The sequence below is a fragment of the Ranitomeya variabilis genome, chromosome 4 (genome assembly GCF_051348905.1).
Source record: "Ranitomeya variabilis isolate aRanVar5 chromosome 4, aRanVar5.hap1, whole genome shotgun sequence".
NCBI classification, from domain to species: Eukaryota; Metazoa; Chordata; class Amphibia; order Anura; family Dendrobatidae; genus Ranitomeya; species Ranitomeya variabilis.
This window is the reverse complement of record NC_135235.1, coordinates 737,315,757-737,459,935: the sequence shown is the minus strand read 5'-3', so window position 1 is coordinate 737,459,935 and position 144,179 is coordinate 737,315,757. Positions and strand designations below refer to the sequence as shown.

General features: G+C 46.0%; 2 protein-coding genes across 3 annotated transcripts; one reads left to right on the top strand and one right to left on the bottom strand.

The window, feature by feature from the left end:
• Window positions 1-19,767: 19,767 nt before the first annotated feature.
• Window positions 19,768-60,276, top strand: LOC143768008 (uncharacterized). Its single transcript, XM_077256630.1, has 7 exons — window positions 19,768-19,821; window positions 52,361-52,510; window positions 52,640-52,819; window positions 52,902-53,013; window positions 53,092-53,183; window positions 53,380-53,470; window positions 57,303-60,276. Exons 2-7 carry the CDS (start codon window positions 52,439-52,441, stop codon window positions 58,742-58,744), a joined length of 1,989 nt encoding a protein of 662 aa, XP_077112745.1. The 5' UTR covers window positions 19,768-19,821; window positions 52,361-52,438; the 3' UTR covers window positions 58,745-60,276.
• Window positions 60,277-90,625: 30,349 nt separating this feature from the next.
• On the bottom strand, window positions 90,626-139,367 carry LOC143768005 (uncharacterized). 2 transcript variants are annotated; one of them, XM_077256625.1, is made up of 7 exons: window positions 139,301-139,367; window positions 123,436-123,585; window positions 123,127-123,306; window positions 122,922-123,045; window positions 122,744-122,838; window positions 122,477-122,567; window positions 90,626-94,068 (listed from the first exon to the last, which is right to left on the bottom strand). In XM_077256625.1, the coding sequence occupies exons 1-7, from the start codon at window positions 139,325-139,327 to the stop codon at window positions 92,714-92,716; spliced, it is 2,022 nt and encodes a 673-aa protein (XP_077112740.1). In that variant the 5' UTR covers window positions 139,328-139,367; the 3' UTR covers window positions 90,626-92,713. The 2 variants fall into 2 exon arrangements, with proteins under 2 accessions (XP_077112740.1, XP_077112741.1); XM_077256626.1 differs by having other exon boundaries at window positions 90,626-94,065.
• Window positions 139,368-144,179: the final 4,812 nt, after the last annotated feature.

Here is a 144,179-nt window from a genome sequence, read left to right as displayed (position 1 = left end):
CACACGCAGCTCAGCTCCGCACACCTCGCACACACGCGGCTCAGCTCCGCACACCTCGCACACATGCGGCTCAGCTCCGCACACCTCGCACACACACGGCTCAGCTCCGCACACCTCGCACACACGCGGCTCAGCTCCGCACACCTCGCACACATGCGGCTCAGCCCCGCACACCTCGTACACACGCGGCTCAGCTCCGCACACCTCGTACACACGCGGCTCAGCTCCGCACACCTCGTACACACGCGGCTCAGCTCCGCACACCTCGTACACACGCGGCTCAGCTCCGCACACCTCGTACACACGCGGCTCAGGTCCGCACACTTCGTACACACGCGGCTCAGCTCCGCACACTTCGTACACACGTGGCTGCGCTCTGTACACCTCATACACACGCGGCTCAGCTCCGCACACCTCGTACACACGCGGCTCAGCTCCGCACACTTCGTACACACGCGGCTCAGCTCCGCACACTTCGTACACACGCGGCTCAGCTCTCCACACTTTGTACACATGTGGCTCAGCTCCGCACACCTCGTACACACGTGGTTGCGCTCCGTACACCTCATACACACGCGGCTCAGCTCCGCACACCTCGTACACACGCGGCTCAGCTCCGCACACTTTGTACACACGCGGCTCAGCTCCGCACACTTCGAAGTGTGCGGAGCTGAGCCACGTGTGTACAAAGTGTGCGGAGCTGAGCCGCGTGTGTACAAAGTGTGCGGAGCTGAGCCGCGTGTGTACGAGGTGTGCGGAGCTGAGCCGCGTGTGTGCGAGGTGTGCGGAGCTGAGCCGCATTTGTGCGAGGTGTGCGGAGCTGAGCCGCGTGTGCGAGGTGTGCGGAGCTGAGCCGCGTGTGTGCGAGGTGTGCGGAGCTGAGCCGCGTGTGTGCGAGGTGTGCGGAGCTGAGCCGCGTGTGTGCGAGCTGAGCCGCGTGTGTGCGGAGCTGAGCCGCGTGTGTGCGGAGCCGCGTGTGTATGAGGTGTACGGAGCGCAGCCACGTGTGTACGAAGTGTGCGGAGCTGAGCCACGTGTGTACGTACACACGTGGCTGCGCTCCGTACACCTCATACACACGCGACTCCGCACACACGCGGCACAGCTCCGCACAGCTCGCACACACGCGGCTCAGCTCCGCACACCTCGCACACACGCGGCTCAGCTCCGCACACCTCGCACACACGCGGCTCAGCTCCGCACACCTCGCACAAATGCGGCTCAGCTCCGCACACCTCGCACACACGCGGCTCAGCTCCGCACACCTCGTAGACACGCGGCTCAGCTCCGCACACCTCGTAGACACGCGGCTCAGCTCCGCACACTTCGTACACACGCGGCTCAGCTCCGCACACTTCGTACACACGCGGCTCAGCTCCGCACACCTCGCACACGTGGCTCAGCTCCGCACACTTTGTACACACGCGGCTCCGCTCCGTACACCTCATACACACGCGGCTCCGCTCCGTACACCTCATACACACAGCTCAGCTCCGCACACCTCATACACATGGCTCCGCTCCGTACACACACGGCTCACCACATCCACACTGTAAACCCCTCCTGACCCCACACATAAGCTTTCCCTCTTCCAGCACCATGACAACCAGCACAGCAGAGTCCTGCATACACTGAGGCCACTGATCATGTGACCCCTGACTCCTCCCATGAGGTGGTCCTGTGTGCACAGAACAGCCTTCTATGAGCAGCCCCAGCAGATGCAGGAGAGGAGTGACTTCAGGTTGAAGACCTGTGATGATGTCACGATCACGTGACCGGTCACATGAGCTGGGGAGGGCTGGATGAGGGGATTTGGCCATTCGGGAGTCGGGACGGTTGGAAGCCTTGAATACAGTAGTAACTGAACCTGCGTCTACAACCAAATTCAGTTACAACACCGGCAGAATCTGCCGCCCCTCTCTTCATTGAAGGCAGTGCTGCTGAGGCAAAGTAGTCAACTTGCCACATGGTTGTGGCGCCCCTTTCTCCATCTCTGCTACAAATGTCGGCATATATCGCACTGCACTCGGGTGATATCTGAGTGCAGTGCGATGTTTCACATTAACCCATAGACTTATATGGGTGTGTGCGATCCGATTCTCAGGTGCAATTGCAGCATGCTGAATCGGCATGAGAAAATAATTGCAGATGTGAGCTGCACCATAGAGAAACATTTAGCGAGCGCAATTGGAATGCCCAACAGGGCCATGGGGTACCCGGTACCGGGTTCGGTGTTCACAGGGGGATGTCCCTGGCCCTGGGCACCCATGTAAAAGGGGCATTGATTACAGTTTGTGTTCGGGACACCACCTGTGGTATTCGGTCAGTAGGGACCGACGCTGCTTAAAGGGGTCCTCTGGGGTGATGGTATGGTAGCTACATGGTATAACTTCCCACAGGTGAAGTAAGACCCCAGGGCTCCCGGTGTGTAGGTGATGGTGGGTGGCGCGGTAAAGAATGAGGACACAGGTTTGCAGTCTCTTTACCTGGTTTACGCTACTTTCACACTAGCGTCGAGAACAACCCGTCGCTGTGCGTCGGGCCGATGTTCCCGACGCTAGCGTGGTCTCCGCCGCACAACGGGGGCAGCGGATGCATTTTTCCCACGCATCCGCTGCCCCATTGTGAGGTGCGGGGAAGTGCGGGGAGGTGGGGGCGGAGTTCCGGCCGCGCATGCGCGGTCGGAAAAAGCGGACCGTCGGGAGCAAAAAACGTTACATGTAGCGTTTTTTTCTCCCGACGGTCCGCTACCACACGCCCAAGCGTCGCAAAACGGACGCAACGTTTGGCAATGCGTCGCAAATGCGTCGCTAATGTCAGTCTATGACGAAAAAACGTATCCAGCAAGAACTTTTGCTGGATGCGTATTTTCGGCAAAACGACGCATTTGCGACGTATTGCAGTTAACGCTAGTGTGAAAGTAGCCTTACTGAAGATTCAGGCAACTGCAGTCCAGGGCACCAGATCACAGGACAGGCAGAATCCAGCCGGCTTGGAGGCAAGTTAGAAGTCCCCTTTTCCAGGTGGAGATGAAAGCCTTCCTTCTAACGCGGTGGTAATGTAGTCCCTTACTGCCTGTAGCTGCTTATAAGGTCCTCACAGTTCTTCTCTCTGTCCCCCATATAGGTTAGGACACAAACCCGTATGGCAGGTGACTCGAGCCTTTTTACAGGGTCTCTATCACGACCCGGGCTCTATGTGTCACTGTGTCTCCTGGGTGTTAGGGCGAACAGGTGATGTGTAATCCAGCTGTCCTGCCAGATTCTGCAGTGCCTCTTAGAGTCCGACACAATCTCGGTCTTCCAGCTACCGGTGTCTGCGCTATCCCAGGGAGACAATCTAATCGCTGCTGTCCTCCCCAGGTGTCACTCGCCTGTGACTCGCTCTCCTACACACTCACTACAAATCTGTTCTTTCGGCGTTATCTCTGTCCAGGAGCTGCAGCACTTTCTCGTGGCTGCACGGTTCCTCTGCTTCCTTACCCTCTGTCTCTCTGACAGGAACTAACGCACTTTCCCTCCAAACCACAATATATATATATATATATATATATATATATATATATATATATATATATACAGGGGAATCATCTATAAATAGGACCAGAGCTCCCCCTTGTGGCCTGGAATGTGAACATGTTGCATGTTGTGTTTACCTGGTGAAAGTTATCCTTCCTTGCCTCCAAGCGTGACATCACTCTCCCCATGAGGAAAGCAATGCCACTGTGACAACCAGGACCCTGGAGCACCACACAATCAGATTTTTTTATCAGATTGCACTCGTCGAATTGCATGGCAAGCGAGAATGAGTCCAGACACGAAGTCCACTAATTGGATTGGATAACCCAATTTGGGACAATTTGATCACCTGGCCACATACCACACTTTACTCGGTCAGCTTCCTAAGCATGCTCCTACCTTCTGTCTGTGGGTGACCACCAAAAGCGGTATGCTGCTGGTTGGGATAGTTCACGCGAAGACGTGGATGTTCTAATCTCTGGCGAGTCAACGAAAGGGCGAGACTCTGTCACTTGTGTCCTTGCTGGGAATGTAATGTATGCTGTTGGGCAGCACAGTGGCGCAGTGGATAGCACAGCAGCCTTGCAGCGCTGGAGTCCTGAGTTCAAACCCCACCAAGGATAACATCTGCAAAGAGTTTGTATGCTCTCTCCATGTTTGTGTGGGTTTCCTCCGGGTACTCCGGTTTCCTCCCACATTCCAAAGACATACTGATAGGGAATTTAGATTGTGAGCCCCATTGGGGACAGCGATGATAATGTGTGCAAACTGTAAAGCGCTGCGGAATATGTTAGCACTATATAAAAATAAAGATTATTAAAAATAAAGATTATTATTATATGCTGTTAACTGTTGGTGGCCCAATAAAGTCTTACATTAGTGTGGTACTTTCACCCTGTGTTGTCTGACTAGTGTTCTGCCCATGGAAAAGGAGTAGAGGTGTTCAGGAAGAACACCGTGTCTACACAGGGTAAGTATTACAAATACTAACTTTTGTTAGTGTGTCTCTGCACCATGTGCTTTATTTACATATAGCTTAACAGCACAACCATTATTGAACATTCTACACCGCACACACTGCTGCATGGACAGTGCATGCAAACCCAGCTGTGCTACATATGCACATTTGTATTCACACAGCTCTGCTACATAAGCACATTTATATACATACAGCTCTGCTACATACGTACATTTATATACACATACAGCTCTGCTACATACGTACATTTATATACACATACAGCTCTGCTACATACGTACATTTATATACAAATACAGCTTTGCTACATACGTACATTTATATACACTGACAGCACTGCTACATAAGCACATTTATATACACATACAGCTCTGCTACATACGTACATTTATATACACATACAGCTCTGCTACATACATACATTCATATACACATACAGCTCTGCTACATAAGCACATTTATATACACATATAGCTCTGCTACATAAACACATTTATATACATACAGCTCTGCTACATACGTATATTCATATACACATACAGCTCTGCTACATACGTACATTTATATACACATACAGCTCTGCTACATATGTACATTTATATACACACAGCTCTGCTACATATGTACATTTATATACACACAGCTCTGCTACATACGTACATTTATATACACATTCAGCTCTGCTACATATGTACATTCATATACACATACACCTCTGCTACATATGTACATTTATATACACATTCAGCTCTGCTACATATGTACATTCATATACACATACACCTCTGCTACATACGTACATTTATATACACACAGCTCTGCTACATATGTACATTTATATACACATACACCTCTGCTATATACGTACATTTACATACACACAGCTCTGCTACATACGTACATTTATATACACATACAGCTCTGCTACATAAGCACATTTATATACGCACAGCTCTGCTACATACGTACATTTATATACACATTCAGCTCTGCTACATACGTACATTTATATACACATACAGCACTGCTACATACGTACATTTATATACACATGCAGCACTGCTACATAAGCACATTTATATACACACAGCTCTGCTACATACGTACATTTATATACACACAGCTCTGCTACATACGTACATTTATATACACATACAGCTCTGCTACATGCACACATTTATATACACATACACCTCTGCTACATACGTACATTTATATACACACAGCTCTGCTACATACGTACATTTATATACACATACAGCTCTGCTACATGCGTACATTTATATACACATACAGCTCTGCTACATATGTACATTTATATACACATACAGCTCTGCTACATGCGCACATTTACATACCATTATGATACTAGTCTCTCCCTACCTTACAGTGGAGGTTCGCACTCTATACCTGGGCAGATGGCGCCCCCTCTCACCGTTGACTCTCCCTATCTGACCTCACGCGGTCTTATAGGAGAGGGGAATAAAGTATAAATAAAAACAGATAGCAAACAAAATTCAAAAATCAGTGTTTGCAGTATTTTAAGGCAGTTGGTGTTGGAGCTACAGAAATCCTGGATCCCAAAGTTGGGCTGGCACTGATTCCTTGATACACATGGATGGACATTGTTCCCTCTGGTCAAAATGATGTTTTAAACTATTTGTAGTAAATAGTGTTTATGTCGGCAATCCTTTAGCGTTTCTTACACTTTTTATTTGCAATTCAGTGATAATTTCACCTTATTAGAGGCACAGACAATTTATCTATATTGGTTTCATGAACATTTGAATCATACCTTTGTAAACAGAAGGAGCTTTACATATAATATAAGTTGTGTGAATTGACTTTATCCTTTAATCCAGTAGCGTAGCTACTGGGGGGGCAGAGGGGGCCATCACCCCGGTCCCTGTCACCTGGAGGGGCCCACCCGAATCCGCGGCCGCTTCTGTCATTAAGTAGAAGGTGGCCGTGGCGCTCTGATGTGTTACTGAGTACAGACAGAGCGGCACGCTGAGCTGAGACTCTGCACGCTACACAGCAGCCAATTGCAGAGTCTCAGTGCAGTGTAGGGTGCGGGGCTGGAGAGGAGCGCTCCTAACCTGGCCTTCTGCTTACAGGCTGGCAGCGCTGCAGTTAGCTCCACCCCATGTGCGCGCTGATTGGTCCATGGTCGAATCTGGGTCCTAGTGAGCACTGCAGCTTAGGCTGTGCTAACTTCTATTGAGGTACGTGGCCAAGTAACCTGATTGTTCCAACCTGGATTCTCCAAACGTCTTTGAGGGTTCTGTGATGGTCAGCGGAACCGATCTGTATTACTCCAGCTAGTCCGTGTTCCCTTAAACTAGCATCCTATAGAATGTCAAATGTCAAAACCAAGAGGAGGGCGAGCATTGTCCAAAAAATTGGCCATTTAGTTTGTAGAATGATTGCTGACCAGGTGAATATTTTTTGACCGACGATACGTAATACTAGGGGGCTTTGGTAAATATTGGGATAAAGTCGCATCAGCTAATAAAATAAGCCACGATCTGTCTAGGCATTGTCTCATCATGGATGATTGTGAATGATGGTTTGTAATAAACTGTATTACATTTGATGGTGATGATAGACGAGGGGTAGATAGTAATTGTTGTCTGGATGTATTCTTAGCTCTATGATACGCTCTCTTTATGCATCTATGACTAGAGCCCCTTCACAAAACCTGGTTTTAAGATCTTTAGCTTGTGTTTCAAAATCTGCCTCCATTGAGCATAATTGTTGCAGAAATTGACCCACTGGAATCCATAAGGGAAATTGGATGAGACGAAAAAGAGAGCAGTAATGCATTTACTAACGTGGGTCTTCTGTAAATGTCAGACTGCAACATATTTATATAGTAGAAGAAAACACGGCACTCAATAGAAAAAAGTTTTTTGTAGGTGCTCAGGTAGGGTCTCCAACCCATAGAACAATAATAGAAAAAGCTTGGCACTGAGTAGTGAGGAAAATTATTTTGCTTCTTTTTATTATTGATGCATCCAGACAAAATTAACGTATAAACGTTTTCGGCCCGGCTACTGCTGCACGGCACGTTGCCACGCTTCCTTCTCACTGATCCGGACACAGTCCTTTGCCTCTGCAACTGATGTTGCCACATACCCCGGCGCTTTATCCTCCCTGTGTGATTGGTGTTCCATATCTCAGATCATACCTATTGCAGCAGATTATACCTCTTGCAGCAGGCTGTTATATAATCTATATAATCTGTGGACGCTCCTTATACCTTCTTAGATTGCTTCTACATCCAGTTCACACTAAAGAATTGTCTGATGAAGGTCCTTTGCCGGACCGAAAACGTTTATTCGTTAATTTTGTCTGGATGCATCAATAATAAAAAGAAGCAAAATAATTCTCCTCACTACTGAGTGCCAAGTTTTTTTTCTATTATTGCAACATATTTATAGTGTCTCTCTTAAAGGGAACCTGTCACCCCAAAAATCGAAGGTGAGCTAAGCCCACCAGCATCAGGGGCTTATCTACAGCATTCTATAATGTGAGTATAATCTAACCTCTTTTTCTCATCTTTTAGAATACATCGGGGGCTTATCTACAGCATTATAGAATGCTGTAGATAAGTGTTGTGAACTCTGTTTTCGGGCTCCCTCTTGTGGTCACAGGTGGTATTGTGTGAGTTTTGTTTTTGGGCTCCCCCTGGTGGCTTTGTTTGTTATCCTGCGGGTCTGTGGCTGGATCAGCTGCCTCGTTATTCACTAGGGAGGTTCCTATTTAGCTCTGCTACACCTCCACTTGTTGCCGGCTGTTGATGTACTCAGTGCTATTCTGATTACTCCTGACTATCTTCGTTTTCAGTCTCTTCATGAGAAGCTAAGTTTCTGTTTGATTATTTTTTGCTCATCTGTCTGCCATTTTGATTTCTGTGTATGATGAGTTTAGTCCAGCTTGCTAATATGTGATTTCTTGCTGCTGGTAAGCTCTGGGGTACGGAGTTGCTTCCGTTAGTTGGTGCGGGGGCTCGAGCAATCTCTGCGTGGATATTTTGAATAGGGTTTTCCATTGACCGCACAGTTCCCTTCCTATTTTCTGCTATCTAGTGTTAGCAGGCCTCATTTGCTAAATCTATTTCATCTCTGCGTTTGTGCTTTCCCCTTAACTCACCGTTAATATTTGTGGGGGCTTTTCTATATCTTTGGGGTCATTTCTCTGAGGCAAGTGAGGACTTTACTTTCCCTCTAGGAATAGTCAGTTTCTCAGGCCATGAAGAGACGTCTAGGATTTCCAGGTAACGTTCCACGGCTACCTATAGTTGTGTGCGGATAGGATCAGGTTGCAGTCAATCCAGTTACCACTTCCCCAGAGCTAGTCGTCGGTTTAGTTTCTTGCTAGTCAGATTTGCGATCCTTGCCACTAGGATCATAACAATACAGCTGGCCCATAAAGTGTTAATTGCATGGCAGAAGCAGGAGAAGAGAAGCCTTGAGAATTTTTTTTTTTTTTTTTGCTGCCGTGTGTCTAGCTGCTGTGTGTCTAGCTTCTCTCCTCCTCTTAATCTTGGTGTGGCTCTGAGTTCAGCTGCTGACATGGATATCCAGAGTTTGGCCTCCAGTGTAGATCATCTTGCTGCAAGGGTACAAAGTATTCAGGATTTTGTTGTTCACAGTCCTATGTCAGAGCCTAGAATACCTATTCCGGAGTTGTTTTCTGGAGATAGATCTAGGTTCCTGAATTTTAAGAACAATTGCAAATTGTTTCTTTCTTTGAAACCTCGTTCCTCTGGTGATTCCGTTCAGCAAGTTAAGATTATTATTTCTTTCTTGCGTGGCGACCCTCAAGATTGGGCCTTCGCATTGGCGCCAGGGGATCCTGCATTGCTCAGTGTGGATGCGTTTTTTCTGGCCCTTGGATTCCTCTATGAGGAACCTAATCTTGAGAACCAGGCTGAAAAAGCTTTGCTGGCCCTCTCTCAGGGGCAAGATGAAGCAGAGGTGTATTGCCAGAAATTTCGGAAGTGGTCGGTGCTTACTCAATGGAATGAGTGTGCCCTGGCTGCAAATTTCAGAAAAGGTCTTTCCGAAGCCATTAAGAATGTCATGGTGGGGTTCCCTACGCCTGCAGGTCTGAATGAGTCAATGACTCTGGCCATTCAGATTGATCGGCGTTTGCGGGAGCGCAAACCTGCGCACCATTTGGCGGTGTCTTCTGAACAGACACCTGAGTCTATGCAATGTGATAGAATTCTGACCAGAAGTGAACGGCAAAATTATAGACGGCAAAATGGGTTGTGCTTTTACTGTGGTGACTCAGCTCATGTTATCTCAGCATGCTCTAAGCGCACAAAAAACATTGATAAATCTGTCACCATCGGTACTTTACAGCCTAAGTTCATTTTGTCTGTTACCCTGATTTGTTCCCTGTCATCTTACCCGGTTATGGCTTTTGTAGATTCAGGTGCTGCCCTGAGTCTGATGGATTTGTCATTTGCCAGGCGCTGTGGTTTTGTTTTGGAGCCTTTAAAATTCCCTATTCCACTAAGGGGAATTGATGCTACACCATTGGCTATGAATAAACCTCAGTACTGGATGCTAGTGACCATGTGCATGACTCCTGTTCATCAGGAGGTGATTCGCTTTCTTGTACTGCATAATTTGCATGATGTTGTCGTGTTGGGTCTGCCATGGTTGCAGACTCATAATCCAGTCCTGGATTGGAAAGCAATGTCTGTGTCAAGTTGGGGTTGCCAGGGAATTCATGGCGACGCTCCTGTGGTGTCAATTGCTTCATCCACTCCTTCTGAAGTCCCTGCGTTTTTGTCGGACTACCAGGATGTATTTGATGAGCCCAAACTCAGTTCTCTACCTCCTTATAGGGATTGTGATTGTGCTATAAATTTGATTCCTGGTAGTAAGTTTCCTAAGGGACGACTTTTCAATTTGTCAGTGCCGGAGCATGCTGCTATGCGGAGTTATATAAAGGAGTCTTTGGAGAAAGGACTTATTCGCCCCTCCTCCTCCCCTCTTGGTGCGGGATTCTTTTTTGTGGCTAAGAAGGATGGTTCCCTGAGACCTTGTATTGATTATCGCCTTCTAAATAAAATCACGGTCAAATTTCAGTATCCTTTGCCATTGTTATCTGATCTGTTTGCTCGCATTAGGGGGTCTAGTTGGTTCACCAAGATAGATCTTCGTGGTGCGTATAACCTTGTGCGTATTAAGCAGGGTGATGAATGGAAAACTGCATTTAATACGCCCGAAGGCCATTTTGAGTACTTGGTGATGCCTTTTGGACTTTCTAACGCTCATTCTGTCTTTCAGTCCTTCATGCACGACATCTTCCGCGAATATCTGGATAAATTTATGATTGTGTATCTGGATGATATTCTGTTTTTTTCTGATGATTGGGAGTCCCATGTTAAGCAGGTCAGGATGGTGTTTCAGGTCCTGCGTGCCAATGCTTTATTTGTGAAGGGCTCAAAATGTCTTTTTGGAGTCCAGAAGGTTTCTTTTTGGGTTTCATTTTTTCTCCTTCTACTATTGAGATGGACCCAGTCAAGGTTCAGGCTATTCATGACTGGACTCAGCCTACATCTGTTAAGAGTCTTCAGAAGTTCTTGGGTTTTGCTAATTTTTACCATCGCTTCATCGCTAATTTTTCTGGTGTTGTTAAGCCTTTGACGGATTTGACCAAGAAGGGTTCTGATGTTACTAATTGGTCTCCTGCGGCTGTGGAGGCCTTTCGGGAGCTGAAGCGCCGGTTTTCTTCGGCTCCGGTCTTATGTCAGCCAGATGTCTCTCTTCCTTTCCAGGTCGAGGTTGATGCTTCTGAGATTGGAGCGGGGGCTATTTTGTCGCAGAGAAGCTCTGATGGCTCTGTGATGAAGCCATGTGCTTTCTTTTCAAGAAAGTTTTCGCCTGCCGAGCGGAATTATGATGTCGGTAATCGGGAGTTGTTGGCTATGAAGTGGGCATTTGAGGAGTGGCGACATTGGCTCGAGGGAGCTAAGCATCGTGTGGTGGTCTTGACTGATCACAAAAATCTGATTTATCTCGAGTCGGCCAAGCGGCTGAATCCTAGACAGGCTCGTTGGTCGTTGTTTTTCTCTCGTTTTGATTTCGTGGTCTCGTACCTGCCTGGTTCGAAGAATGTGAAGGCTGATGCTCTTTCTAGGAGTTTTGTGCCTGACTCTCCTGGAGATTCTGAGCCGGCTGGTATCCTCAGAGAAGGCGTGATTTTGTCTGCCATCTCCCCAGATTTGCGACGAGTGCTGCAGGAGTTTCAGGCGGATAGACCTGACCGTTGTCCACCGGAGAGACTGTTTGTCCCAGATAGATGGACCAGCAGAGTTATTTCCGAGGTTCATTCTTCGGTGTTGGCGGGCCATCCTGGAATATTTGGTACCAGAGATTTGGTGGCCAGGTCCTTTTGGTGGCCTTCCTTGTCGCGGGATGTGCGTTCCTTTGTGCAGTCTTGTGGAATTTGTGCTCAGGTTAAGCCTTGCTGTTCTCGTGCCAGTGGTTTGCTGTTACCTTTGCCTGTCCCGAAGAGGCCTTGGACGCACATTTCCATGGATTTTATTTCAGATCTCCCTGTCTCTCAGAGAATGTCTGTCATCTGGGTGGTGTGTGATCGTTTTTCTAAGATGGTCCATTTGGTGCCCTTGCCTAAGTTGCCATCCTCCTCCGAGTTGGTTCCGCTGTTTTTTCAAAATGTGGTTCGTTTGCACGGGATCCCTGAAAATATTGTTTCCGACAGAGGATCCCAGTTTGTGTCTAGATTTTGGCGGACCTTTTGTGCTAAGATGGGCATTGATTTGTCTTTTTCGTCGGCCTTCCATTCTCAGACGAATGGCCAAACCGAGCGAACTAATCAGACCTTGGAAACCTATTTAAGATGTTTTGTTTCTGCTGATCAGGACGACTGGGTGACTTTTTTGCCATTGGCCGAATTTACCCTTAGTAATCGGGCTAGTTCTGCTACTTTGGTTTCGCCTTTTTTTTGTAATTCGGGGTTTCATCCTCGTTTTTCCTCGGGTCAGGTGGAGCCTTCTGATTGTCCTGGAGTGGATATTGTGGTGGATAGGTTGCATCAGATTTGTGGTGGACAATTTGAAGCTGTCACAAGAGAAGGCTCAGCGCTTTGCCAACCGCCGTCGCTGTGTGGGTCCCCGACTTCGCGTTGGGGACTTGGTGTGGTTGTGTTCTCGCTTTGTTCCTATGAAGGTCTCCTCTCCTAAGTTCAAGCCTCGGTTTATCGGTCCTTATAAGATTTTGGAAGTCCTTAACCCTGTGTCGTTTCGTTTGGACCTCCCAGCATCGTTTGCTATTCATAATGTGTTCCATCGGTCGTTGTTGCGGAGGTATGTGGTGCCTGTGGTTCCTTCGGTTGAGCCTCCTGCCCCTGTGCTGGTTGAGGGAGAATTGGAATACGTGGTGGAGAAGATCTTGGATTCTTGTGTTTCTAGACGGAGGCTTCAGTATTTGTTTAAGTGGAAGGGCTATGGTCAGGAGGATAATTCCTGGGTTGTCGCCTCTGATGTTCATGTGGCCGATTTGGTTCGTGCCTTCCATGTGGCTCACCCTGATCGCTCTGGGGGTTTTGATGAGGGTTCTGTGACCCCTCCTCAAGGGGGGGTACTGTTGTGAACTCTGTTTTCGGACTCCCTCTTGTGGTCATAGGTGGTATTGTGTGAGTTTTGTTTTTGGGCTCCCCCTGGTGGCTTTGTTTGTTATCCTGCGGGTCTGTGGCTGGATCAGCTGCCTCGTTATTCACTAGGGAGGTTCCTTTTTAGCTCTGTTACACCTCCACTTGTTGCCGGCTGTCGATGTACTCAGTGCTATTCTGATTACTCCTGACTATCTTCGTTTTCAGTCTCTTCATGAGAAGCTAAGTTTCTGTTTGATTATTTTTTGCTCATCTGTCTGCCATTTTGATTTCTGTGTATGATGAGTTTAGTCCAGCTTGCTAATATGTGATTTCTTGCTGCTGGTAAGCTCTGGGGTACGGAGTTGCTTCCCCCGCACCGTTAGTTGGTGCGGGGGCTCGAGCAATCTCTGCGTGGATATTTTGAATAGGGTTTTCCATTGACCGCACAGTTCCCTTCCTATTTTCTGCTATCTAGTGTTAGCAGGCCTCATTTGCTAAATCTATTTCATCTCTGCGTTTGTGCTTTCCCCTTAACTCACCGTTAATATTTGTGGGGGCTTTTCTATATCTTTGGGGTCATTTCTCTGAGGCAAGTGAGGACTTTACTTTCCCTCTAGGAATAGTCAGTTTCTCAGGCCGTGAAGAGACGTCTAGGATTTCCAGGTAACGTTCCACGGCTACCTATAGTTGTGTGCGGATAGGATCAGGTTGCAGTCAATCCAGTTACCACTTCCCCAGAGCTAGTCGTCAGTTTAGTTTCTTGCTAGTCAGATTTGCGATCCTTGCCACTAGGATCATAACAGATAAGCCTCTGATGCCGGTGTGCTTAGCTCACCTTTGATTTTGGGGGTGACAGGTTCCGTTTAATTTTAATGTCCAAAAAATAATCAATCATTTGTGAGTGATATTGATATGTCAGATGCAATTGTTGTTAAGAAATAACATAAAGCTGTGTAACTCCTCGAATGAACCCTGCCAGATCAGGAGGACGTCGTCAATGTACCGTGTCGAAAACAGGACACGGTCCATCCACGAGCACTGACCTGACAGGAGTAGGGACTCTCCCAAAGCCCAAAAAACAAATTGGCATACGGGGGTGTGTAGACCTCTCACATAGCCGAACCCTGGAGCTGCAGGTAGAAGGAACCCTTGAAAACAAAGAAATTGTGTCAATCTAAATCCCAATAATTGAGATGTAAATTCAGTCATTTTGGAACTCATGTTGGATGATTGTAAAAAGAATTTGGTGGCTCTGATGCCAACAATATGTCTAATATTAGGGTATTTTGACTCCACGTCACACGACATTAGGAGTGTATTGGCATTAATGTAAAGTTTATGATTTTTTTGGAGTAAGTCACCAGTATCACGAATAAAAGATGGTAAACCTTGAACTAGAGGCCGTAGTTTGGCATCAATGAATTTTGTGGTCTCCAAATAATTACCGCTACCAGAAATGTTTGATCTTCCAGGTGGAGTTTTCTCATTTTTATAGATTTTTGGTAAAATGTAGACTGGATATAGTTGGTTTGTCATATTGTGGGGCCAATGCCAATTCTTTTGTAATGATTCCAATATCATTGGTTACTTTTATCATATGACAAATTGTGCTGACTATGATAGCGGGGGATTATATGTTAGCTTTTTATAACAATATTTATTTTTTAGATGGCGGAATGCCTCAGACTCATACAGAGTTTTTGGCAATGTCACTATGTTGCCGCCTTTGTTCGTGGGTTTAAAAACAACATTGTCTATTTTGTTAGGTTACGTAGACTGTTACCTTTATCTCTGCTTAAATTGTCTTTTGTAATTGTATGAAGAATTTTCTCAAAGTCTGCGCTGACGAAGTGAACAAACAAATCCTCATTATGACAGGTAGATGATCTAGGGGCAATACTAGATGGAATCTTCCATCCTTCCTCTGTATTATGATCATAAGGTCAGTGGTCATGCAAGAACTGCAGCTCTGATACCTGTAAATAAATCAAGTTTACTCTCAGGACAAAAATTAAGACCTTATTAAGGATGTCATAATCAGTTTCAAACAATAGACGAGGGCTCAAATTAATGACCTTGTTACGCTTATTGTCAGGTGACCAATTTTGATGGCCTCTATTATGGAATTGACGAGTATCATATTTTTGACTGAATTAATTATTCCTTTTAAAAATTGTTACAAAGATGTTTATGAAATTTCGCTCAAGGGCGTAGCAGAAGACAATGATGCTGATCGACTACACATATTTTCATATAGTTTAGGCAGAAAAATATTTTTTTTCAACTTTTACATTTTAAAAATTATAAAAAGGAAAATTGGCCTGTGCAAAAGTTTGGGCACCCTGCATGGTTAGTACCTAGTAGCACCGCCTTTTGCAAGTATCACAGCTTGTAAACACTTTTTGTAGCCAATAATACAACACCAGAGACTAGCTCATAATAGTAATGAAGTATATAGGACATTCACCAACACGCAATAATATAGCCTACTCAAACTGAGTGAATAACCAAATAAGAAAAACTATATAAAATGTAGAATTGTATTAGAGATTTAGTTTTCGTAGCCTCAGCTGCATGATTTACAGCTGCTGGACAGCCTGAATACATGTGGGAATTCACTAACAAACAGGCATTCCTCACATGTATTCAGCCTGTCTAGCAGCCCTAAATCATGCAGCTGAGGCGATGAAATTTAAATCTCCGAGCACTAACAAATATTCGGAGAACATCCGAGCATACTCGGGAAAACCCGAGCAACGAGTATACTCGCTCATCACTAATTTTCATCCATTCTTACTTGTAAAATTCTTCCAATTCTGTGAAATTCCTGGGTCGTCTTGCATCTTCTGCTATTTTGAGGTCTAGCTGCAGATTTTCAATGATGTTCAGATTAGGGGACTGTGAGGGCCATTGTAAAACCTTCAGCTTGGGCCTTTTGAGGTTGTCTATCGTGGATTTTGATGTGTGTTTTAGATCATTATCCAGTTGTAGAAGCCATCCTCTTCCTCTTTTCAACTTCAGCTTTTTTTCACAGATGTTATTATGTTTGCATCATGAATTTGTTGAAATTTCTACTACTCCTGAAATGTTCCCCGTGCCATTGGCTGCAACGTTATTGAGCCACCCTATTGCTTAATGGTTGGCAAGATGTTCTTTTCCTGAAATTCTGTGCCCTTTTTCTCCACACATACCTTTGATTATTGTGGCCAAAGAGTTCTATTTTAACCTCATCAGTCCACAGGACTTGCTATCAAAATGCATCAGGTTTGTTAAGGCTATGTGCCCACGTTGCAGATATGTGTGCGGATTTTTCTGCACTGTTTTTGAAAAATCCACAGGTAAAACGCACTGCATTTTACCTGCGGATTTACCACGGATTTTCTGCCTTTTTTGTGCGGATTTCACCTGCGGTTTTACACCTGTGGATTCCTATTATGGAACAGGTGTAAAACACTGCGGAATCCGCACAAAGAATTGACATGCTGCGGAAAATACAACGCAGCGTTTCCATGCGGTATTTTCCGCAGCATGTGCGCTGCGGATATGGTTTTCCATAGGTTAAAATGGTACTGTACAACGCATGTAAAACAGCTGCGAATTTACAGCGGCCAATCCGCTGCGGATCCGCAGCTAAATCCGCAACATGTGCACATAGCCTTAGATGTTCTTTTACATACTTTTGATGCTGAATTTTATGGTGAGGGTGCAGGAGAGGTTTTATTTTGATGACTCTTCAATGTCGGTCATATTTGTGCACGTATCTCTGAACAGTAGAACAATGTAGAACATTTTGAGATTCTGCTAAATCTTTCTGAAGGTCTTTTCAAGAGGGGGTTCTGATTCGCTTCTCTAGAAATACCATGAGCAGCTCTCACTTAAATTGTGCTTGGTCTTCTAGATCTTATCTTGACCTCCATTGTTCCTGTTAACTGCCATTTCTTAATTATATTTTGAACTGAGGAAAGGGCAACTTGAATGAAACTCGTTGCTATCTTCTTATAGACTTTTCCAGCTTAGTGGGCCTCCACCATTTTCATTTTCAGAGCACTAGGGGGCTGCTTAGAAGAACTGATGGCTGCTGTTTTTTGGCACAAGGTTAGAGGAAGCTAGGTTTTCATAAAGCTGGGAAATTGGCATCACCTGGCCTTTCCTAAGAATGATAGTTAACAAGCCATAACCCTAACAGGCTAACTAAGGTGTGAAACCTGGGTCAAAGTTATCTCTGCACACAAATATCCAATGGTGCCCAAAGTTTAGCATCAGCCCATTTTCCTTTTTGTAATTTTTAAAATATTAAAAAATGGCAATATATAGATATTTGCCTAAATACAAAGGAAATGTGATATCTTTAATCTTAGGCCTTTTAGACATCATTTAATCTTCAACTTGCTTAACTGTTCACAATAATAGTAATTTTGACCAGAGGTGCCCAAACTTTTACCTGTCACTTTAAATGCTTCATCCAGTTTATATTGAATATTTAATAGGGTTTTGCTATTAAACTCAATGAGAAGCTCCATCAATTTCTTCGAGCTGTTATTGGAAATATTTCCCAGTTATTGATGAACTCCTGGTCCTCAATAAGAGAAGATCTCTCACGTATCCACAATCCTCTCAGGATTCATTGTTTGGCAACATCATTTCCAGGAAAGCTTTGTTCCCCCAGGTTTTGGTTCGTTTAAAGTTAACCTGTCACCCCCCCCCCCAGGCGTCTGTAACTAAAAGAGCCACCTTGTGCAGCACTAATGCTGCATTCTGACAAGGTGGCTCTTTTAGTTCTTGTTCCTGGCACTGCTGAAATAATCGTTTTTGAAATTTGTCCCTCATACCTTGAAATCGTCCCGGGGGCAGGTCTTTCCCCCCTGACAGACGCATCACAGCCTTCACTCAGGGCCTCCGGGCGCCGCCTCCTCTTCCTTGATTAGCGTTCCCGGCGCCTGCGCTGTTATTTTTTTTTTCGGGCATGTGCAGTTGCGCTGCCCTTCGATCTTACAGCGCAGGCGCCGGGGACGCTAATGAAGGAAGAGGAGGCGGCACCCGATGCGCAGAGGCCATGAGTGACGGCTGTGAGGCATCTGGATTAGGGGGGGAAAGACCTGTCCCCCTGGCGATTTCGAGGTATGAGGGACAAACTTCAAAAAATTATTATTGCAGTGCCAGGGACCCGAACTAAAGAGCCACCTTGTCAGAATGCAGCATTAGTGCTGCACAAGGTGGCTCTTTTAGTTACAAATGCCTGAGGGGGTGACAGGTTCCCTTTAAAGAGTGGATTGCTTTATCAAGATGGTAAAATTCTTCATACTCTGAGCCCCAGAGCCGCCAGTTGTTGGTGCTTCGTTACTGAAAACCGGATTTATGTGAACGAGTCAAGACCGTTCCTGGGTTTTGTAGTCCATAATCTTTAGCAGGACGCCCTGTGCAGAGCAGAGTATAATATTAGGGAGAAGGAAAAAGACACAAGACGATAATACACAGATGGGAAAAATAGAGACGAAATATTGGGGAATAAAACATGTGATAGTCAGATGGATCCAATCATTGTTTTATATAAAATCTACTTATTAAACGAACAAAACATGGAACAAAGCTTGGCTCCGTACACACACAGCTCCGCTCCGTACACATAATAAACATATGGCTCTGCTCCGTACACCTCACACACACTGGCTCCGCTCCATACACCTCACACACACTGGCTCCGCTCCATACACCTCGTACACAGATGGCTCTGCTCCATACACCTCACACACACACAGCTCCGCTCTGTGCACACACGGCTCTGCTACACACAAGTAGTAACCACACGGCTCTGCTACATACACCCCGTACACACCTGCTCCGCTCCGTACACCTCATACACACCAGCTAGGCTCCATACACCTCGTACACACACGGCTCCGCTTCATACACCTCGTACACACACTGCTCCGGTCCATACACCTCGTACACACATGGCTCCGCTCCGTACACCTCATACACACACGGCTCCGCTCCGTACACACCGGCTCCGCTCCGTACACTTCATACACACACCGGCTCTGCTCCGTACACCTCCTACACACTGGCTCCGCTCCGTACACCTCCTATACACCGGCTCCGCTCCGTACACCCTGTACACACACGTGGCTCTGCTCCATACACCTCGTACACACACGGCTCCGCTCCGTACACCTCGTACACACGTGGCTCTGCTCCATACACCTCGTACACACGTGGCTCTGCTCCGTACACCTCGTACACACGTGGCTCTGCTCCGTACACCTCGTACACACACGGCTCCGCTCCGTACACCTCGTACACACACGGCTCCGCTCCATACACCTCGTACACACGTGGCTCTGCTCCATACTCCTCGTACACACGTGGCTCTGCTCCGTACACCTCGTACACACACGGCTCCGCTCCGTACACCTCGAACACACACGGCTCTGCTCCATCCACCTCATACACACGGCTCCTCTCCGTCCACCTCGTACACACGCGGCTCTGCTACATCCACACTGTAAACCCCTCCTGACCCCACACAGAAACTTCCCCTCATCCAGCACCATGACAACCAGCACAGCAGAGTCCTGCATACACTGAGGCCCCTGATCATGTGACCCCTGACTCCTCCCCTCCTGTGACATCATCACAGGTCCCGAGTCTGGGCACATAGCAGCCATATACGTGGTGGCGGCTCTGCAGGTCAGTGATGAGCAGTCCGGCTCTTGCACATTGTGCTACTTTCCCCACTTTTCTCCCTCCGGTCCCTTCACTATAAAGCCTGGGCATCATTATACAGCTGTACAGGAGCCTAGTGGAGGCTTTTTAGCCATTTCTCAGACTGTAGCTCCTGGAAACAGGCCCTCACTCCAGTCCCTTCACTATAAAGCCTGGGCCTCATTATACAGCAGTACTGGGGCCTAGTGGAGGCTTTTTAGCCATTTCTCAGACTGTAGCTCCTGGGAACAGGCCCTCACTCCAGTCCCTTCACTATAAAGCCTGGGCCTCATTATACAGCAGTACTGGGGCCTAGTGGAGGCTTTTTAGCCATTTCTCAGACTGTAGCTCCTGGGAACAGGCCCTCGCTCCAGTCCCTTCACTATAAAGCCTGGGCCTCATTATACAGCTGTACAGGAGCCTAGTGGAGGCTTTTTAGCCATTTCTCAGACTGTAGCTCCTGGAAACAGGCCCTCACTCCAGTCCCTTCACTATAAAGCCTGGGCCTCATTATACAGCAGTACTGGGGCCTAGTGGAGGCTTTTTAGCCATTTCTCAGACTGTAGCTCCTGGGAACAGGCCCTCGCTCCAGTCCCTTCACTATAAAGCCTGGGCCTCATTATACAGCAGTACAGGAGCCTAGTGGAGGCTTTTTAGCCATTTCTCAGACTGTAGCTCCTGGAAACAGGCCCTCACTCCAGTCCCTTCACTATAAAGCCTGGGCCTCATTATACAGCAGTACTGGGGCCTAGTGGAGGCTTTTTAGCCATTTCTCAGACTGTAGCTCCTGGGAACAGGCCCTCGCTCCAGTCCCTTCACTATAAAGCCTGGGCCTCATTATACAGCTGTACAGGAGCCTAGTGGAGGCTTTTTAGCCATTTCTCAGACTGTAGCTCCTGGAAACAGGCCCTCACTCCAGTCCCTTCACTATAAAGCCTGGGCCTCATTATACAGCAGTACTGGGGCCTAGTGGAGGCTTTTTAGCCATTTCTCAGACTGTAGCTCCTGGGAACAGGCCCTCACTCCAGTCCCTTCACTATAAAGCCTGGGCCTCATTATACAGCAGTACTGGGGCCTAGTGGAGGCTTTTTAGCCATTTCTCAGACTGTAGCTCCTGGGAACAGGCCCTCGCTCCAGTCCCTTCACTATAAAGCCTGGGCATCATTATACAGCTGTACAGGAGCCTAGTGGAGGCTTTTTAGCCATTTCTCAGACTGTAGCTCCTGGAAACAGGCCCTCACTCCAGTCCCTTCACTATAAAGCCTGGGCCTCATTATACAGCAGTACTGGGGCCTAGTGGAGGCTTTTTAGCCATTTCTCAGACTGTAGCTCCTGGGAACAGGCCCTCGCTCCAGTCCCTTCACTATAAAGCCTGGGCCTCATTATACAGCAGTACAGGAGCCTAGTGGAGGCTTTTTAGCCATTTCTCAGACTGTAGCTCCTGGAAACAGGCCCTCACTCCAGTCCCTTCACTATAAAGCCTGGGCCTCATTATACAGCAGTACTGGGGCCTAGTGGAGGCTTTTTAGCCATTTCTCAGACTGTAGCTCCTGGGAACAGGCCCTCACTCCAGTCCCTTCACTATAAAGCCTGGGCCTCATTATACAGCAGTACTGGGGCCTAGTGGAGGCTTTTTAGCCATTTCTCAGACTGTAGCTCCTGGGAACAGGCCCTCGCTCCAGTCCCTTCACTATAAAGCCTGGGCCTCATTATACAGCAGTACTGGGGCCTAGTGGAGGCTTTTTAGCCATTTCTCAGACTGTAGCTCCTGGGAACAGGCCCTCGCTCCAGTCTCTTCACTATAAAGCCTGGGCCTCATTATACAGCAGTACTGGGGCCTAGTGGAGGCTTTTTAGCCATTTCTCAGACTGTAGCTCCTGGGAACAGGCCCTCGCTCCAGTCTCTTCACTATAAAGCCTGGGCCTCATTATACAGCTGTACAGGAGCCTAGTGGAGGCTTTTTAGCCATTTCTCAGACTGTAGCTCCTGGGAACAGGCCCTCGCTCCAGTCCCTTCACTATAAAGCCTGGGCCTCATTATACAGCAGTACTGGGGCCTAGTGGAGGCTTTTTAGCCATTTCTCAGACTGTAGCTCCTGGGAACAGGCCCTCGCTCCAGTCCCTTCACTATAAAGCCTGAGCCTCATTATACAGCTGTACAGGCATCTAGCCATTTGTCAGACTACTGTGTTTTCTCTTTTTAAATCATACTGACACCCCAAAACATTCAAATGACCCTGTTCAAAAGTTTACATGCCCTGGTGATTTTGGCCTGATAACATGCACAGAGGTTAACACAAATGGGTGTGAATGGCTCCTAAAGGGAACATCCTCACCTGTCACCTGTTTGCTTGTAATCAGTGGGTGTGCATAAAAACTGAGTGGGTTTCTGGGATCCAGACAGAGTTTTGCATTTTTCAGCCTCTGATATTTCTGGATTGTGAGTCATGAGGAAAGCAAAAGAATTGTTAACGGATCTATGGCAAAAGGTAGTTGAACTGTATAAAACAGGAAAGGGATACAAAAAGATATCCAAGCAATCGATAATGCCAGTCAGCAGCGTGCAAACTGTGATTAACAAATGGAAAATCAAGGACTCTGTAAAAACAAAACCACTGTCAGGTAGACAAACAAAAATGTCATCCACAACTACCAGGAAAATTATTCAGGGTGCAAAGAAATGCCCACAAATAACTTCAGCTGAAATACAGGACTCTCTGAAAACTAGCGGCATGGCTGTTTCAAGATGCACAATATGCACTGGAAGATGAACTTGAAGAAAAATGGGCAGCATAGTCGAGTCGCCAGAAGAAAGCCATTACTGTGCAAATGCCACAAAGTATCTCGCCTACAATATGCAACAGCAAAGAAACAAGCCTCAAAACTTCTGGAACAAGGTACCGTATATACTCGAGTATAAGCCGAGATTTTCAGCCCAAATTTTTGGGCTGAAAGTGCCCCTCTCGGCTTATACTCGAGTCATGATCGGTGGTGGGGTCGGCGGGTGAGGGGGTGAGAGGACTGTCATATACTCACCTAGTCCTGGCGCTCCTGTCGCTGTCCCTGCCTGTCACACGGTCTTCGGGTGCCACAGCTCTTCCTCTGTTCAGCGGTCACGTGGGACCGCTCATTAAACTTATGAATATGCGGCTCCACCCCCATAGGGGTGGAGCCACATATTCATTCCTTTGAGCGGTAACGGTGACCGCTGACAGAGGAAGAGGCTGCGGCACCCGGAGACCAGCTGTCCGGGATAAGGAGCCAGGGACGCCGGGAGCAGGTAAGTATGTCATAGTTACCTGTCCGCGTTCCACACGCCGGGCGCCGCTCCGTCTTCCCGTACTCTTGCTCTGACTGTTCAGGTCAGAGGGTGCGATGACGTACTAGTGCGCGCTCCACCCTATGCCTGAACAGTCAGTGCGGAGAGACGCCGAGACGGGACGCTGAGGAGCTGCGGGCAGCAAGAGAGGTGAGTATGTTTTTTTTTTTTTTTTTTATTGCAGCAGCATCATTATATATTGCACAGCTTGAAATGGAGCATCTATGGGGCCATAATGAACGGTGCAGAGCATTATATATGGCACAGCTTTCTGTGGAGCATCTATGGGGCAATAATCAACGGTGCAGAGCATTATATGTGGCACAGCTTTATATGGAGCATCTATGGGGCCATAATGAACGGTGCAGAGCATTGTATGTGGCACAGCTTTATATGGAGCATCTATGGGGCCATAATGAACGGTGCAGAGCATTATATGTGGCACAGCTTTATAAGGAGCATTTATGGGGCCATAATGAACGGTATGGAGCATCTATTTTTATTTTTGAAATTCACCGGTAGCTGCTGCATTTTCCACCCTAGGCTTATACTCGAGTCAATAAGTTTTCCCAGTTTTGTGGCAAAATTAGGGGGGCGGCTTATACTCGAGTATATACGGGTAATTTGTGAGTGATGAGACCGAAATTTTACTTTTTGGGCACAACCATAAACATTACATTTGGAGAGAGTTCAACAAGCCCCATGATAAATGGAACACCATTCCTACTGTAAAGCACAGTGATGGATTGCTAATGTTTTGGGGATGTGTGAGCTACAAGGGCACGGGAAACTTGGTCAAAGTTGAAGGAAAGATGAATGTAGCATGTTATCGGCAAATACTTGAGGCAAATTTGTAATCATCAGCCTGGAATCTGCGTATGGGACGTACTTGGATGTTCCAACATGACAACGACCCAAATCTCAAGGCCGAGTCGACCTGTCATTGGCTACAGCAGAACAAAATGAAGGTCCTGGAGTGGCCATCTCAGTCTCGTGACCTCAATATCATTGAGCCACTGGGGAGATCTCAAGCGTGCAGTTCATGCTACACAGCCCAGAAATTTACAGGAACTGGAGGCTTTTTGCCAAGAAAAGTTGCCAGCTTTACCATCTGAGGAAATAAAGAACCTCATCCACAACTACCACAATAGACTTCAAGCTTTCATTGATGTTAGAGGGGGCAATGCACAGTATTAAGAAATGGGGTATGTGAACTTCTGATCAGGGTCATTTGGATGTTTGGGGTTGTCATTATGATTTAAAAAGAAACAAAACACAGTAGTCTGACAATAAATGGCTTCACCCAACCACTAACCGTGAGTGGAGAAAAAGTTTTGGTGTTATCATTCATATTCTCTGAAAAAAGGCCAAGAAAGCAGAAATTCTGCCGGGGTATGTAAGTATTTGAGCACAACTGTAGCATATAGTAAGGTGCTGTGTATTTTTATAGTGTAGGTATGTGTATATAATATGGTGCTGTGTGTATATTTCATGGCGTGAACTCTATATTATATACAAAGGCACATCTCTACACTATATAATATACGCCCCACTCCATACCATGCTTTATAACACAGTATATAGTGTGGAGCTCTGTATATGGTGTGGACTCCCCACTACAAATTACAGCTCTGGCAAAAATTGAGACCTCTGCAAAATGTTCAGTTTTTCTGAGTTTTCTCTTTATAGGTATATTTTTGAGTAAAATGTAAATTGTTCTTTTCTTCTATAAACTTCTGACAACATGTCTCTGAATGTCCAAGCAATAATTTTTGTATTTTTTTCTGACAAAGAATAATGGTCAATTTAACCCCTTAATCCCATATGACGTACTATCCCGTCAAGGTGACCAGGGACTTAATTCCCAGTGACGGGATAGTACGTCATATGCGATCGGCCGTGCTCACGGGGGGGAGCGCAGCCGATCGCGGCCGTGTGTCAGCTGACTATCGCAGCTGACATCCGGCACTATGTGCCAGGAGTGGTCACGGACCGACATTAACCCCCGGCACACTGCGATCAAACATGATCGCGGTGTTCCGGCGGTACAGGGAAGCATCACGCAGGGAGGGGGCTCCCTGCGGGCTTCCCTGAGACGATCGGTACAAGGCGATGTGCTCACCATGTACCGAGCGTCTTGTCCCTGCAGGCCCCGGATCCAAAATGGCCGCGGGGCTGCATACGGGTCCTGCAGGGACTACTTCCGGGTCCACAGCAGGCGCCAGTAAGCCTGCAGCGCTGTAAGTCAGATCGCCGATCTGACAGAGTGCTGTGCAAACTGTCAGATCAGCGATCTGTGATGTTCCCCCCGGGACAGTAAAAAAGTTTAAAAAAAAAATTCCACATGTGTAAAAAAAAAAAAATTCCTAAAATAAAGAAAAAAAAAATATTATTCCCATAAATACATTTCTTTATCTAAATAAAAAAACAATAAAAGTACACATATTTAGTATCGCCGCATCCGTAACGACCCAACCTATAAAACTGTCCCACTAGTTAACCCCTTCAGTGAACACCGTAAAAAAAAAAAAAAAAAGAGGCAAAAAACGCTTTATTATCATACTGCCGAACAAAAAGTGGAATAACACGCGATCAAAAAGACGGATATAAATAACCATGGTACCGCTGAAAACGTCATCTTGTCCCGCAAAAAACGAGCCGCCATACAGCATCATAAGCAAAAAAATAAAAAAGTTATAGTCCTCAGAATAAAGCGATGCCAAAATAATTATTTTTTCTATTAAATAGCTTTTATCGTATAAAAGCGCCAAAACATAAAAAAAGATATAAATGAGGTATCGCTGTAATCGTACTGACCCGAAGAATAAAACTGCTTTATCCATTTTACCAAACGTGGAACGGTATAAACGCCTCCCCCAAAAGAAATTCATGAATAGCTGGTTTTTGGTCATTCTTCCTCACAAAAATCGGAATAAAAAGCGATCAAAAACTGTCAAGTGTCCGAAAATGTTACCAATAAAAACATCAACTCGTCCCGCAAAAAACAAGACCTCACATGACTCTGTGGACCAACATATGGAAAAATTATAGGTCTCAAAATGTGGAGACGCAAAAACTTTTTTGCTATAAAAAGCGTCTTTTAGTGTGTGACAGCTGCCAATCATAAAAATCAGCTATAAAAAACTCTATAAAAGTAAATCAACCCCCCTTCATCACCCCCTTAGTTAGGGAAAAATAATACAATTAAAAAAATGCATTTATTTCCATTTTTTTCATTAGAGTTAGGGTTAGGGCTAGGGTTGGAGCTAAAGTTAGGGTTAGGGCTAAAGTTAGGGTTAGGGTTGGGGCAAAAGTTAGGGTTGGGGCTAAAGTTAGGGTTAGGGCTAAAGTTAGGGTTAGGGTTGGGGCTAAAGTTAGGGTTAGGGTTTGGATTACATTTACGGTTGGGATTAGGGTTGGGATTAGAGTTAGGGGTGTGTTTTATGATCTGGTGGCCTAGGAGCAGCATGAGACATCCTCTGGAGAAGGTGGTACCTGTACTGACCGCAGGCCCTGAACTTAACACCGCAACTAGAAGTAGCCGTGGAATGTACCTAAGTCTGCCTAGACATCTCGTCACAGCCGGAGGACTAAATACACCTAAAGATAGAAACGGAAGCCTATCTTGCCTCAGAGAAAATCCCCAAAGGATAGACAGCCCCCCACAAATATTGACTGTGAGAGGAGAGGAAAATAACAAACGCAGACTGAAATCAGAATTTAGCAAAGGAGGCCACTCTAACTAAAATAGAAAGGATAGGACAGAGTACTATGCGGTCAGTATTAAAATACTAGAAAATATCCACCACAGAAAATACAAAAATCTCCATAACTACTAAAGTCATGGAGGGTATATCTGCATCCCCAGAGATACCAGTTAGACTGAATAAATCCTTACACAGTCAGAGCTGGACAAAACAAACATGCAAAAATGCACTGAACAATTAAGCCCACAGCATGTGGACTGCAAAAACAAGCCAGAACTTATCTTGGTTGATATGCACAGCAAAGCAGGAGAGACCAGGCAGGAATGTGAATCCTCCAGGAACCATGGACAACCGGCACCGACCAAAGGGCCAAGCAAGACCAAACAGCCGACTCAAGACTGCAAAAAGTGAACACACCTGCCGAAATGCTGCGCTCCAAAGGCAGCAGCGCCACCAATCAGAACCACCGGAGGGAGCCCAAGAACGGAACCCACAACAGGTGTGTCAGGGTTAGGGGTGTGGTTAGGGTTACCGTTGGGATTAGGGTTAGGGGTGTGTTTGGATTAGGGTTTCAAGTAGAATTGGGGAGTTTCCACTGTTCAGGCACATCAGGGGCTCTCCAAACGCGACATGGCGTCCGATCTCAATTCCAGCCAATTCTGCGTTGAAAAAGTAAAACAGTGCTTCTTCCCTTCCGAGCTCTCCCGTGCGCCCAAACAGGGGTTTACCCCAACATATGGGGTATCAGCGTACTCGGGACAAATTGGACAACAACTTTTGGGGTCCAAGTTCTCTTGTTATCCTTGGAAAAATAAAAATTTTGGGGGCTAAAAATCATTTTTGTGGGAAAAAAAAGATTTTTTATTTTCACGGCTCTGCGTTGTAAACTGTAGTGAAACACTTGGGGGTTCAAAGTTCTCACAACACATCTAGATAAGTTCCTTGGGAGGTCTAGTTTCCAATATGGGGTCACTTGTGGGGGGTTTGTACTGTTTGGGTACACCAGGGGCTCTGCAAATGCAACGTGACGCCTGCAGACCAATCCATCTAAGTCAGCATTCCAAATGGCGCTCCTTCACTTCCGAGCTCTGCCATGCGCCCAAACAGTGGTTCCCCCCACATACGGGGTATCAGCGTACTCAGGACAAATTGGACCACAACTATTGGGGTCCAATTTATCCTGGTACCCTTGTGAAAATACAAAACTGGGGGCTAAAAAATCATTTTTGTGTGAACATTTTTTATTTTTATTTTCACGGCTCTGCGTTATAAACTGTAGTGAAACACTTGGGGGTTCAAAGCTCTCAAAACACATCTAGATAAGTTCCTTAGGGGGTCTACTTTCCAAAATGGTGTCACTTGTGGGGGGTTTTAATGTTTAGGCACATCAGTGGCTCTCCAAACACGACATGGTGTCCCATCTCAATTCCAGTCAATTTTGCATTGAAAAGTCAAATGGCGCTCCTTCCCTTCCGAGCTCTGCCATGCGCCCAAACAGTGCTTTACACCCACATATGGGGTATCAGCGTACTCAGGTCAAATTGCACAACAATTTTTGGGGTCCAATTTCTTCTCTTACCCTTGGGAAAATAAAAAAATGGGGGCAAAGAGATCATTTTTGTGAAAAAATATGATTTTTTATTTTTACGGCTCTGCATTATAAACTTCTGTGAAGCACTTGGTGGGTCAAAGTGCTCACCACACATCCAGATAAGTTCCTTAGGGGGTCTACTTTCTAAAATGGTGTAACTTGTGGGGGGTTTCAATGTTTAGGCACATCAGGGGCTCTCGAAACGCAACATGGCGTCCCATCTCAATTCCAGTCAATTTTGCATTGTAAAGTAAAATGGCGCTCCTTTCTTTCCGAGGTCTGCCTTGCGCCCAAACAGTGGTTTACCCCCACATATGGGGTATCAGCGTACTCAGGACAAATTGTACAACAACTTTTGGGGTCCATTTTCTCCTGTTACCCTTGGTAAAATAAAACAAATTGGTGCTGAAATAAATTTTGTGTGAAAAAAAGTTAAATGTTCATTTTTATTTAAACATTCCAAAAATTCCTGTGAAACACCTGAAGGGTTAATAAACTTCTTGAATGTGGTTTTGAGCACCTTGAGGGGTGCAGTTTTTAGAATGGTGTCACACTTGGGTATTTTCTATCATATAGACCCCTCAAAATGACTTCAAATGAGATGTGGTCCCTGAAAAAAAATGGTGTAAAAATGAGAAATTTCTGGTCAACTTTTAACCCTTATAACGCCCTAACAAAAAAAAATTTTGGTTCCAAAATTGTGCTGATGTAAAGTAGACATGTGGGAAATGTTACTTATTAAGTATTTTGCGTGACATATCTCTGTGATTTAAGGGCATAAAAATTCAAATTTGGAAAATTGCAAAATTTTCTAAATTTTCGCCAAATTTCCGTTATTTTTCATAAATAAACGCAAGTTATATCGAATACAGTTTTACCACTATCATGAAGTACAATATGTCACGAGAAAACAATGTCAGAATCACCGGGATATGTTGAAGCGTTCCAGAGTTATAACCTCATAAAGTGACAGTGGTCAGAATTTTAAAAATTGGCCCGTCATTAATGTGCAAACCACCCTCGGGGCTTAAGGGGTTAAAAAAAAAAAAAAACCCGGTGCTTTCAGACCTCAACTAATGCAAAGAAAGCAAGCTCATAATAATTTAGAATCAACAATACTAATGTTTTAACTCAGAAATCAATATTTTGTGGAATAACCATCATTTTTAATCACAGCTTTCATGCGTCTTGGCATGCTTTCCACCAGTCTTCCATACTGCTTCTGGTGCAAAAATTTAAGCAGTTCTTCTTTGTTTGATGGCTTGTGCCTAGCCATCATCCTCTTGATTACATTCCAGAGGTTTTCAATGGGGTTCTGGTCTGGAGATTGGGCTGCCCGTGACAGGGTTTTGATGTGGTGGTCTCTTCATTTTTCCAGAGCTGTATACAGTTAGGTCCATATATATTTGGACAGAGACAACATTTTTCTCATTTTGGTTATAGACATTATCACAATGAATTTTAAACAAAACAATTCAGATGCAGTTGAAGTTCAGACTTTCAGCTTTCATTTGAGGGTATCCACATTAAAATTGGATGAAGGGTTTAGGAGTTTCAGCTCCTTAATATGTGCCACCCTGTTTTTAAAGGGACCAAAAGTAATTGGACAGATTCAATAATTTTAAATAAAATGTTCATTTTTAATACTTGGCTGAAAACCCTTCGTTGGGAATGACTGCCTGAAGTCTTGAACTCATGGACATCACCAGACGCTGTGTTTCCTCCTTTTTGATGCTCTGCCAGGCCTTGACTGCGGTGGTTTTCAGTTGCTGTTTGTTTGTGGGCCTTTCTGTCTGAAGTTTAGTCTTTAACAAGTAAAATGCATGCTCAATTGGGTTGAGATCAGGTGACTGACTTGGCCATTCAATAATATTCCACTTCTTTGCTTTAATAAACTCCTGGGTTGCTTTGGCTTTATGTTTTGGGTCATTGTCCATCTGTAGTATGACACGACGACCAATCAGTTTGGCTGGATCTGAGCACACAGTATGGTTCTGAATACCTCAGAATTCATTCTGCTGCTTCTGTCCTGTGTCACATCATCAATAAACACTAGTGACCCAGTGCCACTGGCAGCCATGCATGCCCAAGCCATCACACTGCCTCCGCCGTGTTTTACAGATGATGTGGTATGCTTTGGGTCATGAGCTGTACCAGACCTTCAACATACTTTTCTCTTTCCATCATTCTGGTAGAGGTTGATCTTGGTTTCATCTGTCCATAGAATGTTCTTCCAGAACTGTGCTGGCTTTTTTAGATGTTTTATAGCAAAGTCCAGTCTAGCCTTTTTATTTTTGACACTTATGAGTGGCTTGCACCGTGCAGTGAACCCTCTGTATTTACTTTCATGCAGTCTTCTCTTTATGGTAGATTTGGATATTGATACGCCTACCTCCTGGAGAGTGTTGTTCACTTGGTTGGCTGTTGTGAAGGGGTTTCTCTTCACCATGGAGATTATTCTGCGATCACCCACCACTGTTGTCTTCCGTGGGCGCCCAGGTCTTTTTGCATTGATGAGTTCACCAGTGCTTTCTTTCTTTCTCAGGATGTACCAAACTGTAGATTTTGCCACTCCTAATATTGTAGCAATTTCTCGGATGGGTTTTTTCTGTTTTCAGAGCTTAAGGATGGCTTGTTTCACCTGCATGGAGAGCGCTTTTGACCGCATGTTTACTTCATAGGAAAACCTTCCAAATGCAAGCACCACACCTCAAATCAACTCCAGGCCTTTTATCTGCTTAATTGAGAATGACATAATGAAGGGATTGCCCACACCTGTCCATGAAATAGCCTTGGAGTCAATTGTCCAATTACTTTTGGTCCCTTTAAAAACAGGGTGGCACAGGTTAAGGAGCTGAAACTCCTAAACTCTTCATCCAATTTTAATATGGATACCCTCAAATGAAAGCTAAAAGTCTGAACTTCAACTGCATCTGAATTGTTTTGTTTAAAATTAATTGTGGTAATGTCTATAACCAAAATGAGAAAAATTTTGTCTCTGTCCAAATATATATGGACCTAACTGTATATACACAGTGCCCACTAAATAACTACCGTATTTTTCGGACTATAAGACGCACCGGACCATAAGGCACACCCCAAATTTGGGGTGAAAATTGCAGAAAAAAAGATTTTTTATAAGATGGGGGTCCGTCTTATTGTCCGAATTTACAGTATCTTACCTGAGGGCTGGCGGTGGCAGAGCAGGGTCACAGGAGGCATGGTGTCGGCAGAGGTGGGGTGATGCGGTACGGCGTGCACCTGAGCAGGGTCCCTTCCTGCTTAGGTGGGCGACGCCACGGCCTGGTGTCCATGGGAGGGTTGCAGCAGTGGTTACCGGCAGAGGTGCTGGGATGAGGAGGTGATGGGATGAGGAGGTGCTGGGATGAGGAGGTGCTGTGATGAGGAGGTGCAGGGATGAGGAGGTGCAGGGATGAGGAGGTGCAGGGATGAGGAGGTGCAGGGATGAGGAGGTGCAGGGATGAGGAGGTGCAGGGATGAGGAGGTGCAGGGATGAGGAGGTGCTGGGATCAGGAGGCGCAATGACAGGTATGGTGTGAGAGGATCCCTTTCCCCGGTGAGGTGATGCAGCAGCCCGGTAAGCAGCAGAGCCGGGTGAATGCTGGTGTTATCGGTGGTGGCGGCCATCTTCCGGGGGCCGCGCGTGCGCAGATGAAGCGCTCTGCTTCCCGGGGCTTCAGGAAAATGGCCGCGGGAGGCCGCGCGTGCGCAGATGGAGATCGCGGTGGCCATTTTCCTGAAGCTAGGAACTTCAGAAAAATGGCCGCCGCGATCCCCATCTGCGCACGCGCGGCATCCCGCGGCCATTTTCCTGAAGCCCCGGGAAGCAGAGCGCTTCATCTGCGCACGCGTGGCCCCCGGAAGATGGCCGCCACCACCGATGACAACAGGATTCACCCGGCTCTGCTGCTTACCGGGCTGCTGCATCACCTCACCGGGGAAAGGGACCCCGCTCACTGCGCCTCCTCATCTCCGCACGTCTGCCACCGCACCTCTGCCGCCACGGGTAAGCCTGCATTTCGACTATTAGACCCACCCCCCATTTTCCCCCCTTTTTTGGGGGGGAAAAAGTGCATCTTGTAGTCCGAAAAATACGGTATATCACAGCTCCACAGGACGTACTACAACATAGTCCTCGTACTGGTACAATACACACATGTAGTAAATAGTGTGGAGCCACCACCCACCCTCTGCACAGTGCCACTTCTCCTGTCCTGTATACTGGGTGTAATTCTCAGTATTTGTATTTAGGCCACATTCACACTTTCAGCATTTGGTGAGCTTTTCATCTCAGTATTTATAGCCAAAACCAGTAGGGGAACAATGCGATGAAAAATCTAATAGAAACACGTCACCGCTTCTGAATTTATCACCCACTCCTGGTTGTGGTTTACAAATACTGAGGTAAAATACTGAACGTGTGAACAGGGCCTTATTCTGTATATATACACTTTTCCTATCCTGTTGTCAGAGAGGCTGCATTGCACTTGTGGATTGTCATTATTGGTTTGTTTTTTATATTCCTATGGCCAAACAAAAATAAATCTTGGAAAACCTGTTTAAGACTATGTGCACACGTCTGGAATTGCCGCGGAAATTTCCGCGGCAGTTCCAGAACTCCCTGCCACGGGAAAAACGCATGCGGAATTGGCATGCATTTTCCTGCTAAACACCAGCGTTTTACAAGCGTAATTAGCTTGCAGAATGCTAGCGTTTTCCAAGCGATCTGTAGCATTGCTTGGAAAACTGATTGACAGGTTGGTCACACTTGTCAAACATAGTGTTTGACAAGTGTGACCAACTTTTTACTATTGATGCTGCCTATGCAGCATCAATAGTAAAAAGATCTAATGCTAAAAATAATTTAAAAAAGTAAAAAATCGTGATATTCTCATCTGCCGGCGTCCCCGGCGGTCTTCCCGCTCCTCGCGATGCTCCCGTTCCCAAGGATGCTTTGCGGCAATTACCTGTGATTACCTAGTGGTCTTGCGAGACCGCTACGTCATCTGGGGTTATTGCCACTAGGCATTACTGGGAATGCATTTAATTATTTTTTTTTTTAACAATTATATGGTTCCCAGGGCCTGGAGGAGAGTCTCTTCTGAGTACCAACCGCACATGATCTGCTTACTTCCCGCATGGTGGGCATAGCCACATGCTTAAAGTAAGCGGATCAATGCATTCCTATGTGTGTGGAATCCCCGTGATTCCGTACAGAGAATGAACATGCTGCGTTTTTTCCCGAAATGCGATTCCGCTGCAGAAAAAAAACGCAATGTGCACAAAAATTGCGGATTGCATTCTAATAATGGGATGCTTAATGTATGCGTTTTTTTCGCGGTTTTACTGCGTTTTTATAGCAAAAAAAGTTGCACCATTTTGCAATACCCATAGTGCCTCCATTACATTACATCTCAGGTTGGGTGAGGGCTTATTTTTTTGCGCACCGAGCTGAAGTTTTTATTGATACGATTTTGGTGCAAATACGATCTATTGATCGCCCATTATTGCATTTTAATGCATTGTCGCAGTGACAAAAAAAACATAATTCTGATGTCTTGACTTTACACTGTTTAGCGATCAGGTTAATTATTCTCTTTTTTATTGATCGGGCAATTCTGAACGCGGCGATACCAAATATTTGTATGTTTGATTTTTTTAATAGTTTTATTTTGAATGGGGTGAAAGGGGGGTGATTTGAACTTTTATATATTTATTTTTTTTATATTTTTAAAAACTTTTTTTTTTAACCTTTGGCATGCTTCATTAGTCTCCATGGGAGACTAGAAGCTGCCGTAACCTGATCGGCTCTGCTACATAGAGACGATGATCAGCTCGCAGAATTACTCACTTGCTATGAGCGCCGACCACTGAGTGGCGCTCACACCAAGCTGACAATGACAACCATAGAGGTCTCCAGGAGACCTCCAGTTGTCATGCCAACACACCGGTGACCTGCGATCATGTGATGTGGGCGGATTTCCGGTGCGATTACCGGAAGTGCTTGTTAAATGCCACTGTCAGCATTTGACAGCGGCATTTAACGGATTAATAGCGGCGGATGGATCGCGATTCCACCACCGGCTATTCTGGGCACATGTCAGCTGTTCAAAGCATCTGATATGTCCCGGGAAAGAAGTGGGTTCACCGCCGGAGCCCACATCAAAGGGAGGGAGTCGGACTTCGGTGTAAATGTACGACCGATTTCGGAAAGGGGTTAAAGCACCACTCCATTTCTTTGCACAACTGGAGTGGTGCTTTAAATGGAAGTATGCTGCCCCTGTCTCATAGTCACCTTCCACTGTTTGTCTTCTGTGATAAGTGACCTTCCCGCAGCTCAAGTGTGTTATGGAGCGGCATCAAGGTCACATTTCAGTACAAGTCTATGAGAACCTTGTCCTGGCCATACTGGAAGATGCTGGAGAGTGAGAATATTACTGGGGCTAGGGGGTTCACACTTGAAGCACCACTCCAGCACTGACAAAACCCCAAATCTCTGGAGTAAGTAAATGGAAATCCACTGATCGGGGGTGGGATGTGTTATAGTATGTGGGTTGGTGGGATTTGTGTGGCAGGGCTGCTTTTTTGTCCTAGTCTGGCTGGGAACCATGATGAGGGCAGCGTTCAGCACTTTGCACTTGGGAACAGAGTAAACTGTACACTGATTCCCAGGCTCTGATATGTGTTGCACGGATGGCATCCATGTGGAGTACCTGTCACATGGACTCATTGACTTGAATGTGTCCGTGTGATTCGAAACACACACATGTGCGCAGACTCATTCATCATTGGGTCTGTGTGTGTGTCAGTGTCTCCGGTACGTGTGGAAACTGTCACCACAAGTACAGGAGATACTGACCTGTCAAATATAAACGTGTCCACAAAAGTCCACACAACATTTTTTATTTTCCCGCTGACAAAGTCAAAGTTAGGCTATGTGCACACGTTGCAGGATTCGTGCAGAACTGCAGCAGATTTTTCTGCGCAGAAAAGGTGCAGTTCCGCACTGTGATTTACAGTACAATGTAAATCAATGGTAAAAAAAAAAGCTTTGCAGAAAAATCAGTGCGGAATTGCTGCAGATTTAAAATAAGTGCATGTCACTTCTTTTGTGCCGTTCTGCAGCGTTTCTGCACCCCTCCATGATAAAAATCCGCATTGGTAACATCTGCACAAAAACTGCACAAAATCCGCAACAAAAACTGCACAAAATCAAAAAATGGGAAGCATATACCAAAATAAAAGCATAACTGACACAATGCCTGACCAAATAAATCATTTTCAGATGGTAACACTGCCTGACCAAATAAATCATTTTCAGATGGTAACACTAAGAAGTATTTGCATTAGATTAGGGTAGGCAATAAGCCTTACTCACAGTGCCAATATAAGTATAAGGCAAATACAACTATGGTGTGCAAAAAATTTTTTTTTATGATTTGCTGGTCAATATAACAGCAACATTTTTCCAAGGTGTATAAAATGCAAAAATGCACAGAATCTAGGCAAAAATGAGTGTCATATATGATTTGTGGTAGGCAGAATGCCTTACCATATAAAAAGTATATATAGCAGCCAAGAAATCAATAAAGTGCTGGTGATTGCTAACAGGTGCAGCAGCCAAGATTATATCTAAATGTACAAAGAGTGTAAGGCAGCAAGTGCTGAGGTGGTGGAACTAACCTTATGAGCAGACTGTAGGCGGCACAGTTAGACCCCGACGCACGTTTCGCGTTAGCTTTTTCCCAGGGGAAGTCTGGGGACTTCCCATCTGAAAATGATTAATTTGCTCATGCATTGTGTAAGCTATCCTTTTTGAATTGTGGTGGACTATTTAGCACTAGATATTTCTGAGCATTCATTTGTAAGTGGTTAGTTTTGCAACTATGTCCCTATCTATTTTTATGTATTTTACCTATGTACTTTAATAATAAAAATTATTCTTTTATTTTGGTATATGCTTCCCTTTTTTTGATAGGTTATATTATTTCACATACACTGGGATCTGTCCACAGTTTTTGTCTGCCTCAGATTTAAATTATTATTTTGCCACTGTAGAGCAGCAGGAACTAAAGGAATTAAGGCTACTTTCACACTAGCTTCATGCACTGCACGTCGCTATGCGCCGTTGCAGCGCATCGACGCTAGCGTTGAAAGCGCCGCACAACGGGGGCAGCGGATGCTGTTTTTCATCGCATCCGCTGCCCCATTGTGAGGTGCGGGGAGGCGGGGGCGGAGTTGCGGCCGCGCATGCGCGGTCGGAAAAGACGCTCCCAACGCAACACGACCCAGCCGTCGCACGACGGTTGCGGCGTGTGGCAATGCGTCGCACTGCGTCGCTAATTTACGTCTGTGGAGAAAAAACGCATCCTGCAAGCACTTTTGCAGGATGCGTTTTTGCTCCAAAACGACGCATAGCAACGTGCAGTGCACGACACTAGTGTGAAAGTAGCCTTATGGGACGTAGAAATCGTCCTGTTATTAACCTGAGATCACTGCCAGTGCCTAACCAGAGTGCCTCTGCTCCTGCTACTGCCAAACATCCACCACTGTCCAGTGTCTGTGACTGCACTCACTACACCAAGCAGCCAATCACAGATCATGTGTGCACTCACTACACCAAGCAGCCAATCACAGATCATGTATGAGCTCATGTGGGAGGAGCCCAGTCGCAACAGAGCATTGCCAATCATTCCCCACTTGTACACTCTGCTCTAAGGGTACTGTTACACTGAACAATTTACCAACGATCACGACCAGCGATACGACCTGGCCGTGATCGTTGGTAAGTCGTGTGGTCGCTGGAGAGCTGTCACACAGACAGCGACCAACGATGCCGAAGTCCCCGGGTAACCAGGGTAAACATCGGGTTACTAAGCGCAGGGCCGCGCTTAGTAACCCGATGTTTACCCTGGTTACCATTGTAAATGTAAAAAAAATAAACCCTACATACTTACATTCCGGTGTCCGTCAGGTCCCTCGCCGTCTCAGCTTCCCGCACTGACTGAGTGCCGACCGTAAAGTGAAAGCAGAGCACAGCGGTGACGTCACCGCTGTGCTGTGCTTTCCGGCCGGGGCTCACAGTCAGTGCAGGAAGCTAAGACGGCTAGGGACCTGACGGACACCGGAATGTAAGTATGTAGGGTTTATTTTTTTTTTACATTTACGATGGTAACCAGGGTAAACATCGGGTTACTAAGCGCGGCCCTGCGCTTAGTAACCTGATGTTTACCCTGGTTACAAGCGAACACATCGCTGAATCGGTGTCACACACACCGATTCAGCGATGTCAGCGGGTGATCAAGCGACGAAAGAAAGTTCCAAACGATCTGCTACGACGTACGATTCTCAGCGGGGTGTCTGATCGCAGTAGCGTGTCAGACACAGCGAGATCGAATGGATATCGCTGGAACGTCACGGAACGTGCCGTCGTAGCGACAAAAGTGCCACTGTGAGACGGTACCCAAAGTCTCCTCCTCGAGTCCTCCCAGCCCCCATTTAGGCTGGAAGAAGCTAAGCCAACAGCAGGGAAAAAGAAAATTTGGCTCAGTTCCCAGTGGTGAGCCGGCCCCGGTCATTCACATCAGAGAGCCGGCTCTTCGTGTCGAATCTCACTAACGAAACATCACTACTAGAAGTTTCTTTATCTCACGTGGATTCCACCTGTCCTGGTGTGCGGCTCTGCAGGTGGAAGTCTGTGTAGAGTCCTCGTTATCCTCTATGTGGATTATTTATCCCTCCTCCTCCTATATCGCCTCCATACTCCGCAGTGCTGTACACACATTATCATATTCACTATTCCTTAGTTACACCTGTGATTCCTGTCTGTATATGTGAAGCGATTGCGTTTTCCTCTTTGCCTCCAGACAGTAATGTTCTCCCCTTTGTCTCAGCCACTGTAATAAGTCTCCCTTCTAACGCCACATGATAATATTCCCCTATTCACCTGCAGGCTGCCATAATTCTTTCTATGAACCCCAAATAGTATTAATGCCCCTTGTGTGTCCCCAGATATTAATGTCACCTATGTGCTTCCATATATTAGTAATGTCACCTATGTGCCCCATACATTAGTAATGTCACCTATGTGGGGGCACATAGGTGACATTACTAATATATGGGAGCACATAGTTGACATTACTAATATATGGGGGCACATAGGTGACATTACTAATATAATAATAATAATCTTTATTTTTTATATAGCGCTAACATATTACGCAGCGCTTTACAGTTTGTACACATTATCATTGCTGTCCCCGATGGGGCTCACAATCTAAATTCCCTATCAGTATGTCTTTGGAATGTGGGAGGAAACCGGAGTGCCCAGAGGAAACCCACGCAAACACGGAGAGAACATACAAACTCTCTGCAGATGTTGTCCAAGGTGGGATTAGAACCCAGGACTCCAGCGCTGCAAGGCTGCTGTGCTAACCACTAAGCCACCATATTTTTTATTTTATTTTTTTCCCTCTTGAGGTTGGGGGCCCAATTCCAGTTATTGCTGTAGGACTTGTGATTTCTATCTACTCCACTGTGTATAGGGTAATAGAGTATAATAAAGTTGTTATGGATGTGACTTAATTGACATTGTTCAATGACTGTTTCTCTTTCCCCCATGATGGCACCACGGAGAGAGGGGATCCGCCCTACAGGGACAGGAAACCTACAGATAAAAAAGCGGTACCTCACTCCCGCATCAGTTGGTTTCCTGTCCCTGATGAGGAACCTACAGTTGACGTGGGACGTACCTGTAGATCGTTGTGGGATGCTGGGGGCCGACCAGTCTGACCCAGGCAGCGGGGGTTCCCTGCCTTGGCTGGGGTGGTTGACCGAAGCGCCACCGCTGGGGTCAGCGGACCTTGAGGGTGTGCAGGAGAGGCAGCGAAGAAAAAGATCCGAGCCTGCTTCTCCCAGATTTATCACAGCAAACGCTCCAGCAAAAATCGCCAGGTGCGCGGCAGAACATGGCGGCATTATGGGGGCGACTAAGTGACAGTGGTTGCCTCACTGGAATGCCGCCGGACTCTCCACGTGAGAGAGTGTAGGAAGTGTGCTGGCGCTGCTATGCCAAGATACAGCTGTGCGCACGCGTGCTAACCGGCGCCCCCCTATGACACGAGCAAACCACAAGGCGCTACTGGGAAATCAGTAGTGCACATGCGGGGATCTAATGATGTGATTAGCGTGGGACATCACTGGGAAATCCAGTAATTCTGGCATACTGCATCACCGGAAGTAGTGGGGTGGCCCTGAAGGGGATTTAAACTAGCAGACTTGCGGGGAACAGTGCTTCAAGGAGCTGAATACCATGAGTGATCAGGAGCAGTCAGTGGAGCAGGTCTTACAAATCCTGTCCCCTCATAATGGGAACCAACTGCAGCAGCAGCGCCAACAGCGGCAACGCCAGCAACCACAGGGGCAGGAGAAACAAGTGGGAGAGGCTTCTTCCCAGCAACGCAGCGGTGGCAGCCATTCAGGGTCTCAGCACAGCAGAGGCTCCAGTAGAGCCACCAGGCCAAAAGAGGATCAATCCGTGGGAATGGTCCCTGTCCCAAAGCTGGTATCTTTCTTTCTACAGGAGGGTAAGTGAACTTCGTGAAAGTCCACTTTTTAAATTAGGCCCTGTTATCTTCTCTCATAGGGGAAGAAATGTATAGCAAAGTCCAAGCATAGGACGTGTGCGCTCTGTACAGAGGAGCTACCCATCATGTGGGAAAAGAGGCTGTGTACTACCTACATAGACCAAACAATTTTTGAAGAGACTCCAAAATTTGCATCAGACCTGAGAACGCTAATCAAAAATCAGGTAGAAGTAGAAGACACCTTCAAAGCCCTTAAGGGCTCAAGGAAAAAACGTAGGTCCAGACACAGGTCCCCTGAATCAAGTGCTAGTGAGTGGGGAGCGACTTGTCTGACTCAAGCAATTCATCATCTTCCTTTTCCTCTTCATCATCCTCAGAAGGGGGTCGCAGCTGCTTCCCGATAGAGGAGACAGACGCTCTTGATAAAGCTTAAGTTGAAGTGAAGGACAGCATCCAATCAAGGTGAAAGTGAAAAAATCTTCTTTATTGTGCCATAAAATGCGACATTTCAACCCAATTGGGTCTTTATCAAGCTTGATAAAGACCCAATTGGGTTGAAACGTCGCATTTTATGGCACAATAAAGAAGATTTTTTCACTTTCACCTTGATTGGATGCTGTCCTTCACTTCAACTTATGGTATGTGCTCTTCCACCTGGGTCCGGTGGATATAGGACGGGCATCCTCGGCCTCTGTTCCTGTTATACTTTGTCAGATGTGCTGTCGGCCTTGCATTTATTTTTGGGCTCTTGATAAAGCTGTCAGAACAACCATGGGTCTTGTAGACTCGCGTCCCAAGAAAACAGTCCAAGACTTAATGTTTAGTGGTCTAGAGCAGAAAAAGCAGAGAACATTCCCAGTAAATGAAAAAATCCAGTCCCTAATTAAAAGGGAGTGGAAGAGACCAGAAAAAAAAGGGATTCTTAACCCGAAAGAGAAAGTACCTCTTCGAAGACCCAGTATGCTCTTTTTGGGAAAAGCGCCAAAGCTGGATGTGGCGATAGCAAAAGCCTCCAAGAAATTTGCCTTACCTTTTGAGGACATGGGGATATTGAAGGACCCTATGGATAAAAAGGCAGAAGCATTTCTGAAAGGCTCCTGGGAGGCCGCTGGGGGGGCCAAAACCAGCTATAGCCACCACATTGTACAGCCGGAGCCTTGATGATATGGCTGGATCACTTAGTCACAATTGAAAGAAAAAGTCCCTAGAGAAACAATTCTAGATTCGGTCCCTGTAATGAGAGGAGCAGCAGCATTTCTAGCAGAGGCATTGGCAGACTCGGTCAGGCTAGCGGCTAGTTCTACTATTTTTTCTAATGCTGCGAGGCGAGCCCTATGGCTCAAGTGCTGGCCAGGGGACCTGCAGACAAAATCAAAATAATGACAAAATCAAAATAATGTGCCATTCCCTGCGAATTCCTATTTGGACCTACACTAGACGACATTTTGGACAAATTTCCTACATGAGAAAAAGGAATTCAAGACCCATTCAATTACTGAGGTCAAAACAAACAATTCTAAAAAATATATATAAACTTTATTTAATCCAACATATACAAAACAATACAAAAAGAAAATAAGACCCAGTATACATACAAAAAGTTATTATGGACGAGTATCCAGAAAGGGGATAGAGAGCAAAAAAGCTTAGTATACACGGTAATTGCAAACAATCACCTCTAAGAACAGGTCAGGAAAAATCTTTACCACCATAATATTGGCCCCGAACCCATTACCATTAACCAAAAGACCAGAAGTCAAAAAAAGAAATGTGTTTGCAGATCGGGTATACAGCCCGGATATCTGCTGACGTCTGGCCACTACCAATTGCACAAAATCATCCTCGTGCTATCCAAGGAAAAGTGCCAGTGCAAAAGTGCAATTAAGCAAAACAGCAGCGGTAGGTTAAAGTACTAGCTTACCCATATCAGGGGGTGATAACACAGTCATAGTGTATACAACATGCCCCGACGTGTGTTTCGCGTTGTGGGCTTCTTCGGGGGGGGGGGGGGGGGCAGTGTGTCATTTTGGACAAAGCAGGAGATAAAAAGAAATCTTTTCCTAGGTTATCCAGCCAGTCCTGCACACGGCCCTTTCAGAACAGGAGGTTCAGTCAGAGGAAACCCCCAAAAGGTCACAAGGATGGGTGGGAGGTGTGGCATTGCGCCTGTTTGTGTTGGGGAATACTTGCGTGGCAGCGGATTAACGTAGTCAGGCATGGTTTTCACACAAAACAGTCCATATGGTTTTTTCTAAACGTCATAAACCGCACCGTAAGCCAGGTTACACATTACCGGCTTACACATGCACATAGTTCTTTCCCCATAGCCGGGGTTACCTTTCAGGAGCTCCTGCTCCACAGGCGGACTCCAGATTAGTCCAAGGTCCTCAACAGGATGGCGTCTTTGTCAGTGTAGGGCCGTCCCAGGCTCTGCACACACATTTGGCCTGTCCAGGTGCTATTCAGGACGTTCGTCCAACACCCAGGTCACCAGAACCAAAGCCCCACCACGTGCTATTCAGGGAAATAGCACTCCCAACACATAGGCTTCCGGGACCTTGCACATGGACCAAACAGATCCATACACTCCACCATGTGACCAAACCCTGGTCAAATTATGTAGCTGTAACCACCCACATAGGTGGGAGTTGTATGTGTGGTTAGCCAATTCCCGCTCAGCTCTTTGACTAACCCTATAAGCCTCCCTTATAAGTAAACACAGCAAACATTGGTGAAACTATAAGTCCCAGCATAAACATATCATTTTCGGCTTACAGCGCAGAGAACCTCTGCGACACATACCGGCCATTTACAATAATTCCAGTCCCTAATTCACCATCATAATTATGCCTCCAAGTGCATCCTGAAGCGCAAACACAGCATCCCCTGGCTGTAATATGGGTTACTGCATAACAGAGGATAAAAGAAATAGAGGCAAGGGGTTCATGTTCAACAGGCCCTTTGACAACAAAAAACAACCCAAATGAAGGTTTTCCCCAGGTCAGAGGAAGGTTGGCTTACTTTCTCCTGGCCTGGGAAAAGATATCCAGAAGTATGTGGATCTTGGATATAATAAAACTAGCTAAAGTTTCATTCTCCCCCACCCCCTTCCTTCATAATAAATCCACAAAGGTCAGCAAAGGATGAACAGTTAGCCCTGCAAAAAGAAATTCTAGGTGTAGTTGAGAAGAATGTGCTTCAAGAGGTCCCCACCCAAGAAAGAGGCAAAGGGTTTTATTCCCCTCTTTTCTTGAGGAAGAAACCGGATGGGACATTCAGGGCAATAGTAAACTTAAAAAAGTTGAACAAATTTCTGGAAACTCAACCCTTCAAAATGGAAACAATAAAATCATCTGTAAGAATGCTTTTCCAGCTTGATTTATGACTATGTGAGACTTGAAGGATGCGTACTACCATGTACCCATCCACAAGGACCATCGCAAGTTTCTCAGGGTGGCAGTCACAATTCAGGGGGAATTAAAGCATTACCAGTTCAGAGCTCTCCCATTCGGCTTGGCCATTGCCCTGAGGGTATTTACCAAAATAATGGCGGAAGTTATGGCCCACATACGAGAACAAAATGCTCTGATAGTTCCATATCTGGATGACCTCCTGGTAAGGCAATTCCCCTCATCACTGCAAAGAACAGCTAGACAAAGTTATGAGAACACTGACGAGTCTAGGCTGACTATTAAACTTACCCAAATCCCGAATCATACCGAGTCAGGTGCAAGAATACTTGGGAATAATTCAAGACTCAAAAAAACAAGAACGTCATCTCCCACAGGGAAAAAATCAGAACATGATACAGCTGACATCATGTATGAGACACTTCCCTGTCACCACCTTACGGAGGGCAATGTCACTGCTAGGATCAATGACAGCTTGTATTCGGATGGTACAGTGGGCTCAAAGCCATATCTGAGAACTACAATGGGAAATATTAGAAGCAGGAACACCTCTAGGCGGAAATTTAGAAGGGCGGTTAAACATCTCGTCAAGAATGGCCCGTTCTCTAGAATGGTGGACCGATACAAACAATTTAGCAAGAGGCGTTCCCTGGGTGTGGCCAATATCCCAAATCTTAACCACGGACACAAGCCCCTGGGGGTTGTGAGCCCACCTGAGAGATCAGATAGCCCAGGGACCTTGGTCAGAGGAACAAAAATTAGCTTCATCAAACATGAAAGAGCTGTTAGTGGTAAAACTCGCCCTCGTTCATTTTCTAAGCCCCCTTCAGTCCCACCATGTAAGAGTGTTCTCTGACAACCAAGTGTTAGTAGCATATCTGAACCACCAGGGGGGCACCAGATCTCGGTCTCTGATGGACATTTCAAAGTCCATCTTTCATCTAGCAGAGGCCAATTTAGGCTTTGTCAGCACTTCACATAAAGGGTACAGAAAATCGGGTGGCAAACTTCCTAAGTTGAACACAACTGAGACAGGGGTAGTAGTAGCTGAACCAGACAGTATTCAATCAGATCGCAGAACATTGAGATTGGCCAGAAATATACCTGTTTGCAAACAGCCAGAACTGGAAAGGAGAGGCTTACTTCTCAATCGATCCCTGAGGGAGCCCAGTTGCTCTAGACGCCTTTACGATACCCTGGAATTACCATCTAGCTTACGCCTTCTCGCCAATAGCCCTGATTCCCTTAGTGCTGAGGAAAATTAGAGAGGACAACACTAGGGTGATCATAATAGCCCCTTTTTGGCAGAGGAGGACATGGTTTTCATGGCTGAGGACGATGTCCATCTCACACCCTTTGGTCATCGTTCTCCCAGACATCCCGGATCTGCTGTCCCAAGGGCCGGTGGCTTATCCGCAGGTAGAAAACTTGCATATGACCGCATGGAACTTGAAAGGTCACATCTGAGCAATAAGAGGTTCTCCAAATTTAGTCGCCACTCTACAATAAAGTAGGAAACCTATAACTACCAAGGCGTATGGTGTCATGGTATTGGACATGGTTCATGTCCTGCTCTCTCAGGGTTAATATTGCTGGCCTCTCTTTGGATCTGGGAGGGGTATTTATACACACTCCAGACTGGGATTCCCTGTCACCTATACTTTCGTTTAGTCTGTGTGCCTGACCCCTTGAGTGTGTACTCGGTTTTCATTTGCTTTATTTGCTCTCTGTGCTTTACTCTGCTTGTTTTGATCTTGGCACATTTAACTACTCTCCAGTGTATATCGTCTCCTCTGCACCCCAGTGTCTAGCGCCGCCCTCGACCACTTCCTACCCTGTCAGGTGGTTCAGGTCCTGTTTGCTACCCGGTGAGTTCCCTGACGCTTTGCCCTCAGCTCCCTTGCTGCGGCACACAGCTTTCCCCGCAGCAGTAAACCCTGGAGTCGTGACATATGGGAGGATTTGAAAAATTATTTCGGTCTCAGGGGCCAATCTAGGTGGTGAAGTTCCAATAAACAAAATCTTAGAATTCCTACAGAAGGTTTTGGAGCAGGGTCTTTCCACAAGCACCTTGAAAGTTCAGGTTGCAGCTCTGGGGGCCCTATACAACCATGACCTGGCCGGGAACCATTGGGTAGCGAGGATTATTTACGCTTCAAGTAGATCCAGACCTATTTCCTTTCATTCTGCTCCACCCTGGGACCTAAATTTAGTCCTTACTGCGCTGACTAAGGCTCCCTTTGAACCCCTGTCCGAAGCCTCGCTGAAAATTATATCTCTTAAAACCTCCCTACTTGTAGCTTTAACGTTAGCACAGAGAGTTAGCGATATCCCGGCTTTGTCAGCATACTCACCTTTCTCACAGATACTGGAGGATAGAGTTGTCCTTAAAAATGACACCGCCTATCTTCCAAAACTGGCATTGCGGTTTCACAGATCGCAAGAAATATCCCTGCCTTCCTTCTTTGGCAATCCCAAAAATAAGGGGGAGGAAGTCCTACATACGTTAGATGTAAAGAGATGACTAATTCAGTAGCTACAAGGGAGTGTAGGAAGGATAGGTCTCTTTGTATGCTTCAAGGGTCCATGGAAAGTACAAAAAGCATCGAAAGCCACGCTGGCCAGGTGGATAAGAGATAATATCACCCTATCATATTCCTCATGTGGGGCAGCCATTCCGGAGGAGATAAGAGCCTATTCAACCAGAGCAGTGGCGACTTACTGGGCAGAGAGTGCCAGCACCTCGATAGAGCAGATTTGTAGAGTCGCTACTTAGTCTTTTCCCTTTACGTTCTTTAACCATTATCGGCTAGACCGGGCCTCTTCTTCAGATCTTACCTTTGGGACAAGGGTTCTGGAGGCAGTGGTTTCCCCCTAATGTACAATCTATGAAATTCTCTCCGTGGTGCCGTTATGGGGAAAGAGAAAAACATAGTTACTTACCGATAACAGAATTTTTCTGAGGCCATGATGACACACATACATTCCCTCACTTCACGTGTGGGTGTGCACACTGAAATTAGTTAGTTAGTTTGGAAAATAACCACGTGGTGCCTCTATTAGGCTTATATTAATGTTAAATATTTTGTATAGCCATTCATGTTGCCAGTCTGAAGTTCCGTTAATGCTCTGTAAACCAACTGATGTGGGAGAGAGGTACCGCCTTTTTATCTGTAGGTTTCCTGTCCCTGTGGGACGGATCCCCTCTCTCCGTGGTGCCGTCATGGGCTCAGAGAAATACTGATATCGGTTAGTAACTATGTTTTTTCTGGTTGTTAAAACTATGATTTTTTCACTTTAAACCTTTTTTAAACACCTCTGATTACTGTGATCATACAACATACAAGCCTCTGATGGCTCTGGTGATGTACTGTACTACTGTAATGCCGTGTATGATCACTGCTTGTCAGTGTAATATTAATACACATGAGATAAGTGTTGGCTGAATGGTCATTTGGCAGACGGCTTTCTCTCCCGACTCCTTCATACACAGAAATATTCCAGCTTTCCTGTGGTCTGTATGGGAGAGTCGCCTCCAGACTCCTCTAGAGGGGATTACCTACAGGAAGATCAAACGGATTAGCCTCTGTGTCATGTACCTTTTTCTCAGCACATGACTTGGGGTTGTGCCTGCAAGGGTTAATCTATCTCCTCTCCCTCAGTCCAGCATTCAACCTCTGTCCTATGCTGCAATGGGAGCATAATTCACACCTGGACACAGTTCACACACCCCGCTCATTCACGCTGCCACCACTCACTGAACACACGGGCACTGGAAATCTTACTGCTACTGTCTCCAATCAGCAGGGTCACACACTCTAAGGCTATGGATTCTTTAGAGCATACAAGGCTTATTAAGGTTTGAATCTTTAATAGAAAAGGTACAGTGCTTACAATGAAAGATATCAAAATATGGAAATAAAAAGTGACATACAAATATGTAAACAGTTATAAAATAAAAGGGAGAAAACTTACAGAAATATCAAACTTTGCAGTCTGGTATTCTGCCCCTGAGGGGAGGTGGAGGGGGGGATATGGAACGGATCACACCAGCTTGGCTGTCCCTCACTGTGAACAGCTTTCTATGTGTAAAGGCCTAATTTATAGAGTCAACCTAGAGGTCAGATTTCTAGACCAGCCTCTCAAGTTAATATTCTAATCCTTGGTTTGTGACTGGATCCTGGCTATTTTACCAATGAGTACATTATTTTTCTTTGAACACTCTTCGTGTAATCTTTCTTTCTCAGAGTAAATATACCGTGTCATGCTGCAATTGGTATGTCTGTTCAAAGGAGTCAGAAGGTGTAAGGGTACCGTCTCACAGTGGCACTTTTGTCGCTACGACGGTACGATCCGTGATGTTCCAGAGATATCCATACGATATCGCAGTGTCTGACACGCAGCAGCAATCAGGGACCCTGCTGAGAATCGTACGTCGTAGCAGATCGTTTGGAACTTTCTTTCGTCGCTGGATCTCCCGCTGTCATCGCTGGATCGTTGTGTGTGACAGCGATCCAGCGATGCGTTCACTTGTAACCAGGGTAAACATCGGGTTACTAAGCGCAGGGCCGCGCTTAGTAACCCGATGTTTACCGTGGTTACCAGCGTAAAAGTAAAAAAAACCAAACCGTACATACTCACATTCTGGTGTCCTTCAGGTCCCTTGCCGTCTGCTTCCCGCTCTGACTGACTGCCGGCCGGAAAGTGAGAGCAGATCACAGCGGCGACGTCACCGCTGTGATCTGCTTTCACTTTACGGCGGCACTCAGTCAGAGTGGGAAGCAGACGGCGAGGGACCTGATGGACACCGGAATGTATGTACGGTTTGTTTGTTTTTTACTTTTACGCTGGTAACCACGGTAAACATCGGGTTACTAAGCGCGGCCCTGCGCTTAGTAACCCGATGTTTACCCTGGTTACCCGGGACCTCGGCATCGTTGGTCGCTGGAGAGCTGTCTGTGTGACAGCTCTCCAGCGACCACACAACGACTTTCCAACGATCACGGCCAGGTCGTATTGCTGGTCGTGATCGTTGTAAAGTTGCAGAGTGTGACAGTACCCTTAAGTGTTTCAAATTATGTGTGTGTTCACAGCAAAACCCCCTGCGGTTACTGGAGCCAGGAAACTGCCTTTCTTAAGGTACCGTTACACTAAACAACTTACCAACGATCACGACCAGCGATACGACCCGGCTGTGATCCGTTGGTAAGTCGTTGTGTGGTCGCTGGGGAGCTGTCACACAGACAGCTCTCTCCAGCGACCAACGATCAGGGGAACGGCTTCGGCATCGTTGAAACTGTCTTCAACGATGCTGAAGTCCCCCTGCAGCACCCGGGTAACCAGGGTAAACATCGGGTTACTAAGTGTAGGGCCGCGCTTAGTAATCCGATATTTACTCTGGTTACCATTGTAAAAGTAAAAAAAAAACACTACATACTCACATTCTGATGTCTGTCACGTCCCCCGCCAGCATCCACAGGGTTAAAACTGCTGTCGGCAGGAGCGCTGGTAATGCACGCACTGCTGCCGAGAGCTTCCCTGCACTGACTGTGTCAGCGCCGGCCATAAAGCAGAGCACAGCGCTGACGTCACCGTTGTGCTCTGCTTTACGGCCGGCGCTGACACAGTCATTAGCAGCGCTCCAGCCGAAAGCAGTTATAACCCTGTGGACGCCGGGGGACGTGATGGACATCAGAATGTGAGTATGTACTGTTTTTTTTTTAAAACTTTTACAATGGTAACAAGGGTAAATATCGGGTTACGAAGCGCGGCCCTGCGCTTAGTAACCCAATATTTACCCTGGTTACAAGTGAACACGTCGCTGGATCGGTGTCACACACGCCGATCCAGCAATGACAGCGGGTCATCAGCGACGAAATAAAGTTCTGGACTTCTAGCTCCGACCAGCGATATCACAGCGGGATCCAGATCGCTGCTGCGTGTCAAACACAACGAGATCGCTATCCAGGACGCTGCAACGTCACGGATCGTTGTAGTTGTAAAGTTGCTGAGTGTGACGGTACCTTTAGGATAACATATGTTGCGACCTTTGTGAGAGCTGCAGCCTCAGGATAGATGTTAATTTACTCCTGGTCATACATCCATACATATACATATTTCACTACACTCTGAAATTCAGGATGCCAGATCCTTCTCTGCCCTGACTTCATCAAATACATTATATAGTCAACCAAACCCCTCAAAATCAGTGCTTTCATGTAACTTTAGTCTGATGTGTATGAGGGCGCTAAAAGGTAACGTATTGGACATTGCCTCTGGCCCAGCCTAGTAGACCTTCGTACATTGCAGGCCCAGACACCATTATTAGGCATGTAAGTATCGTAGTAACTAGGCCGCCTCATACTATCAAGTGCTTGGGGGAGGAGGGCATTCAGGCAATCTCTGTCACACCTTTTTAAATGCCATGCTTGCTTTTGGCAGCTGCAAGTGGTTAAACTCCCAGGGGTTTTGTTGCAGCCACATCTGTGCCGTCCCTGCTGTGTACATCTATGTTCTGGGGCCCAAAAGAGTTAATTTTTTTAAAACAATTGTTTATTGTGTGAAAAATAAAATGTGTCTTCTGCTTTTTCCATGTTTTTTTCTTTTTACAAGAATTGTTGGAACCAATTTTCTTTAGAAACATTTTAAAGGGAAGGTGCCACCAGTTTTCTTGTACTTTGTTTTTTTGTGTGAAATTAAGCTTAAAATAGTAATTAAATTGTATTAAATGCAATGTTTGCAAACATTTCTATATGATAAATATTATATATTTTCTTACAAATATATATACTTACCACTTGGGGGAGCATTTTCTGTTTTAGACCTCAAGCAGCTATATCAAAAAACATTTGCAACAAAGCAAAAAAGATGTACCTGTCCAAAAAATATCAACAACATTTTAAACTTTATTAAAACAGGTATAGGCACAGATGTAGGGACAAACCATGTGTAACTTGCTGCTAAGCGTCAAGGCACACAACACCTCCCAGAAACCCCAAGAATGTAAATGTAAAAAAAAATCATTTCCTTAATAGGAGCGCAGAATATTCTGCCATAATTAGTAACATGATAAAGATACTGCAGAATTATTAAAAATATGTATGGCACTGTTGCTGCATATATAATCCTATAAATCAAATGCAGGTATAAGTCTCACAAGATTGCAGATAGCTATAACATCATCATTATTTGCTGCATGTTTCCACTACCATAATGTAGTGCAACTCGCCCAATTAGGCGGCCATCATATTACCTGAAACTAGTAATGACCGCGGCTCGAGGGGGAATCCAGAGACGTGTGTGTGCCCGCTCAAGCAGCTATAGTAAGACTTACCAGCTTTCCTGTTAGCTGAAACATTGGGGCAGTAACAGCTGACCTCACCATTTCCCTCCCCTTTTGGGTTGTCTAGTATTCCTGGGGCAGAATGAAGAGTAGCATCACAGGGCAGCGCCATTTTTTGTGTGACTGCCCTGTGACCTGCCATCACCAGCAGTTACTGTCTCTATCCCATCAGTCTCTCTCACACAGATTACATGATTTTCTCACCCCCCTCAACAATGTCTGGCCATTCACTGCAGACCTGCAGCTCCTTATCTTATCTTACTGAGGGATGAATCAAAACTCCTGCCCAGCAGCTGACAGCTCCTGTTCTGATAATGCTAATGGTACACTGTTCCTCCTTGATGTCTCTGATATTCTGCCTGTACTTTTCTCCTGCATTTTATTCCCCTCAGCCGTCAATCTAGGATCTATTCTGCTGGAAGCAGTGCTGCTTATATTAGCAGATCTGAGGGCTCCATGAATATGGCAGCAGAGTAGTGATGAGCGAGTATATTCGTTGCTCTGGTGATCTTCGAGTATTTGTTAGGGTTCGGAGATTTAGTTTTCATCGCCTCAGCTGCATTATTTCAGGCTTCTAGCCAGGCTGAATACATGTGGGAATTCCCTAACAAACAGGCTTTCCTCACATGTATTCAGCCTGGCTAGCAGTCGTAAATCATGCAGCTGAGGCGATGAAAACTAAATCTCCGAACATTAGTAAATACTCGGAGATCACCCGAGCAGTGCTCAGGAAAACCCGAGCAACGAGTATACTTGCTCATCACTACAGCAGAACACTCCCACTACTGTGAATTGTGAAGCCTACAGAGGCGTGCCCAGTTCACAGCAGTGACAATTTTATTACAATAGATAGGGTCCGCGTCAGTCTGTTCTCTCCTATGACCATGGGGTGTCGTATTATGACACTGAAAGTGTCGTGCTGCTACTGTGAAAGCAAGATGTCATCCTCAAGTGCCTTCTTTAAACTTCTATAATACACGAAATATGTTTCAAATGCAATCAAAACTTGGTTATAACAGCATATTATGCTACATTACCTTGATTTATTAATGATCTACAAACGCAGTATCTTCCCTCTAATATCTTTTTTTTCTGGTGTTTTTCTTGTAATATAGGAAATCCTAAGACCAGAAATAAACCCCATAAAACATTGTACATGGGGACTTTGAGCTCACATATTATCTGTCCGTTGTGATTGTGGAAACAAAAAAGATTTTATAAAAGCCTCATCATGAAATAGTTTCTCCTGTCACGTGTAATGAATATCTCCTGCAGTATTGCTAATGCCGATTCCAGTGTCGGTAAATGAGACGAGAATTAGCGTTATGGAAGATGAGTCTATGAGGAACGTATTCAGCTGCCGACTCCGAGGAGGAAACTGATTGTTGTCTGTGGCCTAAATATATAGGTTTTATTAGTAGATATAAAGAAGGAAACTAAATACTGTAAAATAATAAATCTCCTCATATGTTTCCCTTATTATCTCCAGTAATTGCATTATTACACAGGATTTTTATGATGTTACATCATCTCATCTTCTTCTCATTCAGGTCTCTACAATATCGGATCCTCTCGGTGAAGATCTTTTATATAAGAGAATTTTCCTGAAATACCCATCAATCATTGATATGGACAGAGACAAGATGGCGGAGAGGATATTACACCTCACCCTAGAGATCCTCTTCCGGCTTACTGGAGAGGTGAGAGATTCTGATGATGTCACATTACATCATTCTTATCTATGGGAATAACAAATAGACAGAACAGGAGAGGTGAGGACTCTGGAAATGTCTGTAGTGAGATTTATTAATGTGTCTCTCCATAACCAGGATTACACAGTAGTGAAGAAGACCTCTAGTGAGCGCTGTCAGGACCCTGTGTCTGAAGGATGCAGAAGACTCCTGAGCCCAATCACAGGGCCTCCACCTCACCCCCTGATACATGAGGACATCAGTGACCAGAAGATCCTAGAACTCACCTACAAGATGATTGAGCTGCTGACTGGAGAGGTGACACTGCTGGGAATGCTGGGACATTATACAGTAACAATATGAAGGGATCGGGGGATGACGGTATCATTGTATGTGTCAGGTTCCTATAAGGTGTCAGGACGTCGCTGTCTATTTTTCCATGGAGGAGTGGGAGTATTTACAAGGTCACAAAGATGTCATGATGGAGGTTCCCCAGCCCCTCATATCACCAGGTAATAGACAGGACTAAATACACATATAATTATCTGTATGTAAAGAATTAATTCAGTCCCTGTTTCTGTTTCCTTCAGATCCATCCAGTAAGAGGACAACACCAGAGAGACATCCCCTTCCTCTTCCACAGAACTATAAACAAGGAGATCCCAATGCTCATGATTATCAGGTAGATGGAGAGAAGGTGTCATGAGATCTCCCCTTTGATGTGTAGAGGGAAGTGAAGGTCTTGTGCTCAGTCTTGTTTTATTCACCAGTATTATGTCTTATACTTGGGCAATGAGAGCAGTGGAGATGGCAGGATTAGAGCTGATCATAGATGTGACTTCTCCATCTGTCTGTGACTTTTACAATATTTATTTCAGGGTGAAGATCTGACCCATATTAATACTACAGAGACATATGTGAGAGGTGATGAGCAGTGTAAAGAGGAGATTCCCACATTCGAATACCCAGGTGAGTAATAACCACTAAATGCAGAGAAGTCACAGATTCTTCTCAGTCATTGGCTGTGGCTAGTGATGAGCGAATATACTCGTTACTCGAGATTTCCCTAGCATGCTCGGGTGTCCTCCGAGTATTTTTTAGTGCTCGGAGATTGTTTTCCTCCCCTCAGCTGAATAATTTACATCACTTAGCCAGCTTGATTACATGTGGCAACCCCCACATGTACTTATGCTGGCTAACAGATGTAAATCATTCAGCTGCAGCAATAAAAACGAAATCTACGAGCACTAAAAAATACTCGGAGGTCACCCGAGCTTGCTAGGGAAATCTCGAGTAACGCGTATATTCGCTCATCACTAGCTGTGGCTGCTCTATCGGTGGTGTAGTCCGGCCATATTACCATGATCACCATTTTGCCTCTAGACCACGACATTCTCCTCCACCCAAAACTGCTCAAATGACTTTGGGCATTGAAAGCCCTTTTATGTATAAAACTTACCACCTGGAGGATTCACCTACCCCCTGAGATTAGAAGATGCTGGCCATTACCTGCCCAGATCTGTAAACTACAAAGCCAAATGACAGAGCACGTAGAAAGTGCTGATAAGTTAGAAAATCACTTGAAGAAAAGTATTATGGGCCTGTAAGAGAAAGCGGAGGGTAAATAAGCCGCTGGCTTCCTAGAATCCTGGTATCTTATTGGATGAATCCACCTTCTCCCCCTTCTGTGCTGCTGAATGTGCTCATATGGTCCCTACAAGACCAGGTCCAGTCTTTCTGGCCAAACTTTGCTTTTATGATCAACAACATTAAATGTGCAGTGAGGCCAAGTGTGAATTTCTGTACAATCACAGCAGAGTTTCTTTTTATCCTGACTTTTCAATTTGTATTAAAACTAATTTCAAGGAGGATTGTGATCAACTACAGGAAAAACATTACTCCTGTGCCATGATATATCTCTAAGCTGTGCGCGGCTGACGGATGTAATATGCATTTATTCACGCCTGCAGGAGATGTTTTGGCATGGCTCAAGCCCTGGTTTCATGAAATCACTCCACATCATAAATTACATTGTTTTCGATCATAAGTAATTCAGATTACTGCACAATCTCTCCTGAAATGTGGAGCAATATTATTTTCTCTAATCTTCTGGTCAGGACTCATAGTAGCTCCAATGGTCCACCGTAAATGAGTGCATCTCTGGTTTACTGTTGGAGTTCTCCCCTCGTACATACATTGTTGTTGGGGATGTAACATAGAATAAAAACATGTCTTTTTTTACCTGTTCATTCTGTATGCTAGTTTGATTGTGGTGGGATGGTCCTGCAACACTTATGTGAATCTGTAACTCCCTGATAGTCTTAAAAATAGCTCCTAATCTCCTCTTCCAAATGTCTAAGATCGAAATTTAAAGTGAACCTGTCATAAGCTAATACAGATCCATATGTAATCAGAGCACCACATAAAGCCCTGCCCACAGGCCGCCCACAGCTCCACCCCGAAGCACGAGAATCTCAATAACTGAAAACTATAAATACAGATTAAACAATAACCACAAGACAGATTTCATCAACCAATCAGTAATCAGTATAACGGCGCCAACCTGTCACATTCTGTAGGTTACTGTGTACAATCCTGCTGACAGGTTCCCTTTAAGATATCTCAGCTCTGCAGTATTATCCACAGTTCTCTTTAAATGTGTAATATTTCTTCTTGAAACTCATCTGACAGAAAATATTGGACCTTACGATAGTTTAGATTGTGAAGTCACCGAGAGTCCGAGACCCATACTCTAATTACATCAGAGACTTTTCACCACTATCACCACTAGTTACTCATTTATTACTGATGAAGACTGTTGAGTTTGATCACTTCAGTAGATGTTATTGTCTGTAGTCACAGTATTCGACTACAGTAGTGTCCAATATACTGTGATTTAACCACTTCCCGCAGCCAGTTTTGTGTTTTTAATCAGGCCCCATATTTAAAATCTGACGTGTGACACTTTATGTGGTGATAACTTTGGAATTATTCACAAAGGATAATAGAAAACAAATGGATCTTACAAATTATTTTCCAACTTCGCACAATACCCTACATACGATTGTAGGCTACTGTCTGGGCAAATAGCAGTATTCAGAAGGGATGGAGCATCATTTAGGCTGGTTTCACATTTGCATTGGGCAGAGCAGCGGAGGGCTGTGTAGTTCCTCTGTTAAGACCCGCCCACTGCCGCACCTCTTCCATTCAGCTCTGCTTACGTCGGCATGCGTCCTGCGTACCTATCTTTAACATTGGGTACGCAGGCCATGCGAACGTAAGCGGATGCCTCCGCATGCGTCATTTTGATGCTGTGCCGACCACAACAAAATGCAACATGTTGCGTTCGATGCAGTTCGGCGCAGCATCACAACAACGCATGCGGAGGCATCTGCATTCATTCGCATGGCCTGCGTACCCAATGTTAAAGATAGGTGCACAGGACGTATGCTGACGTAGGCGGAGCTGAATGAAAGAAGTGCGGCAGTGGGTGGGGCTTAACAGGAACTACGCAGCCCTCCGCAGCTCTGCCCAATGCAAATGTGAAACCAGCCTTAGCTATTTGAATGCAGATCTAGCTGGAATAGTTTGCAGACACAATGTATTGGGTCACCTGGCAGCTCAAAAGATATCCAGATATCCACCATGAACATGCTTGGTACTATCTTCTCTGCTTTCCATATCCCAAGGGTTGCCTTGCTCATCCCCCTTTAGCACCCTTACATGGATCTGGACTTACACTGGGACCCCTAGGCTTGGACAATGCTATTCTGTGGTGTTTGATGGCAAGAAGAATAGTCAGGTAGCTGGATCAGAACCAGAAGGACTGAATACAGAATGAGAAGACACAAGAGTAGTCAGTAAATGGGCCACGGTTGCAACATGAAACAAATACACAAGCCACATGTGAGCTGAGCACAGGATTGAACCAGAGGAGAACAACGCTGTATCTGGCAGATTCTGGCAATGTGCTTTGAACTTTAGTAGGGTGGGGTAGTTTCCAATTGGCTGAAGCAGGGAGCATTACTCCAGCTGGACAGCAGGAACAGATCCCATATGAGATTGGACACCCCATATGCAGAAGCCCTAATATAACTGAGAGAAAACCAGAATAGTAAAAATCCCGATAAAGTGATTCTATTTTATAAATTAATTCACTGAGGGTTATAATCTACATGAGGAGTGAATATTTTGACTCCACAGACACTTTCCGGAAATTAACACACAGTGGATGTTGGTGAGTGAAAATTACACATTTTCCATTTTATTACCCAACACTTAATGCCCAGATTGTGCTCCAGGAGACACACCATAAATGTAGAAGGTTCTTTTCACTATAATATTGCTAAATACAAGTATCCTAAATGTTCTTTGTGCACCCTACAAGACTCAGAATTGAGAGCGGATTTTGCTGGATAGGTCTATAGAAACCTTGTTGCTGTTCAGCAGCTTTTGAGCCACTAATAGTGTGGGAGCCTCTGTTTTTCCATTGACAGATGATGGACCTGAGTGGGGACATTTTTGTGAGATGAGAATTGGTATTATTTTCTCCTAATTAACATTGATTGGTTTCTCTTTATTCAATATTTGGGAGGCAGAATGAACAAACAGTTGAACAACACGCACTACTGGTTCATCCTATAAGGTTTTCTATTAGACTGTGAACTGTCATTGTCTTGGTAAATTAATTATTTTTTTTTACATGAACTGTCCATAAAAATGGCAAGCTAAGTTGAAATGTTTACAAATTTAAAACTCAAGGATATTTTATTAAAAAAATATATTTTTTTTATCTTAGCAGATGACTGTAGCAGGAGATCAGAGGGACAGCTGATATCTTCAGTTTTTAAATCTGATGATCTTGAGATCCTACAAGATACAACTGAAGTGAATGCTATTACTCCAGATATACCATCATCCCTTCACAGCAAAGATCTGTCATCTGATGCTATGGAACAGGTGCCATCTTCTGATTCATTACCGACTACTAAGGAAAATCAAAGTCACAAAAGTGGCATTAAAAAACAAACTACTCCTAAAGCAAAGAAGTCATTTTCATGTTCAGAATGTGGGAAACATTTTACACGGGAATCACATTTTGTTAACCACCTAAGAACTCACACAGGAGAAAAGCCTTTTTCCTGTTCAGAATGTGGGAAATGTTTTAAGCACAAATTAACTCTTGATAACCACCAGAGAACTCACACAGGGGAGAAGCCTTTTTCCTGTTCAGAATGTGGGAAATGTTTTAACCATAAATCGGTTCTGTATAGGCATCGGAGAACTCACACAAAGGAGAAGCCTTTTTCCTGTTCAGAATGTGAGAAATGTTTTAAGCACAAATTAACTCTTGATAACCACAAGAGAACTCACACAGGGGAGAAGCCTTTTTCCTGTTCAGAATGTGGGAAATGTTTTAATCACAAATTAACTCTTGATAACCACAAAAGAACTCACACAGGGGAGAAGCCTTTTTCCTGTTCAGAATGTGAGAAATGTTTTAAGCACAAATTAACTCTTGATAACCACAAGAGAACTCACACAGGGGAGAAGCCTTTTTCATGTTCAGAATGTGGGAAATGTTTTACCCAGAAATGCAGTCTTGTTATACACAAAAGAATTCACACAGAGGAGAAACCTTTTTCATGTTCAGAATGTGGGAAATGTTTTATCCAGAAATGCAGTCTTGTTATACACGAAAGAATTCACACAGAGGAGAAGCCGTTTTCATGTTCAGAATGTGGGAAATGTTTTAAATGGAAAATAAATTGTGATAGCCATCAGAGAGATCACACAGGGGAGAAGCCGTTTTCCTGTTCAGAATGTGGGAAATGTTTTAACCGGAAATCGATTCTTGATAGCCACTGGAGAACCCACACAGGGGAGAAGCCTTTTTCATGTTCAGAATGTGGGAAATGTTTTATCCAGAAATGCAGTCTTGTTACACACAAATTAATTCACACAGAGGAGAAGCCTTTTTCATGTTCAGAATGTGGGAAATGTTTTAAATGGAAAATAAGTCTTGATCGCCATCAGAGAACTCACACAGGGGAGAAGCGTTTTTCCTGTTCAGAATGTGGGAAATGTTTTAACCGGAAATCAGTTCTTGATTGCCACCAGAGAACTCACGCAGGGGAGAAGCCTTTTTCCTGCTCTGAATGTGGGAAATGTTTTAACCAGGAAGCTCATCTTGTAATACACCAGAGAACTCACACAGCGGAGAAGCCTTCTTCATTTTCTTAATGTGGGAAATATTTTACTTGGAAATACATTGTTAATAAACATCAGAGATGTCACGTAGGGGAGAAGCCTCATTTTTTTGTTCAGAATGTTGAAATCGTTTTAACCAAAATTTGATCTTCTTAAAGAGGTTGTCGAGTCATTCATCATGTTTGCTGACAAAAGGATAAAACAAACTTATTAACCCCTTCATGACCTTGGGATTTTTCGTTTTTCCGTGTTCGTTTTTCACTCCCCTCCTTCCCAGAGCCATAACTTTTTTATTTTTCCGTCAATTTGGCCATGTGAGGGCTTATTTTTTGCGGGATATGTTGTACTTTTGAAAACTATCATTGGTTTTACCATGTCGTGTACTAGAAAACGGGAAAAAAATTCCAAGTGCGGTGAAATTGCAAAAAAAGTGCAATCCCACACTTGTTTTTTGTTTGGCTTTTTTGCTAGGTTCACTAAATGCTAAAACTGACCTGCCATTATGATTCTCCAGGTCACGACGGATTCATAGACACCTAACATGACTAGGTTATTTTTTACCTAAGTGGTGAAAAAAAATTCCAAACTTTGCTAAAAGGAAAAAAATAAAATAAAATTGCGCCATTTTCCGATACTCGTACCGTCTCCATTTTTCATGATCTGGGGTCGGTTGAGGGCTTATTTTTTGCGTGCCGAGCTGGCGTTTTTAATGATTCCAATTCGGTGCAGATACGTTCTTTTGATCGCCCGTTATTGCATTTTAATACAATGTCGCAGCGACAAAAAAAAGTAATTCTGGCGTTTCGATTTTTTTTCTCGTTACGCCGTTTAGCGATCAGGTTAATGCTTTTTTTTTTATTGATAGATCGGGCGATTCTGAACATGGCGATACCAAATATGTGTAGGTTTGATTTTTTTTTATTGATTTATTTTGATTGGGGCGAAAGGGGGGTGATTTAAACTTTTATATATATTTTTTTTTTTTTCACATTTTTTTAACTTTTTTTTTTAACTTTTGCCATGCTTCAATAGTCTCCATGGGAGGCTAGAAGCAGGCACAGCACGTTCGCCTCTGCTACATAGCAGCGATCTGCTGTTCGCTGCTATGTAGTAGAAAATCAGGTGTGCTGTGAGCGCCGACCACAGGGTGGCGCTCACAGCTGCCGGAGATCAGTAACCATAGAGGTCTCAAGGACCTCTATGGTTACCATTCAGAAGCATCGCCAACCCCCGATCATGTGACGGGGGTCGGCGATGCGCTCATATCCGGCCGCCCCCGGCTGGATGCGGTAGTTAAATGCCGCTGTCTGCATTTGACAGCAGCATTTAACTAGTTAATAGCGGCGGGTGAATCGCGATTTCACCCGCCGCTATTGCGGGCACATGTCCGCTGTTCAAAACAGCTGACATGTCCCGGCTTTGATGCGGGCTCACCGCAGAGCCCTGCATCAAAGCAGGGGAGCTGACCTCGGACGTACTATCCCGTCCGAGGTCAGTAAGGGGTTAATTCCAAATGTAAAACTATACCCATAATTCACCCCCTGAAGGTTAGTCAGAAGGTGACTAATAGAAAAACCATATACCCCACGTTTCAGTATATAGGGTGAGGTGACGTATACATTGATTGTCCAAGCATCTAATTTCTATGGGTTTCGTCATCCTCACCAAAGGTGACTCATCAGGAGACTTTATTTAATATTGACCTATATTCAAGTGAGAGTAGACAAAAGAAAACTTAAAATCATGTATCATGTTATCCAAAACAGTCAGAAAACTACCCACATATAGGCAAATCCCAGATCTCAAACTATATACTTGGTAAGTTTATAAGCCACTTCAGTGGCCCTCAGGGAGGAATAGAAAGCATATGAAAATACAGTATGATTATTGTGTTTTTCCTCCTATAGGGACTGCCCTAGTTTGGTATTGTAACAGCTGTCAATTAGTAGTGCAGACAAATTGTCCTAGACTAAACTTATTTTTCAGACGGCCCAATATATACCACTCAGGGAAAGTTTACCTGCTTCAAAGATCATTAGCAGCTTCTAACTAATGGCCATTCTGCAGTCTGTCAAGGAATGAGTGCAATATCATTATAAAGACTAGGGATATGTGCAACCATAATGTCTGGGAGATCTGTGCCATTATTTAGTATGAATATGGAAATTATCTCTGGAAATTAAGTGTTCCCTGAGCAGTATATACTGTATTTTCACATACTATCTATTCCTGACACTGGAGTGACTTATAAACTTACGAACTATATAGTTTGAAGTCTGGGATCTACCAATATGTGTCTAGTTTTATGACTGTTTCGCATAATATGATACATAATTTTAGGGTTTTCTTCGTCTAGTCTCACTTGAATATAGGTCAATATTAAATAGTTTCCTGATAAGTTGTCCTTGGTGAGGATGATGAAACCCATAGAAATAAGAGGCTTGGAGAGCGAGTGTGTATACATCACCTCACCCTATATACTGAGATGTGGGGTATACGTTTTTCTATTAGTCACCTTCTGACTAACCTTCAGGGGTGAATTATGGGTATAGTTTTACATTTGGAATTAATAAAGTTTAGTTTTATCCTCTTGTCAGTGAATCTTCTAATCGGGGCGCAATCACAGTTGTTATTTTTTTTTTACCATGTTCACTAAGGCCTCTTTTACACTAGCGTCGTGCTCTGCACTTCGCTATGCGCTGTTGCAGCGCATCGACGCTAGCGTTCTCTCCGCCGCACAACGGGGGCAGCGGATGCAGTTTTTCAACGCATCCGCTGCCCCATTGTGAGGTGCGGGGAGGCGGGGGCGGAGTTCCGGCCGCGCATGCACGGTCGGAAAAGACGTTCACGCCGCACCAAAAAATGTTTTTTGGTGGCGACGGACCGATGCAACACGACGCAACCGTCGCACGACGGTTGCAGGATGCGTTTTTTCTCCATAGACTATCATTAGCACTGCGTCGCTAATGATAGTCTATGGAGAAAAAACGCATCCTGCAAGCACTTTTGCAGGATGCGTTTTTTCTGCAAAACGACGGATAGCGACGTGCAGTGCACGACGCTAGTGTGAAAGAGGCCTAAATCCTAAAAGTGACTGGCAATTAGGATTTTCCAGGTCATTATGAGTTCATAGACACCACACATGTATAGGTTCTTTTTTATTGAAGTGCTGAAAAAAAATTCCAAAGTTTAGTAAAAAAAAAAATTGTGGCATTTTCCTATACCAGTAGCGTCTCCGTTTTTCATGATCTTGGGTTGGATTAGGGCTTATTTTTTGCATGCCGAGCTGACATTTTTAATGAATACCATTTTGGTGCAGATATGATCTTTTGATCGCCTGTTATTAAATTTTATTGCAATGTTGTGGCGACCAAAAAAAACCTAATTCTGGTGTTTTGACTTTTTTCTCATTAAACCGTTTAGAGATCAGGTTAATTTTTTTATTGATTATTGATCGGGCGATTCTGAACGCGGAGATACCAAATATGTGTATGTTTGATTTTTTTTGTAATTGGTTTATTTTGAATGGGGCGAAAGGGGGGTAATTTGAACTTTTACTTATTTTTTTATTAATATTTTTAAAAACTTTTTTTTACTTTTGGCATTGTGAAGACATACTGCATTGTATCTTAACTAACCAGACAACTATTTTCAGCAAACCAAGAATAATAGAATTTTATCTGTATGTTATCTTTCATATTTAAGTGTTGATTTCTAGTTGGTCAAGAAAATACTTTTGTTTGTGTAAGCTGCTAATATTGACTTTTAATGCTCGCTTATCCTTGATCACTAGTGATTTTTGCTAATATGCTAATTATGCGTTGTGTTATCATGCCAGTTTGTTGACTTCAAAAGCAGAGAGGGAAAAGCTATGCAAATATTTAAATAATCAAGTAATGCTACTTGATCTCATCTCCATTCTTACCCTTTATGTAAATACTGAATGAGTGACACTTGTGAAGTCTAAAAATAGGTTACATACCTCTGTATAAAGAGACTGACAGAAACAACCAGAGATTCTGCCAAGACATCCATAGGACCAGAGACAGGACAGCAGCCATTTTACATGATGGCTCCATCACAAGGAACACGGATCTATCATTCCACAGGAAACAACCTCGTGGTTTTCAGGCTCAAAAGGAAGAATACAGATCTGCTCCATTGACCATCGCTGATCCATGGATACGTTTAGAGAAGCCAGGTTGTGATCCTCAGATAAACTGGCCTTTTACCTTGTATGGACTAAATGAACTGTCATCTTCCTACGCCTGTCGTTACCTCTCTGTGCATACCACAGGTGAGGTACTGACCCTGGAAGAGCTAAAGTAACCACTGCTATTATCCCGGCGAGTTAGTGGAAGGGTGAGACTTTGCAATGGGCACCATCTTGGGTATTTTGCTGGGACTGTTCTACGTGTTATCTGCCTGTTTTGTGGTTCAATAAAGCATTGCAACACTGTTTTATCCTTACCCTGTGTTTTCTGTACCCATTTTAAAGGAGAGTGGGAGTTCAGCGGAATGATCCCTGGTTTCTGCGGTTTCGGCTAGTGGACTGGGGCACCCGCCAACCCCCCATGTCTTCACAGGCATGCTACAATAGTCTCCATGGGAGACTAGAATCTGCCATAACCCAATTGGCTCTGCTACATAGAGACAATGATCAGATCACCTGTATGTAGCAGAATTTCTCACTTGCTATGAGTGCCTACCACCGGGTGGTGCTCATAGCAATCTGGCAGTGACAACCATAGAGGTCTGCTGGAGACCTCTGGTTGTCATGCCAACCCATCGGTGACCCGCGATCATGTGACGGGTCACCAATGGGCGGTAATTCCAGTGCGCTTGCCGGAAGTACACGTTAAATGCCAATGTTGGAGGCGGCTGTTACGGGCACATGTCAGTTGTTCCAAGCAGCTGACATGTGCCAGCAAAGATGTGGGCTCAGCGCCGGAGCCCACATCAAAGGGAGGGAGTCCGACATCGGACATTTGCACCCTATGTCGGAAAGGGGTTAAAGGGGATTGTTTTTACAGAGACAGAAGTGCTAATCAATTATTATTATTTATTACTACAGCGCCATTTATTCCATAGCGCTTTACATGTGAGGAGGGGTATACATAATAAAAGACAAGTACAATAATCTTAATCAATACAAGTCACGACTGGTACATAAAAAAGGACCCTGCCCGCGAGGGCTCACAATCTACAAGGGATGGGTGAGAATACAGTAGGCGAGGATAGAGCTGGTCGTGCATCGGTTTGGTCTATCGTGGTTACTGCAGGTTGTAGGCTTGTCGGAAGAGGTAGGCCTTCAGGTTCTTTTTGATGGTTTCTACGGTAGGCGAGAGTCTCATGTGTTGGAGTAGAGAGTTCCAGAGAATGGGGAATGCACAGGAGAAATCTTGTATGCAATTGTTGGAAGAGGAGAGTAGAGAAGGAGATCTTGTGAGGATTGGAGGTTGCGTGCACTTAAGTACCAGGAGACGAGGTCACAGATGTATGGAGGAGACAGGTTGTGGATGGCTTTGTATGTCATGGTTAGGATTTTGAACTGGAGTCATTGAGTATTGGGGAGCCAGTACAGGGATTGACAGAGGGGAGAGGCTGGGGAATAGCAGGGGGACAGGTGGATTAGTTGGGCAGTAGAGTTTAGAATAGATTGGAGGGGTGCGAGAGTGTTGGAGGGGAGTCCACAGAGCAGGAGGTTGCAGTAGACAAGGCGAGAGATGATGAGGGCATGGACTAGGGTTTTTGCAGATTCTTGGTTGAGGAATGTACAGATCCAGGAAATATTTTTGAGTTGGAGTTGGCAGGAAGTGGAAAGGGCTTGGATATGTGATTTGAAGGAGAGATCAGTGTCAAGAATTACAGCGAGCTTGTGGGACTGGGGAGAGTGGGCAGCCATTTACTTTAATGGATAGGTCTGTTGGGGGAGTCAAGGGAGATGGGGGAAAGATGATGAATTCTGTTTTTTCCATATTAAGTTTAAGAAATCTAGCGGAGAAGAAGGATGAAATAGCAGACAGACATTGTGGGATTCTTCTTAGTAGGGTGGTGATATCTGGTCCAGAGGTGTAGATCTGTGTGTCATCGGCATAGAGATGATACTGAAAACAATGGGATTCTATGAGCTGTCCAAGGCCAAAGGTATAGATCAGTAGTGGGGAACCTCAGGGCCATTTACAGCCCTTAATGACCTTTTATCAGGCCCCTGAGCAGATTCTCAGGGACCTCATTCTTGGGCATGGAGCTGTATTTTGATTGCCACAAGATCATTCATTTCTTCTTGCTCTGTTAGCACATACATGCAGTGTTCACTACTGAACACTGAAGGGCATGCAATGAAAGATTATGTCCTGACACCAGTGCCAAAGTCAGGATATACTTTGTAGGCAGAGTTTGTATGGCCCCTGAAGGATGGTATAAATATCCAAATGGCACTTGGCGGAAAAAAGATTTCCCACCCCTGGTATAGATGGAGAAGAGCAGAATCCCTAGGACTGAACCTTGCAGAACTCTGACAGATAAGAGACGAGGTGAGGAGGTGGTGTGCGAGTGGGAGACGCTGAATGTCCAGTCTGTTAGGTACGACGAAATCCAAGATAGGACCAAGTGAGTGATGCCAAGAGATGAGAGGGTCTGTAATAGTAGGGAATGGTCCACTGTGTCAACGGCAGAGGACAGGTCTAGGAGGAGGAGGATTGAGTAGTGCCGCTTGGCTTTGGCAGTTAATAGGTCATTGGTGACTTTAGTTAGGGCAGTTTCAGTGGAGTGATGTGGCTGGAAGCCAGATTCAAAGAGGGAGCAGGAAGAGAGGTGGGAGGACAGTTCAAGATGGACGTGTTGTTCCAGTAGTTTTGAGGCATGGGGAGAATTGATATGGGGCAATAGCTAGATGCAGAGGATGAGTCAAGAGAGGGCTTTTTGAGGATAGGTGTGATTGAGGCATGTTTAAGGCTTGAGGGGAAAACCCCAGTTGTTAGTGATAGGTTGAAGTTATGGGTTAGGGTTGGAATGAAGACTGGTGAGGTTTGGGAATAAGTGGGATGGGATTGGGTCAAGTGCACAGGTGGTGAGATGTGATCTTGAGAGTAGAGTGAAGAATTGGTCTTCTGTAATGGTGGAGAAGTTGGTTTTGGAGGAAGAGGGCTGGGCAGTTAGGAGGAAGGGCAATGGGGGTTGTCGACCAAAACTGTCTGTGATGTTATCAATCTTCTGATTGAAAAATGAGGCAAAGTCTTCTGCTGAGATGAGTGGAGAGGGAGGGGATGCTGGGGGACGGAGGAGAGAATTGAAAGTGTTGAATAACTTTAAGGTTGTGAGACAGGGAGGATATGAGATGAGAAGTAGGTTTGTTTTGCTGCAGCGAGTGTGGCCTTGAAAGTAGTGAGGGACTGTTTGAATGCAATGAAGTGCTCATTGGAGTGGGATCTTTTCCATCTCCGCTCAGCAACCCTGGTAGTCAGTCTCAGTTCTTTGGTTAGGCTGGTGTGCCAGGGCTGTCTGTGGTCTGCGGTGACGAGGACCAGGATTTGAAGCAATATCACCGGCAGTGAGGAGGAGCAGAGAAAGTGTTAGCAGGTGGAAGCAGGAGAGAGCATGAGGGGGCTGTCTGTATTTGGAGTTCAGATGAGGAGGGGAGATGGATGGGGAGGAAGAAGAGATGACCAGTTCATTACTAGGTGTAGGGACTAGTGGTTAGTAGAAAGTGAAGGATTATAGGGGTGAGAGTGAAAACAAGCAGAAACATTGTTTACAGTAACTGTATCCAGTTACCTTCAGTTCTCTGAAGGCACAATCATGTATGTACACAATCATGCATACATACAAATAATTACACAAATACACAGCTTATAATGTTAAATAGTATACAGTTAAGACAAGAAAATATAATTTGTGTAAACCATGTGTAGATATAAAAATTCAGGCAAATGTCAAATGTTGTTGCTCCATCTAGTGGCTATGTGCAAAAGTGCCATCATAGAATAAAATGTATCGCAAGAGTGTCACTATCAAGGTTGAAATGAGATTAAGTGCACCGTATTTATTGATTTATTGAGTGTAAGATATATATATATACACACCAAAAGTTTGAACACACCTTCTCATTTACAGATTTTTATGTATTTTCATGTATTTGAAAGTTGTACATTCACACTGTAGACATCAAAACTATGAATTAACACATGTGGAATTATATACTTAACAAAAAAGTGTGAAACAACTGAAATTATGTCTTATTTTCTAGGTTCTTCAAAGTAGCCACCTTTTGCTTTGATGACTGCTTTGCATACTCTTGGCATTCTCTTGATGAGCTTCAAGAGGTAGTCACCGGGAATGGTCTTCCAACAATCTTGAAGGAGTTCCCAGAAATGCCTAGCACTTGTTGGCTCTTTTGCCTTCACTCTGCGGTCCAGCTCACCCCAAACCATCTCGATTGGGTTCAGGTCTGTTGACTGTGGAGGCCAGGTCATCTGGCGTAGCACCCCATCACTCTCCTTCTTGGTCAAATAGCCCTTACACAGCCTGGAGGTGTGTTTGGACTCATTGTCCTGTTGAAAAATAAATGATTGTCCAACTAAAAGCAAACCGGATGGAATAGCATGCCTCTGCAAGATGATGTGGTAGCCATGCTTGTTCAATATGCCTTCAATTTTGAATAAATCCCCAACAGTGTCACCAGCAAAGCACCCCCACACCATCACACCTCCTCCTCTGTGCTTCTCTGTGAGAACCAGGCATGTAGAGTCCATCCGTTCACTTTTTCTGCGTCGCACAAAGACACGGTGGTTGGAACCAAAGATCTCAAATTTGGACTCATCAGACCAAAGCACAGATTTTCACTGGTCTAATGTCCATTCATTTTGTTTTTTAGCCCAAACAAGTCTCTTCTGCTTGTTGCCTGTCCTTAGCAGTGGTTTCCTAACAGCTATTTTACCATGAAGGCCTGCTGCACAAAGCCTATTCTTAACAGTTGTTGTAGAGATGTGTCTGCTGCTAGAACTCTGTGTGGCATTGACCTGGTCTCTAATCTGAGCTGCTGTTCACCTGCGATTCCTGAGGAAGGTGACTCGGATAAACTTATCCTCAGAAGCAGAGGTGACTCTTGGTCTTCCTTTCCTGGGGTGGTCCTCATGTGAGCCAGTTTCTTTGAAGCACTTGATGGTTTTTGCAACTGCACTTGGGGACACTTTAAAGTTTTCCCAATTTTTCGGACTGACTGACCTTCATTTCTTAAAGTAATGATGGCCACTCATTTTTCTTTACTTATCTGCTTTCCATAATACAAATTCGACAGTCTATTCAGTAGGACTATCAGCTGTGTACCACCAAACGTCTGCACAACACAACTGATGGTCCCAACACCATTCACAAGGCAAGAAATCCCACTTATTAAATCTGACAGGTCACACCTGTGAAGTGAAAACCATTTCCGGTGACTACCTCTTGAACCTCATCAAGAGAATGCCAAGAGTGTGCAAAGCAGTCATCAAAGCAAAAGGTGGCTACTTTGAATAACCTAGAATACAAGACATAATTTCATTTGTTTCACACTTTTTTGTTAAGTATATAATTCCACATGTGTTCATTCATAGTTAAATCCCACATCCTAGATATCACCGAATGAAATATTCCAGTTGTAAATCTTTATTCATTACATAGTGGAATGTGTTGAGAAAACCTAAAAATGATCAACGTAAATCACAATTAATATCCCACGGAGATCTGGAGTTGGAATGATGCTGAAAATAAAAGTGGAAAACGAAGTTGGGCTGATCCAACTTCAGTGGAAAAGTCTCAATACAAGGAAATGATTCTCAGTAGTGTGTGTGGCCTCTGCGTGCTTGTATGATCTCCCTACAATGCCTGGGCATGCTCCTGATGAGGTGGCGGATGGTCTCCTCAGGGATCTCCTCCCAGACCTGGACTAAAGCATCCGCCAACTCTTGGACAGTCTGTGGTGCAACGTGACGGTGGATGGTATGAGACATGATGTCCCAGATGTGTTCAATCAGATTCAAGTCTGGGGAACAGGCGGGCCAATCCATAGCTTCAATGCCTTAATCTTGCAGGAACTGCTGACACTCCAGCCACATGAGGTCTGGCATTGACCTGCATTAGGAGGAACCCAGGGCCAACCGCACCAGGATATGGTTTCACAAGGGGTCTGAGGTTCTCATCTCGGTACCTAATGGCAGTCAGGCTACCTCTGGTGAGCACATGGAGGGCTGTGCGGCCCTCCAAAGAAATGCCACCCCACCCCATTTCTGACCTACTGCCAAACCGGTCATGCTGAAGGATGTTACAGGCAGCAGATCGCTCTCCACGATGTCTTCAGACTGTCACGTCTGTCACATGTGCTCAGTGTGAGCCTGCTTTCATCTGTGAAGAGCACAGGGCGCCAGTGGCGAATTTGCCACTTGTGCAAACCCCCATCTGTGGACATCTGGCACTCAGAGCATCCTCATGGAGTCGGTCTCTAACCGTTTGTACAGACGCATGCACATTTGTGGCCTGGTGGAGGTCATTTTGCAGGGCTCTGGAAGTGCTCCTCCTGTTCCTCCTTGCACAAAGGCTGAGGTAGTGGTCCTGCTGCTGGGTTGTTGCTCTCCTACGGCCCCCTCCACGTCTCCTGGTGTACATCTTGCCACATGTATGCAATCCTTGAGCAGCAGGTCGAGGGTGCATACTGCTGTGCGAGATGTGAGCACGTTGTGCATTTGGAAGCCCAGATACTGGATCTAAATGTGCAGCTGGCAACACTGAGAACCATAGACAAAATGAAAGGAGTCTTCTGCTCACTGAGGAGATGCTCAATGGGATAGATGAGTGGGGGTGGTAGGATGGAGCTGCAGGACAGTGAGGCAGCAAGCTGGGTGAGAGTTAGAAAGCAGGGTAGAGGGAAGACTTCCAGGGAGGCTAGTGCTGATCTGGCACACCCCAATAAGTTTGCTAAGTTGGCAGATGAGGGGGGTGTCAGTACAGGGGTAGCACTGCTGCAGCCAGGCATGTCCTCTGAAAGCTGGAGGAGTGACTGCTACAGTAAGGAGGGAAATAGGAGAGCAGGGCAGGCCATAGGTATGAGATGGCAATGCTGTAGATAAGCCCCCGATGTATCCTAAAAGATGAGAAAAAGAGGTTAGATTATACTCACCTGGGAGGGCGGTCTTATCCGGTGGGCGTCGCGGTGCGGTCCAGAGCCTCCCATCTTCATATGACGTCCTCTTCTTGTCTTCACGCTGCGGCTCTGGTAGATTGCTTATATGTTAAAGGGAACCTGTCACCCCAAAAATCAAAGATGAGCTGCAGCCACCAGCATCAGGGGCTTATCTACAGCATTCTGTAATGTTGTAGATAAGCCCCCGATGTATCCTGAAAGATGAGAAAAAGAGGTTAGATTATACTCACCCAGGGACGGTCCCGCTGTTTTCCAGGTCCAATGGGTGTTGCGGTCCGGGTCCGGTGCCTCCTATCGTCTTGTCTGCCCTGTTGAGGGCAGAGAAAAGTACTGCAGTGCGCAGGCGCTGGGCCTCTCTGACCTTTCCCGGCGCCTGCGCACTGCAGTACTTTGCTCTGCCCTCAACAGGGCAGACAAAGTACGCCTGTGCCGAAGCTGCAGCGTGAAGACAAGAAGAGGACATCATCGTAAGAAGATGGGAGGCCCCAGACCCCGACACCCTTCGGACCCGGACCACCCCTGGGTGAGTATAATATAACCTCTTTTTCTCATCTTTCAGGATACATCGGGGGCTTATCTACAGCATTACAGAATGCTGGAGATAACCCCCTGATGCCGGTGGCCGCAGCTCATTTTAGAATTTTGGGGTGACTGGTTCCCTTTAAAAGTCAGACTCCTGCTAATATGTTTTTTCTTTAATAACCTGGTGCCACAGTGCTTATATAATGTTGACAACCTGATGCTTTCTTCCTTAGAACATGGTTATCGCAGCAGCAACCATAATGTTATTGTTATTATTTTTTGACATATTATTTGATGAGACTACTCTATTACATATAATTACTGTGCATTATTGACAGATAATTTAAATTTAGTTTCTGTTTTATTTTCACCCATATATAAATTTTCTCACTTGGACAAAGATTGTTCTGATGAAGGTCCTTGTTGGAACGAAAACATTCAACTTATTGTCTGGATGCATAATGAATTAACACAACGTTTCTTTTCAAAAAACTGAATGGCAAGTTATTTTGAACATTTGATACAAGGGCTGGACACCCTACTTGAGCACCTACAAGTAACCTTCCTGAGTGCCGTGTTTTTTCACATATTACACACAGGAGCTCTGTATAGAGTGTATAGGTAATAGTGATTTTCAGTGACATTATACACAGGACCTCAGTGGAGCACCCCCACCATCGCAGGGCTGAGGGGTACCCGGTACCGGGCCTCTCTGTCTCGGTTCTGGGATCGTCACGGTGGCTAGACCCGGCCTTTGACCCTGCTAAGGGGCATCCAATAAAAGTCGAGAGTGATGGAGTGTGGTGCTAGGTGCGATGAATAACGAGGACACAGGGCTGCAGTCTCTTTACCTCTTTACTGAAGGCTTCAGGATCCTCAGTCCAGTGTACGGTTAACAGGGCTGTCCGAGACCGGCTGGTCTGATGGCACCTCCAGAGTTCCCTTTGCAGGTAGAAATCTGTGCCTTCCTTCTAGCGCTTGTGTGTTGTAGTCCTTCCCTGCTGAGCACCACGGGATAGTCCTCACAACTGTTGTGTCTGTTTCTGATGTTCCCTCACAACTGATTCTGATGTTCTTCTCCGTCCCCCAGATGACATGGCTAGGACGCACCCGTATGACGGGTAGGCCTGGAGTTCTTCCGGGACCCTAGAGTCGCCCCTCTCCCACTGTTGCCCCCTATGTCTGCTTAGGTGATTTAGGCGAGACAGCCCGCCTATAACTGACTGTCCTGCCGTTGGTTTGAAGCAAGGCTTGGAGCCAATACTTCCTCTGCGTTTCCGGCCACCGGCTACGCGCCTCAGTAGGATGTTGCCTCGATCTTACAGCACGACTCCTACTGGTGTTTTCTCCTTATTGCGTTGATCTCGTTTCTCACTCTTCGCAATAGACCTCGCTTCTTGTCCCTTCCTGGGGTACCGCTGCAATGAAGTGCTGGCGCGGTCCCGTAACATTCTTTCTGTTCGCTAGGCCTCTGTCAGGATCCCACCCCTGACAGGGACCCCCCTGAATCTTCCCCTGCAACACCCTCTGCCACAGGGTGTTGCCTGGTTCCAACCCAGTCAGCTTCTGTCTAACTTCCGATCTAACCCCCAGTTTTACCAGATTGTGAGGAGTGGCCTAATACATAGCACCCTTAGCTCCCCCTGGAGGCCAGACTGTGAAGTGTATTGGTGTCTGTGATACCTGGTCAGGTGAACTCCTTCAGTGCCATCAGGCGTACCATAGCCCCCCTTAGTGGCGGAGCAACAGTACTGCAATGACCAGCACTCTGGGGCGCTGCACTCCCCCCAGTTAAATCCAGTACTCCCGGACTGGGAAGAAAACAACAATACATGTCAGCAAAAAGACATACAATTTTTGAAATGCAATAACAAGTAATAAGTAATAAGAACAGTGCTTCCCTTTATGGGAGGTGAGGACTCTTAAACGTTACAAACATGGTTAAATATTTTAAATAACATACTTTAAATAATTTCTATTACCCAACCGGGTATTCTACTTAGTGCAATTTCTGAACAATAATTTAACTTTGCCTCTAAGGACGTATAAGCTGAATCCACTAAAGGCTTACTATAAAACTAACTTTTTCTTTAAGGGCGTATAAACTAAACCCACTAAAGACCTACTCATAAAACACTACAATGCTAATCAGCTTTTCTTCGTTTTTCCAACTTTTCATTCGCAGGACTGCCTGTCTATCTGCCTCAAGCCTACTGCCTCTCGCTCTTTTGCAGGACCGCCTAGTTCCTCATCTGGGCCTACTGCCTTTGTCTTTCTATACACAGTATAGGACTTATCAACCTTCTCTCAGCACAAGATCACTGAGCCATCTCGGTATGGCTCCTAGGAGGACTCGCCACCTAACCCTGTACGGGTTCACTTCCTTGTCCTCAACCTCTAACAACATTATCAAACATTTTCTTACAATTAACCAGCTAACTACATGTTACTTCTACATATAAACATTATTACTACTTCTCTTAAGGCAACATTATACTTTAAGTGCTATTGGTGAACGTTCCCTTTAAGAGGGAACCAAGTCTATTGGAGGTAGCGCAACTTCTCAAGCTACAAGTTCGTGTAAGGCAGGGACCCTTACTGTTTCCAGGAACAGATTCTTCGCAAAGAGTCCTTTTTCTTGTAAAACCAGTAGGGGGCACCTTTAAGAAGGTGCAAACTATTTACAATAAGTTTGTAATCATGCAGTGTTCATGATCCAGCAGTTCTTTTCAACAGTGATAAACAAAAACAAAAAAAAAAACAAAAATAGGGATCCCGGGTAAACTAAGGGATCCCTTTAAGAGTTAACCCTAATCGGGTTGTAGCAGCAGAAACACATGGAGAGACAGTTAACTATATACATCTGTAAAGCATTTATGCTTACTCAGGTTCTGGCGGCCTCCACCGAGGCTTCACCTGGCAGGTGGCCCTCTGCGGCCCAGGCAGGCTGAACTCCAAGCCTACTCCTGATGCCAGGTGTACCCCATGGGTTTGGGTCTTCTGCACGACCAGGTCGTGCGCTACGATGAGTGTCTGCGTGGGTCGATGGATGATGCCGGTGGCGGCAGAGGCTGCAGCAGCTGCTTCAGCGGCAAGCTCCTCCCCCTCGGTTCGGGATACCGCCAGGACGGCCGTACAGCGCTGCATATCCCGAGCCCACCAGCTGCTTCCCTTTAGACACCGGCGATACGTCACCACATCTGCTGGCTTCAGGAGGGACTTGGCGCCGTCTCCACACAGGCAGGGCTCCACTTCGTCCCGGGTGATGCGGACCCTCAGGGCTGCTCCAATCTCCTGCACGAAGCCCTTCCCTTCCTGGGGCTGGTAGACGATTACGACACCCCATTTCGGCAGGGAGCCCTCCAGCAGTTCGCCTCGCGCCTCCCGCTCCACTTCCCGCTGGAACTCCGCAACCAGGTGGTTCCTATAGTCTCCCCAAGGGAAGGGCCCCAGGTCCGGCCCCCCGCTGCTTTGGGGCCAGGCGGCGGGAGCGCTGGGGTACCAGTGGTCGCAGTGGCGGCCGGGTCTGGTGCAGAGGTGAGGCGGCCTCCCTGGGGGTCGCGGCACTCAGTACCCCCACTTGGGGTAACTCCTCTGGCGCCACTCCACTCTCCTGAGGGAGGCACACGGGCTGGGGACCGTTCAGGCAGAGGATGCCCCATCGGCAGCTCCCACGGGTCCTGTTGTGAATTCTGCTTTTGGGCTCCTTCCGGTGGTTGTAGGTGGTAATGCAGTTGTCCCTGAGTTGCAGTCCTGGCCAGGTGTATCTGCTGATTGCAGTTCTGACTGGGGTATTTAGGCGTGCAGGATTCATTAGTCCTTGCCAGTTGTCAATTGTTGGGAGGTGTTGGACCTCTGCCTGGTTCCTCCTGCCTTTCTGCCAAATCAGCAAAGATAAGTGTCTGGTTTTGTTTCTTTGGCACACATGCTGTGTGCTTCATAATTCAGTGCTATTCTTTTGTGTTTTCTTGTCCAGCTTAGATTGTGTCAGTATTTTCTCAGTCTGTGTTGGATTCTCTGGGGTTGCAGATATTCACTCCATGTCTTTAGTTAGATTGTGGAAGTTTTTGTATTATCTGCTGTGGATATTTTGTGAAGGGTTTTAATACTGACCGCCTAGTATTCTGTCCTATCCTTTCCTATTTAGCTAAAGTGGCCTCTTTTGCTAAATCTTGTATTCTGCCTGCGTATGTCTATTCTTCTCCTACTCACAGTCAATGTTTGTGGGGGGCTGCCTATCCTTTGGGGGTCTGCTCTGAGGCTAGGCAGTATTCCTATTTCCATCTATAGGGGTATTTAGTCCTCCGGCTGTGTCGAGGTGTCTAGGGTTTGTTAGGCACACCCCACGGCTACTTCTAGTTGCGGTGTTAGTTCAGGATCTGCGGTCAGTACAGTTTCCACCCACTCCAAAGAAAGTTTCATGCGGCTCCAAGGTCACCGGATCATAACAGTACAACTGGCCAATAATGAGTTAAATGCATCTCAGAAGAAGGGAAGAAAGGTGTTGAGCCATTTTTTTTTCTGCCGTCTGTTTTGTCTTTTTTTCCCTCTTTATCTATGGGTGGCTGAGGAGTCTTGTGCTAGCATGGATGTTCAGGAATTAGCTTCTCGTGTAGACCAGCTTGCTGCTAGGGTACAGGGTATTTCTGATTATATTGTTCAGACTCCTGTTTCAGAGCCGAAGATTCCTATTCCTGATTTGTTTTTTGGTGACAGGTCCAAATTTTTGAGTTTTAAAAACAATTGTAAACTGTTTTTTGCTCTGAGACCTCGACCCTCCGGTGATTCCATTCAGCAGGTTAAAATCGTCATCTCCCTGCTGCGTGGTGATCCACGGGATTGGGCATTTTCCCTGGAATCTGGGAATCCTGCTTTGCTTAATGTTGACTCCTTTTTTCAGGCTTTAGGATTATTATATGATGAACCGAATTCTGTGGACCCTGTCTCAGGGTCAAGAGGCGGCAGAATTGTATTGTCAGAAATTTAGAAAATGGAATGATGATGCTTTGGCAGCAATTTTCAGAAAGGGTCTTTCTGAATCCGTTAAAGATGTTATGGTGGGGTTTCCCATGCCTTCCGGTCTGAGTGATTCTGTCTCTGGCTATTCAGATTGATCGGCGCTTGCGGGAGCGCAGAACTGTGCGCGCTGTGGCGTTGTCCTCAGAGCAGAGTCCTGAGCCAATGCAGTGTGATAGGATTTTGTCTAGAATGGAACGACAAGGATTCAGACGTCAGAATAGGTTGTGTTATTATTGTGGCGACGCTTCTCATGTCATTTCAGTCTGCCCTAAGCAGACAAAGAGGATCGCTAGTTCATTTACCATCAGTACTGTACAACCTAAATTTCTGTTATCGGTGTCCTTGATCTGCTCATTGTCATCATTTTCTGTCATGGCGTTTGTGGATTCAGGCGCCGCCTTGAACTTAATGGATTTTGAGTTTGCCAGGCGTTGTGGTTTTCCCTTGCAGCCTTTGCAGAACCCTATTCCTTTAAGGGGGATTGATGCTACATCTTTGGCAAAAAATAAGCCTGTTTTGGACACAGGTGACCATGCACATGGCGCCAGCCCATCAGGAAGATTGTCGATTTCTGGTGTTGCATAATTTGCATGATGTTATCGTGCTGGGTTTTCCGTGGTTGCAGGTACATAATCCTGTGTTGGATTGGAAGTCTATGTCTGTGACTAGTTGGGGTTGTCAGGGGGTTCATAATGATGTTCCTTTGATGTCAATCTCCTCTTCTTCCTCTTCTGAAATTCCAGAGTTTTTGTCTTATTTTCAGGATGTATTCGATGAGCCCAAGTCCAGTTCCCTTCCACCGCACAGGGACTGTGATTGTGCGATTGACTTGATTCCAGGTAGTAAGTTTCCTAAAGGCCGACTTTTCAACCTGTCTGTGCCTGAACATACCGCCATGTGGAGTTATGTTAAGGAGTCTTTGGAGAAAGGGCATATTCAGCCATCTTCTTCACCGTTGGGAGCGGGATTTTTTTTGTTGCTAAGAAGGATGGCTCCTTGAGACCTTGTATTAATTATCACCTCTTGAATAAGATCACGGTCAAGTTTCAATACCCTTTACCTTTGCTTTCTGATTTGTTTGCTAGGATTAAGGGGGCTAGTTGGTTTACTAAGATTGACCTTCGGGGGGCATATAATCTTGTTCGTATTAAACAGGGTGATGAATGGAAAACTGTGTTTAATACGCCCGAAGGCCATTTTGAATACCTTGTGATGCCATTCGGGCTCACTAATGCTCCATCGGTTTTTCAATCCTTCATGCATGATATCTTCCGGACTTATATTGATAAATTCTTGATTGTATATTTGGACTATATTTTGATTTTTTCCGATGATTGGGAGTCTCATGTGGAACAGGTCAGGATGGTATTTCAGATCCTTCGTGACAATGCTTTGTTTGTGAATGGGTCCAAGTGCCTCTTTGGGGTGCAGAAGGTTTCTTTTTTGGGCTTCATTTTTTCTCCCTCATCTATGGAGATGGATCTGGTTAAGGTTCAGGCCATTTATGATTGGATTCAACCCACATCCGTGAAGAGCCTCCAGAAATTTTGGGATTTTGCTAATTTTTATCGCCGTTTCATTGCTAATTTCTCCAGCGTGGTTAAACCCTTGACCGATTTGACGAAGAAAGGCGCTGATGTGGCAAAATGGTCCTCTGCGGCTGTCTCTGCCTTTCAGGAGCTTAAACGCCGATTTACTTCTGCTCCGGTGTTGCGCCAACCGGATGTTTCTCTTCCATTTCAGGTTGAGATTGACGCCTCTGAGATTGGGGCAGGGGCCGTTTTGTCTCAGAGGGATTCTGTTGGTTCCTTGATTAAACCGTGTGCCTTCTTCTCCCGCAAGTTTTCGCCTGCTGAATGCAATTATGATGTCGGCAATCGGGAGTTGTTGGCTATGAAGTGGGCATTTGAGGAGTGGCGACATTGGCTTGAGGGAGCTAAGCACCGTATTGTGGTCCTGACCGATCATAGGAATCTGATTTACCTCGAGTCTGCCAAACGGCTGAGTCCTAGACAGGCTCGATGGTCCTTGTTTTTTTTCCCGTTTTGATTTCGTGGTTTCGTATCTTTCGGGTTCTAAGAATATTAAGGCTGATGCCCTTTGTTGTGAACTGTGTTTCTGGGCTCCCTCTTGTGGTCACTAATGGTATTGTATGAGTCATGTCTTTCTGCTGGCCTGGGCTTCAGCTGTTTCATTAAGCTGTGGGTGTTCCCTATTTAGTCCTCCTTTGGACTCAGTCTCTTGCCTGGAATCGATGTATTCAGTTCTATTTGGTCTCCTCCTGATTCCTTGCCATCTGACTCATGCAAGAAAAGCTAAGTCCTGTTTGCATTCTTTGGATCATTTGCCTTTTCAGTGTTTTTTGTCCAGCCTGCTCAATATGTGATTTTCTAGCTCGCTGGAAGCTCTAGGGTGCTGATATTCTCCCCTCACATCGTCAGTCGGTGTGGGGGTTCTTGAATATTCAGCGTGGATGTTTTTGCAGGGTTTTCTGCTGACCGCATAGTTCACTTTCTATTTTCTGCCTATCTAGATTAGTGGGCCTCACTTTGCTGAATCTAGTTCATCTCTACGTTTATTATTTGTTGGGGGCTTTCTATATCTTTGGGGTTTAATTTCTCTGGAGGCAAGTGAGGTCTTATTTTCCCTCTAGGGGTAGTCAGTTCTCCGGCTGGCTCGAGACGTCTAGAATCAACGTAGGCACGTTCACCGGCTACTTTTAGTTGTGTGTTAGGATCAGGTATGCGGTTAGCCCAGTTTCCACCTCCCTAGAGCAGTTCCTTTGTTTTTGCAGACTTGCCAGAGATCCTCTACCACTAGGATCATAACAGTATTCCAGGCCAAAAGGAAATGTTTATTGCATCGCAGAAGCGGGATTAAAAAGAAGTCTGAGTATTTTTTTATTTTTTTTTGCTGCAGTTTGTCTAGCTTCTTCCATCCCCTTATACTCTGAGTGGCTTGGAGCTCAGCTGCAGACATGAATGTTCAGAGTCTGACTTCTAGTGTGGATCAGCTGGCTGCTAGGGTGCAAAGCATTCAGGATTTTGTTATCCATAGCCCTATGTCTGAACCAAAAATTCCTATTCCTGAGCTGTTTTTTGGAGATAGATCTAAGTTCCTGAATTTTAGGAATAATTGTAAATTGTTTCTGTCTCTGAGACCTCGTTCCTCTGGTGATTCCGCTCAGCAAGTTAAAATTGTGATCTCCTTCTTGCGTGGCGACCCTCAAGATTGGGCTTTCTCTCTGGCGCCAGGAGATCCTGCATTGGTGAATGTTGATGCGTTTTTTCTGGCGCTTGGTTTGCTTTATGAGGAGCCTAATCTTGAAAATCAGGCTGAAAAGGCGTTGCTAGCTATCTCTCAAGGTCAGGACGATGCTGAGGTGTATTGTCAAAAATTTCGGAAATGGTCCATGCTTACTCAATGGAATGAGTGTGCCCTGGCTGCAAATTTCAGAAATGGTCTTTCTGAAGCCATTAAGAATGTGATGGTGGGGTTTCCTACCCCTACAAGTCTGAATGATTCAATGGCTCTGGCCATTCAAATTGATCGGCGTTTGCGTGAGCACAAATCTGCTAATCCTTTGGCGGTGCTGTCTGAACGGACACCTGACTCTATGCAATGTGACAGAATTCTGACCAGAGCCGAACGGCAAAATCATAGACGTCAAAATGGGTTGTGTTTTTACTGTGGTGATTCGACGCATGTTATCTCAGCATGCTCTAAACGCTTAAAAAAAGTTGTTAATCCTGTCGCCATTAGTACTTTACAGCCTAAATTTATTTTGTCTGTGACCTTAATTTGTTCATTATCTTCTTACTCAGTCATGGCCTTTGTGTATTCTGGTGCTGCTTTGAGTCTGATGGATTTGTCGTTTTCCAGGCGCTGTGGTTTTGTCCTGGAGCCTTTGGAAATTCCTATTCCTCTTAGAGGAATTGATGCTACACCATTGGCGGAGAATAAACCTCAGTATTGGACGCAGGTGACCATGTGCATGACTCCTGTACATCAGGAGGTGATTCGCTTCCTTGTTCTGCATAATGTGCATGATGTTGTCGTTTTGGGTCTGCCATGGCTACAGTCCCATAATCCAGTTTTGGATTGGAATGCTATGACTGTGTCAAGTTGGGGTTGTCGGGGGGTTCATGGCGATACTCCATTGGTGTCTATTGCTTCTTCCACTCCTTCTGAGACCCCTGAGTTTTTGTCGGATTACCAGGATGTATTTAGTGAGCCCAGGTCCAGTGCCCTTCCTCCTCATAGGGACTGTGATTGTGCTATAAATTTGATTCCTGGTAGTAAATTTCCTAAGGGGCGACTCTTTAATTTATCTGTACCAGAGCATGCCGCGATGCGGAGTTATATAAAGGAGTCTTTGGAGAAGGGACATATTCACCCATCCTCTTCTCCTCTTGGTGCAGGATTCTTTTTTGTGGCCAAGAAGGACGGGTCTTTGAGACCTTGTATAGATTATCGTCTTCTGAATAAGATCATGGTCAAATTTCAGTATCTTTTGCCTTTGTTGTCTGATTTGTTTGCTCGGATTAAGGGTGCCAGTTGGTTCACCAAGATAGATCTTCGTGGTGCGTATAACCTTGTGCGCATTAAGCAGGGAGATGAATGGAAAACAGCATTTAATACGCCCGAGGGTCATTTTGAGTACTTGGTGATGCCTTTTGGACTCTCTAATGCTCCTTCTGTGTTTCAGTCCTTCATGCATGATATCTTCCGAAAATATCTGGATAAATTTATGATTGTTTATCTGGATGATATTTTGTTTTTTTCTGATGATTGGGAGTCCCATGTGAACCAGGTCAGGATGGTGTTTCAGGTTCTGCGTGATAATGCTTTGTTTGTGAACGGCTCAAAATGTCTCTTTGGAGTACAGAAGGTTTCTTTTCTGGGTTTCATCTTTTCCCCTTCTACTGTGGAGATGGACCCAGTCAAGGTCCGTGCCATTCATGACTGGACTCAGCCCACGTCTGTTAAGAGCCTTCAGAAGTTCTTGGGCTTTGCTAATTTTTACCGTCGTTTTATCGCTAATTTTTCTAGCGTAGTTAAACCATTGACGGATATGACCAAGAAAGGTTCCGATGTTGCTAATTGGTCTCCTGCGGCCGTGGAGGCCTTTCGGGAGCTGAAGCACCGGTTTACTTCAGCGCCAGTCTTGCGCCAGCCTGATGTCTCTCTTCCCTTCCAGGTTGAAGTTGATGCTTCTGAGATTGGTGTGGGGGCCGTTTTGTCGCAGAGAAGCTCTGATGGCTCTGAGATGAAGCCATGTGCTTTCTTTTTCAGAAAATTTTCGCCTGCTGAGCGGAACTATGATGTTGGTAATCGGGAGTTGTTGGCTATGAAGTGGGCATTTGAGGAGTGGCGACATTGGCTCGAGGGAGCTAAGCATCGTGTGGTGGTCTTGACTGATCATAAAAATCTGATTTATCTCGAGTCTGCCAAGCGTCTGAATCCTAGACAGGCTCGTTGGTCGTTGTTTTTCTCCCGTTTTGACTTTGTGGTCTCATACCTGCCTGGTTCGAAGAACGTGAAGGCTGATGCGCTTTCTAGGAGTTTTGTGCCTGACTCTCCGGGAGTCTCAGAACCGGCTGGTATTCTCAGAGAGGGAGTGATTTTGTCTGCCATTTCCCCAGATTTGCGACGAGTGCTGCAGAGATTTCAGGCTGATAGACCTAATCGTTGCCCATCAGAGAGACTGTTTGTCCCTGATAGATGGACCAGCAGAGTTATTTCCGAGGTTCATTCTTCGGTGTTGGCGGGGCATACTGGGATTTTTGGTACCAGAGATTTGGTGGCTAGGTCCTTTTGGTGGCCTTCCTTGTCGCAGGATGTGCGTTCCTTTGTGCAGTCCTGTGGGATTTGTGCTCGGGCTAAGCCTTGCTGTTCTCGTGCCAGCGGGTTGCTTTTGCCCTTGCCTATCCCGAAGAGGCCTTGGACGCACATTTCCATGGATTTCATTTCGGATCTTCCAGTGTCTCAGAAGATGTCGGTCATCTGGGTGGTGTGTGATCGTTTTTCTAAAATGGTCCATTTGGTGCCCTTGCCTAAGTTGCCTTCCTCCTCCGATTTGGTTCCTTTGTTCTTTCAGAATGTGGTTCGTTTGCACGGCATCCCTGAGAATATTGTGTCTGACAGAGGATCCCAGTTTGTGTCCAGATTCTGGCGATCCTTTTGTGCTAAGATGGGTATTGACTGGTCGTTCTCATCGGCTTTTCATCCTCAGACTAATGGCCAAACCGAGCGAACTAATCAGACGTTGGAAACTTATTTAAGATGTTTTGTTTCTGCGGATCAGGATGATTGGGTGACCTTTTTGCCACTAGCCGAGTTTGCCCTTAATAATAGGTCTAGTTCTGCCACTTTGGTTTCGCCCTTTTTCTGCAATTCTGGTTTTTATCCTCGTTTTTCCTCGGGCCAGGTTGAACCTTCTGACTGTCCTGGGGTTGATTCTGTGGTGGATAGGTTGCAGCGGATATGGAACCATGTGGTGGACAATTTGAAATTGTCACAGGAGAAGGCTCAGCGTTTTGCCAACCGCCGCCGCGGTGTGGGTCCCCGACTTCATATTGGGGATTTGGTTTGGTTGTCTTCTCAGCATGTTCCTTTGAAGGTCTCCTCTCCTAAGTTCAAGCCTCGCTTTATCGGTCCTTATAAGATTTTGGAAATTCTTAACCCGGTGTCTTTTCGTTTGGACCTTCCAGCGTCATTTGCTATTCATAATGTGTTCCATAGGTCCTTGTTGCGGCGGTACGTGGTGCCTGTGGTTCCTGCTGTTGAGCCTCCTGCCCCGGTTTTGGTTGAGGGCGAGTTGGAGTACGTAGTAGAGAAGATCTTGGATTCTCGTATCTCTAGACGTAGACTGCAGTATTTGGTTAAGTGGAAGGGCTATGGGCAGGAGGATAATTCCTGGGTTGTTGCCTCTGATGTTCATGCGGCTGATTTGGTTCATGCATTTCACGCTGCTCATCCTGATCGCCCTGGGGGTCTTGGTGAGGGTTCGGTGACCCCTCCTCAAGGGGGGGGTACTGTTGTGAACTGTGTTTCTGGGCTCCCTCTTGTGGTCACTAATGGTATTGTATGAGTCATGTCTTTTTGCTGGCCTGGGCTTCAGCTGTTTCATTAAGCTGTGGGTGTTCCCTATTTAGTCCTCCTTTGGACTCAGTCTCTTGCCTGGAATCGATGTATTCAGTTCTATTTGGTCTCCTCCTGATTCCTTGCCATCTGACTCATGCAAGAAAAGCTAAGTCCTGTTTGCATTCTTTGGATCATCTGCCTTTTCAGTGTTTTTTGTCCAGCCTGCTCAATATGTGATTTTCTAGCTCGCTGGAAGCTCTAGGGTGCTGATATTCTCCCCTCACATCGTCAGTCGGTGTGGGGGTTCTTGAATATTCAGCGTGGATGTTTTTGCAGGGTTTTCTGCTGACCGCATAGTTCACTTTCTATTTTCTGCCTATCTAGATTAGTGGGCCTCACTTTGCTGAATCTAGTTCATCTCTACGTTTGTGTTTTCCTCTTGCCTCACCGTTATTATTTGTTGGGGGCTTTCTATATCTTTGGGGTTTAATTTCTCTGGAGGCAAGTGAGGTCTTATTTTCCCTCTAGGGGTAGTCAGTTCTCCGGCTGGCTCGAGACGTCTAGAATCAACGTAGGCACGTTCACCGGCTACTTTTAGTTGTGTGTTAGGATCAGGTATGCAGATAGCCCAGTTTCCACCTCCCTAGAGCAGTTCCTTTGTTTTTGCAGACTTGCCAGAGATCCTCTACCACTAGGATCATAACAGCCCTTTCTAGGAGTTTTTTGCCTGATTCTCCTGAGGTCCTTGAACCGGTCGGCATTCTGAAAGAAGGGGTGGTCCTTTCTGCTATTTCCCCTGATTTACGGGGGGTTCTTCAGGAATTTCAGGCTGACAGACCTGACCGCTGTCCTGTGGGGAAATTGTTTGTTCCTGACAGATGGACTAGTAGAGTGATTTCTGAGGTTCACTGTTCTGTGTTGGCTGGTCATCCTGGTATTTTTGGTGCCAGAGATTTGGCTGGTAGGTCCTTTTGGTGGCCTTCCTTGTCACGTGATGTGTGTTCTTGTGTGCAGTCCTGTGGGACTTGTGCGTGGGCCAAGCCTTGTTGTTCCCGTGCTAGTGGGTTACTTTTGCCATTGCCGGTCCCTGAGAGGCCCTGGACGCATATTTCTATGGATTTTATTTCTGATCTTCCGGTTTCCCAGAGGATGTCGGTTATCTGGGTTGTTTGTGACCGGTTCTCTAAGATGGTTCATTTGGTGCCTTTGCCTAAATTGCCTTCTTCTGATTTGGTTCCGTTGTTTTTTCAGCATGTGGTTCATTTGCATGGTATTCCGGAGAATATTGTGTCCGACAGAGGTTCCCAGTTTGTCTCTAGGTTTTGGCGGGCCTTTTGTGCTAAGCTGGGCATTGATTTGTCTTTTTCTTCTGCATTTCATCCTCAGACAAATGGCCAGACCGAGCGAACTAATCAGACTTTGGAGACCTATTTGAGATGCTTTGTGTCTGCTGATCAGGATGATTGGGTGGCCTTTTTGCCATTGGCCGAGTTTGCCCTTAATAATCGGGCTAGTTCAGCTACTTCGGTTTCGCCTTTCTTTTGTAATTTTGGTTTTCATCCTCGTTTTTCTTCTGGGCAGGTTGAGCCTTCTGACTGTCCTGGAGTGGATTCGGTGGTTGACAGGTTGCAGCAAATTTGGGCTCATGTGGTGGACAATTTGGTGTTGTCTCAGGAGGAGGCTCAACATTTTGCTAACCGTCGTCGGTGTGTTGGTTCCCGGCTTCAGGTTGGGGATCTGGTCTGGTTGTCTTCCTGTCATGTTCCTATGTAGTTTTCTTCTCGTAAGTTTAAGCCTCGGTTTATTGGTCCTTATAGGATTTCTGGGATTATTAATCCGGTGTCTTTTCGATTGGCGCTTCCGGCCTCTTTTGCTATCCATAATGTCTTCCATAGATCTTTATTGCGGAAATATGTGGTACCCATTGTCCCCTCTGTTGATCCTCTGGCCCCTGTGTTGGTTGATGGGAAGTTGGAGTATGTGGTTGAGAAGATTTTGGATTCTCGTTTTTCGAGGCGGAGGCTTCAGTATCTTGTCAAATGGAAGGGTTATGGCCAGGAGGATAATTCTTGGGTTTTTGCCTCTGATGTCCATGCTGCTGATTTGGTTCATGCTTTTCATCTGGCTCGTCCTGATCGGCCTGGGGGCTCTGGTGAGGGTTCGGTGACCCCTCCTCAAGGGGGGGTACTGTTGTGAATTCTGCTTTTGGGCTCCCTACGGTGGTTGTAGGTGGTAATGCAGTTGTCCCTGAGTTGCAGTCCTGGTCAGGTGTATCTGCTGATTGCAGTTCTGACTGGGGTATTTAGGCGTGCAGGATTCATTAGTCCTTGCCAGTTGTCAATTGTTGTTGGGAGGTGTTGGACCTCTGCCTGGTTCCTCTTGCCTTTCTGCCAAATCAGCAAAGATAAGTGTCTGGTTTTGTTTCTTTGGCACACATGCTGTGTGCTTCTTAATTCAATGCTATTCTTTTGTGTTTTCTTGTCCAGCTTAGATTGTGTCAGTATTTTCTCAGTCTGTGTTGGATTCTCTGGGGTTGCAGATATTCACTCCACGTCTTTAGTTAGATTGTGGAAGTTTTTATATTATCTGCTGTGGGTATTTTGTGAAGGGTTTTAATACTGACCGCCTAGTATTCTGTCCTATCCTTTCCTATTTAGCTAAAGTGGCCTCTTTTGCTAAATCTTGTTTTCTGCCTGCGTATGTCTTTTCTTCTCCTACTCACAGTCAATATTCGTGGGGGCTGCCTATCCTTTGGGGGTCTGCTCTGAGGCTAGGTAGTATTCCTATTTCCATCTATAGGGGTATTTAGTCCTCCGGCTGTGTCGAGGTGTCTAGGATTTGTTAGGCACACCCCACGGCTACTTCTAGTTGCAGTGTTAGTTCAGGATCTGCGGTCAGTACAGTTTCCACCCACTCCAAAGAAAGTTTCATGCGGCTCCAAGGTCACCGGTTCATAACAGGGTCCAAATCCTCCAGCGGGGGCTTATCGGAATAATCCTCCGGTGACGGGGGTCGATGCGGGGTCATCTTTTTCTGTATGCCTTCTCTGGTCTCCAGTCCCACCTTATCTGAGTCATAGTTTCGCTTCTTCGGTCTCTGCCCGCCATAGAGGATCAGGAGGCGGATCTCCCATGCTGACGGGCACGTATCCAGGACACAGAAATAGTCAGACTGGGCGGCCATTGCCTTTCGCACTCTCCAGCTCAGGTACGCCCACTCCACGCCCTTCTTCTTCTCCTGCGCTTCTCGGAGTGCTGTAATGGCGGCGGTTTTGGTGGGCATTTTTGGCGGCAAGCGGCAATGCACAATCTTTGCAATAAGTCACAGTTCAAGCACAATAAATCAGTTCCAAGGCACACATGACCTGATTCTTCAGGCTTAAGTAGATCCTGTTCGTGATGCCAAGATGGAGCGCCCCCACCATCGCAGGGCCGAGGGGTACCCGGTACCGGGGCTCTCTGTCTCAGTTCTGGGATCGTCACGGTGGCTAGACCCGGTCCGTGACTCTGCTAAGGGGCGTCCAATAAAAGTCGAGAGTGATGGAGTGTGGTGCTAGGTGCGATGAATAACGAGGACACAGGGTTGCAGTCTCTTTACCTCTTTACTGTAGGCTTCAGGATCCTCAGTCCAGAGTACGGTTAACAGGGCTGTCCGAGACCGGCCGGTCCGATGGCATCTCCAGAGTTCCCTTTGCAGGTGGAAATCTGTGCCTTCCTTCTAGCGCTTGTGTGTTGTAGTCCTTCCCTGCTGAGCACCACGGGATAGTTCTCACAACTGTTGTGTCTGTTTCTGATGTTCCCTCACAACTGATTCTGATGTTCTTCTCCGTCCCCCAGATGACATGGCTAGGACGCACCCGTATGACGGGTAGGCCTGGAGTTCTTCCGGGACCCTAGAGTCGCCCCTCTCCCACTGTTGCCCCCTATGTCTGCTTAGGTGATTTAGGTGAGTCAGCCCGCCTATAACTGACTGTCCTGCTGTTGGTTTGAAGCAAGGCTTGGAGCCAATACTTCCTCGGCGTTTCCGGCCACCGGCTACGCGCCTCAGTAGGATGTTGCCTCGATCTTACAGCACGACTCCTACTGGTGTTTTCTCCTTATTGCGTTGATCTCGTTTCTCACTCTTCACAATAGACCTCGCTTCTTGACCCTTCCTGGGATACCGCTGCAATGAAGTGCAGGCGCGGTCCCGTAATGTTCTTTCTGTTCGCTAGGCCTCTGTCAGGATCCCACCCCTGACAGGGACCCCCCTGAATCTTCCCCTGCAACACCCTCTGCTACAGGGTGTTGCCTGGTTCCAACCCAGTCAGCTTCTGTCTAACTTCCGATCTAACCCCCAGTTTTACCAGATTGTGAGGAGTGGCTTAATACATAGCACCCTTAGCTCCCCCTGGAGGCCAGACTGTGAAGTGTATTGGTGTCTGTGATACCTGGTCAGGTGAACTCCTTCAGTGCCATCAGACGTACCATAGCCCCCCTTAGTGGCGGAGCAACAGTACTGCAATGACCAGGACTCTGAGGCGCTGCATCAGCATATAGCATCAGCGTACAGGTGATACTGTGATCACCAGTGACATTATACACAGCAGCTCTGTATAGTGTCAATGTACAGGTAATACAAGCATCACCAGTGACATTATACACAATATGTCTATATTGTGTATAGGTAATACAGTGATCACCAGTGACATTATAAACAGGAGCTCTGTATATAGTATAGTGTCAGTGTACAGGTAATACAGGGATCACCAAAAATATTATACACAGGAGCTCTGTATATAGTATACCGTGTACAGGTAATAGTGATCAACAGTGACATTATGCATAGGAGCTCTGTATATAGTGTCAGTGTACAGGTAATACAGTGATCATCGGTGACATTATACACAGGAACCCTGTACATAGTATACAGTGTACAGGTAATACAGTGATCAACAGTGACATTATACATAGGAGCTCTGTATATAGTATACAGTGTACAGGTAATACAGTAATCAACAGTGACATTATACACAGGCGCTCTGAATCTGGATTTACCTTTTTCATATATCGATGGATTTTAATACTGCACTGCTGGATTTTCCTTGCTCAGCACTCCACTATGGTTTATTAATGCCTGTTCTCAGTGCCGGGTGTCAGCTGTCAGAATCAGCTGATATCCGGTGGCAATCGTGCACAGAGCCCCTGTGGCTGGGAGATCCCCATGGTGTATCCATAAGTCAAAGGTCGGTAAGTACCAGACGACCATGACATATGGATGTGTCCAAAGTCAGGAAAACGTTAAAGATGCATTTCTTACATTCGCATACAGAAGTTCTTTCACCAAACTGCGGAGCAGTGAGCAACAAGCACAGTGAGAGATTTCACCAAGATATTTCGGCTATAGAGAAAAGATATCAAAGAAAATGGAATCCATCAATACTTGCAGATTACTGTTGGTCAAATTGTAAGAGATGCAGGAGTAGGAGTACAAGAGACAAGCAAAAAAGAGTTGTCACTGAATGAGGACCAAATTTTGTAATGAAATTTCTATAACTTTAGAATTCACAATTGTCATGGGTTTAGGCTAGGTTCAGATTGCGTTAGAGCAATCCGTTTAGCGCTAAGCGCTAGTGGATTGCGCTAGCGCAATGTCTTTTTCGGGGTCGCGTTAAACATCCCCGCTAGCGCAGATCCCCGATCTGCGAGAGTGGGGAACGGACCCCGGGCGCACCGCGGACGCTGCAAGCAGCGTCCGAGGCGCGCTACAAACGACCGTCACATCACTAGCGCGTGCCGAAAATGACACGCGCTAGCAATGCGCTTCAACATTGCGGGCAATGGGAGCGCTAACGGACGCGGTGCACGGCGTTAATTTCGCCGTGCAACGCTGTCCGTTAGCGCTCACCCATTAACGCAATGGGAACCTAGCCTTACTGCGACAGAAAGGAGCCAGAAGACTGCAGCATCTGACTTCTCCTACTCATGAACTGTTTAGAAGCACTTCAACTTCATATAAAATGGTGCAAGTGTATTTTAGAAGTGCAGGGGTTAATATGCTCAGTTGAGAGCTCTTGAATAGAGATGGGCGAATCCGAACATTAAAGTTCAGCATCTGTACCAAAAACCTACTATTCGGGCACGGACACCGAACATGGACTTCACCAGGAAGTTTGTGTTACTGTTTGGGTTCTGCTGCCCGAACACCAGGTGTTTGTCGTGCTGTCATATACATGACAGCTCGGCAAACACCGTTTCTAATCGGCGGTGAAATCATCCCTGCCAGTCAGAGAGCCGCGGTTCCCACGCTGTCAAGACAGCGTGAGTGCTCAGCTGTGATCAGAGGTATAAAGTTTACCTCCGGTAACTGTGTCAGCTGTCAGCTGATAGGACTACTGCTCCCATCATCTGATGTCTACTGCCGCTAATAACAGGGAGATCAGGAGCGACTGATGGTTGCTTTCATCAGCTAGCTCCTGCGCTGTAAATAAATAAATAAATAAAAAAAATTGGGCGTGGGTTCTCCTGTATTATTGATAACTAGCCAGGCAAAACTCACAGCTGGGGGCTACCAGCCTCAGCTGTCAGCAAGGCTGGTTATCAAGAACAGAGGGGTCCCCACACCATATTTTTTTAATTTAAATAAATAATTTTAAGAAACAGCGTGGGGTCCCCCCTATTTTTGACAACCAGCCTTGCTGACAGCATGGGGCTGGTATTCTCAGGCTGGTAAGGGGCCATGGATATTGGGCCCCCCTAGCCTAAAAATAGCAGCCTGCAGCCACCCAGAAAAAGGCACATCTATTAGATGCGCCAGTTCTGGCGCTTTGCCTGTCTCTCCCCACTTGCCCTGTAGCAGCGGCAAATGGAGTTAACCCCTTAACATCCAGAGGTATTTTTGGTTTTGCATTTTTATTTTTTACTCCCCTTCTTCCCAGAGCCATAACTTTTTTTTATTTTTTTCTAAAAATGGGCTGAGAATACCAGCTGACAGCTTTAGCAAGGCTGGTTGTCAAAAATGGGGGGAGCCCACGCTGTTTTTTTAAATTATTTATTTAAATAATTAAAAATATGGCTTGGGGACCCCTGTATTCTTGATAACCAGCCTTGCTGAAGCTGACAGCTGAGGGTTGCAGCTCCCAGCTGTTAGTTTTGCCTGGCTGGTTGTCAAGAATACAGGGGAACCCACGCCATTTTTTTTTAAATTATTTCTTTACAGTGCAGGAGCCAGCTGATGAAAACAATGACCACAGCAGCGGCTGATGGGAGTTATTAGTGGCAGCACGCATAGGCCGAAGGGAGCAGTAGTACCATCAGCTGACACCAGTGACCGGAGGCAATCTTCATACCTCCAATCAAAGTTAAGCGCTCACGCTGTCTTTTGGCAGCGCGAGCACTGCGGCTTTCTGACCGGTGGGGATGATTTCACCGCCGATCAGAAGCAGTGTTTGCCGCACTGTCATGCACATGACAGCATGGCAAACACTAGATGTTCAGGCCTCCCATTCAAGTGAATGGGGTCCAGGTGTGCTGATACCCGAACCTGGAGTTTTTGTAAGTGTTCGGCTGGACCCGAACATCCAGGTGCCCACCCATCTCTACTCTTTAAAGCTTTCCTGCATTAAGGCTCTCAGCTTCTCAGTTAACCACTCCTATCTACTATATAATCTGGGCCCTCACAAGCACCCATTGTCAAAGCTAGCTTATGTTGCATGGCTAGGAGATGGTGCTTTGTTGTTGTTTGAGAAGTCATTTGGTGGATTTGAGACTGTTGCGTGGTTTTGGTTGTGTGCTAATCCTCTCCATCCCTGACTTTGGTTTTATCCCATCCTCCACTCCCCGGTGTTTACCTCTGTTTGTGTATTTTTGTATGATTGCTATTTTCCTTTATACCTATTTGTATTACCTTGTTAGTCGGGTTGGTGTATTACGGTACACTACTACTCCCCTCTTCCTTGGGTGGGCGGAGGGTACAAACAGAGGGCATATTCAGGAGCTAAGGCAAGGTATGTGGTGCCGGTGTCACCATCTGAAGTAAGCTGGGAAACAGGGCGAGCTAGGGCACCACTAGCGTTAGGGAAAGCGAAAGAACCCCTGTTCCCGGAATATTGTTTAGACAGGTTTTAGTTATTTGATATGGTTGGTATGTTTCATCTGAATAAATATTACAAAATTGGCATAACAAAATGTGAAGGTTTGATGTTGTGTGTTGTAATAATCAACCTGGTAGGTTAACGATGCAGCTAGCTTTATTTCTGCCATCCACGGTTATACAGCAAATCTAGGTAGATAGCCAAAATACAATGTCCTCAGTCCACAAATTCCCAACCCAGGATCCGTAGTTCCACTGCCCCTGTACCAGGTGATAGCCACTGTCTCCCAACTTTGGTTGGCCCACAGCTTTTGGTATCTCCCGCGGGTATACTGTGCAGTCACAGCCTATGTTCCTCTAGCTGACTGAAATCACACTCCGTCAGCCAACAACCGATCTCCAAACTCCATAGGCCATTCATCCATGTGCTTCAGGACCTCAGTGATAGATTCCTGCCCGTTGACGTCACTCCACCAATTCCTTGACAATACATGTGTCTTCCTTTCCTCTCTCTGTGATCAGCCCCCTGAATTGGCAGAAGTGTTCGCACCCTTCCCCATAAACATTGGTAAACATTGGTTTTAGCTCAAAGAATGAAGAATATTCCAGAAACTCATCACATGGGATTGCATGCAAGACCCCCAGTGGTGATGGCTCTCCTGGGTCTACTATACCTATCCACACAATGGGCCTAGTGGCTGGGAGAACAATGGCTTGAGACCCCTCAGATACTGATGAGATTGAAAGAATGATTGATTTACAGTTACCTGTAGAAATATCCTTTCTGGCCTTATGTTTACATAAGATCCAACTACGTCTTCCTCTGCTTACTGTCACTGAATGGAAAGATTGATTTCTGAGGCTGAACTGGCAAGCAAGCAAATGTCTAATAAAACACAACAATAAGATTGACGTAACTGGTACTCCGTGCTGGAAAAAGTCTGCATCACTAAGGCTACTTTCACACTAGCGTTAACTGCAATACGTCGCAAATGCGTCGTTTTGCCGAAAATACGCATCCAGCAAAAGTTCTTGTTGGATACGTTTTTTCGTCATAGACTAACATTAGCGACGCATTTGCGACGCATTGCCAAACGTTGCGTCCGTTTTGCGACGCTTGGGCGTGTGGTAGCGGACCGTCGGGAGAAAAAAAACGCTACATGTAACGTTTTTTGCTCCCGACGGTCCGCTTTTTCCGACCGCGCATGCGCGGCCGGAACTCCGCCCCCACCTCCCCGCACTTCCCCGCACCTCACAATGGGGCAGCGGATGCGTGGGAAAAATGCATCCGCTGCCCCCGTTGTGCGGCGGAGACCACGCTAGCGTCGGGAACGTCGGCCCGACGCACAGCGACGGGTTGTTCCCGACGCTAGTGTGAAAGTAGCCTTAGAGCAGTGGATTCCGCTCTACATGCATTGGTCCAATAGTCTATAGTAAGTGGCCAACTCCTCACACAAAATATTCTGCATCTTTATATTTGCAAAAGTAATAATGTTTTATGCATTAATTATTTGTAGCAGTAAAAGAAAAACTTTATCCTACAAACACAAGAAAACTAAAAAACTAAAAAATTGTATTGTCAAATTTGAATTCAGGAGATCAAAATCATTTAGAAATGGCTCATTTAATAACTGAACCTGACAACTTTTTGAAAATATGTAAAACAGTGTTAAATGATTTGAAAGGGCCTTGAACTTAGCGGGTGGAAAGTTCTTTAGCTGTTCACTTAGGATGTGCAGCCTCTGTGCAGGTCCCAGTACCTTCCTCTCCTGCTCTGCACAAATCAATTACATAAGTGTGGAACTGGAGGAGAGAGCAGTTCTCTCAGTGATCAGGAAGGGCACTGTGTTATTGTTCTCTTCCGTCCCAGGAACCTGCCTCCAGTCTATAAGATGCACTCGCTTATTAGCAAGATTTTTTTTCTTGCTTAGTGTGTATTTCCAAGTAAAACATTTGTACCATTAAGAATCTAAAAAAGCTTCTCACCTGTGCGACTGCTCTAGTGACTAAGAAGAGATTATTTCTTCACAAAACATTTCCCATTAAAATGGCTTCACCTATGTGTGAGTTATCTGATGTGTAACAAGAGTTGATTTCTTTGTAAAACATTTTCCACATTCTGAACATTAAACCGTTTTCTTACTTCTATGAATTCTTTGGTGCTTTAAAAAATTTGATTTTAGTGCAACACATTTTCCACATTCTGAACATGAAAAAGGCTTTGCACCGGTGTGAATTCTCTGATGACCAACAAGACTTGATCTCTGGTTAAAAGATTTTCCACATTCTGAACATAAAAAAGGCTTCTCCCCAGTGTGAATTCTCTGGTGAGCAACAAGATCTGATTTTCTGTTAAAACATTTCCCACATTCTGAACATGAAAAAGGGTTCTCCCCTGTGTGGGTTCTCTGGTGTAGCACAACTTCAGATTTCCAGGTAAAACTTTTCCCACATTCTGAACATAAAAAAGGCTTCTCTCCAGTGTGAATTCTCTGGTGATTAACAAGATCTGATTTCCTGTTAAAACATTTCCCACATTCTGAGCATGAAAAAGGCTTCTCACCTGTGTGACTTCTCTGGTGACTATCCAAACGTGATTTCTGGTTAAAATATTTTCCACATTCTGAACATGAAAAAGGCTTCTCCCCTGTGTGGGTTCTCTGGTGTTTCACAACTTCAGATTTCCAGGTAAAACTTTTCCCACATTCTGAACATAAAAAAGGCTTCTCTCCAGTGTGAATTCTCTGGTGATTAACAAGATCTGATTTCCTGTTAAAACATTTCCCACATTCTGAGCATGAAAAAGGCTTCTCACCTGTGTGACTTCTCTGGTGACTATCCAAACGTGATTTCCGGTTAAAATATTTTCCACATTCTGAACATGAAAAAGGCTGCTTTCCTGTGTGAATTCTCTGGTGAGTAACGAGATCTGATTTTCTGTAAAAACATTTCCCACATTCTAAACATGAAAAAGGCTTCTCCCCTGTGTGGGTTCTCTGGTGTACCACAACATCAGATTTTCTGTTAAAACATTTCCCACATTCTGAGCATGAAAAAGGCTTCTCCCCAGTGTGAATTCTCTTGTGACTAACCAAACTTGATTTCTTGGTAAAACATTTCCCACACTGGGAACAAGAAAATATATTCTCTACTGTGTGAATTTTTTTATGTTTGATACAATTTGCTTTCCTTAGAAAAGACATTTCGAGGGGAAAACTGTTTCCATATTCAGTTTTTACTTTAGGAGCCATTCGTTTTTTACTACTTATTTTGTGACATTGATTTTCCCTAGTAGTTGGTAAGGAATCAGAAGACAGGACCTGTTTCAAAGGATCAGATAACAGATCTTTGCTGTGAAGGGATGATGGTATATCTGGAGTAATGGCATTCACTTCAATTGTATTCTGTGTGATCTCAAGATCATCTGATTTAAAAATTGAAGATGTCAGCTGTCCTTCTAATCTTCTCGTACAGTAATCTGCTAAGAATAAAACCAATTATTATTTTTGAATAAAATATCCTTGAATTTCATATTTTTGAACATTTATACTTACTAACCATAAAAATGGCAAGTTATATAAAAATATTGAATTATTCATCAAGACAATAATAGTTCACAGTCTAATAGAAAACCTCATAGGATGAACCAGTAGAGCGTGGTGGTCAACTGTTTGTTCACTCTGCCTCCCAAATATGGAATAAAAAGTGACCTAACATTGTTAAGTAGGCGAAAATAATACCAATAAAAACTGCTACTGATCCAGCAAAAAATAAACCCCAACTCATGTCCGTCATCTGTCTGTGGAAAAACAGAGGGTGTCCACATTATTTATGGTCCAGAGGGCTATAGTCTTCCCTGTATACTGTATCCAGTGTATGCGGAGATACATTAGAGCCCTCTGGACCCTGGGTATTTATATGTGATATTTTTCTTGGCCTGGATTTATCCTCATATCCTTGCATGATATTGTCTATAATTGCTGATAATTACCTATTTGACCTTGTGCTATAATGTACTTTTGTCTCTGGACTCTCCTATGAATCACTTATTTCTTGTCATTTTATCTACCCAATATACATTTAATTTAACTTTTTTTTCTGGGAGTTACAAGAGACAAACCCCAGAACCATCCAGATACTTTGTTTGTGTCCTTCTTTGCACTTTAGTTATTTGCACCTTGCACTTTATTTATGACAATCTGATTTTCTACATTACTACCTCATGCATTTCCTTGCATATGAATTTGAGCCTATTCTGCAAGGGGCTGCACTCTATGCATAACTTTGGACACAATCTATTTGCCCAGTGTTTGTTTTTTTCTTTTTCTGTATGATCTGTCTACATCTTCCAGATTGGATAAGGTTGGATTATTTAATTATTTTCTTGTTGAGAGTAGAGCAAGCCCTTCCAAGAGCAATCAGTTTAATCAAACAGTCAGGTCTTAAAATAAATTGGGACAAATCCTCAGTTATGCCGCTTACTGAGAATATACCTGGACCCTCGGAATATAGTTTACAAATACTGAAATTTAAATATCTTGGTATAAATATTAATAAAAGCCCACTATAGATTTGAAAGATAACATATACCCTCTCACTGAGATAATTAAAAAAAATTTGAGAAATGGTCCCAACTCCCTATTTCTGTAGTATTATTCGCGCCTGACAGAGACCTACAGAAAGTGCCAGGGTGGACATGCAGTACCTGATTTATTTTTATATTATCTAGCTGGCCAGCTGCATTATTTAAAAAGTTGGTTGAGGGACGATAAGCCGTCTAATGTGGAGGCTCAGATTTTGCAACTTTTAAATAGGATTTCAATATGGGCAATATTGGAGGGATCCTATGAACCACCACAGGGATTTCTATTTGTGCATGAACTTGCGATACAGATCTGGAAAGAAAGTAAATGGTAGAAGAGACTCAGTTATGGGACAACCCCGAGCTTCCACATCCTATGATATTACAAGATTTTATGTCATGGAAGCAATAAGGAATAACAACATTGGACAAGGTATTTGAAAATGAAGTACAGTTATCATTTGATCAAATACATACAAAATATGGGATAGGTATTTGTATACATATCTGCAAATGAGATATGCTATTACGCACCAGTTCCCACATCCCAGAATGCGGATATTGAGATACCCACTAATAGGTGTATTTACTACCCAGGGCCCTACGGGTGTAATTTCCACACTATATACTTTTGTGCTTAATTAAAAAGTTGCATCCACTCAACTTCCTGTGGAAGACAAATTGCGACTATTGATAACCTCATTAACTAAATAATAAATTAATACAATTATATATTTTACATCAATCTTACCTTACCCCATCCAAACTATATAGGCTTGATGGATTATCCTCTGATGGTTGTCATATATGTGGGGAATAGGGGGCAGATGTTTGGCATCTTATCTGGAACTGTGCAGTGATGAGATATTGGAGTGAAGTGGTTTCTACATTATCAAGAATCATTGGGGCACCGATTGATTGTGTGCCGAAACTGTGTGTGTTGGGAATTTTGGATGAGGAAATTTGGCCACATTATGATAGAATTCTTATTAGACTCTTTTCCTTGCCAGGAAAGTAGGGTTGAGCGACTTTCACTCTTTTAGGATCGAGTCGCGTTTCGCAAAACCCGACTTAGTCAAAAGTCGAGTCGAGTCAAATCGGCCGATTATCGCGCAAAGTCAGGAATCGACCGAAACACGAAACCCAATGTAAGTCATTGGGGGAGTAAAGTCTCTCTCTCTCTCCTCCGTCCCTGCAAAGTTTGTGTTGGTAGTGTGATAATCGCTATATCCCAAACGTTAAGATGGCGGTTTTACCCCCTGTGACGCCGCACAAAGCAAGCCGGAACCTATGTCATCACGCTGCCCACACTCCTTCATTGGCTGAAAAAATGGCGGGGAAAGCGTCATAGGAAATGCGACTTTGGCGCGAAGATCGCCGACCGCATGGCCGATCCCACAGTGGGATTGGGTCGGGTTTCATGAAACCCGACTTTGCTGAAAGTCGGCGACTTTTGAAAATGTCCGTTCCGTTTCGCTCAACCCTACAGGAAAGTGATAGCATTGAGATCGGTGGGGGGAAACAGCACCTTCCGTTAATCAATGGGCTAAATTTGTAGATATAATACCGTATTAGAATATAGAGTATAGGAATAGAGAATGTCCCCAAAAACTCCAAAGAATCTGGGAGAAGTGGTGTGATTCACCTCTGACGCACCCATCTCCCAAGGTTTTAGCTTCCTCAATTTCACGTTATGTACCCTGATAGGTTTCAACTTTTCAACAGCATGAGATAAGATTACTGATGCAAAAGAAGCAATGAGTGTATCACCATTTCTAGCCTCTAAATCATTAAGTCCTTAAGTTTAACAAATTGCTTATTGTCCTAATAAATGGATGAGTGCAGTGTCCTAATGTGTAAAATATATAGTTATACATTAATATATTGTAATATTTGACAGTGAAAGATACTATTCAAAATATGATGTAATATTTGTAATTGTGTCCTGTATTGTTATCTGTTAACAATCTGATGCATATCCTGTTAATACTGTATATGCTAATTATTTTGAGGGTTATTTTTAATTAAAAAAAAAAAAAAAAGTTTAAATAAAAATAGCTGAATGCTGCTTTCCTTCTGAACCTTGCCATGTGCGCATACAGTAGTGAAAAAACGTATACAGGGTGTTGTCACATTTAAGAGAAGTTGGAAAATAATTTGTAAGGTCCATTTGTTTCCTATTATTCTTTGTGAAGAATTCAATAGTTATCACCACATAAAGTGATACATGTCAGATTTGAAAAATAAGGCCTGAGTAGGAACACAAAACTTCAGGAAGTGGTTAAATCTGACGATTTTGGACACTAACTACAGTAGTCAAAAACTGTGACTAAAGACAATAACACATCTACTGAAATGATCAAACTCAACAGACTTCATCAGTAATAAATGAATAACTAGTGGACAAACCTTTCTGGGGTAATTAGAGTATTTATTTATTAAAACTCTCAGATTTATTCGCCAAACATAGCCAAACGCCATTGGAGTCAATGGGAGGCAAAAACAAACGCATACACAACAAGTTCAAACGGGCCCAAAAGCTGCCAAAACACATCAAATTGTGGGCAGACACCAGAAAAGTGGCCTCAATTCACCCACAGTACAAATTTTAGAATGGAAAAGCAGAACTAAGCCATGCATGAGGTATCAGGGTCTGGGCCAGCATTTACAGCTTTGAATTGAACTTCAAATTAAGATGAGATGGGTGAGGCATCGGCATAGGCCTGCTGTGCTGGGAGCTCTGAAACCACATGCAACAGCTCAACCTGCCTTTATGCTCAGCCATAATCAGATGGTACAAATATCACTTTCATAGACTGTTATTGTCAGAAAATTGTAAGGATAGTAACATGGGTAGTTGACAAAGAAAGTGGAGGCCTGCCAGTCTCTGAGGCCTTCTGCTACAGGCAACACATATGAAGGAGACCCAACCAGGAGTCTACACATTTCCCAAAATTTGTAGCAAACACTACTAAAGTGGCATCAATTTCACCAGAGTAAAACTAGTATAATGGGGACAGACACCTCTTCCACTACTGCCAAACCAACAGATGGAGACTGTAACAAGCAAGGTTGTGGAACCACTGTGCTATAGCCCTCGGAAAGTCTGGAGGGGCGTAACTAGGTGGCCTACCAAATCCGAACTTGGATAAGCAGCAGCAGCAGGCAAACACCCGTGACCCAAGAAGGTACAAGGAACTGGTACCAGGCACTACTTCAGGGCTGACCTACAGAGGTTGGTAGCTGACATCTTTGAGTGGGTAGGTTGGTACAGCCTGAAGGAGGGATGAAGAATGCAGACAGGCACTGTAGGGACACTGGAACCACTGGTGCCAATGGGACCAGCTGAGGAACAGAAAAGCACCGGCAGGTGCAGAATTGACCAGGTGTTACACAGATGGGCACTGGCAGGTGAGGGCTGTACCAGATGTTAGACAGATGGGCACTTGTAGGTGCAGGATGGATCGGTTGTTACACAGATGGGCACTGGCAGGTGCAGACTGGACCAGGTGTTACACAGATGGGCTCTGGCAGGTATGAGCTGGACTGGGTGTTAGACAGATTTGCACTGGCTGATGCGACCTGGACTGGCAGTTACACAGATGAGCACTGGCAGGAGAAGGCTGGACTAGGTGCTACACACGTGCACTAGCAGGTCACACAAATAGTCACTTACAGGTACTGTCAGGTGCGAGCTGGACTGGATGTTACACAGATGGGCACTGGCAAGTGCAAGCTGGACTGGCAGAGGAACAGGAGAGCACTGGCGGGTCCAGACTGGACCGTGTGTTACAAAGATGGGCACTGGCAGGTGTGGGCTAGACCAAGTGTTAGAGGAGCACTGGCAGGTGCAAGCTGGACCAGCTGATGGACAGAAGAGACCAGACAGGTCTGAGCAGATAGGTACAGGATAGACAAGCAGACGGGCGGGCCTGGGGGGCTGACATCTAGCAAGCATGCAAGGCAAACTAACAACATTGCTCAGGCACCTCCATATTGGAGGAGACTTAAATAGAAGGTGTCACCCAGCTATTGGCTGGGGACACCTTAGGGCAATGCATACTGTTACTTTAAGAGGAAGGGAGCATGCACACTCCCTAAGCATAGTGCCCAGGCCTACAATTGAATCTTGGAAGGCACTGCCACATAGGGGGTGAGATGAGGAGGTGGTGTTTTAGGGGAAGACACTGAATTTACTGTCTGTTAGGTATGAGGAAATCCAAGAAAGAGCCAAGTCTGTAATGCCAAGACATCAGAAAGTCTGTAGTAAAAGGAAATGGTCAACTGTGTCAAAGGCAGATACCAGGTCCGGGAGAAGGAAAATGTTATGAACCGGTGACCTTGGAGCCGCATGAGACTTTCTCTGGAGTTGATGGAACCTGTACTGACCGCAAACCCTAAAAATATCCACAGCAGATAATACAAAAATTCCACCATCTAACTAAAGATAAGAAATGTATATCTGCATCTCCAGAGAATCCAACTTGACTGAAAAAATCCAAAAACAGTCTAAGCTGGACAAGAAATAACAATGAATAGCACTGAATTGTAAAGCACACAGCATGTGTGCTGCAGAAACAAAAACCAGACACTTATCTTTGCTGATTTGGCAGCAGGGCAGGGGGAACCAGACAGAGATGCAAAACCTCCAAGAACAATGGACAACTGGCAAGGGCTAATGAATCCTGCACACCTAAATACCCCAGTCAGAGCTGCAATCAGCAGGAACACCTGCCCAGGATTGCAACCCAGGGACAACTGCATTACCACCAACAACTACCGGAGGGAGCCCAAGAACAGAATTCACAACAGGAAAAACTAGCGTTGTTTAGATTTGGGGGTCAGTAGGTTGTGGGTGACTATAGTCAGGGCAGTTTCATTGGAATGGGGTGGTAGGAAGCCATATTGTAAGTAGTCAAAAATGGAGCAAAAAGAAGTAGGAGGACAATTCACAATGGACGTGTTGTTCCAGTAGTTTGTTGGCAAGGGGAGAAGTGAGATGGGGTGACAGCTAGATACAGAGGATGGGTTAAGGGAGGCCTTTTTGAGGATGGGCGTGATCGAGGTATTTTTGAATCATTAGGGGAAGACACCAGTTGTTAGTAACAGGTTGAAGAGGTGAGTTAGGCTTGAGATGAAGACTGTGGTAAGGTTTGCAATGAGGTGGGACGTTATTTGGTCAAGTTCACTGGTGGTAAGACATGATTGGAGAGTAAAGAGGAAAGTTGATCTTCAATGATGGTGAAGTTGATTTTGGAGGAGAAGAGTTGAGTACTTAAAAGGAGGGGCTGTGGGGACTTTAAGCAAAAGCTTTGACTTACGTTGTCAATCTTCTGCTTGAAGAATGAGGTAAAGTTTCAGGTGAGATGAGGGGAGAGGGAGGGGAACCTGGTGGATGAGAGAATTGAAAGTACTGAATAGCTATTTAGGGTTGTGAGACAGGTATGATATGAGAGATTAGAAGTGGGTTTGTTTTGCTGCAGTGAGCAATTGCGTAGCAATTTTCCAGCTTTTGTTACTTGACTGGCTACTCCACTCTCTTTGGCAGCCACACAGCGGTACGCTTTGTAGAGGAGGGTCAGAAAGAACATGTGTTCCAGTAGATTGCAATAGCTGCATCAAGTGGACTCTCCTCCTCTTCCTCCAACCTTAACATCAGACACAGTACAGTCCTCAGAGGTGGCCCATCAATTACCCTTGTTTTCCCCCATGTCACAACTGTCTAACCTTCCAACTGACTGTACGGAACCACAGATGTCTGAATCTGCAGATCGATCACACATTCTATGCCATGGGCATTGGAAGGGTACTCCAAAGATTCATAAGAGAAGGAAATCATCTGCACCAATGCCCACTTTTTTTCAGTTTGATCCTGAGCTGTATTAAGTAGGGTCCAAGCAGAATTTAAACCGTCGTCAACAGACGTTAACCCCAGTGGGTGGGGGTCATCCTGATGAGACTCAGATGCTTTAGGCACATGCGGACTGTTCTGTCTCTCAGGGTAAGGAGTGGGAGAACAGAGAGAATGATGAGGTAGTAGATCCCACTTGGTGTAAACCCAGAGGCATGCAGCTGAGTAGCTCAGCAGAGCAGGAGAAAGGCAAGGAGGTTATGTTGCGGCTTCCGGCAGACACAGAGTTATGCAACTACAACAAGCAATGCGTCCTCAACCCCAAATATATCAGTGGCCAGCAGAGTTTGCGAGTCTGCAGTTGCCTAGCTTGGGTCTTTTTTTCAGACTGTGAAAAATGACACCAATCACATTATCTGCCAACTTTGTTAAAAACGACAGAATAGAGTTAAAATAATGCAACAATTTGAATACTTCATGCATGAACTGGCACATGCGCGATCAACGTGCGTTAATCTTAGAATCTCACTGTGCTAAAATGCAGACTAGCAGGCCTCGCCAACCACCATCCATCACATCAACTGCATATTCTGATTCTTCCTCCTTCCTCACCGTAGCAAGTGTTGTCACACAAGTCTCCGGCCGCAGGAACTCCACTTGTTTACCTGCTACAGTCGGGGTGAGTGAGAGACCTTCAGCTGATATGGAAGTGGACATGCCTGCGGCTTTTGACTGATCTTACATACCAAGCACATCCCATCTTTCTCAATCCACCGTAACATCTCTGCCTGCACCTCCCTCACAGTCCAGCAGCTAGTTGTGTTCACCCTACTCCACCTTATGTCAGCACAGCAGCCAGTCCCCGTTTGTGCAATTGTGCTCAGGCAAAAGATTGTTTCCACCTACACATGCTAAAGCTAAGAGCTTGAACTTCACCATCTTCAATTTACTAATAATAATAACCTTTAGGCTGGGTTCACACTGCGTTAGTGTGACCTGTTTAACGGACTACGTTACACTGCGGCATAACGTGGTGTAACGTAGTCCGTTAATGCCGCCATTGAATGCAATGGCAGATGCATCACTAGCGCACGCCCACAATGGGCGTGCGCTAGCGATGTGCCGTCATTGAGTGACGGACCCTGAGACGCGGGCTGCAGTGTTTCCGGGTCCGTCACTGCTAGCGCAGATAGAGCTAGCAGAGCTCGGTCTGCGCTAGCAGGATGCAAACGCCGGCACTTGCGCTAGCAGCAGCCTGTTAGCGTATGTGCTGAATGGGCTGCTGCTAACGCAGTGTGAACTTAGCCTTATACATATATTCCGCAGAGCTTTACAAGTCAGCAGTTCATATAAAAAACAGTCAAAAGTTACAAAGTTTACGATAATCAAGCAATTAAAGCAAACATAATGAAAACCCTGCTCTTCAGAGCTTACAATCTACAATGAGGTGGGGGTGACAAAGTATAAGTGGTTATTTACAATGATGGTCCAGCCATCGAGGAAATGGGGGGTAGATAAAGGCTGCATGAGGCTTTTGAGTTTGATGGCGAATTATGTACAAAGAAGTAGAGAATAGGCTATATATCTATGTAAAAAGGATTTTGATTAGGGAACATGATAGGCCACCCTAAACAGATGTGTTTTTAGGCTAGAAACCGACTCCATGAGGATGACGTCCACAGATGGGGGTTGTGCTCACAGCCCAACACCGTGCAGGACGCTTGGCAAATTCGACACTGGCACCCTGTGCTCTTCACAGATGAAAGCAGGTTCACACTGAGCACGTGATACACGTGACAGAGTCTGGAGATGCCGTGGAGAGCGATCTGCTGGCTGCAACATCCTTCAGCATGACCGGTTTGGCAGTGGGTCAGTAATGGTGTGGGGTGGCATTTCTTTGGATGGCTGCACAGCCCTCCCTGTGCTTGCCAGAGGTAGCCTGACTGCCATTAGAAACCGAGAGGAGATCCTCAGACCCCTTGTGAGACCATATGCTGGTGCGGTTGGCCCCGTGTTCCTCCTAATGCAGGACAATGCCAGACCTCATGTGGCTGGAGGGTGTCAGCATTTCCTGCAAGATGAAGACATTGAAGCTATGGACTGGCCCGCCCGTTCCCCAGACCTGAATCCGATTGAACACATCTGGGACATCATGTCTCGCACCATCCACCAACGTCACATCACGTTTAACTACAGACTGTCCAGGGGTTGGCGGATGCTTTAGCCCAGGTCGGGGAGGAGATCCCTCAGGAGACCATCCGCCACCTCATCAGGAGCATGCCCAGGCATTGTAGGGAGATCATACAGGCACGTGGAGGCCACACACACTACTGAGCATCATTTCCTTGTCTTGAGGCATTTCCATTGAAGTTGGATCAACCTACAACTGGAATATTTCTTTCAGTGATATCTAGGATGTGGGATTTTAGTGTTCCCTTTATTTTTCTGAGAAGTATATAAGGACTTCAATTATGGAAAGTGATAGGCCGCCCTAAACAGGGAGCGCCTAAAACTGTGTAAGTTGTGGTTAGTCCTAATTTCTTGGGGTAGAACATTCCAGAGGATTGGTGCAACACGTGAGAAGTCTTGAAGATGGGAGTGTGAGGTACGGATTAGGGTGGATGTTAGTCAAAATTCGCTTGCGGAGCCTAACGAGCAGGTAGGCTGAAAAAACAGAAATGAGGGAGAAGAAGGGGGGGTGCGGCTCTGTGGAGAGCTTTGTGGGTGATAACAAGCAGTTTAAATTGGATCCTATAATGTATGGGCAGCCAGTGCAATGACAGGCACAGAGCGTAAGCCTCTGGGTAGCGATTAGCCAAATAGATGACCCTGGTTGCTGCATTAAGGATGGACTGGAGAGGGGAAATTTGAGTGAGGAGGAGGCCCTCTAACACTTCCTCCAGTACTTCTGCCTGCTCCACCTCCTCTAGGGCCTCCACCTACACCCTCAACCTCTCCCTTAATGAGACACACGTTCCAACACTGCAGAAAGAATCCCCCCCACCTCCGTACTGCGCAGCCAGGGCTCAATGCAATGAGGCAGTGTTTAAATGAATATGACTTGGAGATCACAGTCATACAAATCAAGAGTTGTGGACAACTATCCATGCTAAGCATTGGATTTCTCCACTGAACCTGGAGCCAGGGAAGGCCGTGTGCGATAATGGTGCAAACCTGGTGGCGGCCCTACGCGAGGGCAACCACACACACGTGCCTTGAACGGCTCGCATGTTCAACTGATGGTACCGCAATTCCTCCACCACTGTCCCAGTCTGGATGCGCTGCTGCAGAAACCACTGTCATTGTGTGCTCCCTTACAGCATTCCTCTTAAGTTGGTATAAAGATCTTTCGGCCTACCGGTTAACTGATTGATATGCAATGTGACAACACAGTGGAATTCAACTCTGCACATGTTGCAGCGACTGTGGTATCAGCTCCAAGACCTGGTGTAGTATGACATTTTGCATAGCCTGGCACAACGCAGTACGGACATGGTGCAATTCACACTTACAGATTGGCACAGATGAAGGACCTCTGCACCCTTCTGCACATTTTTGAAATGGCTACTAAGATGATTAGCGCTGCCGATGCAGTCATCAGAATCACTATTTCGGTAATCTACATGCTGGATCACACTATGAATAGTCTGTGGGAGGGGGTGGTGGTGGTCCCGGGGGGAAGAGGAGGAAGCAGAGGAGGATGAAGAATGGTTAACAATATCTCTAAGTTCCAGTCTGGTGTATCACTGGTGGTTGCCATTGGAGAAACAAATGGAGAAGGACAAGGAGGAAGAGGTGATGGATGCGCAACAGTTAGGTAATGAAGAGGATAATTATTCACTCTCTGTCAGTGGTCAGTGCTCTGTCAGTTGACAGTGGTTGCCCAGGGGGATGGATTAATGAAGCTTAAGTGCTATCCCGCTACCAACAGACTATAGACTTGGACCTCATGAAAGAGACAGTCCCATAAGCGCTTTCTTGCAGTACTATCTGCAACATGATTTTTGCCCATATTGTTAGGATTCGAAATAGTGCTGACAATTAGGTTGCCAGTATGTTCGATCCACAATACAAAAGTAAATTTTGCCAATTGCTACCCCCCCCCGGAAAGGGATGCGCCCATGCTGCAGTATCAAAATATGCTTGACAGTCTTGACAATGGGTTTCCCAAAGACAGCAGTGATGCACACAGTGTGTGTATCACAGTGATAGGCTTCCAACCCTGGGAACATTGACTCATCAATGCAAAAATATTAGCAGCCTTGCAGCGCTGGAGTCCTGTGTTCCAACCCTACCAAGGACAGCATCTGCAAGAAGTTTGTATGTTCTCCCCATGTTTGCGAGGGTTTCCTCCGGTAGTCATTTCTCTTTCCACACTTCAAAGACATACTGATAAGAAATTTAGATTGTGAGATCCAATGGGGAAAGTGCCATTAATGTCTGTAAAGCGCTGTGAAATTATTGACGCAATATAAGTGAGTAAAAAAAATAAATACCGTATTTTTCGGATTATAAGACGCACTTTTTTCCCAAAAAATTATTTGGGGAAAATGGGGGTGCATTTTATAATTCGAGTCTACCTGACTGGCCACGGTGGAGCAGGGTCGCTGCTCGATGAGGCAAGAGTGGTGCAATGCTGCAGGCTGGGATGAGGGGGTGTTTGGAGGTGCAACACTGCGGGTGATAGGTGGTGTGGGGGCTCCGCTGATATTTTGGGAAAGCCCGGGACCCCTGCACTTCCATGGTTTACATTGCGGTGGACTCTGGGAAATGGCTGCCGGGGGCAGCACATGCACAGATGGACATCTCAACTCCAAGATCTCGGAAGATGAGATTGCACATGCGCCACCCCTAGCGGCCATTTTCCCAGAGTCCACAAGTAAACCACGAAAGTAAGGGGGCTCCGGGCTTTCACAAAATGTCGGCAGAATCCCTGCACCACTGAACACTCGCAGCGTCGCACATCCGAACACCCCTTTCTCCCAGTCTGGGGTCCGCAGCATTGCCCCACTCCTGCCTCTGCCAGCAGCGTCCCTGGGACCCCGCTTCACAGCATCTACCACCCCCGGTAAGCAATAAGAGGCATGGATTGTAAGAAGCAACAACATTTTATTAAAAAAGGTTTTTTTCCTATTTTTCTCCTCAAAATTTGGGGTGCGTCTGATACACCACAAAATACGGTATAAAAAGAAATTGATGCCACTTTTAGTGGTATCTGTCCATAATTTTTGGAAATGTTTGGTATCCAAGTTGGGTCTCCTTCATTTGTGTTGCCTGAATTTAGCACAGCTCTCAGAGCACCATGGCTAGACCTGTTACTCATCCACCAGTTACTGATCAAACTTGAGCAAGAAACACCAAGGTTACTTACCGGTAGCCGTTTTTTTCCGAAACCCACGACAGCACACCTGAGAGAGGGGATCCGCCCAGTCAGGACAGGAACCCTACTGAAAATAAAAGGGTGGTACCTCTCCCTCGCTTCAGTTGGTTTACAGAGCATAAGAGGCAATATGATATAAGCCACCACTGCTCAATTGTCCGACATGACTCGAGTATGGCGGCCCCGAAGCAAGGGGAGAAAATGTCTCAAGGCCTTTTCCACTGCCCACAGTTCTTTCACATTCGAACCGTGACTCCTTTCTACAGGTTCCTTGTACTGAGTGGAATCTCAGGTGTGCTCCCCAACCTGTACCACTTGCATCGATTGTAATAATGTCCTTGACTGGTTTTTGCCACAGGACTCCCAATGTCAAATGCTCCTTCACAGTCCACCAGATTAGGGAATCTCTTGTGCCCAAGGAAAGATATAGTTTTCCTTCAAAATGTCCTTTCAATAATTTCTGCGCGACAGAACTTCCCACTGCAGCTGTCTCAGATGAAACTGTGCCCACCCTACAGCTATTATACATGATGTTAATGAGCCTAGTAGGGACATTACGTTTCTTAGGGTACCGTTACACTAAACGATTTACCAACGATCACGACCAGCGATACGACCTGGCCGTGATCATTGGTAAGTCGTTATGTGGTCGCTGGAGAGCTGTCACACAGACAGCTCTCCAGCGACCAACGATGCCGAAGTCCCCGGGTAACCAGGGTAAACATCGGGTTACTAAGCGCAGGGCCACACTTAGTAACCCGATGTTTACCCTGGTTACCATTGTAAATGTAAAAAAAAACACACTACATACTTACATTCCGGTGTCTGTCACGTCCCTCGCCATCAGCTTCCCGCACTGACTGTGTCAGTGCCGGCCGTAAAGCACAGCACAGCGGTGACGTCACCGCTGTGCTCTGCTTTTACTTTACGGCCGGCGCTCACAGTCAGTGCGGGAAGCGGCCCTGCGCTTAGTAACCCGATGTTTACCCTGTTACAAGCGAACACATCGCTGGATCGGTGTGACACACATCGATCCAGCGATGATAGCGGGTGATCCAGCGACGAAATAAAGTTCTGGACATCACAGCAGGATCCAGATCGCTGCTGCGTGTCAAACACAACGAGATCGCTATCCAGGACGCTGCAACGTCACGGATCGCTGTCGTTCTCGTTGGAAAGTTGCTCAGTGTGACGGTACCTTTAGTGTCATTGCTGGCTGTTGTATTGCAGTAGGAGCCAAGTTCCTTATCTTGATTACCTTGTTCTCTGGCAGGAGGCAGAGCTGTCGCTCAGAGTCCAGTATTAACCCTAGGAAGGACTGCACTTTTTCTGGCACTAATCTTCATTTGGGGGTATTTATTATCAATCCTAACTCTATTAGAGTTGACGTCACTTCTCTTATTTGGTGGGTACAGTGCGTCTCCGACCTCCCTACCGCAAGGAAGTCGACCAGGTATGAAACAATTACTATGTCCCGGGATCGAAGGTATGACATTACTTTGGCCATTACTTTGGTGAAGACTAGTGATGAGCGAACGTGTTCACTCGAACCTGGTGTTCGATCGGACATTAGGGCGTTCGAAGGTGTTCGGTATTCGGCCGAACATCTCGCGGTACTCGAGTGAAATCTCGTTTTTGTTTTTCTCATTTTTGGCGGTTTTTCAAGGAGCCAATCATGTTAGGTGAGCCTTCTAAGCTACTAGCATGACGTAGGGACATGTACAAGACGAGAGCAGTGAGTGGCTGGCCAGATCAGGTGACCTGACCAGCCAATAGACTGCTTTCATTATGTTCGGCGCTTTCAGCCATTTGCAGTGTGAAAGAGCATAGGGACAGACGTGCTGGGGGGACTGGGAATTGATAGGGACTAGAGCAGGGACAAAGACCAGAATTAATCAGGCAGGCAGGGTGCAGAAATCAACAGCCCTTGTCAGGGCTAATCTACGTTTACTACTACTAGTCCTCTCTTGTATTTGCTGGCTAGCTGTGTGGCAGCTGGGACCAGGAGTGCAGCGGCCGCCATCTTAGCTGCGCACTCACTGTCTCAGTGCCAAGTCTCAATCTCAGTCTCCAAGTCAATCTTTATAGGCATTAGGCATTAGGCAGGGATCGTGTGTGCATTAGGCTGGGCTTTATAGTGCGGCGTCCGCCATTTTGGGCGAACGCCGCACTATTAGAATATCGGCTGCTGGATGTTCCTCAGACTCCATTTAGCCTCCAGCACACGCTGTCTGTAACCTCATTTGTGCTGCTGTCTGGGACTTGTAGTGCCTCAGACTCCAGCACACGCTGTAACCTCATTTGTGCTGCTGTCTGGGACTTGTAGTGCCTCAGACTCCGTAGAGTGGTACAGCACACGCTGTCACCTCATTTAATAATAATAATATTAATTATTAATAACAATAATTAATAAATTAAAAAAGGAAATATTTGCGGCCTAAAAATAAAACCGCATAAGATATAAAAATGCATTTTTGAGTGATACAGATATACCACACCTGGCCCAAAAATATTTGTTTAGCGTACACATAAGCGCAGTGTACAGAATACGCAATTCTGCCACATATATAGTATATAGTATATATATATAGTATAGAATACCCTACATTCTAATCCAAGGTTTTGTGTGTCCAAAAAACCGCATTAGATAAAAATTGCATTTTTATAGCACGCCATATCTAATAGTTAAAGAAATAAAGGGTATTTGATGTGAAGAAATACCACAAATATAAACACAGTTTTATATCTGTTACTGGTACCCAAGTTTTGTGGTTCAAAAATACGCTCTGTATTTAGTGACTAGGCCTGTTGCCAGATTTGTGCACGCCATATCTAATAGTTAAAGAAATAAAGGGTATTTGATGTGAAGAAATACCACAAATATAAACACAGTTTTATATCTGTTACTGGTACCCAAGTTTTGTGGTTCAAAAATACGCTCTGTATTTAGTGACTAGGCCTGGCCAGTTTTGTGCACGCCATATCTAATAGTTACATAAAGAAGGGGTATTTGATCTGAAGAAATACCACAAATATAAAACACAGTTTTATATCTGTTACTGATACACATCAGTTTGCTGTAAACCAAGGTTTGGTTGCATAAAATACGCTCTTTACCGAATACGAATAGTCCTTTTTGCAACACGCAATATATCCTCTGTTTGGACAAATAGAGTGTATTTCACCTTCATAACTAGCTTTTCTAGCATAACCTTTACAATGGTGAACCCCAGGGGTAAGGGACGAGGACGTGGTCGTGGGCGTCAAAGTGAGGTTGCAGGCAGAGGCCGTAGTCCTGGGCAGGGTGACACAGTACCTGCTTCTGATGGAGCACTGGAACGCCGCAGAGTACCCTTTTCTAGCTTCCTGTCCCAATTTACAGTGTCATGTGGCACACCCCTATTGGATCCCCAGCAGTGCGAACAGGTGATCAACTGGATAGCGGATAATGCATCCAGTAGTTTATCCACCGCCCAGTCTTCCACGCAGTCCACCAACGCTAGCCAAGGGAGTGGACCTCAGGATCTTTCAGCTCAACCTCCTCCCGCCCAGCCTGGCCCCTCCTTGGAAATTAGTGATTCAAATCCTGCATACTCCCAGGAACTGTTTTCCCAACCCTTCCTAGATTCACAAAGCACTGCTGAGCAGCAACCTGACCAGTGGGTCTGTCCCGATGCCCAAAATAGAGAGCTTTCCCAGTCTGTGGGTGATGAAAGTGGGGATTTACAAATAGTCTGTGGAGAGGTGTCTGAGGATGAGACACGGGTGTCAGACAGTGAGGTGCTTGTCAGTGCAGTAATTCCCAGGGGGGAGCAGGCTGATGAATGGGAGGAGGAGGAGCCGGTGGATGATGAGGTGACTGACCCCAGCTGGGTTGTTAGGCCTAGTCAAGAGAGTGCTTCGGAGGGGGAGGCAAGTGTAACATCAGAAAACGTTGCAAGAGGTAGACGTGCGACCAGAGGGAGAGGCAGGGCCAGAGTAATTTCATCAGACAGAGGTTCAACAAGTGAACCAGTTTGGTCGAGGCCTCGGTGTTCTAAAGTCTGGAGCTTCTTTAAAGAAAGTGAGGAGGACCGACGGACTGTGTTGTGCAACCTGTGCCACACCAAGCTCAGTAGGGGAGCCACCACTAGCAACCTAAGCACTACCAGCATGCGCAGGCATATGAGTGCTAAACACCCAACTCATTGGAATCAAGGCCGTTCACCTCCTTCTGGTCGCACCGCTGCTCCTTCCCCTGTGTCACATGCTGGCTCTGCCAGTAACTCCCCAGCCCAGGAGCCCGGCACCAGCGACTCCCGCCATGCAACCACCCCTGCACCTTCACCATCCCCCCCACAATCCACCAATGTGTCCCAGCGCAGTGTTCAGCTGTCTTTGCATGAAACATTTGAGCGCAAGCGCAAATATGCCTCCACCCACCCACATGCACAGGCCTTAAATGTCCACGTCTCCAAACTCCTGAGTTTGGAGATGCTGCCCTACAGGCTGGTGGAGACGGAGGCATTCCGCAACCTGATGGCGGTGGCTGCCCCTCGCTACTCCGTCCCAAGCCGCCACTATTTTTCTCGATGTGCCGTCCCAGCACTACACCAGCACGTGTCTCAGAACATCAACCGTGCCCTGACCAACGCGGTTACAGAAAAGGTCCACTTAACCACGGACACATGGACCAGTGCTGGGGGGCAGGGACACTATATCTCCCTGACGGCACATTGGATTAATTTGGTTGAGGCTGGGACAGAGTCTGAACCGGGGTCAGCTCATGTGTTGCCCACACCCAGGATTGCGGGGCCTACCTCGGTGACTGTTTCCCAGGATTACTATACTTCTCCCCCCTCCTCCTCCTCCTCCTCCTCCTCCTCCACAAACACCACTTGTAAATTTCCATCCGTGGACACGCCACCTTCAGTCGGCAGCTGCAGTCGCAGCAGGACCGCAGTGGGCAAGCGCCAGCAGGCGGTGCTAAAACTGCTGAGCTTAGGTGACAAGAGGCACACTGCCCAGGAGCTGTTACAGGGCATGACGGCTCAGACGGATCTTTGGCTGGCGCCGCTGAACCTGAAAGCAGGCATGGTCGTGTGTGACAATGGGCGTAATCTGGTGGCGGCTCTGCAACTGGGCAGACTCACACACGTTCCATGCCTTGCCCACGTGTTCAATCTGGTGGTTCAGCGGTTCCTCAAGACCTACCCCAATCTGTCAGATTTGCTCACCAAGGTGAGACGCATCTGTGCCCATTTCCGCAAATCCACCACTGATGCTGCCACCCTGAGGGCAGTGCAACGGCGCTTACAACTGCCAGCTCACCGACTGTTGTGCGACGTGCCAACGAGATGGAATTCCACCCTACACATGTTAAACAGGGTTTACCAGCAGCGCAGAGCCATTGTAGACTGTCAGATGACCACTTCCACCAGAACCGGTAGTCAAGTTAGTCAGCTTCCTCAAATCTACAATGAGGAGTGGACGTGGATGTCTGATATATGTAAGGTGTTAAGCCACTTTGACGAGTCAACACTGATGGTCAGCGGGGATGACGCCATAATCAGCGTCACCATCCCGCTGCTTTGTCTGCTGAAAAAATCATTGCTCAGCATGAAGTCTGAGGCGCATCGATTGTCACAGGAGATGGGGGAAGAAGAGTTGACTGAGAGCCAGAACACCAGCCAGTCTGTTTCTCAGAGTGTAACTGAGGAGGGGGAGGAGGAAGATGAGGATGAAGAGGAGGAGACTGTGGGCGAGACTGAAGAGGGTACCCATTCCCTCTTCTCAGTTCAGCGTGTTTGGGCTGAGGAGGAGGAGTTGGAGGAGGAGGAGGAGGAGGAAATGGAGAGTCGGCCTGTTGCGGAGGGGGAATTCTTACGTGTTGGGACTCTGGCGCACATGGCTGACTTCATGTTAGGCTGCCTTTCCCGTGACCCTCGCGTGAGAAAAATATTTTCCACCAGCGATTACTGGGTGTTCACCCTCTTGGACCCCCGGTACAAGCACAACTTTTCCACTCTAATTCCTATAGAGGAAAGGAGTATGAGACTGCATCAATACCAACTGGCCCTGGTGCACAAGCTGAAAATAGCCTTCCCATCTGACACCGCTAGCGGCAGAGGACGTGGTTCTGAGGGCCAACAAGCGAGGGAGAGGAGGGGAGCAGGCAGCTTGTCAAGCGCTGGCAGAGGATCAATCTCCAAGGCCTTTGCCAGTTTTATGTCACCCATGCAAGAGTATGCCACCAATCCACAGTCTAGACAGAGTAGAGGCGAGATTTACAGAAAGATGGTGAAGGACTACCTAGGTGACCATACCAACGTCCTGCATGATCACTCTGCTCCATACAACTACTGGGTTTCAAAGCTGGACACGTGGCCAGAACTGGCACTGTACGCCTTGGAGGTGCTGGCTTGCCCTGCCGCTAGCGTGTTGTCAGAGCGGGTCTTCAGTGCAGCTGGTGGCATCATCACCGATAAGCGTACACGCCTGTCAACTGACAGCGCTGACAGGCTGACGCTTATCAAGATGAATAAAGCATGGATTTCTACAGATTTCCACTCGCCACCGTGTTAAAGCAGCTCAAACTGAAGTCTGTCATGTCACCGTGCCACTCTCCGTGCTGACGCTGCTGACGCCTCCACATGCTGGGTCTTCGCTACCTCCAAACTATGTAATTGTGCCACTCTGTGGCCTCAATGTGTAAGGAATGATGCTGCTGCCGCCTCCTCAAGGGTCCGTCACCGTGCCACTCTCCGTGCTGACGCTGCTGACGCCTCCACATGCTGGGTCTTCGCTACCTCCAAACTATGTAATTGTGCCACTCTGTGGCCTCAATGTGTAAGGAATGATGCTGCTGCCGCCTCCTCAAGGGTCCGTCACCGTGCCACTCTCCGTGCTGACGCCTCCACATGCTGGGTCTTCGCTACCTCCAAACTATGTAATTGTGCCACTCTGTGGCCTCAATGTGTAAGGAATGATGCTGCTGCCGCCTCCTCAAGGGTCCGTCACTGTGCCGCTCTCCGGCCTGATGCTGCCTCCGCATGCCGTGCCCATAGCTGCCATGCTGTGTCAGGCTCAATTTCGGTGTGTTTCACCTGCTACCTCATCAAAGTGGGTCACTCTGTCACCACAAAGCTGTTGGCCATAATTTGGCGTAATGGTGCATTTGGGCAGCCTCAGAGGCAACTATGCATGCTGCCCCTGCTGTTTCCTGTCCATTCCAGTGTTGTTTCCATCATTTTCTGAGCTTCCCAGGTTTTTAGGCGACCTTCCCTGTGCAGAGCTTTGGTCCTGCTGAAAAATGTTCGAGTCTCCCATTGACTACAATGGGGTTCGTTATTCGAAACGAACACTCGAACATCGGGAGATGTTCGACTCGAACAACGAGCACCCGAACATTTTAGTGTTCGCTCATCACTAGTGAAGACCCTTGGAGCTGTAGACAGGCTAAACAGAAGGGCTGTATACTTGTAATGTTTGACCTGACCTTGGACATAAAGCGCTACCCTGAGGTACTTCCGATACTCCCAATGGATTGGGATATAGTAATAGGCATCTTTTAAGTCTATCACTGCCATGAAGCAGTGTTGGAACAAGATTTTTGTGGTCGTGTTGATTGACTCCATCTTGAAGTAGCAATACTCTACCGACTGATTGAGCTTCTTCAGGTTGACTATGGTTCTCCAGGAACAATCCGGTTTTTGTATCAAAAAGAGGGGGGGTAAAATCCCCTTCCTTCCTCCTGAATCGGGACTTCCTGTAGAACTTGTTTCGGAACAAGTCCAAAGACCTCAGTCTCCAGAGCCGATTTTTCCTGCTGGGACTTCCTTCAGGGTGTCATTATAAAGTTTTGCCTGGGTGGACAGATGAATTTTATTTTTAAACCGTCTTTGATTATGTTTAATACCCACAAACTGGGGGAGATGTTTACCCAGGCAGGGAGGAAGAGAGAGAGCCTTCCCCCTACCTCCGATCTGCTGTCATTGGGGAGATTTTTTTGATGATGTAGAGGACCCTTTGACGGTATGTGCACACGTCAGGATTTCTTGCAGAAATTTTCCTGACAAAAACCGGACATTTCTGCCAGAAATCCGCATGCGTTTTTTTTTGCGTTTTTGACGCGTTTTTCGTGCATTTTTTTCCCAATGCATTAAATTGCAGGAAAAACGCGGAAAATCCGCAAAATTAATGAACATGCTGCTTTTTTTACCGCGATGCGTTTTTTTCGTGGAAAAAAAACGCACCATGTGCACAAACATGCAGAATGCATTCTAAATGATAGGATGCATAATGTATGCATTTTTAATGAGTTTTTATAGCGTTTTTATTGCGAAAAAAAGGCGAAAAAACCTGAACGTGTGCACATACCCTGAACATGTAGCCTGACCCTCTTTTTTCTTTAAAGTCCCAATTTCTCCTATTTCCTGGGGGATGACCTCTATTAAATCTTCTCCTCCCAAAGGAAGGCTTTTTCGACTCTACAGGAAAACGGAGAAAGCCTATACAGGGTTACAGTCTGTTTAGACAGGGTTACAGTCTGTTTAGAAAGGATCGTAAAAATCGGAGAGGAGGAGGGGTTTGTCTCTATGTAAAGTCTTGTCTAAAGTCCACTTTAGGGAGGATATTAGCGAAGGGAATGAGGATGTCGAGTCCATATGGGTCGAAATTCATGGAGGGAAAAATGGTAACAAAATTCTCATTGGGGTCTGTTACAAACCCCCAAATATAACAGAAATCATGGAAAGTCTACTTCTAAAGCAGATAGATGAAGCTGCAACCCATAATGAGGTCCTGGTTATGGGGGACTTTAACTACCCGGATATTAACTGGGAAACAGAAACCTGTGAAACCCATAAAGGCAACAGGTTTCTGCTAATAACCAAGAAAAATTATCTTTCACAATTGGTGCAGAATCCAACCAGAGGAGCAGCACTTTTAGACCTAATACTATCTAATAGACCTGACAGAATAACAAATCTGCAGGTGGTCGGGCATCTAGGAAATAGCGACCACAATATTGTACAGTTTCACCTGTCTTTCACTAGGGGGACTTGTCAGGGAGTCACAAAAACACTGAACTTTAGGAAGGCAAAGTTTGACCAGCTTAGAGATGCCCTTAATCTGGTAGACTGGGACAATATCCTCAGAAATAAGAAAACAGATAATAAATGGAAAATGTTTAAGAACATCCTAAATAGGCACTGTAAGCGGTTTATACCTTGTGGGAATAAAAGGACTAGAAATAGGAAAAACCCAATGTGGCTAAACAAAGAAGTAAGACAGGCAATTAACAGTAAAAAGAAAGCATTTGCACTACTAAAGCAGGATGGCACCATTGAAGCTCTAAAAAACTATAGGGAGAAAAATACTTTATCTAAAAAACTAATTAAAGCTGCCAAAAAGGAAACAGAGAAGCACATTGCTAAGGAGAGCAAGACTAATCCCAAACTGTTCTTCAACTATATCAATAGTAAAAGAATAAAAACTGAAAATGTAGGCCCCTTAAAAAATAGTGAGGAAAGAATGGTTGTAGATGACGAGGAAAAGGCTAACATATTAAACACCTTCTTCTCCACAGTATTCACGGTGGAAAATGAAATGCTAGGTGAAATCCCAAGAAACAATGAAAACCCTATATTAAGGGTCACCAATCTAACCCAAGAAGAGGTGCGAAACCGGCTAAATAAGATTAAAATAGATAAATCTCCGGGTCCGGATGGCATACACCCACGAGTACTAAGAGAACTAAGTAATGTAATAGATAAACCATTATTTCTTATTTTTAGGGACTCTATAGCGACGGGGTCTGTTCCGCAGGACTGGCGCATAGCAAATGTGGTGCCAATATTCAAAAAGGGCTCTAAAAGTGAACCTGGAAATTATAGGCCAGTAAGTCTAACCTCTACTGTTGGTAAAATATTTGAAGGGTTTCTGAAGGATGTTATTCTGGATTATCAGAGAATAACTGTTTAACTCCATATCAGCATGGGTTTATGAGAAATCGCTCCTGTCAAACCAATCTAATCAGTTTTTATGAAGAGGTAAGCTATAGGCTGGACCACGGTGAGTCATTGGACGTGGTATATCTCGATTTTTCCAAAGCGTTTGATACCGTGCCGCACAAGAGGTTGGTACACAAAATGAGAATGCTTGGTCTGGGGGAAAATGTGTGTAAATGGGTTAGTAACTGGCTTAGTGATAGAAAGCAGAGGGTGGTTATAAATGGTATAGTCTCTAACTGGGTCGCTGTGACCAGTGGGGACCGCAGGGGTCGGTATTGGGACCTGTTCTCTTCAACATATTCATTAATGATCTGGTAGAAGGTTTACACAGTAAAATATTGATATTTGCAGATGATACAAAACTATGTAAAGCAGTTAATACAAGAGAAGATAGTATTCTGCTACAGATGGATCTGGATAAGTTGGAAACTTGGGCAGAAAGGTGGCAGATGAGGTTTAACAATGATAAATGTAAGGTTATACACATGGGGAGAAGGAATCAATATCACCATTACACACTGAACGGGAAACCACTGGGTAAATCTGACAGGGAGAAGGACTTGGGGATCCTAGTTAATGATAAACTTACCTGGAGCAGCCAGTGCCAGGCAGCAGCTGCCAAGGCAAACAGGATTCTGGGGTGCATTAAAAGAGGTCTGGATACACATGATGAGAGCATTATACTGCCTCTGTACAAATCCCTAGTTAGACCGCACATGGAGTACTGTGTCCAGTTTTGGGCACCGGTGCTCAGGAAGGATATAATGGAACTAGAGAGAGTACAAAGGAGGGCAACAAAGTTAATAAAGGGGATGGGAGAACTACAATACCCAGATAGATTAGCAAAATTAGGATTATTTAGTCTAGAAAAAAGACGACTGAGGGGCGATCTAATAACCATGTATAAGTATATAAGGGGACAATACAAATATCTCGCTGAGGATCTGTTTATACCAAGGAAGGTGACGGGCACAAGGGGGCATTCTTTGCGTCTGGAGGAGAGAAGGTTTTTCCACCAACATAGAAGAGGATTCTTTACTGTTAGGGCAGTGAGAATCTGGAATTGCTTGCCTGAGGAGGTGGTGATGGCGAACTCAGTCGAGGGGTTCAAGAGAGGCCTGGATGTCTTCCTGGAGCAGAACAATATTGTATCATACAATTATTAGGTTCTGTAGAAGGATATAGATCTGGGGATTTATTATGATGGAATATAGGAATATAGGCTGAACTGGATGGACAAATGTCTTTTTTCGGCCTTACTAACTATGTTACTATGTTACTATGTTACTATATTTCTATCCCCTGCTTGATCCAAAAATTTCTTCAAATTTTTTACCAAAAAGGAATTGACCATCACACCGGATGGAGCACAGTCTATGTTTAGATGGTAAATCTCTCAACACCCTTTGAGCCACTGGGCTCGTCTTGCTGCATTGGACAAGCCCGCTGCTCTGGCTGTTAATCTTGCAGAATCCGTTGAGGAATCTGCTAAGAAAGCTGCTGCTCCATGCACTAAGGTCATATTTGCTAGGATATCGTCTCTTGGCACTTTATCTCTCAGCTGATCCTTTATCTGCTGTAGTCAGATCATGAGAGCACGGACCGTACATGTTCCAGCTATTGCTGGTTTTAATCCCCCTGCCGTCGCTTCCCAGACGTGTCTTAAAAAGCCGTCTGCCTTTTTATCTAGAGAGTCTTTTAGTCCTCTAAAAGACGCCCGAGTCCTCTAAACGTAGGGATGATTTTTTTTAAGGATCTAGCCACGGCACCATCGGTTTTAGGGATTTTTCATCAAGCTTCGGAGTCATTCTCCTCAAACGGGTACCTCCTTTTTGATGAAAAAGGTAAAGTACTCATTCTCTCTTCTCTTCTCTCTCCTCCGCTTCCCCCCTCTGCAAATCTCTTCACTGGCTCCCATTCCCTCAGCATATCCAGTTCAAATTACTAATACTGACCTACAAAGCCATCCATAACCTGTCTCCTCCATATATCTCTGAACTAATCTCCCGATATCTTCCCTCACGTAATCTCCGGTCCTCCCAAGACCTCCTTCTCTCCTCCACACTTATTCGCTCCTCATCCAATCGCCTCCAAGACTTCTCCCGAATATCCCCCATCCTCTGGAACTCTCTGCCCCAACACGTCCGACTATCAACCACAGTCGGATCCTTCAGATGGAACCTGAAAACTCATCTCTTCAGGAAAGCCTACAGCCTGCACTGACCCCGCTGCCTCCTCATCACTACTGAAGCTACCGCCTCACCAACAGCGGAGCTCCTGCAACCCCCAACCTACTGTCTCCTTCCCCATAATCCTGTAGAATGTAAGCCCGCAAGGGCAGGGTCCTCGCCCCTCTGTATCAGTCTGTCATTGTTAGTTTGTTTACTGTAAGTGATATCTGTAACCTGTATGTAACCCCTTCTCATGTACAGCACCATGGAATTAATGGTGCTATATAAATAAATAATAATAATAATAATAATTCTCTCAGGCCTTTTCCATTCTTTATCAATCAATGCCTTTATTTTTGCATTGCAGGGAATGTGTGTTTCCTTTTTTCCTCCAACCCACCGAACATGACATCCTCTAATGACCTAGGTGTTTTCTCTTCCTTAAGGCCCATTGTAGACCGGACTGCTTTGACCAGTCTTTCTACATCAAAAGTTGGGAAACATGTTCGCCCCCCTATATCACTGTCCGAGGAGGATTCAAATCACCCCGCTTTCAAAATAAAACAATAAAAAAAAAAAATCAAACATACACATATTTGGTATCGCCGGGTTCAAAATCACCCGATCAATTAAAAAAAAGAAAACGAATAACCTGATCGCTAAATGGCATAGAGAGAAAAAAAAGTAAAAACACCAAAATTACGTTATTTTGGTCGGCGCAACATTGCATTAAACTGCAATAACAGGTGATCAAAAGATTGTATCTGCACCAAAATGGTATCAATAAAAACGTCAGTTCGCTGAGCAAAAAATAAGCCCTCACCCAACCCGAGATCACAAAAAATGGAGACACTATGATTATCGGAAAATGGCACAATTTTTTTCTTAAAGTTTGGAATTTTTTTCACCACATAGATATGCAAGAACATAGACATGTTTGGTGTCTATGAACTCGGAATGACCTGGAGAATCATAATGGCAGGTAATTTTTAGCATTTAGTGAACTTAGTAAAAAGCATAACAAAAACATGTGTGGGATTGCACTTTCTTTGCAATTTCACTGCACTTTTTTCCCCGTTTTCTAGTACACGACATGGCAAAACCAATGGTGTTGTTCAAAAGTACAACTTGTCTAGCAAAACGCAAGCCCTACATGGCCATATTTCCAGAAAAAAAAAAGTTATGGCTCTGGGAAGAAGGGGAGCGAAAAACTAAAACGCAAAACCGAGAAAAGCTCCGAGTGTTAAAGACCACGCTATTAGCACAAAGAATTTATATTGTGAAATGTGGACTTCTGGGTGGAGCACAATAGGGGCCCAAAATAATTAAAAGATAAAATGTGGCCTGCTTTATGTAGCGCGGTAGTTACAGAAGAAAAAATATTTTTACTGTGGACGAGGTTTGGATACAGAAGAATCTGAGCACAAAGAATTACAACTTCAGATGTGGCCAAACTTTGGAGCATGGTAGTAACAGAACAAACTTATATTTTATCATGTGTATACCTGTATGGACTGAGCAATATGTGCACCAAAGAATAAAACGAGGAAATGTAACCAGCTTTAAGTAGCATGATAGTGAGAAAACCAATTTCAATTTTAATCATGTATACCCCAGTATGAAGAACAATATCAGCACCCACAAATTTCAAACTGACATCTGGCCTGCTGTATGACATTACTAACAGAAGAAAGTATTTTCTTTTACTGTGGATGAGGCCTTTATACAATAGAATATATGCCCAAAACAATTTCAAACTCAGATCTAGCCTGCTGTATCATGTTTGTCACAGAAAAAAAAATAATTTTTTTACTCTGCATGATTCTTGCACACAGCTGAATTTTACCACCACTAAATGACAAGGTGGGACATGACGTGCTGAATCACGTTAGCAACTGCAAAAAATATTTCTTTTACTGTGCAACATCTCTGCACATGGAACCATTTCACCGCCACTGAATGACAAAGTGCGATGTGGCATGCTGAATCACGTTAGGGACTGCAATTCTTTTTTTTACTGTGCAACAGGTCAAATCATAGAACAATTTCACCGCCACTGTATGAAAGTAGGATATAGTGGTCTGCATCAAATTTAGTAACTGAAAAAAATGTTTTTTTTTACCTTTGCATAAGCCCTGCACACAGCTGAATTTCACCGCCATTAAATGACAAGGTGGGATATGGCGGGCTGTATCACGTTAAACAAAAAAAAAAAAAATGTTTACTCTGCAACAGCTGTGCAGAAAGATGAATTTCACCACCACTAAATGACAAGATGAGATATGGCATGCTGAATCAAGTTAGCAACTGCCAAAAATGTTTTTTTTCTGTGCAACAAGTCAAATCACAGAACAATTTCACCGCCACTAAATTACAGGAATATTGCGTGCTGTATCACGTTTAGCAACTGAAATTATAAGATTTAGAAAGGTCTACTTGTGCACGGAGCACAATAGAAGCAGTGCACAACACACTTCTATTAACCCTCAACTGGTGAAGTGGGGTTTGCCACACCCCAGGGAATTTGTATTCGGCTGCCATTCATTGAAAAATGCTGGTATGAGAATACGTGTCTCACTAGCTTCCATCCATTTCCTTGTCAACAGGATGTCGTCAAGGCCTCTCTCTTCTGGCCACGCATAACAGAGCTAGCTGTCGCTAAGTGCTGTTTTGGCCTTGCTGTACCCCACATCACCACTCATGTAATTCTTTTTTGCACATTTTCAAATTTTTAAAACTTATTTATTTTTATAAAAGTACTGTATTACATTTTCCGATACTTGTGGGTGTCAAAAATTTGTTATACTCATGTGTAATCAATCGCCAATAAGACAACGATTAAAACAAACGTGATCTTTGCATTTTCTGTAAAAATATCTCTTATTTAGAAATCCCCCACATCACTAGTTGTGTGACAAAAACCCCACCTCGCCAGTTGAGGGTTAAATGTGCCCTGCTGTTTTTGTCTGTGGAATTCAGAAATGGTACAAAAAAAATCTGCTGGAAGGTCGATTTCACATCCACACAGGACATTAGCCATCTAAACTATCTGACTTAGATTTTTAGCTAGATAGCTAGGTGCTTGTTTCTATCAGCTCTTAGGCCCAGCATCAGGAACGTCCTCTCTGCGCTGTGCTAGTGACAAAATGGCACTAAAACAAGATGTCACCTCTTTATATAGAGAAGGACATGTGATTTCAGAAGCCAATGACACAAGACATTGTGTCAGGACATTGTGGGCGTTTCCTGTGCCCTGATTGGCTATCTGCAATGTGCTCACATAAAGAAAAATACAATTTACAAGCACACCGCTCCTCTGAGCTCTCCTCACCCACTCCCCTCATCAAACACGTGCCCCACGCTGCTCATGATACATCACCACTATCCTAGTCAAACTTATCAAGATATTTAGTGGCAACGCAAATATTTTCAGACACTGTTTAACATATCTTACTGATTTTTTCCAATTTTATAAAAATTTGCTTCTTCTCCCAATAACGAATCCGAATGTGCCATATTCGTGTCGAATTTATGTTTGGCGATCATTTTTCGAACATATTCGCTCATCTCTATTTTAGAGGTCGATTAGAAAAGTTAATTTGAAAGATTTTCTAACTTGTTAGCACATTCTACGTTTGCTGTCATTTCACTTTGCAGTTTACGGATCTGGACAGGTAACAGTCATTGATTTCTTATTTACAAAGGAGGGTCCTGCAGGTTGTATGCTCCATAGAAGGGCTTTCAATGCCCAAAATCATTTGATCAATTTTGGGTGAAAGGAAATGTTGTGTTCGAGTGAAAAAATGGTGATCACACGATTGTGATATGGCCGCACTACACCACTGATAAAGCAGCCACAGCCGGGGACTGAGAAGAATCTGTGACTTCTCTGCATTTAGTGGTCACTACTCACCTGGGTAGTCATATGTAGGAATCTCCTCTTTACACCACTCATCACCCCAAACATATGTCTCTGTAGTATCAATATGGGTCAGATCTTCACCCTGAAACAAATATTGTAAAAGTCACAGACAGATGGAGAAGTCACATCTATGATCAGCTCTAATCCTGCCATCTCCACCGTTCTCATTACACAAGTATAAAACATTAATACTGGAGACAAAAGCAAGACTGAGCACAAGACACAGGGGAGATCTCCTGACACCTTCTCTCCATCTACCTGATGATCCTGAGGAACATTGGGATCTTCTTGGTTACAGTCCTGTGGAAGAGGACGGGGACATCTCTCTGGTGTTGTCTTCTTACTGGATAGATCTGGAGGAAACACATACAGGGACTGAATACATTCTATACATACAGATAATTATAGGCCGTGTGTATTTAGTCCTGTGTATTACCTGGTGATGTGAGGGGCTGGGGAACCTCCATCATGACGTCCTTGTACAGATCTTTGTGTTCTTCTAAATACTCCCACTCCTCCATGGAGAAATAGACGGCGACATCCTGACACCTTATAGGAACCTGACACATACAATGACACCGTCACCCCCAATCCCTTCATAGCGTTACTGTATAATGTCCCAGCATTCCCAGCAGTGTCACCTCTCCAGTCAGCAGCTCAATCATCTTGTAGATGAGTTCTAGGATCTTCTGGTCATTGATGTTCTCATGTATCAGGGGGTGAGGTGGAGGCCCCATGATTGGGCTCAGGGGTCTTCCCCATCCCTCAGACACAGGGTCCTGACAGCGATCACTAGAGGTCGTTTTCACTAGTATGTAATCCTGATTATGGAAAGACACATTAATAAATCTCACTACAGACATTTCCAGAGTCCTCACCTCTCCAGTTCTGTCCATCTGTTATTCCCATAGATAAGAATGATGTAATGTGACGTCATCAGAATCTCTCACCTCTCCAGTAAGACGGAAGAGGATCTCTAGGGTGAGGTGTATTATCCTCTCCGCCATCTTGTCTCTGTCCATATCCATGCTTAATGGGTAAATCAGGGAAATTCTCTTATATAGAAGATCTTCACTGAGAGGATCCGATATTGTAGAGACCTGAATGACATGAATATGAGCCGATGTAACATCATAACAATCCTGTGTAATAATACAATTACTGGAGATAATAAGGGAAACATATGAGATTTATTATTCTACAGTATTTAGTTTTCTTCTTGACATCTACTAATAAAACCTATATATTTAGGCCACAGACAACAAGCAGTTTCCTCCTCGGAGTTGGCAGCTGAATACGTTCCTCATAGACTCATCTTCCATAAAGCTAATTCTCGTCTCATTTACCGACCCTGGAATCGGCATTAGTAATACTGCAGGAGATATTCATTACACGTGACAGGAGAAATAACTACTTCATAATGAGGACGACATCTTCATCTTCTACTACGGCTCTAGAGACATATGTGGCCAGAGTCGGTCACTGACTCCATCACCACCGGCCGTCTACAGTATATGAAGGTTTCCCGTCTTCCCCGCACTGTAATCTTCTATCACGTTAGATCTCAGCTCTGATTCACACACAGAAGTTTGAGGCTTTTATAAGAGATTGTTTGTAAAGGTACCTTCACACTAAACGATATCGCTAGCGATCCGTGACGTTGCAGCGTCCTGGCTAGCGATATTGTTTAGTTTGACATGCAGCAGCGATCAGGATCCTGCTGTGATGTCGCTGGTCGCTGAATAAAGTTCAGAACTTTATTTGGTCGTCCGATCGCCGTGTATCGTTGTGTTTGACAGCAAAAGCAACGATACCAGCGATATTTTACACTGGTAACCAGGGTAAACATCGGGTTACTAAGCGCAGGGCCGCGCATAGTAACCAGATGTTTACCCTGGTTACCAGTGTAAAATGTAAAAAAAACAAACAGTACATACTTACATTCGCGTCCCCCGCCGTCCGCTTCCCACACTGACTGAGTGCCGCAAAGTGAAAGTGAAAGTACAGCACAGCGGTGACGTCACCGCTGTGCCCTGCTACTGCCGGCGCTCAGTCAGTGCAGGAAGCAGACGCTGTTTGTTTTTTTTACATTTTACGCTGGTAACCAGGGTAAACATCGGGTTACTAAGCGCGGCCCTGCGCTTAGCAACCCGATGTTTACCCTGGTTACCCGGGGACCTCGGCATCGTTGGTCACTGGAGAGCGGTCTGTGTGACAGCTCTCCAGCGATCAAACAGCGACGCTGCAGCGATTGGCATCGTTGTCGCTATCGCTGCAGCTTCGCTTCATGCGAAGGTACCTTAAGAACCAAGACAGGAGATATCTGATGCCAATGTCTCCGTGTACAGTGTTTATTTTTCTCTGGATATTTTTAACATTTTTGCTTTGGCTTCTATATATTACATGAAAAACAGAATAAAATAAAATAAAATTGGGGCTGGAGGCACTGTGGAAACACTATATTGTGTAGGGGCCCCGTACTAGGAGAGTAATACAGGTTTCCTTGGTTCCTGTCTTCAATATTTGGCTTGTATCTAACAAAAACCCTGAAAGAGTCTCTGTGCTGAAGTCAGGCGGCATCCACTCACCACTGGGGACACCGGTACACTAAGGGGCCTGATGCCTGTGCTCGTGAGGGCCCGCCATCTCGCTTACTGAGGGCCCCAGTACTTGCAATACTTACTTCTCCCCGTTCGACCACTGTAGCGTCTTCTGCTCTGAACAGTCACAGTCAGTAGCCTAGCTACGGGTGGGGCAGAGGGTGCGGGCGCCCCGGGCCCGGTGCTCTGAGGGAGCCCACCCGGAGCTACGCCACTGTAACTGTATTGGCACGCGCAGCACGCCGATACAGTTACCCTCTGGGGCAGAACAGATGCGCCTGTCATCGCGAGGTCAGCTGTACAGCCGATACAGCTGACCACAATGATGAGGGAAGGAGCGCTCCTTCTCCATCATCCTCCTGTCAGCGTCTGACGTCGGCGACAGCGGGCGCGATGAGTCACTGCCCGGCACCCGCTGTCAGGAGATGAGCGGGCGCTCAGAGCAGCGCAGGAACCAGGAAGAAGAGAGGTGAGTATTTATTTTTTTATGGGGTGCTGCCTAATACTACAGAGTCTGCCTATGGGGGTACTGTCTTATACTACAAGGTCTGCCTATAGGGGTGCTGCCTTATAGTACAGGGTCTGCCTATGGGGGTGCTGCCTTACAGTACAGGGTCTGCCTATGGGGGGTTTGCCTTATACTACAGGGTCTGCCTATGGGGGGTCTGCCTTATACTACAGGGTCTGCCTATGGGTGGTCTGCCTTATACTACAGGGTCTGCCTATGGGGGGTCTGCCTTATACTACAGGATCTGCCTATGGGGGTACTGTCTTAAACTACAGGGTCTGCCTTATACTACAGGGTCTGCCTATGGGGGGGTCTGCCTATGGGGGTGCTGTCTTATACTACAGGATCTGCCTATGGGGGTGCTGCCTTATAGTACAGGGTCTGCCTATGGGGGTGCTGCCTTACAGTACAGGGTCTGCCTATGGGGGGGTTTGCCTTATACTACAGGGTCTGCCTATGGGGTCTGCCTATGGGGGTGCTGTCTTATACTACAGGATCTGCCTATGGGGGTACTGTCTTTTACTACAGGGTCTGCCTATAGGGGTGCTGCCTTATAGTACAGGGTCTGCCTCTGGGGGTGCTGCCTTACAGTACAGGGTCTGCCTATGGGGGTACTGCCTTATAGTACAGGGTCTGCTTATGGGGGTGCTGCCTTATAGTACAGGGTCTGCCTTTAGGGGTGCTGACTTATAGTACAAGGTCTGCCTATGGGGGTGCTGCCTTATACTACAGGGTCTGCCTATAGGGGTGCTGTCTTATACTACAGGGTCTGCCTATGGAGGTGCTGCCTTATACTGCAGGGTCTGCCTATAGGGGTGCTGCCTATACTACAGAGTCTGCCTATGGGTCCTGCCTTGTGCTATAGAGTCTGCCATTGGGGGTGCATTATACAATATAGAGTAGGCCTATGGGGAGTGCATTATACTATATTGAGGACTATCTGGTGCATTATACTATATTGAGGACGATCTGGTGCATTATACTATATGGAGGCTATCTAGAGGGTCATCATACAGTGTGGAGATTACAGTGAGGGGGCCATCATACAGTGTGGGGATTACAGTGAAAGGGCCATCATACAGTGTTGGAGCCATCAAACAGTTTGGAGGCTACTGAGGGGTCAGTATACTGTGTATAAGACAGCATCATGCTGTGTATAAGGGAGCTGTACAGGGGAAGACTCGGGAAATTATTAAATGTAAAGTGGGCACTTATTGTAATAGGGGAACTCAGGTTACTGTGACTATTAAAGGGGGACACAGGGCAATATTACTTTCTAGGGGGCACAATGTGGGCACTCTTTTCTAGGGCACTTGCACCTGGCATTACTATATTATAGAGGGTTCCTTTAGAATTTAGAGGGCAGAGAACCACACAGCAGGCGCAGTAATAGGGACATACGGCAGCAGCGGCTCAGTATTGGAGTATCAGCAGGATGAGGAGTTTGTGCAGGTTGGGAATAGATAGTGATGGCTGAAAATATGAGAAGTGAAACGTGTCTTTGTAGTATTCTCTGCAGACGACTCCTGGCTGGAAGAAGTTGTCATGTCGGTCTGGGCCAGATGGAAAAGACGGGAAAAGTGAAAGATTCTATCAGATAGAACGTCAGCGGTAAGTCATTATCTGTAACTGTGCTGTGATTTCTTATATGTTCTGTAGGGCTGGTATCTAACACTGACCATATGGCGGTAATATCAGTGTTGGTCGGTATATAGAGACTAGATGGTGGCCCGATTCTAACGCATCGGATATTCTAGAATACGTATGTAGTTTATTTATGAAGATTTCAGAATAATGCAATGAATACACAGGATTCAGCCGGCCGGGTGCGACCAATTAGCGAAGCGTGGTTCAAATCCCACGTCAATTCGCGGCCAGACTGCGCCTGTCGCTGATTGTTCGCGGCCGGTCGGCCATGACCAATAAGTGAAGCCATGGCCCGCTGCAGGTTTTTGAGGGCCCCAGGCGAAAGAGTCTCACAGCCCACGTAGCATATAACACAGCCCACGTAGTATATAGCACAGCCACGTAGTATATAGCCCAGTATGTAGTATATAGCACAGGCACGTAGTATATAGCACAGCCCATGTAGTATATAGCAAAGCTCACGTAGTATATGGCACAGCTACGTAGTATATAACACAGCCACGTAGTATCTAGCCCAGCCATGTAGTATATAGCATAGCCATGTAATATATAGCACAGGCACGTAGTATGTAGCACAGCCACATAGTATTTAGCACAGGCATGTAGTATATTGCAGAGCCACATAGTATAAAGCACAGCCCACGCAGCAGATAACACAGCCCACGTAGTATATAGCACAGCCCATGCAGTATATAACACAGCCCACGTAGTATATAACACAGCCACGTAGTATAAAGCACAACCCACGTAGTGTAGAGCACAGCGATGCAGTGCAGCGCCCCAGAGTCCTGGTCGTTGCAGTACTGTGGCTCCGCCACTAAGGGGAGCTATGGTACGTCTGATGGCACTGAAGGAGTTCATCTGACCAGGTATCACAGACACCAATACATTTCACAGCCGGGCCTCCAGGGGGAGCTAAGGGTTCTATTCATTAGGCCACTCCCCACCATTGTGGGTAAACTGGGGGTCAGGCAGGAAGTTAGATCAGAAAGCTGACTGGGTTGGAACCAGGCAACACCTTGTGGCAGAGGGTGTTGTGGGAGAAGATTCGGTAGGGCCCCTGTCGGGGGTGGGATCCTGACAGAGGCCTGGCAACTTGAGCGAACGTAACGGGACCGTGCCTGCTCAGCATAGCGGCGGTGCCCAAGGAAGGATTAGAAGCAAGATAGATTGTGCTGAGTGAGAAACGAGATCAAAGCAAGAAGGAGAATACCAGTAGGAGTCATGCTGTGAGACCGAGGCAACATCCTACTGAGGCGCACAACCGGCGGCCGGAACGCCGAGGGAGTATTACAATATTCAGCTTCAGGCAATACTCTAAACCAACGGCAGGACAGTCAGTCTAAGGCGGGCTGTCTCACCTAAATCACCTATGCAGTCTTGGGGGGCAACTAGTGGAGAGGGGCGACTCTAGGGTCCCGGAAGAGCTCCGAGCCTACCCGTCATACGGGTGCCGTCCTAACCGTAACATCAGGGAGGGACGGAGGATTAGCAGAACATCATCTAATCGAGTTGTGAGGGAACTTAAGAAACGGACACAACAGTTGTGGGGACTTTCCGTAAGCACAGCAGGGAAGGACCGCAACACCTAGCGCTAGAAGGAAGGCACAGATTTCCACCTGCTAAGAGAACTCTGGAGGTGTCATTGGACCGGCCGGACTTGCGCAGCCTGGTTATCCGGATTCTGGACTGAGGACCCAGAGATCTTCAGTAAAGAGGTAAAGAGACTGCAACTTGGTGTCCTCGTTATTTACTACAACCTACACTGCACCGCAACACCACCATCACCATCTACCACTTCATAAACTGTGCGCCCCTCGGCAGGGTCTCGGACCGGGGCCTAGCCACCGTGACAATCCCAGAGCAGAGACTCAGAGGCCCGCTACCGGGTACCCCTCGGCCCTGCGGCAGTGGGGGCACTGCAATTTTGGCGTCACGAACAGGATCTACTTAAGCCTGAGAAATCAGGTCATGTGTGCCTTGGAACTGTGATTTATTGTGCTTGGACTGTACTTTATTGCAAAGACTGTGGATTGCCACTTGCCGCCAAAAGTTCCCGCCAAAACCGCCGCCATTACAGCGCTAAGGAGAGCGCAGGAGAAGAAGAAGGGCGTGGAAGTGGGCGTGAACACACTGAAGAGCGCGAAAGACAATGGCCGCCCAGTCTAAATATTTCGGCCCCTTGAGGACGTGTCCGTCAGCGGCCGAGATCCGCCTCCTGATCCTCAATGGAGGGCGGAGACAACAAAAACGAAACCGCCCACGAAGGAGAGAGCGGAAAAAGGACCAGGAAGAAGAAGTCAGCGACATGGAGGACACCATGGCGAGCCACCCGGAGCGGAAGCGTGGGGTCGGAGCCGAGGACTCCCCCAGCTACCCGGAGAGGCATCACAGCCAGACCTCCACAGCTGACGCTGACCTCCAGCAGACCGGAGCGGACGGGCTGATCCGCCAACCCCTGCAGACGCAGCTGAGCACTGAGGCCGGGTGGAAGAAGACCATCATCGGGAGCCTCGCCAGACGTCTGTCGGTAGCCTCGTCTGGTCCGGAGCAAGAAAGAAGTTCCAGCGCTCCGAAGCCAGAAGGCAAGGCCCTGCCGGAAAGCGAGATGCTGCAAACGGAGATGACAACGCCGCAGCGCGAGGCCCCGCAACCAGCGTTCCAGACCCCAGCGGAGGCGGAGCAGACCGGCACCGGAGGGACCACGTCTGAAGCAGGTGTGAAGGACGACCCTGCCCTGACGACCGACACCACTCCAGTGACTGCTAGTGCCACAGCTGCTGATTCCGTTCCAGTGACTGATCTTGCAGCAGCTGCTACCTCTGCTGCAGCAAATGCCCCTACTCAAGCTGCGCGGACCTCCATCGCTGCGCATGATTTAACTGTACATGAAAGACGGATTAACGGCGTTTGTCCAGCACTGGGTGTAACCCTGGACCTCACTTTGCCCAGGCCAAGAAGGGTTAAGTGCCAGGTGCAGCCCTGGAAGCCGTCCAACTAAACCTCGGAAACCTGAAACTGTACATAGTTAACTGTTTTTTCCCCTGCTTTTTGCTACTTTAAACCCGACCTGGGTTATTCTTAAAGGGATCCCTTTGTTTACCCGGGATCCCTTCTTCTGCTTTTTGTTTTGTTTCCTGTTTATTCATCACTGAAAGAACTGCTGGATCATGAACAATGCATGATACAAACTCCTTGTACATAGTTGCACCTTCTTAAAGGTGCTCCCTACTGGTTTTACTTAAAGAAGGACTCTTTGTGAAGATACCGCACCGGAGCCTTTGCTGAGTATGGACTGGTAGCTTGAGAAGATGTGCTACCTCATAAAGACTTGGTCCCCTCTTAAAGGGGATGTTCACTTGTTGCACTTGAAGAATGGTATTGCTTTAAGACAGCTAGATGGCAATAATGTCTTGATAAAAAGGAAAGTGATGATGATGCTTACATGTAAAAGTTATATGTATCCAACCAGTTGATTGTAAGAAATGATTGATAATGTTGATAGAAGAATGAGGACAGAAAAGTGAACCTGTACGGGGTTAGTCAGCGAGTCCTCTTAGGAGCCATGAAGGATGGCTCAGTGATTTCAAACTGAAAGTAAATGTTATGTTCTATACTGTGTATAGTAGTTGAAAAGGCAGAAGGCCCGGGCTGAAAAGGGGCGGTCCTGTAAAGAAAGGAGATGCAGTAGGTCTGGAGCCGTTAGGACAGGCGGTCCTGCAGACATCAAGTAGGAGAATGTAGCACAGTTGCTTAAGCCTTATAATGTGTTATAAGAAGGTCTTTAGTGGATTCAGAGTGTACGTCCTTAAAGGCAGTGTTAACTTATTGTTCAAAGATTTGCACTAAGTAGAATACCCGGTTGGGTGAGAAAAGTTATTTATAGAAAAGTTATTTAAAAGTATTTAACCATGTTTGTAACGTTCAAGTGTCCTCACCTCCCATAAAGGGAAGCTTTGTTCAAGTATACTTATTGTTATTGCACTCACAAAATTGTATGTCTTTTTGCTAACCTGTATTGTTGTTTTCTTCCCAGTCCCGGAGTACTGGATTTAACCGGGGGGGAGTGCAGCGCCCCAGAGTCCTGGTCGTTGCAGTACTGTGGCTCCGCCACTAAGGGGAGCTATGGTACGTCTGATGGCACTGAAGGAGTTCATCTGACCAGGTATCACAGACACCAATACATTTCACAGCCGGGCCTCCAGGGGGAGCTAAGGGTTCTATTCATTAGGCCACTCCCCACCATTGTGGGTAAACTGGGGGTCAGGCAGGAAGTTAGATCAGAAAGCTGACTGGGTTGGAACCAGGCAACACCTTGTGGCAGAGGGTGTTGTGGGAGAAGATTCGGTAGGGCCCCTGTCGGGGGTGGGATCCTGACAGAGGCCTGGCAACTTGAGCAAACGTAACGGGACCGTGCCTGCTCAGCATAGCGGCGGTGCCCAAGGAAGGATTAGAAGCAAGATAGATTGTGCTGAGTGAGAAACGAGATCAAAGCAAGAAGGAGAATACCAGTAGGAGTCGTGCTGTGAGACCGAGGCAACATCCTACTGAGGCGCACAACCGGTGGCCGGAACGCCGAGGGAGTATTACAATATTCAGCTTCAGGCAATACTCTAAACCAACGGCAGGACAGTCAGTCTAAGGCGGGCTGTCTCACCTAAATCACCTATGCAGTCTTGGGGGGCAACTAGTGGAGAGGGGCGACTCTAGGGTCCCGGAAGAGCTCCGAGCCTACCCGTCATATGGGTGCCGTCCTAACCGTAACATCAGGGAGGGACGGAGGATTAGCAGAACATCATCTAATCGAGTTGTGAGGGAACTTAAGAAACGGACACAACAGTTGTGGGGACTTTCCGTAAGCACAGCAGGGAAGGACCGCAACACCTAGCGCTAGAAGGAAGGCACAGATTTCCACCTGCTAAGAGAACTCTGGAGGTGTCATTGGACCGGCCGGACTTGCGCAGCCTGGTTATCCGGATTCTGGACTGAGGACCCAGAGATCTTCAGTAAAGAGGTAAAGAGACTGCAACTTGGTGTCCTCGTTATTTACTACAACCTACACTGCACCGCAACACCACCATCACCATCTACATCTATCACTTCATAAACTGTGCGCCCCTCGGCAGGGTCTCGGACCGGGGCCTAGCCACCGTGACAATCCCAGAGCAGAGACTCAGAGGCCCGGTACCGGGTACCCCTCGGCCCTGCGGCAGTGGGGGCGCTGCAATTTTGGCGTCACGAACAGGATCTACTTAAGCCTGAGAAATCAGGTCATGTGTGCCTTGGAACTGTGATTTATTGTGCTTGGACTGTACTTTATTGCAAAGACTGTGGATTGCCACTTGCCGCCAAAAGTTCCCACCAAAACCGCCGCCATTACAGCGCTAAGGAGAGCGCAGGAGAAGAAGAAGGGCGTGGAAGTGGGCGTGAACACGCTGAAGAGCGCGAAAGACAATGGCCGCCCAGTCTAAATATTTCGGCCCCTTGAGGACGTGTCCGTCAGCAGCCGAGATCCGCCTCCTGATCCTCAATGGAGGGCGGAGACAACAAAAACGAAACCGCCCACGAAGGAGAGAGCGGAAAAAGGACCAGGAAGAAGGTCAGCGACATGGAGGACGCCATGGCGAGCCACCCGGAGCGGAAGCGTGGGGTCGGAGCCGAGGACTCCCCCAGCTACCCGGAGAGGCATCGCAGCCAGACCTCCACAGCTGACACTGACCTCCAGCAGACCGGAGAGGACGGGCTGATCCACCAACCCCTGCAGACGCAGCTGAGCACTGAGGCCGGGTGGAAGAAGACCATCATCGGGAGCCTCGCCAGACGTCTGTCGGTAGCCTCGTCTGGTCCGGAGCAAGAAAGAAGTTCCAGCGCTCCGAAGCCAGAAGGCAAGGCCCTGCCGGAAAGCGAGATGCTGCAAACGGAGATGACAACGCCGCAGCGCGAGGCCCCGCAACCAGCGTTCCAGACCCCAGTGGAGGCGGAGCAGACCGGCATCGGAGGGACCACGTCTGAAGCAGGTATGAAGGACGACCCTGCCCTGACGACCGACACCACTCCAGTGACTGCTAGTGCCACAGCTGCTGATTCCGTTCCAGTGACTGATCTTGCAGCAGCTGCTACCTCTGCTGCAGCAAATGCCCCTACTCAAGCTGCGCGGACCTCCATCGCTGCGCATGATTTAACTGTACATGAAAGACGGATTAACGGCGTTTGTCCAGCACTGGGTGTTACCCTGGACCTCACTTTGCCCAGGCCAAGAAGGGTTAAGTGCCAGGTGCAGCCCTGGAAGCCGTCCAACTAAACCTCGGAAACCTGAAACTGTACATAGTTAACTGTTTGTTTCCCTGCTTTTTGCTACTTTAAACCCGACCTGGGTTATTCTTAAAGGGATCCCTTTGTTTACCCGGGATCCCTTCTTCTACTTTTTGTTTTATTTCCTGTTTATTCATCACTGAAAGAACTGCTGGATCATGAACAATGCATGATACAAACTCCTTGTACATAGTTGCACCTTCTTAAAGGTGCTCCCTACTGGTTTTACTTAAAGAAGGACTCTTTGTGAAGATACCGCACCGGAGCCTTTGCTGAGTATGGACTGGTAGCTTGAGAAGATGTGCTACCTCATAAAGACTTGGTCCCCTCTTAAAGGGGATGTTCACTTGTTGCACTTGAAGAATGGTATTGCTTTAAGACAGCTAGATGGCAATAATGTCTTGATAAAAAGGAAAGTGATGATGATGCTTACATGTAAAAGTTATATGTATCCAACCAGTTGATTGTAAGAAATGATTGATAATGTTGATAGAAGAATGAGGACAGAAAAGTGAACCTGTACGGGGTTAGTCAGCGAGTCCTCTTAGGAGCCATGAAGGATGGCTCAGTGATTTCAAACTGAAAGTAAATGTTATGTTCTATACTGTGTATAGTAGTTGAAAAGGCAGAAGGCCCGGGCTGAAAAGGGGCGGTCCTGCAAAGAAAGGAGAGGCAGTAGGTCTGGAGCCGTTAGGACAGGCGGTCCTGCAGACATCAAGTAGGAGAATGTAGCACAGTTGCTTAAGCCTTAGGCCGGCGTCACACTGGCGAGTTTTACGGACGTAAGAGCGCAGAAACTACGTCCGTAAAACTCGCATTACATACGGCACAATTATTCTCAATGGGGCTGCTCCTATTAGCCGTATATTACGGTTCAGTATTATACGGCTTTCTACGGCCGTACAAAATCGCAGCATGCTGCGTTTGTCAGCGTATTGCGCAAAAAAATCGCTAATGAAAGTCTATGGGGGCGAGAAAAATACGGATTCCACACGGACCTGCAGTGTGACTTGCGAGAAATATGCAGCGGTGTTAGTGAAAAGTCGGTAATTCAATTGCCGGCTTTTCATTTCTCCTGCACAAACCCGACAGGATATGAGACATGGTTTTCATACAGTAAACCATCTCATATCCCCATTTTTTTTTGCATATTCCACACTACTAATGTTAGTAGTGTGTATGTGCAAAATTTCAGCGCTGTAGCTGCTAAAATAAACGGTTAAATGGCGGAAAAAATTGGCGTGGGCTCCCGCGCAATTTTCTCCGCCAGAATGGTAAAGCCAGTGACTGAGGGCAGATATTAATAGCCAGGAGAGGGTCCATGGTTATTGGCCCCCCCGTGGCTAAAAACATCTGCCCCAGCCACCCCAGAAAAGGCACATCTGGAAGATGCGCCTATTCTGGCACTTGGCCACTCTCTTCCCACTCCCTGTAGCGGTGGGATATGGGGTAATGAAGGGTTAATGCCACCTTGCTATTGTAAGGTGACATTAAGCCAGATTAATAATGGAGAGGCGTCAATTATGACACCTATCCATTATTAATCCAATTGTTTGAAAGGGTTAAAAAACACACACACATGATTTTAAAGTATTTTAATGAAATAAACACACAGGTTGTTTTAATAATTTATTGTACTCTCATTCCATTTCCAGGCCCTCGCTTGGAAAAATAATAAACGCACAAGATACATACCTTCTGATGTCAGATCACGTCCCACGATGTAATCCATCTGAAGGGGTTAACTAATATTACAGGCAGGAGCCCTGCTAAATGCAGCGGTGTGCTCCTGCTTGTAATTCCCCGGCGAATGAATGAAATGTAGGTCATTGACCTACATTTCCTTCAGTCGCGGTGATGCGCCCCCTGGTGGATGTCCTCATATGACCTGTAGCATGGGAAAAAGTTCCCAGGCTGCAGTTCATGAGAACATCCACCAGAGGGCGCATCACCGCGACTCAATGTAAGTACAGATCCAGCTTTCCTTTCAGCACCCGGGGATTACAGGCACGAGCGAGTGGTTTATCGCAGCTCGTGCCTGTAATATTAGTTAACCCCTTCAGATGGATTACTTCGTGGGACGTGATCTGACATCAGAAGGTATGTATCTTGTGCGTTTATTATTTTTCCAAGCGAGGGTTTCCTAATGGATTGAGAGAACAATAAATTATTACAACAACCGCTGTGTTTATTTCATTAAAATACTTTTGAATCATGTGTGTGTGTGTTTTTTAACCCTTTCAGACAATTGGATTAATAATGGATAGGTGACATAATTGACGCCTCTCCATTATTAATCTGGCTTAATGTCACCTTACAATAGCAAGGTGGCATTAACCCTTCATTACCCCATATCCCACCGCTACAGGGAGTGGGAAGAGAGTGGCCAAGTGCCAGAATAGGCGCATCTTCCAGATGTGCCTTTTCTGGGGTGGCTGGGGGCAGATGTTTTTAGCCACGGGGGGGCCAATAACCATGGACCCTCTCCTGGCTATTAATATCTGCCCTCAGTCACTGGCTTTACCACTCTGGCGGAGAAAATTGTGCGGGAGCCCACGCCAATTTTTTCCGCCATTTAACCCTTTATTTCAGCAGCTACAGCGCTGAAATTTTGCACATACACACTACTAACATTAGTAGTGTGGAATATGCAAAAAAAAGGGGATATGAGATGGTTTACTGTATGTAAACCATGTCTCATATCCTGTCGGGTTTGTGCAGGAGAAATGAAAAGCCAGCAATTGAATTACCGGCTGTTCACAGATATCGCGCAGAATGAAATATAAATACAGAATATATATATATGTGTCTCAATGACATATATATATATATATATACTGTATATATGTTTTCCCTAACATTTGAGCACATAAATCCATTAGATGTCGGTTTTGCAAGCCTGCGCGAAAATCTCGCAGTACGGATGCCATACGGATTACATACGGAGGATGCCATGCGCAAAATACGCTGACACACCCTGACTACGGATCACTATTTTGGGAACATTTCTCCGTATTACGGCCGTAGTACGGACGTATAAAACGGACCGTATTGTCTTACGCCGAGTGTGACGCCGGCCTTATAATGTGTTATAAGAAGGTCTTTAGTGGATTCAGAGTGTACATCCTTAAAGGCAGTGTTAACTTATTGTTCAAAGATTTGCACTAAGTAGAATACCCGGTTGGGTGAGAAAAGTTATTTATAGAAAAGTTATTTAAAAGTATTTAACCATGTTTGTAACGTTCAAGTGTCCTCACCTCCCATAAAGGGAAGCTTTGTTCAAGTATACTTATTGTTATTGCACTCACAAAATTGTATGTCTTTTTGCTAACCTGTATTGTTGTTTTCTTCCCAGTCCCGGAGTACTGGATTTAACCGGGGGGGGAGTGCAGCGTCCCAGAGTCCTGGTCGTTGCAGTACTGTGGCTCCGCCACTAAGGGGAGCTATGGTACGTCTGATGGCACTGAAGGAGTTCATCTGACCAGGTATCACAGACACCAATACATTTCACAGCCGGGCCTCCAGGGGGAGCTAAGGGTTCTATTCATTAGGCCACTCCCCACCATTGTGGGTAAACTGGGGGTCAGGCAGGAAGTTAGATCAGAAAGCTGACTGGGTTGGAACCAGGCAACACCTTGTGGCAGAGGGTGTTGTGGGAGAAGATTCGGTAGGGCCCCTGTCGGGGGTGGGATCCTGACAGAGGCCTGGCAACTTGAGCGAACGTAACGGGACCGTGCCTGCTCAGCATAGCGGCAGTGCCCAAGGAAGGATTAGAAGCGAGATAGATTGTGCTGAGTGAGAAACGAGATCAAAGCAAGAAGGAGAATACCAGTAGGAGTCGTGCTGTGAGACCGAGGCAACATCCTACTGAGGCGCACAACCGGCGGCCGGAACGCCGAGGGAGTATTACAATATTCAGCTTCAGGCAATACTCTAAACCAACGGCAGGACAGTCAGTCTAAGGCGGGCTGTCTCACCTAAATCACCTATGCAGTCTTGGGGGGCAACTAGTGGAGAGGGGCGACTCTAGGGTCCCGGAAGAGCTCCGAGCCTACCCGTCATACGGGTGCCGTCCTAACCATAACATCAGGGAGGGACGGAGGATTAGCAGAACATCATCTAATCGAGTTGTGAGGGAACTTAAGAAACGGACACAACAGTTGTGGGGACTTTCCGTAAGCACAGCAGGGAAGGACCGCAACACCTAGCGCTAGAAGGAAGGCACAGATTTCCACCTGCTAAGAGAACTCTGGAGGTGTCATTGGACCGGCCGGACTTGCGCAGCCTGGTTATCCGGATTCTGGACTGAGGACCCAGAGATCTTCAGTAAAGAGGTAAAGAGACTGCAACTTGGTGTCCTCGTTATTTACTACAACCTACACTGCACCGCAACACCACCATCACCATCTACATCTATCACTTCATAAACTGTGCGCCCCTCGGCAGGGTCTCGGACCGGGGCCTAGCCACTGTGACAATCCCAGAGCAGAGACTCAGAGGCCCGGTACCGGGTACCCCTTGGCCCTGCGGCAGTGGGGGCGCTGCAGCAGTATATAACACAGGCCACACAGTATGTAACACAGCCCACGTAGTATATAACACAGCCCACGTAGTATATAACACAGCCACGTAGTATATAGCAAGTCTCATGTAGTGTAGAGCACAGCGACGCAGTATATAACACAGCCCACACAGTATGTAACACAGCCCAAGTAGTATATAACACAGCCCACGTAGTATATAGCATTGTGGGCACCATATCCCTGTTAAAAAAAAGAATTAAAATAAAAAATAGTGATATACTCACCTTCTGGCGGCCCCCGGATCCAGCCCAAGCCTTTAGCGATGCTCCTCGCGACGCTTCGGTCCCATTAATGCCTTGCAGCAATAACCCGTGATTATGTAGCGGTCTCGCAACACCGCTACGTCATCATCTCGCGAGACCGCTACGTTATCACGGGTCGTTGCTGCAATGCATTCTTGGGACACGAGGAGCGGGAAAGGCTGGCGCGGACGTCGGAAGGTGAGAATATAATGTTATTTTTTATTATTATTATTTTTAACATTATATCTTTCTACAATTGATGCTGCAAAGGCAGCATCAATAGTAAAAAGTGAAGCGGTGTTTAAATCCTGCCCCAATATCGCTGATTGGTCACGCCCGGCCGGCCGCGACCAATCAGCGATGTGGGATTTCCGTTACAGACAGAAGTTACAGATAGAAGTGGACCTTAGACAATTATTATATAGAGATTACTTTCAGTAACAGCGCGGTCATCTGCTGAGGTTCTCCTCCACTATTAGGGGGCGTCACCAGCTGTAATGAAGGTTACCTGGTTAGGGGCCCCCTCAGGAGTTTCACCCCCCTGAACCAACACCCTAGCTACACCTGTGTGCAGAGCCAGTAGATGACGACGCTGAGGAGTCCGGACCTGCGGCCAGCGAGGAGAAGGGAGGATTATATGGAGCAATATATATGGAGAATTATACGGGGCCCATTATATTGCATGGACGACTATAATGTCCAATTTCCGAGCTATTGATATCACTCATGTAATGTAAGAAGTGAAATCTTTTGCATTGTATTGTGCCGCTATTTCTCTGCCGTATCTGTGCATCATGTATTGTGGTATGTGTTAAAGGGGCCACTGAGATGCTTTCCCCCGGGACCCACAAAGACCAGGAGCCGGCCCTGTACTGAAGGGGTCAACGTCCCGCGCTCAGTAATGGGGAATCTCCAGCACTTACCTCCACCTGCAGAGCCGCACTCCACATATACGGCTTCTCTGTGCGCACAGGACCTGTGATGAGGTCACAGGAGGGGAGGAGTCAGGGGTCACATGATCAGGGGCCTCAGTGTATGCCTTCATCTGCATGCTATAGAGGCCATCAGCCTGCACAAAATGAGTGTCCCATAGTGGGACAAAGTGTTAAAGATAGAATGAAGTATATAAAAAAAATTTAATAATTGTAAAAATATATATTTTTTTAAATAATAAAAAAATAAATTTTTATTCTATCATTAAGTCAATATTTGAATAGAAAAAAAATCTACACAATAAAAGTAACATATTTGGTATCCCCGTGCCCGTAACGACCCGACCTATAAAACTGTCCCACTAGTTAACCCCTTTAGTGTACACCATAAAAAAACAAGGCAAAAAAAAACGCTTTATTATCATACCACCGAACAAAAAGTGGAATAACACGCGATCAAAAAGACTGATATAAATAACCATGGTACCGCTGAAAACGTCATCTTGTCCCGCAAAAAACAAGCCCCCATATAGCTCCAACACCAGAAAAATAAAAAAGTTATAGTCCTCAGAATAAAGCGATGCAAAAATAATTATTTTTTATATAAAATAGTTTTTATTGTATAAAAGCGCCAAAACATAAAAAAATATATATGAGATATCGCTGTAATCGTACTGACCCGAAGAATAAAGCTGCTTTATCCATTTTACCGAACGCGGAACGGTATAAAGGCCTCCCCCAAAAGAAATTCAAGAATAGCTGGTTTTTGCTCATTCTGTCTCCCAAAAATCAGAATAGAAAGCGATCAAAAAATGTCATGTGCCCGAAAATGGTACCAGTAAAAACGTCAACTCGTCCCGAAAAAAACAAGACCTCACATGACTCTGTGGGACAAAATATGTAAAAATATGGTGGTCAAAATATGGTGATGCAAAAACTATTTTTTGCAATAAAAACCGTCTTTTAGTGTGTGACGTCTGCCAATCATAAAAACCCGCTATAACGCCTCTTTCACACGTCCTGATATTTCTGGTACCGGAGATGTCAGTGTCCATGTGTGTAATACTTAGGGCGCCAGGGAAGAAGCGTTACAGAAAGAGCTGTTCCCCGGCGCCGGGTGCTGAACCCGGCTCTTGCCATTCTCTCCTGCTCTGCCGGCGATTGATGCAAGCAGGGGAGAATGATGACAGTTACATTTAACCCCTTAACAACCGCCGATACGCCTTCTAACGACGGCAGTTAAGGGTACTTAAACCACAGCGCCGCTCTTTAACGGTGCTGAGGTTTAAGGTTATAGCGCCCCCCAGCGTCAGAATTTATCCATGGTCTCGGTTGCCAGGGTTAGCCAAGACCCCAGAGAACATGATTGATGGTTGGTTTTTACCGACCGCGATGTTGTGATCGCTGTTATTAATGGTATAGCAGCGACCGCAAAAAAAGTCCTATTTTCCATTTAATAGGAAAGAAACAGGGTCCCCCGCTCCTCCCCCCCCTGGTACCTACGTTCTCCCTGCAAGCCCACCTGAAGTCCCCCGGGCCGCCGGCTTCTTCCGGGAGAAAATGGCGGGCGTATGTGCATTGAGCCCGCCGAGATCTGCCGGCCGGCAGCCAGCAACAATAGGAGATATTTTCCTATTGGATTATTTTAATCACTGTGATAGACCCTATGACAGTGATCAAAATAAAAAAATAGTCACCCCTTTAGTTAGGAAAAAATAATCAATTAAAAAAAAAATGCATTTATTTCCATTTTCCCATTAGAGTTAGAGTTGGGCTAAAGTGAGTTGGGCTAAAGTTAGGGTTGTGGTTAAAGTTAGGGTTAGGGTTGGGGCTAAAGTTAGGGTATGTGCACAACGTAGGTGGGATCTCTGCAGATTGTTCTGCACCTGTTTTTGTAAATCCGCAGGTAAACCACACTGCGGATTACCTGCGGAATTACTGTGGATTTACCGCAGTTTTTGTGCGGATTCCACCTGCGGTTTTACACCTGCAGATTCCTATTATGGAGCAGATGTAACCCGCAGCGGAATCCGCACAAAGAATTGACATGCTGCGGAATAAACAACGCAGCGTTTCCACGCATTTTTTTCCGCAGCATGTGCACTGCGGATTTTGTTTTCCATAGGTTTACATGGTACTGTAATGCAAAAAAGAAGAAAAATAGAACGGCACAGTAAAGGCCGGAGCAAGCCGTACCCCCTCCCCCCACGGCGTAGGCGAAGGCCTGCATGACAATGGGGGGGAGTGGGGTAGGTAAGGGGTTAATGAAAGGGGAGGGAAGGTTTAGTGGCTGAGGATTTATGGGAGTTTGGGGGGTGGGTCCATTCACTTCCCGCACTTTTGAATCGAGAGCAGTGGAGAGCAGTCATACCTGCTATGTCTGGCGTGGATTCTATCCTTGAGTCCCTCAGGGCGGCTGCAGCGTCGCATCCCCCCGGGTGGTTGCAGGCGCAGGTGGCCCGGATCATGTCGGACGGTGCGGGGCCGTCCGGCGCTGCAGCGCCGCTGGAGCGGCGTTCTCGGAGGACGCGGCCCCCCGAGCGCCTTTCACCGGACTCCGGTCCCCGAGCCCCCAGAAGGCGCAGGAGCCCCTCGCGGGACCCTCCAGGCCGGGCACCGGTAAGTTCAGCGGCTCCCCGGTCCCGGCCTGGGAGGAATCCAACTGCCAGTCGGGGCTCAGCGGCGGCTGGCAGGCCTGCACCCCGCAGTGCAGCGGGGGCGGGGCTTCGGCGCGCCGGACAGCGTGCTGGGCCTGGTGGAGCGGGAGGCCGCAGCGGTGAGGCTCCAGCCGCGCGGCCTGCCTCGGCCTCATCTGGGAGCGTGGGGGCTTCTGGCGGCGACATCAGAGCGGGCGGCCCACGGCAGGACGGATTCGGGCCGGCTCCATCTTCAGCGGCGGGTACCTCTCCTGCGTCAGGTCGGCAGGACGGCGTACTGGCGGTGGCGGCTGGCGCTGGAGCAGATCTGAGCTGGTGTGCTGCCAGCTCATCCACGCAGGCACCAGTCTCCTCGGGCAGACAGAGTCTGGCACCTTTATCCGCGGTGCCTGTATCTGGACAGGGCACCTCTGAAGACCTCCTGGGATCTCATCAGCGGTCGGATTCGGGCGGATTGTTCATGGACGCGGTGAGCCGGGGACGCTTGGATGCCAGCACTTCGGCTGGGGGGCCTACAGATCCCTCGCAGCCCGGTGAGTATATGTCTGTGTCGGGTCTGTGTACTCCTACTTTGGCATCGCCAGCTTTTGCGGGTAGTCAGGGGCTTGGTAGTGTTGAGAGGGTGGCAGGCGATGCCGGTTCTGCGGGGGTTCGTGAGCTTTTGGGTAGCGTGCAGGGTTTGTTATCTAGACTAGAGCAGGGTATGTCCGCTCAGAGACATTTAGGGGCTTGGTCGAGCCCGCTGGTGGGGGCTTTTGGGGCAGTGGAGGCTCCAGTGGTGGTTCCTGGGCCGATATCGGTTTCAGTGCAGACGGAGAAGGAAAAAGAGTGTAGGGTGCATTTAGATGACAGGGCTCACGGCGAAGTTTACGTGTGTTTTGAGGGCCCCCTAGGGGCGCATCTTAAGAAGGAAGTTAAGGAAAAGATTGCGAAGGACGAATATGTCGAAATATTTTCCTTACTTCCGTTAGAGAAATTTAACTTAGATAAGAAAAAGAAGGATGAGGGTAAGAAGGAAGATGAGGAAAAGCGGCGGTGGCGCTTGATTCCTCAGACGTTTGCTAACTGGCTGCAGGCCTTCGCCATTTTGGCTAGTGTGATTGAAGAGAAGGCACCTGAGAATCGCTCAGGTCTGTTCTGTTACTTGGATTCTATCCATGAAGCTTATAGGGTGTATGGCGGTCAGGCGTGGCTCAGGTACGATGAGCAGTTCAGACAGAGGAAAGCGGTTCGGCCGGCAATTCGCTGGGATCAGAAAGATATCGGACTTTGGTTGCGGGTGATGGCGCAGTACAAGTTCGGTCATCCCTTTCAAGGAGGGGCCGGTGGGTCCGGCCAGGGTTTTCAGTCCGGGGCCTCAGGGTCCTCAGGTTCCTCTAGCCAGGCAGGGGGTCAAAAGTTGGGTGTTTGCTGGCAGTTTAACGAAGGCCAGTGTAGATTCGGGGTCAATTGTAAGTTTAAACACTTGTGTTCCCACTGTAGCGGCTCCTCACATGGGGCTGCGAAATGTTTCAAGAAGGGTAGAGGAAAGTCAGGAGCCGGTAATACCCATGGGGGTGACACCGGTGATGTGGGAAAAGATGGTCCCTTATCTAAATAGATATCCAGATAGGGAAAAAGCGGGGTTACTGTTATCAGGTTTTCAGGAAGGTTTTGTTATTCCGGCCCCTTCGTTTGAGGTCCCTTGTGTTAGGAAGAATTTGCGGTCGGCTTTGTTGCATGGTAATGTGGTTTCTGAAAAATTGCGCAAGGAGGTTGCTTTGGGGCGGATGGCGGGCCCGTTTGAGTTACCGCCTTTTGGGGATTTGGTGGTTTCCCCTTTAGGAGTTGTGCCCAAAAAGGAAGAAGGGAAATTTCGTTTGATTCAGCATCTGTCGTATCCTAGAGGTATGTCGGTTAATGACGGCATTGACCCCGGACTTTGCTCGGTGGTTTACGCGTCTTTTGATTTGGCGGTGGAATGGGTTCAGAAAGCCGGAAGAGGGGCTCTGCTAGCTAAGACAGATATTGAATCCGCCTTTCGTTTGTTGCCGGTTCATCCAGATAGCGTTCGGCTGCTTGGTTGTTTTTGGGAGGATCGCTTTTTTGTTGATAGGTGTTTACCCATGGGGTGTTCGCTTTCTTGTGCGTTGTTTGAGGCGTTTAGCTCCTTTTTGGAGTGGGTGGTTCGTGACGTTTCGGGTTGTGATTCTGTCATTCATTATTTGGATGAT

Excerpts from the sequence above, each read along its gene's own strand:
- LOC143768005 (XM_077256625.1), bottom strand. The coding sequence starts at position 139,327 with ATGTGGAGTGCGGCTCTGCAGGTGGAG. Across the intron at positions 122,839-122,921 it reads CCAGCCCCTCACATCACCAG|ATCTATCCAGTAAGAAGACA; the intron begins GTAATACACAGG and ends TGTTTCCTCCAG. Across the intron at positions 94,069-122,476 it reads TCCTACATATGACTACCCAG|CAGATTACTGTACGAGAAGA; the intron begins GTGAGTAGTGAC and ends TTTTATTCTTAG.
- LOC143768008 (XM_077256630.1), top strand. The coding sequence starts at position 52,439 with ATGGACAGAGACAAGATGGCGGAGAGGATATTACACCTCACCCTAGAG. Across the intron at positions 52,820-52,901 it reads TTGAGCTGCTGACTGGAGAG|GTTCCTATAAGGTGTCAGGA; the intron begins GTGACACTGCTG and ends TGTATGTGTCAG. Across the intron at positions 53,014-53,091 it reads CCAGCCCCTCATATCACCAG|ATCCATCCAGTAAGAGGACA; the intron begins GTAATAGACAGG and ends TGTTTCCTTCAG.